At 47.6% G+C, this 139,365-nt stretch overlaps 1 protein-coding gene across 4 annotated transcripts; it reads right to left on the minus strand.

Annotated features, from left to right (window-relative positions):
- Positions 1-20,304: 20,304 nt before the first annotated feature.
- zhx3b (zinc fingers and homeoboxes 3b) lies at positions 20,305-111,190 on the minus strand. Of its 4 annotated transcripts, none has more exons than XM_078236800.1 (3): positions 110,830-111,190; positions 33,706-36,658; positions 20,305-21,211 (listed from the first exon to the last, which is right to left on the minus strand). In XM_078236800.1, exons 2-3 carry the CDS (start codon positions 36,494-36,496, stop codon positions 21,201-21,203), a joined length of 2,802 nt encoding a protein of 933 aa, XP_078092926.1. In that variant the 5' UTR covers positions 36,497-36,658; positions 110,830-111,190; the 3' UTR covers positions 20,305-21,200. The 4 variants fall into 4 exon arrangements, with proteins under 4 accessions (XP_078092926.1, XP_078092927.1, XP_078092928.1 ...); XM_078236801.1 differs by lacking the exon at positions 110,830-111,190 and adding an exon at positions 61,192-61,211; XM_078236802.1 differs by lacking the exon at positions 110,830-111,190 and adding an exon at positions 60,312-60,331.
- Positions 111,191-139,365: the final 28,175 nt, after the last annotated feature.

Genomic DNA, 139,365 nt, shown 5'->3' on the forward strand with positions numbered 1-139,365 from the left:
TGACAGCATCTGTGGAGAGAGAATGGAGCCAACGTTTTGAGTCTAGATGACCCTTCGTCAGAGCCCATTGCTGTGATGCCTCAGTGTGCTTGACTCTCAGAAACGCTGCCCTCTAAAATAGCCGAGCAAGCCACCTAGTTCAAGGGCAACTAGGGCTGGGCATTAAATGCTGGCCAGCCAGCGATGCCCATGTCCCACAAACGAATAAAAAAAAATCCCAAAGGGACAAAAAAACCTATGCAGAGCTCTGTGCTGTAACGGCCTGGTACCTCGGTGACGAACCTAGGACTGGCTTGGACGTGAAGTTCCCCTGATGCAGGAGCATCCAGGCATGCAAACAAGACAGTTCACAGAATCCTACAACACAGAAAGAGACCATCCAGCCCATTCTGCCTGTGGCAGCTCCCTGAAAGAACTATCCAATTTCCCCATATCCCTGCAATAGTTTTTATCCTCAACCACCCATCCGGTGTTCTTTAAGGCAGTGCATCATTCCCCAGGGCAATGCCCTGACCAAATGCGCTGCCCGCTTTCAATTCGAAAAAAGCCCGGCAGTTAACAGTTCCATGTCGTCTTCGCCGTGGCAACACCTTCACCAATCAGGGCCCTATTGCCAACCAATCAGCACTCTCTTCTCGTGCAGCTTAAATTGTTGCTCCCTCTGTTACAGTTTGTAAGTTCCTGCGAGCTATCCTGATAAGTGCAAGGTGAAAAGCTTTGACAGCATGTCTCTTTTTTTCACCAGTATAAAGAATTCTCTTCTCCCCTACCCACTTGGATCGTTTTCCAATTGCCTGAAATCTGTGACCTCTGATTCCTGTGAATTTTGTTTTCTATATGCCACGGGCATGACAAAGCTTGCTTAAGAAATTAACAGAACCACTCTGGTGACAACGCACTGGTACTTTACTCAATCAGAGGGCGATTCCAGAGTTTTACTTCTCTTTTGTTGTTATCTTATTAGGTTCATAAGAAAGGGTAGCATGGTGGCACAGTGGTTAGCGCCACTACCTCACAGCACCAGGGACCCAGGTTCAGCCTACTATGACTGTGTGGAGTTTGCACATCCTTCCCATGTCTGCGTGGGTTTCCTTCGGGTGCTCCGGTTTCCTCCCACAGTCCAAAGATGTGCAGGTTAGGTTGATTGGCCATGATAAGTTGCCCCTTAGTGTCAGGGAGATTATCAGGGTAAATACGTGGGGTTACGGGGATAAGGCCTGGGTGGGATTGTTTTCGGTGCAGGCTTGATGGGCCGAATGGCCTCCTCCTGCACTGTAGGGATTCTATGATCCTATGAAAGCAGCAAATAGTTTGGTAATTTTATTACGTAGGACACATGATTTGCTGTATCTCCGGCCTGGTATTTTCAATGTCTGTAGCTGTTTTTGTGATACAGGGTAGAGATTTGTTCTACGCATAGCAATCACTTTAGAAGGTCACACCACGCCATAGAACCTACTATAGAAACAACATTGGAAACAATCTCCCGACACTCCAGTCTGTACATTGTTGGGTTATCCACATTGCTGAAATCCACCCTTCCAATGGTCATTGATGTGTCCTCACTACATTAGGACTCATAAGAACATAGGGGCAGGAGTAGGCCATTCGGCCCTTCGAGCCTGCTCTGCCATTCAACTAGATCATGGCTGATCTCCATCAACACCATCTTCCCGCACTATCCTCATATCCTAAATGGCCTGCCTCTTGTTCTGAGACTGTGTCACTTGATTCTAGACCCCCCCCTCCCCCAACCAGGGGAAACATACTTGCTGCATCGACACTGTTAAGTCCTGTAAGAATTCTGTACATTTCCATGAATCACCTTTCAGTCTTCCTAGATTTTAGAGAACGCAGCCCCAGTCTTCTCAATCTCTTCTCATAGAGTGATCCCACAATCCCAGGGATTAGTCTGGTGAACGTTCATTGCACTTCCTCCCTTGCTTAGGTAAGGAGACTAAAACTGTACACAGTACCCCTTCTGAAGGGCAACTAGGGATGGGCAATAAATGCTGGCCTAGCCAGCGACACCCACATCCCATAAATGAATTGAAAAAGAGATGTGGTCTGGCCAAGACTCTACAATTGCAATAAGATGTATTTATTCCTGTACTCAAATCATCTTGCAATAAAGGCCTAATTGGTTGTTGCACCTTAGCTTTCAGTGACTCATGGACAAGGACACCCAGGTTCCCCTGGGCATCAACACTTCCCAATCGCTCCCCATTTAAGAAATACTCTACATTTCCATTCTTGCCAAAGTGGATAATATCATGTTTTTCCACATTATATTCCAACTGGTGTGTTCTCGTCTATTCACTTCACCTGTCTAAATCTCCTTGAAGCCTCTTTGCGTCCTTTTCAGAACCAAGTTTTGCTCCACTCCCTGGCATTGTGGCCAATAGTGTTGCAAAGTTGGGTAGAGTAATTGTAGTTTGGGAGGTAGAAAGATAGAATTTGGTGTTTGTTAAATGCAAGTACACAGAGAGCCCAAACGGAAACATTTGTATCGAAAGGCCAAGCAGCGGTTTTTACCAAGCCAACGGGCTTTTGAATTGAGCCAATCAATTTGAATCAGGCACTTAGATACCAAAAACCTATTACATTTAAATCTGGTGGTTTTGACAACCTAGGACCAATCCTATTGTGGGAAAGATTGATATGTCAACACAGGTATAAAAGAAGGGGGTAGTGGGACAAAGAGGGTAGAGCAACTGCCACCTGCCAGAGCTAATAACTCTCAACTCTCTGAGAGAGAGAGAAAGAGAGAGAATTGTTGGCTCTCATAGCTTCATCTATGTCTTAGAGAAAGTACCATCTAGATAGCAAATGTATCAAAGAAGAAAGAAGTTCCAGACAGAAGAATCAACGGAAAAGGCCCAGAATATTCCGGAAGACACAAAACCTGGTTGTAAAACCTGAGTGACTAAATTCTATTTTGTTAATGAGTAGGAATTGTATTTATCTGAACAGCATATGATTAGAATCTTGTTTTATTCAGGAATAGGAAGAGATTTATTTGGTTTGTTAATAGTTTAGTTGATTTGCTCACTGTTAGTTAGATAAATAAATTGTTATGTGTTGATTTTAGACAGAGCGTCAGGGATTTATTTTGTATTTAACCACTAGGGGTTGCTGAAGAGCAGGTCCCACCATTTCACACACACTTTTTATAGATTATAAGGTGAGGTACTCCTCTTTGGGTGTTAGTTCTCTGAGGCGGGGGGGGGGGGGGGGTTCCACCTCCACTTTATAACAATAGCAAAACCACTTTAGAAAATTCTACATTGGATCTTTTAGCTGTTATGCGTTCCGTGAAACGTAGTTGGAATTTTCTCTGCTGATTTGTCTCCATATATCTGGGAGAAAGGGAGGGACAAAAAGAAAAGTCATTGGCTATGTACGGGTCCCAGCTGGAAGGAGGATGCAATGTGTGCTGCCAGTGACTGTTCAGGATTCTGCAAGCACTCACGTTCCAGGCTCCCAGTTGAAGAACAGTCACTTGGGTGAGGTATCAGGGGGCGCTGGTGACTGTGGAGCCCAAGCAAAGGCTGGATGTCTCCAAATAAAGAAGGAGAAAGGAGATGAAAAATTTGATTTGATTTATTATTGTCACACAGAACCATAGAATCCCTACAGTGCAGAAGGAGGCCATTCAGCCCGACGAGCTTGCACTGACAACAATCCCACCCAAGCCCTATCCCCGTAACCCCACATATTTACCCTGCTAATCCCCCTGACACTAAGGATCAATTTAGCACGGCCAATCAACCTATCTCACACATCTTTGGACTGTGAGAGGAAACCGGAGCACCCGGAGGAAACCCACGCAGACACAGGGAGAATGTGCAAACTCCACACAGACAGTGACCCAAGGCCAGAATTGAACCTGGGTTCTTGGCACTGTGAGGCAGCAGTGCTAACCACTGTGCAACCGTGCCGCCCCATGTATTAGTATTGTTTCTTGCATGCTATACAGGCAAAGCATACCGTTCATAGAGAAGGAAAGGAGACGGTGCAGAATGTCGTGTTACAGTCATAGCTAGGATGTAGAGAAAGATCAACTTAATGCAATGTTAAGTCCAATCAAAAGTCTGACAGTAGCAGGGAAGAAGCTGTTCTTGAGTCGGTTGGTACGTGACCTCAGACATTTTGCATCCTCTCTTTTCCCTCTCTATGAATGAGGCTGCAATTTGTTCTGCAAGAAATGAATAAAATGTTGGGAATGTTTAGCAGGTCAGGCAGCGCCTGCAGACAGCAACTGAGGCCAGGATTCACCGTACGTCCCCCTTCCCCTGCGGTAGATTTCCCAGAGACACAGTCGGCAAGCCATTGCCATCAACGGGACTGGAAGATCTTGCCGCTGACCAATGGCAAGCCACCTTTGCCTCTGTTAGTGGGCAGATTTTTCTGTTTTGGAGACTGAGAGGTGGGATTTTCCAGCCCCATCCACCGCTGGGGTGGGCCAGTCCTGTCGCGAGGCGATGGACTTTTGGCTGAGGTGCCTGATCTCCTGCGGTGGGCCCCACCACAAAGGAGCTGGAAAATTCCAGAATTCCACCAGAGAGTCGGGATCGGCTGAAGACGCGAGATCCTGCGCCTCTTTGCTCATTAATCATGCACATTGTATCCAGGGGCGGGCAGGAATTGGTCCATCCCGCCATCACATAGAAACATAGAAGATAGGAGCAGTAGGAGGCCATTCGGCCCTTCAAGCCTGTACCTCCATTCATCACCATCATGGTTGATCATCCAAACTCAATAGCCTGATCCTGCTTTCTCCCCATAACCTTTGATCCCATTCGCCCCAAGTTCTATATCCAGCCGCCTCTTGAATACATTCAATGTTTTGGCATCAACTACTTCCTGTGGTAATGAATTCCACAGGCTCACCACTCTTTGGGTGAAGAAATGTCTCCTCATCTCCGTCCTAAATGGTCTACCCAAATCCTCAGACTGTGACCCCTGGTTCTGGACTCACCTCATGGGCGCCAACCGCCGAGCACCAAGTTTGAATGGCATCCAGAAAGGCGTTCACCCTTCCACTCTGCTCCCTGACACCACCCCGCCCCTTTCAATCCCGGGCTGGCCTCACCCCTCCCCTGTGCCCCGCCTGGGCACGGTGTGTGTGGCAGTCAGCTGGCACTCTCCCAGTGACGATCTGAAAGGAAGATGAAAACAGCAGCTACTGACCTGAAAGCCCAGGAAGAACTCCATCTCACCAATGCCACTTGTGTACAATCGTGAAACAGAACATTCTAGCCTCCCACTGGCAAAGCGCTAAATTTGGAAGGCGAGGGTTTTTTAAATCAGCAGATGCAAACAGAGTCCCTGACATTTAAAGTTTAAAGTTTATTTATTAGTGTCACACCTCTCACCTCTCACCTTTTGAGGCCAAAACACTGTGTGATTTCAAGAAGAAATTAGATATAACTCTTGGGGCTAAAGGGATCAAGGGATATGGGGGGAAGGTGGGATCAGGATATTGAATTCGATGATCAGCATTGATCAAAATGAATGGCGGAGCAGGCTCGAAGGGCCGAATGGCCTCCTCCTGATTCTATTTTCTATGTTTCTAAGTAACACTGCAATTAAGTTACTGTGAAAATCCCCTAGTCGCCACACTCCGTGTGTCTCCTCGTGTCTGCGTGGGTTTTCATTCTCCTCGTGTCTGCGTGGGTTTTCATTCTCCTCGTGTCTGCGTGGGTTTCCTCCGGGTGCTCCGGTTTCCTCCCACAGTCCAAAGATGTGCGGGTTAGGTTGATTGGCCAGGTTAAAAAATTGCCCCTTAGAGTCCTGGGATGTGTAGGTTAGAGGGATTAGCGGGTAAAATATGTGGGGGTAGGGCCTGGGTGGGATTGTGGTCGGTGCAGACTCGATGGGCCGAATGGCCTCCTTCTGCACTGTAGGGTTTCTATGATGATTTCTATGACTCCGGCGCCTGTTCGGGTACAATGAGGGAGAATTTAGCATGGCCAATGCACGTCTTTCAGACTGTGGGAAGAAACCAGAGAACCCAGAGGAAACCCACGCGGACACGGGGAGAAAGTGCAGACTCCACACAGACAGCGACCCAAGCTGGGAATCAAAGCCGGGTCCCTGGCGCTGTGAGGCGGCAGTGCTAACATAGTTCTGTGGGACACTCGACCCACTTTTGACCCACCAGGAGAGTCGGGGGGGAACCAGTTTCCAAATAAATTCCCAACGAGGGGAATCTGATTTTTGGCCTCCCCACCAAATCTTGCTCCCCCCGCAATCCCTTCCCCCCCCCCCCCCCCCCCACAACATGCCATGACTCCCGCTGCGGGCGGGACTGGAAAATCCTGCCCAATGTTTGAGGTCGATGACCTCTCGTCAGAACTGGGTAGAGTTAGAAACGTAACAGGTTTCAAACAAGAGAAAGGAGCCTGGCGACAGGGAAGGTCTGACGTGGGGTGGAAAAGCAGGAGCGAATGAAAAGGTTTGATGATGCAAGGCCAAAAGGGGGTGGCTTAGAGGAAGTGTGAATGGCAGGATGATAAACAGCTGCTGATCATAAATTGTGCTCTGCACGTGTGAGATTCAAATGCTCTTCACTATACAACGGGGCGTAACAGACGTCCCCTTTCCAGCCGCTATGATTGCCCAATGCGTTTCATTTTGAGCTGTGCCTTTCTATTTTGTGATTCGAGTGGAGCTGCACTCGGAATGTGCGGTCTGAGCACAGATTCTGTGGCAATGAGCTGTGATGGAGATGTGGGAGGAAATGTGAGAGGCTGGAATTACAAAGCAAGCAGTGATAGTCCACCACGGAAGCGTTGCCAGATAGCTGTACTCCTCAGCGCAGTCTCTCGCTGTCCTTTCATCCCAGCCATGGCGATGTGTGCTGGCATTCCTTTCCCAGCTTTCCCCCCTCCAGTGTCCTCTCTCATTTTCCATCTAAGTGTTTTCAGATGTTGGCACAGGACTCGCGCATTGTGATAGAAGGCCCCCAGCCAGTCTGTGTTGGACAGAGTTTTGAGAAAGAACTCAGTACAAAATGGGAGATGCTGGGGACTGGGCATTTAAAGTGAAGTTTATTTATTAGTCACACAAGGCTTACATTAACACTGCAATGAAGTTACTGTGAAATTCCTAGTCGCCACATTCCGGCGCCTGTTCGGGTCAATGCACCCTAACCAGCGCGTCTTTCAGACTGTGGGAGGAAACCGGAGCACCCGGAGGAAACCCACGCAGACACGGGGAGAACGTGCAGACTCCGCACAGACAGTGACCCAAGCCAGGAATCGAACCCGGGTCCCTGGCGCTGTGAGGCAGCAGTGCTAACCACTGTGCCACCGTGTCGCCCCATTTGAACATTTTTAGACAGTGGGAGGTGAGGGAGAGGGGGAGCAGGCATTTAGGAAGGAGAGAGTGAGGGGGGAGAAAAAGAACTTGGACCAGACGAATTTCATCATGAACAGGGAGGAAATAACACAACCCCTCAGAGTGCAGCTTCTGGTATTTGTTAATCCAAAGATAGGAGGCTGCCTTCAGCATCCCTGGAAGCCTGCTGGCATGATTCTTAATTCAATGAACTCAAATCAGCCTTGCACGTCACTTTCAGAAGCACTGATGCAGAGTTACTTTTCTATTTTCTGCTTCCTTCAACTTGAAAGAAACTGAAATAAAAATTGGTGTTTCACCCCCATTTGGGGCGGCACGGTGGCACAGTGGTCAGCACTGCTGCCTCACAGTGACAGGGACCCGGGTTCAATTACGGCCTCGGGTCACTGTCTCTGCGGAGTCTGCACGTTCTCCCCGTGTCTGCGTGGGTTTCCCCCCGAGTGCTCCGGTTTCCTCCCACAGTCCAAGGGTCGGGTTGATTGGCCATGCTGAATTGTCCTTTAGTGTCAGGGGGATTAGCAGGGTAAATAGTTGGAGGTTACGGGAATAGGGTCTGGGCGGGATTGTGGTTGGTGCTGACTCAATGGGCTGAATGGCCTCCTTCTGCACTGTCGGGTTTCCATGATCCTATGAAATTGCAGCCGAAATTCAGTAAATACCTAAAAAGAGAAGGATTTGCATTTACATAGCACCCTTAGCCAACTCGGGGCAGTCCAAAGTTGTTTGCAGCCAGTGAAACTTGTTTTAAAGGGTCACTTCTATTGTAATGTAGGAAACACAAATAGCCAATATGCAGACAGCATACTGCCAGAAGCAGCAATGTGATAGTGACTAGATAATCTGTTTATGGTTGAGGAATAAATGTTGACAGGACGCCATGGAGAACACCCCTGCTTTTCTTCCAAATGGTGCCAAGGGGGGTCTTTGATATCCCACACCAGAGGGTTTGAAGGACTCCCTCAGTACTGCACTGGAGCCTAGATTTTATGCTTCAGTCTCTTAAAATATTTAAATCTCCCAACTCTCTTGTCTGTGAGGAAGAAGGAGAAAATCTCTTTTGACTTACCTGACAGACTTGTTATTTGTATAATTAGTCATTTTAGTCATGTATGTTTTCTCCTGTTCTTCATGAGCGTCTTGCAGCATGTTCCGAGTTGCCTTTGACAGCCATCAGCGTGCGTTTGTACACCTCGGTTTGGCACTGTGTCAGGCCGGTGATGCACAGCTTGAAGAAGTCATACGGACTGGGAACATTGGGAGGGATTTTATGGCCTCGCTCATCCCGAAACCGTAAAATCCCGCCCGAGGTCAACAGACCTTCCCAATGTCCGCCCCTCGCCCGCTCCGATTCCCCGAGGAGGGCGGGGCGGTAAAATTCCGGCGATTAACTCTGTTTCTCTCTGCGCAGTTCTGGAAGTTTCACCGAGATCCCTTCCTCATCCGTCTAAACTCCACCGAGTACAGACCCAAAGTCCTAAGATGTTCTTACATACAAGTACCAATGCATTATTGTTAGTGGATGAAAGACGGACACCACAAGAATTTTAGGTGCCTCTACTTTGGGATCTATTTTTGAAGACATTCCTCAAGTGGAAATGCGGGGAAACCATTTCCCTCACGCCGTCAGGTTTCTGTGCAATTTTCAGGATGAGCCTGATCCGTGTAACCTCCTGCAGCCCCCTGAGATTCCTTTGCTCCTCCAGTTGCGTCCTCTTGCACATTCCTGATTTTCATCAGAGTCTGCGGTTTCAGCTGCCGGAAAGTCTGATATTTCCTCCCTCAAACATTCCAACTCCTTTCACACTCCTGCTACCTTCACCAAGCTTGGCGGCACGGTGGCACAGTGGTTAGCACTGCTGCCTCATATCGCCAGGGACCCGGGTTCGATTCCGGCCTCGGGTCACTGTCTGTGTGGAGTCTGCACGTTCTCCCTGTGTCTGCGTGGGTTTCCTCCGGGTGCTCCGGTTTCCTCCCACAGTCCAAAGATGTGCAGGTTAGGTTGATTGGCCGTGCTAAATTGCCCCTTAGTGTCAGGGCGATTAACAGGGCGAATGCGTGGGGTTACGGGGATAGGGCCTGGGCGGGATTGTGGTCAGTGCAGGCTCGATGGGCTGAATGACCTCCTTCTGCACTGTAGGGATTGTATGATTCTTGTCATCTGTCTTAGCAAATCCTTAACTTTTTTTCAATTCTTTCATTGGGTGTGCATGTTGCTGGCAAGGCCAGCATCTGCTGCCCAACCTTGGTTGCCCTTGAACTGAATGTCTTGCTCGACCATTTCAGAGGGCAGTTAAGAGACAACCACATTACCATGGATCTGGAGTCACATGTAGGCCAGACCAGGTAGGGGCCCAAATCTCACCATGGCAGCTGGTGGAATTTAAGTTCAATTCATAAATATGAAATTAAAAGCTAGTGTCGGTAATGGTGACCATGAAACCATTGTCAACTGTCATTAAACCCATCTGGTTCACTAATTTCCTTCAGGGAAGGAAAGGTGAATGCAGCTCCAAAAACACTCAAGAGGCTCAACTCAAATCAGGGCAAAGCAGCTGCTTAATTGGTACCCCATCTGTCACCTTAAACATTGACTCCCTCCACCACCGTGGCTAACAAAATAAGTTAAAGATTGCATTAGATCAAAAAACTGACTCAAAAGGTTGGCAAAAAAACTGGTAAATACAAGGGGGGTGATCTGAGCAAAATATTTCTAAGTCCAGAACGAATGTGAAAATGGGAAAGTTTCAGATTCGTTTTTTTCAGCGAGGCTACCAATCGAACCTTATGCACTCTGTGCAATAAAAAAACCTCAATCTGATTTCCGCTAGTAAGGGGAGTGGGCTAAATCGCTCGAAAGCCGGCTGACAGCAGCATAGGAGGCCATTGCGCATGTGCAAGTTTCTGTGCTCTTGAGAGCAGCAGAGGCCTGTCACTGCCTCTGCTGCTATAACCAGCCTCCGTGGCCCAGCACCCCCATCGCTCCCCCTGCACTACTATGGAGCTCAGTGGCCATTCATGACCGCCCCCCCACCTCCCCTCCCCCCACCCGGAATGATCATGCCGGATATCCAGTGCTGGTAAGATCGCGAGAGACGAGAAACTGGGCACCAACCTGGTTTCTCGGGTCTCCTGCAATTTTACTGGCTCACCCCAGCCTTCAGCCCTTGGGGCACAATGGTAAGATTGCCCCTAAGGGTTGGAATTCCCCCATCTGGGACTAAGTTATCCTTCAAAATTCTATAGATTCTGGAAAGGTTCCTGAAGACAGGAAAGTAGCAAATGTAAGAAGGGAGAGAGAAAATGGAGAACTGCAGATCTTTCAGTTTGACATGAGTAAGAAGAGAAATGTTCGAATCATTACAAAGGGCACTTAGAAAATATTGGTATGATTTGATTGATATGATGTGATGATATATTAAGGATGTGATAACCGGACATTTAAAAAGAATGGTAAAATTGGGTAGAGACCACATGGATTTATGAAAGGAAAATCATGTTTGACAAACCTATTGGAGTTTTTTGAGGATGTTATCTGGAGCATAGATAAAGGAGAATCAGTGGATATAGTGTATTTGGATTTTCAGAATCCTTTGACAAGGTCCTCCACACGAGAGGTTTGTAAACAAAATTAGAACACATGGAATTGGGGCTAAAGGACTAGCATGGATTGAGAATTGGTTAATGGATAGAAACTAGGGCTGGAATTTTCCGACCGTGCACTCCAGTGGGATTTTCCCATCCCGTTACAGTGAATGGAGGCTTATCACCAAAATCTCCGTCTTCGCTGCAGTGGGAGCGTGGCATGAGTGGGCGGAAAGATTGCGTCCTAGGAGTAAACAGGCCATTCTCAGAATGGCAGGCTGTGAGTAGTGGGATACTGCAAGAGTCAGTGCTGGGGTTACAGCTGAGCCCAGTCTACGTAAATAATTTGGATGTGGGGGAACCACATGGATTATTTCCACATTTATTGATGAGGCCAAATTAGGTGGGAATGTGAATTGTGAGGAAGGTGCAAGGAGGCTTCAAAGGGAGTTGGGCGGACAAGGTGAGTGGGCAGGAACACGGTAGATGGAATATAATGTGGAAAAGTGTGAGGGGCGGCACGGTGGCACAGTGGTTAGCACTGCTGCCTCACAGTGCCAGAGACCCGGGTTCGACTCCTGGCTTGGGTCACTGTCTACGCGGAGATTGCACGTTCTCCCCGTGTCTGCATGGGTTTCCTTCAGGTGCTCTGGTCTCCTCCCACAGTCCAGAAGACATGCTGGTTAGGTGCATTGGCCATGCTAAATTCTCCCTCAGTGTACCTGAACAGGCGCCGGAGTGTGGCGACTAGGGGGTTTTCACAGTAACTTCATTGCAGTGTTAATGTAAGCCTACTTGTGACACTGATAAATAAACTTTACAAAAGTAATCCATTTTTGTCATCAAAAGCAGGCATGCAGGTGCAGCAAGCAATTAACAAGGCAAATGGTATGTTGGCCTTCATCACAAAGGGATTTGCATAACAGGAGTAACTATGTCTTGCTCAGCTGTGTAGAACCTTGGTGAGACCACACCTGGTTAGCACTGCTGCCTCACAACACCAGGGACCCGGGTTCGAGTCCGGCTTGGGTCACAGTCTGTGCGGAGTGTGCACGTTCTCCCCGTAATTTCATTGCAGTGCCTGCGTAGGTTTCCTCCGGGTGCTCCGGTTTCCTCCCACAGTCTGAAAGACCTGCTGGTTCGGTGCATTGGCTGTGCTAAATTCTCCCTCGGTGTGCCCAAACAGGCGCCGGAGTGTGGCGACTAGGGGATTTTCACAGTAACTTCATTGCAGCGTTAATGTAAGCCTACTTGTAACACTAATAAATAAACTTAAACTTTACCCTCCATTGCCTTTGACTCCCTTTGTGATCAAAAATCTGTCAACTCAGCTTGAATATATTCAATGACTCAGCCTCCACTGCTCTCTGAGAAAGTGAATTCCGCACAATAACCACCCTTATAGATTTCTCCTCATCTCTATCTTCAATAGGAGACCCTCAAAATTTTAAACTGCACCCCCCCTAGCTCGAGGCTCCCCCACAAGGGGAAACACCCTTTCAGCATTCCAAATGATTAACAAACTTCTACTCAGAGGAGAAACCGTATGTACAAAACGTACACTGGATATCAGTTACTTGTGGCATCTAGCAATGGACCCTTTCCCATGGCGGCACAGTGGTTAGCACTGCTGCCTCACAGCGCCTGGGACCCGGGTTCGATCCCTGGCTTGGGTCACTGTCTGTGTGGAGTTTGCACACTCTCCCCGTGTCTGCGTGGGTTTCCTCCGGGTGCTGCGGTTTCCTTCCACAGTCTGAAAGTCGTGCTGGTTAGGTCATGTTAAATTCTCCCTCAATGTACCCGAACAGACGCCGGAGTGTGGCGACTAGGGGATTTTCACAGTAACTTCATTGCAGTGTCAATGTAAGCCTATTTGTGACACTAATAAATAAACTTTAAACTTTGTGTGTGGCTCAACAATTCATTTGAACGCATTCAGGAAACTACAAAAGCAGATATAGTCATTAAAAAAAAAATACAAAACGCAGTCCAGGTTTATTTGAAAATTTTAATCAAATAATTTAGCATTCTTTTTTTTCAATTTAGTAAATCAAAGTATACTAGTAATATAAAACACACTAACACAGCTGTTGGAGGATGCATTTTGCAATTCAATGTCCATTCGAGGGAAAGTCTCTATTGACTGCACTTGCTGGTTCCTACAGTTACAAGATTTCGGCCTCAGCCCAGCTTCAAGGAGCAGTTCCAAGGCTTTGGCTACGCATTAGCAGCTTCCTGGGGTTGGCAGGGCTGGGGGGGGAGGTGCAAGTGTCAGCTTCATCCCAGGATTATTTCATTCAATAATTTACTCATGAAGAATCCAAGTTGCATCCCCAAAAGGGTTGTTAAGTCTTTTTGTTTTCAAAAGGAAGAGTATGGTATACTCCCAGAAACGTCCGGTGAAGTAACTGCGTGTGAAGGCCTTGAACATTAAGAAGTGCCGCCTTATTTTTTTTTCATAAAAGCAAATCACCGCGGATGCTGGAATCTGAAACAAAAACGGAAAATGCTGGAAAATTCTCGGCAGGTCCGACAGCATCTGTGGAGAGAGAATAGAGTCAACGTTGAGAGTCAGGACGACCCAGGCTCTGATGAAGAGGCATCCAGACTTGAAATGTTGGCTCTTATTTTACCGGCACGCCCACCCCGAAATGGGGGCGGGTGAGAATGGCATTCTCCATTGGCCTTGGGCACGATCTTACGAGCCTCGGGCGACCGTGCCGGTTGAATACTCCTCTTGGCTCTGTTTCCTCTCCACAGATGCTGCCAGACCGGCTGAGGACTTTCCAGCATTTTCCGACCTTTCCTTTCATGTTTGATTGTTCTTCTTTCCCTTTCAATATTCCTGGCATCGTAGGGTTCTTTTGCCTCAGCCTTTGAGAACAAGGAGCTCAACATGTAGACAATTAAAACTCAGCATTTGTGGAAACTAAATCAAACACAGAAAGATCAAAACCCAATTCCAGCTGGGTGTAATGTTTCTACCAAGTGCAAAAGAAAAATACCCAGCGAACTGTGCCTGATGCCATCGTGTAGGATTTGCCCCTCTCTGCCACTTTGCAGGTTGCTCAGTAATACCCGGTGGCTGTCCCCTGTGGCATCACAGTTGGAAGATCACAGTCCATTAGATGGTCATCACACGAAGTAAGCGACAACATTCAAGCTCACGAGCTGAAAGGAAAGGCTGACTGGGGGAAAAGCATCAACGGTTTGCAAAGAAAGTCATGGAAAATGATCAAAGTTAACAGTGAAAGTTTTTATCACTGTACTAAAAGGAGAATGTGGACCCATTAAAGGTGCAGGTAAGACTGGTAGGCTTACGTTAACACTGCAATGAAGTTACTGTGAAAATCCCCTAGTCGCCACACTCCGGCGCCGGTTCGGGTACACTGAGGGAGAATTTAGCACGGCCAATGCACCCTAACCAGCGCGTCTTTCGGACTGTGGGAGGAAACCGAAGCACCCGGAGGAAACCCGGGGAGAATGTGCAGACTCCGCACAGACAGTGACCCCAAAGCCGGAACTGAACCCAGGTCCCTGGAGCTGTGAGGCAGCAATGCTAACCACTGTGCCACCCATTTGCAACAGACACTATCTAGACAGAGTGGACTCACAAGAAGGGAAATACTGCATGTTCCACAGCTCTAACTCCCCAATCCATCTTTCTTCGCCACCCAGTACGGTATACGGGAAACTGACCGCTGCTGGAATAAACTGTGTTGATCTGCAAATGAGTCACGCTTCGGTAAAGCAAAAATGTCCGAAAGAAGCAACCACTTTTCAGTTGTCTAACCCCACATCTTGGGAATTCCCTGAACCTTTAACCTTCACGACCCTCTTTAAAACCTATCTCTCTAACCAAACATTCTGGTCACCTATCCAAACTTTTGGCTTGGTGTCACATTTTGATTGGTTAAGTGCTCAAGGATGTTTTTTTCTAACTTAAAGGCTCTATATAAATGCAAATTGTTGTTGGGACAGAGAATGGGATTTTCCACGCTCGCCCCAAGACTGGAAAATCCCACCCGAGCTCAACGGCACCTTTGCATGGTCCGGTCCCACCTGCTAAGATTCCCGCAGGAAGGGAGAATTCTGCTCCGATTGTTCAACTGTGAATGTTGAATCCAATCCTTGCTTTATTTAACGTCTGTGCATCTGTATGTTTTAGCGTGGATTAACTGGATGGCAATCAGATGGAGGGAATCTGCAATGTCTATTCCCCTACTTCCTCATCCAGGGACTCAAAGGCCCTTTGCAATACCCAAGCACCTCCCTCGCTCAGATTACTTCACATAGTGTTAGATCAAAGACCAAACCTGGGAGTACATTTTAGTACATGTGATTTTGTACAACGCCAGACTGTACTCACTGGGCTACTGGGGAGAAGAGGGGGCAGATTTCTACAGTCTGTTGTTTAGTGCAATGGTTTTAACTTTGTCCTGTGCAGATGCTGTAGGACATAGCAGGAATAGGGAAGTGAAGGAGTGATATTTATACCAGTGCCCACGTTAAAAGAGGGGGGAGGCAGTGGTACTGTCACTGGGCTGGTGAGTCAGGGGAATGGGAACTGGGTTCAAATCCCAAGCCGGCAGATGGTGAAATTTAAATTCAATTAAAAATCTGGAATTAAAAGTCAAATGATGAACATGAAGACATCTGGTTCACTAATGTCCTTTAGGGAAGGAAATCTGCCATCCTTACCTGGTCTGCCCTACATGTGACTCCAGATCCACAGCAGTGTGGTTGACTCTTAGTTGCCCCCAGGTATGAGCAATAAATGCTGACCCAGCTAGTGACGCCCGCACCCCATGAACGAATAAAAAAAAGGTATTTACTCTTGAGAAGTGTAATTCAGCTCCTCATTGTTTGATAACTTTTCTAGCTGGTCAAATGCCTTAAGAGTTTTTAAAAAAAACTTGCATTAGCTTGTTCTCATTTACATTCCATCCGTTCCTCTCAATTCCATAGCAGCAGAGATGAAGCAACAAGCAAGATGACCAGGGGTCAGTGAGTGCGTGGTTTTATGCATCATAGAATCATAGAACCATATAGCGCAGAAGAGGCCCTTCGGCCCATCGAGTCTGCACCGACACACACCTGAACTCCCACCTAATCCCATCTGCCAGGACTTGGCCCATAGCCCTGAATGTTACATTATGCATCATTGTGTACGCTATAGCGTGCATGGAATCTGGTGAAAGCCCATCGCCAATTATTTCCCATTTTAAAGGAAGGTTGACTGCATCATGCCACACAAATATTGTTGTCCCCTTCCTTGCCCTCCAAAACAACTGAGCAAGCCACTCAGTTGTTCTCACCAGCAACTCTTCAAGGGCAATTAGGGATAGGCAATAAATGCTGATCTGGCCCACATCATACAAATGAATAAAGATTTTAAAAAATATGGCGGTAGATTATTGGAAAGCAACATAAATATCTGGGGAAGGGGTGGAAAAAATGAAAATGATTCCTTTCCAGTTATTTTCTCAATCAACAACCAAATGCAATGCTGGCATTTCATCACAGGGTTCAATGGAGGTTAATAACTTTACACAACCCAATCATCTTAATCAGCCTTATAACTCACACCCTAGGTATTGAGTTGCCCTAATGCTACGTCATGCTGCAATGTCTCTGCTGGTTACAATGGTTCCTTTAAGTGTTGGAAGAATGGAGCTGAAAGAATGCTACAATCCTTCAGCAATAACACACCGCAACTGGCCAACTCAATCCCATTTCTCTTGTGAGATGAAAGCAAAGTTCTGTGGATGCTGGAACCTGAAACAAAAACAGAAAATGTTGGAAAATCTCAGTAAGTCTGACTGTCTGTGGAGAGAGAATAGAGCCAACATTTCAAGTCTAGATGACTGTAATAAGTCCTCAGAGGCGGAAGTCCCTTAACCAAAATCCCTTTATTTACAAGTCTGACAGCAGCATACAGAGTGCGTTCAGTCAGCAGCCTACACTCGGAGTGCCAGAGGAACGGACACGCCTGGTTATGTACAAAGCAAGAGGCTCCCTGATTGGCCCATCGGGGAACTGTTTTTCTCCCCCCAACCAAATAAACAAAATCAAATTGATTTCGGGACAACTCAAAAGGGGCACCTCCCTAAAAGGAGGGGAACCGCCCGCAACAAAAGGCAAAGCGGAAAGGAAACTTAAAACATCAAATTAAAATGTGATTAAAGGGGTCAATAATACACCCCAGTCCCTGCGGTGCCCAGTGGGCACGGAAGGCGTCAACGGTGCCCTTGGACACTGCATGCTCCCTTTCCAGGGACACCCAGCCGCGAATATAGCCGCGGTAGAGAGGCAGACAGTCGGGTTGGAGGGCCTTAATCAGGAAGTTCAGATTCTAACAGGCCCACCTCAATTGCCTGATTAAAGTCAGCACTGACGAAGGGTCATCCAGACTCGAAACGTTGGCTCTATTTTCTCCCCACAGATGCTGTCAGACCTGCTGGGATTTTCCAGCATTTTCTCTCTTGGTTTCAGGTTCCAGCACCCGCAGCAATTTGCTTTTATCCACTGAAAGGGGCACTATTGCTTTGTTATTTTCCTGTACAGCCAGTCACTTTGAAGATGGTTATTTCAAAGTGCCTGCCTAAGTCTGAAGCAGTTTGGTCTTTTCCTTCCCAATTTCTTCCCCATTGGAGAGTGATCGACTCTTCATTGTGGAGCGTTTCCACGGTCGACTCATGAACAGTGCCCAGGTGGCCACTTTGCGTTTTTATTCACATGAGGGAAGTGAGTATCGCTGACGTGGTCAGCATTTATTCTCCATCCCTCGATGATCCAAGAGGTAGTGATGGTGTGTTCTGATGTGAAGCAACTTGCAGGTCTCCACCAGGGGGCAGTTAAGAGTCTACCAAACTGGTGTGAGACTTTTTTTCTATTCATTCATGGGACATGGACGTCACTGGCTGGCTAGCATTTTTAGCCCATCACTAGTTGCCCTCAAATTGCTAGGCCATTTCAGAGGGCAGTTGATAGTCAACCACATTGCTGTGGTTCTGGAGTCACATGTAGGGCAGACCGGGTAAGGACGGCAGATTTCCTTCCCTAAGGGACAACAGTGAACCAGATGGGTTTTTCCGACAATCAAGGAACAAAGAAAATTACAGCACAGGAACGGGCCCTTCAAGCCTGCAGCTACCATGCTTATCAACAATGGTTTCATGGTCATCAGTAGATTCTTAATTCCAGATGTTGTTTATTGAATTCAAATTGAACCATCTGCCGTGGCGGGATTTGAACCCGGGTCCCCAGAATATTAGCTGAGTTTCTGGACTAATAGTCTAATGATAATACCACTAGACCATCGCCTCCCCACTTGAGTCACACGTAGGCCAGAATGGGTCAGGATGACAAGTTTTCTTCCCTGAAGGGCATTACTTTACAACACTGTGACAGCTTCATGGTGCTTTTTACTGATATCACTACATCGGCTCACTGATGCTAAACTGTTCAATGGTCCCAGCAGGGGTGTTGGGGACGGGGAGCAAAACAGAAAGCAATATATCAGTTGAAACTCCTCCTCAACTCAAACCTACAGTTACGTGTTTCTGACAGGGGCACTCACTGAGCAGCAATCAGGGGGCAAGACACTGGGGGCGGAATTTTCCCACGCCACCCGCCACGGGAATCGTAGTGGGCGGGACACTGACTATGCAAAGGCCCATTGACCTCGGGCAGGATTTTCCAGTTTTGGGGCGAGCATGGCCGGAAAATCCCGCCCTGGGTGTCTTTCCCCCACTTGAACCTTGGACTTTTAGGGCCTATTATGGTCAGCTACCACAATCCCAGCTCTGATTGGCTGGTGTGAGGGAAACCTAGAGCCTTCTTGACCTGTCCGATTGAGTTACCCCATGGACAATTTCACTGGGCCATCTGTCTTTGAAGGGAAGTTTACCGTGTCAGGTAAAATTAATCCTAAAATCAAAATTGCACAAAATTCAAAATTGGATTTGTTTTTTTTTAATAAAAGGAGCTTAAGTTCCAATAGGCAATGTTGATGACAGAATCTCAAGCACTGTGACTCCAGTAATAATATTGCCATTCTTAATATGGGTTGGGTGAAGTGTTAGTTCACCAATAGGATGACATAAGTATTGATCTACCATTTCCGATGGTAACTGAAACCCAACTGGGGTACACTCTGCCATCAACTAAAGGAAGTGTTAAAATAATGCCTAAATCTTCAAATCAAATATTGTCACTGAATTTCAACCGAGGTAGGAGAGAATTGTCATTATCCAACATGATAGAGACATAGAAACAGACAAAGGCATCGCAGCGGGAAACTCGACCAGCCTTACAATAGAACACTTAAAGAAGGGTGACAGTTCCACGCTTACTAATGCCATCCCACTGCCTAGAAAGAAGAAAGGATCCGAAAGTGTGGAGTTAGAAATTGTTGAAAAGGGTCGAATTAATGTCAGCCAAAAAAACCCAACTGCTGCACCTGCAATCACCGTTTGGAAATCCAGGCTGGAAATGTTCACGGCACAAAGGGGCCGTTTCCCTTCATATACCTGCCCCCTCCCCCACTCCCCCCGCCCCCCTCCCCACTCCCCCGCCTTCTTCCTTCACAGAAACATATTTGTAGTGTTGTATCAAGGTGGGGTTACCCCTCAGTCAAGTGTGCACCCAGGTAAATACATTCAGCAATCAGAAGGAAAGGCTAGCTGGGTGCAACCCGCCTCCACGGACTGGCTAAGAACATTCTAGATGTTAAGCTCCTCAGTGACGACAGCCCTGCAACCAAGCATGACAAAGTTGCAGTTCTACTCGAATACCTGCACATTTTCCCATTCGTATTTCCATAATCCAATCCCTCCTTCACAGATCCTTCCTGGTTTTTTTTTTTCAAGTCTTCCGTTAAGAACCGCCTCAGGCAAAAAAAAATTATACTTTTTTTTGGTTTCTCATAGCGACGCTGACTGTTAATATATGTACACACACGCACTCACTCACACACACGCACACACACACATATATATATATTTAAATTAGTACACTTCTCCCTGCATATCACTTGCTTGATAGTTCCTATTCTGATGAGCACAGATCTAACCCATCATTCATGCCACTCAATTAACTGAACCTACTCCTTGCTGCTTAAATACCAAACCCATAACTGGATCCCAGTTCCCTCAGTAAAAATTACTTTTTAAAAACGTTTTCTGGTAAATGTCATTTTGGTTTAAACTGCCCCACGTAAAAGCGAGTGGGACAAAACTCTTTCAAAAAAAATAGAATCGAATTGTTCACGCTTTTGACTTCAGCCTGATTAGGTTCAAGGGCTCTGCTGGCATCAACAGAAGGCATTCAGATCACAGCGGGATCTCCTGCGCCTTGGCTCCACGCTCTCTGCGCCCGGGAAGACGCTTCTTCACTCTGGGGCGGTAACATTGCTCTCTCGGTGAGCGTTCCGCCTCGCCACACGGCAACGAACCACCATCGCTATCCGTAGATGGGAATGGGTTCAATTGTCCAATTCTCCCCATGTAAACAAAGTGCCACCTGAGGACACAGATACGAAGTTGGGGGTGGGGGGGGGGGGGGGGGGGGTGGTGGTGGGCAGGGAAGGTGGGAGGTGAGGAAGGTTGGGGGGTGGGGAGGAGGGAAGGACAAAAAGAAACCCACTAGGCCAACCTTGAAGAAAGCAAAAGTTAAATAGATCCAGGTTTCGGTCCCAGTGCAAGCAGGGACTTACAAAACTATTTTACTGACACGCTCCTTCTCAGCGAGGAACGGTGGCCCAACAAGAAGGCCTTGGCTCTATTCCAAACATCAAACATCGGCATCACCCTCACCATTCTCGCAACTTGGGATTCACCTGATGAGAGACTTCATCTTACAAACATTTCAAAAACTCACTCTTCTTTCTTCCTGTCCCGTTATTTACAAAGAGAAAAGCTTTCGCCCACAGACATCAATTCCTTGACTGTGGTGACTGCAGGGGCGCTCAGGACGCAGGCTGGCACCTCATCCTTCCTGTGTCAGTTATATCACTGTCTATTTACAGTAATGGTGCCATAACACGCACATACACACGCGCGCACGCACACACACGCACACACACACAAAACACAAGAGAGATTGAACCACAGCTGCAGCCTTCCAATGCAGCATCTGATCAGTCTGAGCAGCAGCTAACGGCAGCATTAGGCCCAGAAGAGTCGAAGACTTTCTTCAGCCCGAAATAAACCACAGCTTCATTCCTTTTCTTCCAAGGTGCTTGTGTCCCGTCACTCTGCCTCTGTAACAGCAAAGGGAAGGGGGGAGGAAAAAAAGACATCGTAAGAGACCTTCCACAAAGCATGTGTGAATGTTAGAATCCTTATAGAGCAGAAGGAGGCCATTCGGCCCATTGAGCCTGCACCAACAACAGTCCCCCAGTGAGGCCCTCTCCCTGTAGCCCCACCTATTTATTCTGCTAGTCCCCCTGACACTAAGGGGCAATTTAGCATGGCCAATTCATCTAACCTGTACATCTTTGGACGCTGACCGCTACCTGATGTTTGACCAAGACCGCAAGGTACAAAAGGTCGTGAATGTAGCCCAATCCATCACGCAAACCAATCTCCCATCCATTGACTCTGTCTACACTTCCCGCTGCCTCGGCAAAGCAGCCAGCATAATTAAGGACCCCACGTACCCCGGACATTCTCTCTTCCACCTTCTTCCGTCGAGAAAAAGATACAAAAGTCTGAGGACATGTACCAACCGACTCAAGAACAGCTTCTTCCCTGCTGCTGTCAGACTTTTGAATGGACCTATCTCGCATTAAGTTGATCTTTCTCTACACCCTAGCTGTGACTGTAACACTACATTCTGCACTCTCTTGTTTCCTTCTCTATGAACGGTACGTTTTGTCTGCATAGCGCACAAGAAACAATACTTTTCACTGTATGTTAATACATGTGACAATAATAAATCAAATCAAATCAACTCAAATCGGTGATAGAAAATGGATTTCTATTAGCAGAATGCTCAATGTCTGCTCTAGATGGTCAAAGTCATAGAATCATAAAAACCCTGCACTGCAGAAGCAGGCCTTCCGGCTCTTCCAGTCTGCACTGACTCTCCAACGGAGCATCCCACCCAGACCCTATTCCTCTAACCCCACATATTAACCCGGCTAATCTCCCTTAACCTGCACATCTTGGAACGCTAAGGGGCAATTTAGCATGGTCAATCCATCTAACCCACACGTCTTTGGACTGTGGGAGGAAACCGGAGAACCCGAGGAAACCCACGCAGTCACGGGGAGAACGTGCAAACTCCGCACAGACAAGGCCGGAATTGAACCCGGGTCCCTGGCGCTGTGAGGCAGCAGTTGTAACCAGTGTGCCACCGTGCTACCCACGTCCAATGGACAGGTAGAAAGAATGCATAATGGGGTATAAAATGGTCAATGAAGGATTGTCAAATTTTCTGGATTTGTCCGGAGTCGCCAGAAATGGAAGATTATTCTCCAGGTCACTGTTAAGAGAAACTCCAGGGAGAAAAGCCTTGGTGAGATTTTTTTAATTGGATTTTTTCATTCTTTTTGAAAATGTATTACTTACGAAAATATTGGGGGGGGTTGGGGTGGAACTGAAAACCTGGTTCGACTGACTGACAAACATTGTCCCATTGGTTAACTGAGACCTTGTTTGCTTTCCAATCAGCATGAGACGGGCAAGGATGGATATGCCGCATGGCCAATGGCAGGTGTGTGGTGGGAGGGTTGGTTGGAGGCAGGAGGTCATGTGGTGAAATCTTCAGGGAGGTGGAGAACCAGGGGTTGGCAACTCAACGCCAATGGCAGGATGGCTTGTTCAACATGTTTTTGCTACATTTCCAAGCACAGGAAGGATAGAACTGAATATTAGCAACAATGGGGAGGTACAGATCCATTCCTCAGGCCCAATGGTCATTCAGTTTCTGCATATAAAAACCACTAAATACCCATTACTTATTTAGCCATGGGTTTTTGCTTGATCTCTGGCATTTAATTGGCAAAGCTAAGCAAAAGTTAAAGTTTATTTATTAGTGTCACAAGTAAGGCTTACATTAACACTGCAATGAAGTTACTGTGAAAATCCCCTAGTCGCCACACTCCAGCGCCTGTTTGGGTACACTGAGGGAGAATTTAGCATGGCCAATGTACCTAACCAGCACGTCTTTCGGACTGTGGGAGGAAACCGGAGCATCCGGAGGAAACCCACGCAGACACGGGGAGAACGTGCAGACTTGCACAGATAGTGACCCAAGCCAGGAATTGAATTCGGGTCCCTAGCGCTGTGAGGCAGCAGTGCTAACCACTGTGCCACCCTCACGTGAAAGCACTGGGATCCACCACTCACAGCTCAAGGAGCAAGTTCTGCTTCTTAATTGCAGCACTAAGGGGAAGGGCGGAGTTAACCCACTTCCCAAGACCATGAACAAGAGAAAGGAGAGCAGTGAAACACGACTCCTTGTAGTTAGCTTTCAATGCTTCTTTAGTAGAGACCGTTGGAGCTGGTCTCTAGTCTGGTTGTGGCCTGCAAAGTTTATTTATTTATTAGTCACAAGTAAGGCTTACATTAACACAGCAATGAAGTCACTGTGAATTTCCCCTGGTCACCACACTCCGGCGCCTGTTCGGGTCAATGCACCCTAACCAGCACGTCTTTCGGAATGTGGGAGGAAACCGGAGCAGCCGGAGGAAACCCACGCAGACACGGGGAGAACGTGCAAACTCCGCACAGTGATCCAAGCCGGGAATCGAACCCGGGTCCCTGGCGCTGCGAGGCACTGTGCCATCATGCGTGCCGCCTGTGTAAGTGGCAGTATTTTGCAAGCTGCATTGGGTGCAACAGTCTTCCAGCACCCCATAGTTCGTGGACGTTCTTCATGTCTAAGCCTTGCATTTCTGGGGCCAATGCATAGACTAACCAAGACACAAACTGAGCTCACACATGTGCCATTCCCAACAGGGGTCACTGGGTGGCAATCAAGAGCATGAACTAGGGATTACTTACCCCCCAAGCACAGTCTACAGATACTGAAGTCAGCTGCAGGCATTTTCCATAATCTCATATGGGACAAGTTAGCTTAGCTGAAATTAGGGACTGAATCTATATGGTTTTGTACTGACATTATCACAGTTCAGTTTGGGGGCGGCACGGTGGCACAGTGGTTAGCACTGCTGCTTCACAGCGCCAGCAACCCGGGTTCGATTCCCAGCTTGGGTCACTGTCTGTGTAGAGTTTGCAGATTCTCCCCGTGTCTGCGTGGGTTTCCTTTGAGTGCTCCAGTTTCCTCCCGCAGTCCAAAGATGGGTGCGTTAGGTGGATTGGCTGTGCTAAATTGCCCTTAGTGTCAGGTGGACTAACAGGGGATAGGGCCTGGGTGGGATTGCTGTCTGTGCAGACCTAATGGGCCAAATGGCCTCCTTCTGCACTGTAGGGATCCTATGATTCAGGGTGTTTTTTTGCTCTTGATACATCAAAGGTTTACAGTGGTGAGTTAAATATTTCTAGCAGTTTTTAAAAACATTTCCATAGACACAGTTAATTCCACAGACAATCTGCCAGGAGATCTCTGCAGTGTCCAGGAATGGAGGGCTGGTTTACACTGAGGGGCCCAGCAGGAATAATCATAGGGACAATTTTTTTTAAAGTTTAAATTTTTGAAACATGTTCATCATTTGTTACAAAAAAATGGAGGAAAGATGCTGTTGGATCGATAGCCAATAATCATCCAATAGGTAATCATAGTGCTCAATAAGCCTACACTAACAACCATCCCACCCAGGCCCTATCTCCATAACCCAACCTATTTACCCTAGCTAATCCCCATGACACTAAGGGATAATTTAGCATGGCCAATCCACCTCACCTGCACATCTTTGGAATGTGGGAGGAAACCGGAGCACCCGGAGGAAACCCACGTAGACACGGGGAGAACGTGCAAACTCCACACAGACAGTGAGTGACCCAAGCCAGGAATCGAACCCGGGTCCCTGGCGCTGTGAGGCAGCTGTGCTAACCACTGTGCTACTGTACCGCCCTAATGGTGTCCACTATTGTAGAAATCATAGAAACCCTACAGTGCAGAAGGAGGCCATTCGGCCCATCGAGTCTGCACCGACCACAATCCCACCCAGGCCCCACCCCCACATATTTACCCGCTAATCCCTCTAACCTACGCATCTCAGGGGCAATTTTAACCTGGCCAATCAACCTAACCCGCACATCTTTGGACTGTGGGAGGAAACCGGAGCACCCGGAGGAAACCCACGCAAACACGAGGAGAATGTGCAAACTCCACACAGACAGTGACCCAAGCCGGGAATCAAACCCGGGACCCTGGAGCTGTGAAGCAGCAGTGCTAACCACTGTGCTACCGTGCCGCTTGGCAACGTGGCTTGGCAACGTTGTGTGATGTGGCAGCTGACCAATGGTAGGAGCACTGGGGGAGGGGGAGAGGTGGTCATGTGATCACGTCCCGAAACTATCCTCCCTTCAAAAATGGCAAACCATGTGGACAATCCTTGTCACGTTCATGCTCAGGACTGCACCTACAGGACAAGTCTTCTTGTAGATGCTGACGGGAACATTACAAAAATATTTAGCGAGGTGCACATCATTTGTTGCAGCTCTGCGCGAAGTGGGCACCGTTCTGAGTAACCACAATGATTCACAACCCGCATTGTGGGTAGAAGCTTTTCATTGTTTTGCTACACAACTGAGTGTGTCCATCCACTTACAGCCTAAATACAAACGAAACGAGACACACAGTCCTTCCTGGAACTAGAAATTATTCTTACATGTACCACTATGTCATACACTAGGGGAGGCAGTGGCATAGTGGCATTGTCACTGGACTAGTATTCCAGAGGTCCAGGGTAACGCTCTGGGGACCCAGTTTCGAATCCCACCATGGCAGATGGCGAAATTTGAATTCAATAAAAAAATCTGGAATTAAAACTCTAATGACGACCATGAAGCAAGGTGGCACGGTGGCACAGTGGTTAGCACAGCTGCCTCACAGCTCCAGGAACCTGGGTTCGATTCCCGGCTTGGATCGCTGTCTGTGTGGAGTCTGCACGTTCTCCCCGTGTCTGCATGGGTTTCCTCTGGGTGCTCCGGTTTCCTCCCACAATCCAAAGATGTGCGGGTTAGGTTGATTGGCCATGCTAAATTGCCCCTTGGTGTCCCAGGATGCGTAGGTTAGGGGGATTAGCGGGGTAAATTAAATGTGTGGGGTACATGAATAGGATGGGAATAGAGGGATATGGTCCCCGGAAGGGTTGGGGGTTTTAGTTAAGTCGGGCAGCATGGTCGGTGCAGGTTTGGAGGGCCAAAGGGTCTGTTCCTGTGCTGTAATTTTCTTTGTTCTTTATCACTGGGTATAGTGGTGTTGTGATCATAGTAGAATGGACCAACGACCCAGGGACTGTGTTCAAATTTCTACCATGGCACGGTGAACTTGATAACCTTTGTGGGACGATAGCAGGAAAAGTGGCATTAAAGTCATAGAATCATAGAAACCCTACAGTGCAGAAGGAGGCCACTTGGCCCATCGAGTCCGCACCGACCACAATCCCACCCAGGCCCCACCCCCACATATTTTACCCGCTAATCCCCCCAACCCACGCATCTCAGGACTCCAAGGGGCAATTTTTTAACCTGGCCAATCAACCTAACCCGCACATCTTTGGACTGTGGGCGGAAACCGGAGGAAACCCACGCAGACACGGGGAGAATGCGCAAACTCCACACAGACAGTGACCCCAGCCGGGAATCAAACCCGGGTCCCTGGCGCTGTGAGGCAGCAGCACTAACCACTGTGCCACCGTGCTGCCCTAGTCATTGTATTGTTGTAAAAACCCATCTGGGTTCACTGATGTTCTTCACGGAGCAGAAGTACGAGGAACTGAAGTAGGCAATTCACCTCCTGAGCCCACTCCACCATTCAATGCGATCATGGCTGATCTTGTCTTGGCCTCAACTCCACTTTCCTGCCCGTTCTCCATCACCCTTCAACCCATTACTGATTAAAAATCTATCTTCTCCTTAAACTTACTCAATGGTCCGACATCCACCGCATTCTGGCGCAGTGAATTCCGCAGATTAAAATTGCCTGGTGGGATTGTTGTCGGTGCAGATGTGATGGGTCGAATGGCCTCCTTCTGCATTGTAGGGATTCTATGATATTAAAGGATTCTATGAAACCATTGTCAATTGTCCTAAAAGCCCACCTGGTTCACTAGTGCCCTTAGGGAAGGAAATCTGTGGCCTTTACTTGGTCTGGCCTACATGTGACTCCAGACCCATAGCGATGTGGTTGACTCTTACAATGTCCCCTCAAGGGAAATTAGGGATGGGCAATAAATGCTGTCCCAGTCAGTGATGCCTCTATCCCATGAAAGAATAAAAAATGAATTATGTAGATTATATTATTTATCAAACATGGTTCATAGAAATCATAGAAACCCTACAGTGCAGAAGGAGGCCATTCGGCCCATCGAGTCTGCACCGACCAGGCCCTACCCCCAAATATTTACCCGCTAATCCCTCTAACCTACGCATCCCAGGACTCGAAGGGGCAATTTTTAACCTGGCCAATCAACCTAACCCGCACATTTTTGGACTGTGGGAGGAAACCGGAGCACCCGGAGGAAACCCACGCAGACACGAGGAGAATGTGCAAACTCCACACAGACAGTGACCCGAGCCGGGAATCGAACCCGGGACCCTGGAGCTGTGAAGCAGCAGTGCTAACCACTGTGCTACCGTGCCGCCCCTTTTTTTTAAAATCAATTTGTAATCATAGAAATCATAGAATCCCTACAGTGCAGAATTCAATTCAAGGGATCGAGGGGATGTATTTTATGTGTAGGGTCGCAATCACCTCTAAGTTTTCTGGTTATTTTTTTGAAGTTTATTTATTCGTGTCACAAGTAGGCTTACATTAAAACTGCAGTGAAGTTACTGTGAAACTCCAGCACCTGTTCGGGTACACTGAGGGAGAATTTAGCACGGCCAATGCACCTAACCAGCACGTCTTTCGGATTGTGGGAGGAAACCGGAGCACCGAGAGGGGACCCATGCAGACATGGGGAGAATGTGCAGACTCCGCACAGACAGTGACCCAAGCCGGGAATCGAACCCAGGTTCCTGGCGCTGTGAGGTAGCAGTGCTAACCACTGTGCCACCGTGCCGTCCATTGGCACTGCTGCTAAAGATGAATTTATTGTCCATCCATTAGCTGATCAGAGAAGATAATGGAATCTTCTTGGACTGAGGTTGTTTTTACAACTGCGTAGTTGGCTATTTCACAATGAATTGCATGGCGGGGACCAATGAGGGCTGACATCACATCTAATTCCTGCATTGCAACAGTGACAACACTTCAAAGGTATCTCATGGAATTTAAAACGTGCTTGAGATGGCTGGTGGCCATAAAAGTCACTATATAAATGTAAATACTTTTTAAAGATTCAATCCCAGGATGTGGCAAGGCTGCCATTCATTGCCCACCATCGGAGTTGCCCTTGAGACAGTGATGGCAAGCCGCCTTCTCGGGTCACTGCAGTTCAGTGTGCCATGTGGTGAGGGCATTCCCACAATGCTGTTAGGCAGGAAATTCCAGAACCTTGACCCAGTGACAATGAAGGAAGGGCGACATGTGTCCAAGTGGTGGTGGTGTGTCACTTGCTGGCAAAATTTGGAGACAACGGTGCTCCCATAGTTGCTACCCATGTCCTTTTAAAAGGACTGAGAGGTGTCAGGATCCCTGCACAGTTCTGGTCCCCTTTCTTGAGGAGGGCTGTAGTTACAGTGGAGGCAGCTCAGAGGAGGTTCACTAGATTGATTCCAAAGATGAGGGGTTTGAGTTACGAAGAGATTGAGGAATTTAGGCCTATATTCTCCAGATATAATTGAGGTACATAACATTTGGTTAGCTCAGTCGGCTGGTCGACTGGTTCATGATGCAGTGTGATGCCAACAGCGAGGGTTCAATTCCTGTGCTTGCTGAGGTTATTCACGAAGACCCTGCCTTCTCAACCTTGTCCCTCGCCTGAGGTGTTGTGGCCCTCAGTTAAACCATCACCAGTCAGCTTTCCCCCTCGAGGGGGGGAGTAGCCTGTGGTCATCCGGAACTATGGCCACTTTACTTTGACTATGAGATGCTAAAGGGGATTGACAGGGTAGACATAGAGAGGGTGTTTCCTCTTGTGGGGTAACCTAGAACAAGAGGTCATAGTTTTAAGATAAGGGCTGGCAGGTTTAAAACAGAGATGAGGAGATAATTATTTCCCTCAAAGGGCGGTGAATCTGTGGAATTCACTACGCCAGAGTGCAGTGGATGTCGGGACATTGAGTAAGTTTAAGGAGAAGATAGATTTTTAATCAGTAATGGGTTGAAGGGTGATGGAGAACCGGCAGGAAAGTGGAGTTGAGGCCAAGACAAGATCGGCCATGATCGCATTGAATGGTGGAGTGGGCTCAGGAGGTGAATTGCCTACTCCAGTTCCTCGTACTTCTGCTCCGTGAAGAACATCAGTGAACCCAGATGGGTTTTTACAACAATACAATGACTTTAATGCCACTTTTCCTGCTATCGTCCCACAAATGGCAAGGTTATCAAGTTCAACGTGCCATGGTAGAAGTTTGAACACAGTCCCTGGGTCGTTGGTCCACTCTACTATGATCACAACACCACTGTACCCAGTGATAAAGAACAAAGAAAATTACAGCACAGGAATAGGCCCTTCGGCCCTCCAAGCCTGCACCGACTATGCTGCCCGACTTAACTAAAACCCTCTTACCCTTCCGGGGACCATATCCCTCTATTCCCATCCTATTCATGTACTTGTCAAGACGCCCTTTAAAAGTCACTACCGTATCCGCTTCCACTACCTCCCCCGGCAACGAGCTCCAGGCACCCACTACACTCTGTGTGCAAAATCTGCCTCGTACATCTCCTTTAAACCTTGCCCCTCGCACCTTAAACCTGTGCCCCCTAGCAATTGACTCTCCCATCCTGGGAAAAAGCTTCTGACTATCCACTCTGTCCATGCCTCTCATAATCATGTAGACTTCTATCAGGTCTCCCCTCAACCTCCGTCGCTCCAGTGAGAACAAACCAAGGTTCTCCAATCTTTCCTCATAGCTAATGCCCTCCATACCAGGCAACATCCTGGTAAATCTTTTCTGTACCCTCTCCAAAGCCTCCACATCCTTCTGGTAGTGTGGCGACCAGAATTGAACACTATATTCCAAGTGCGATCTAACCAAGGTTCTATAAAGCTGCAACATGACTTGTCAATTTTTAAACTCAATGCCCCGGCTGATGAAGGCAAGCATGCCGTATGCCTTCTTGACTACCTTCTCCACCTGCATTGCCACTTTCAGTGACCTGTGTACCTGTACACCCAGATCCCTTTGCCTACCAATACTCTAAAGGGTTCTGCCATTTACTGTACATTTCCTATCTGTATTAGACCTGATGCCTCACTGAATGGTTATTCACAGTCAGAGGAATAAAAGACCTAACATTGGCCTGAGATTCTGAAATACAGAAACACCATGCAAGATGGGGTAGCACAGTGGTTAGCACGGCTGCCTCACGGCGCCAGGGACCCTGGTTCGATTCCCGTCTTGGGTCACTGTCTGCGTGGAGTTTGCATGTTCTCCCCGTGTCTGCGTGGGTTTCCTCCGGGTGCTCCGGTTTCCTCCCACAGTCCAAAGATGTGCGGGTTAGGTGGAATGGCCATGCTAAATCGCCCTAGTGTCAGGGGGACTAGCTAGGGTAAATGCACTGGGTTGCGTGGATAGGGCCTGGATGGAATTGTGGTCGGTGTAGACCCGATGGGCCGAATGGACTCCTTCTACACTGTAGGATTCTATGATTCTATTAGGTCGGGTCTGAATGGGTTGCTTGGTACAAGCCGGGGGTGGAATATTGGACACTGCACTTCGCTATAGGCATGTTTTACAAATGCTTGTGACTATTAGCTTAATAAAAAGATCCCTCAGAATGGGAAAGGAGAATGCCTATGAATATATTGGTGGTCACCTTAGCCCTCTATACTAGTTAATAACTTGGATGGGAAAGTTTGAACAAATTGATGTGGAATGCATTGTCTGAAGAGATGGTGGAAGCAGATTAAATAGTAACTTTTAAAAAGGGTCTTGGAGCACGGCGGCACAGTGGTTAGCGCTGCTGCCTCACAGCACCAGGGTCCCAGGTTCAATTCCAGCCTCGGGTCACTGTCTGTGTGGAGTCTGCACGTTCTGCCCGTGTCTGCGTGGGCTTCCTCCCGGTGCTCCGGTTTCCTCCCAAAGATGCGTGCAGGTTAGGTGGATTGGCCATGCTAAATTGCCCCAAGATGTGTAGGTCAGATGGATTAGCGGGGTTTCGTGTGTGGGGTTACGGGAATAGGGTGGGGAAAAGGGCCTGGGCAAGATACTCTGTCAGAGAGTCGATGTAGACTCAATGGACCGAATGGCCTCCTTCTGCGCTGTAGGGATTCTATGATTATATACTAAATATAAGCCACCATTTGCAGGACTGCAAAGCACTGAGACTAATTGGGGGTAGTTCCCTCAAACAGCCAGCAAAGACACGAGGGCAGAATGGCCTCCAAATACTGTAAGATTCAGTGTGTAGTGTGGGATCGCCCAGCTGAGTTTAAGGGATGGACACTGCACACACAAGATTTTGATGCATTGGACCATTAGCATATTCTGGCTTCACTCTTCTCCCCTGCAGGCATTACACACACAATCCGTGGTAGTTTGAGAATTTGAATCCAGTTCAAAATGTCTGTAAATATCAAGCCTGTAGTGTGACCCTAAAGCTGCCAGGTTGTCAAATAAAACCCCAAGCTGATTCACTGATGTCCTTCAGGGGTGTCCTTACCTGGTGTGGCATACAGACACCAGTCATACCGGGCCGGATTTTACAGCCTTGCTCGGCACGGTGGTACAGTGGGTTAGCACCACTGCCTCAACAGCGCCAGGGACCCGGGTTCGATTCCCGGCTTGGGTCACTGTCTGTGCCAAGTCTGCACATTCTCCCCGTGTCTGCGTGGGTTTCCTTCGGATGCACCGGTTTCCTTCCAAAGATGGGCGGGTTAGGTGGATTGGCCATGCTAAATTGCCCCTTAGTGTCAGGGGGACCAGCTAGGGTAAATGCATAGGGGGTTATGGGTATGGGGACTGGGTAGGACTGTTGTCAGTGCAGACTCAATGGGCCGAATGGTCTCCGTCTGCACTGATTCTATGATTTTAAGTGTTTTTGCTACATGACAACAGTTAAATCCAAAAGCATTTCATTGGCTATAGGGGTTTGGGACGTGAAAGGCACTATATAAATGCCCATTTTTGTTTTCAGTTCCACCCCAACGTGGCTGCCTCCTGCCTGCCTGGCATGACCCTCAGTTGTATTACCATCTTTCAGAGCAACTAGGGAGAACTAATAATCGCCCAGCCTTGCCCACATCCCATGGACTAAAACTATTGATCACTTGCTGGACTGTGCTGTTTTTTTAATTCATTCGTGGGATATGGTCGTCGCTGGCTGGCCAGCGTTTATGGCCCATCCCTTGGAGGGCAGTTGAGAGTCAAACACTTTGCAGTGGCTCTGGAGTCACATGTAGGCCAGATCAGGTAATGACGGCAGATTTCCTTCCCTACCAGGATGCTGCCTGGTCTGGAGGGCATTAGCTATGGGGAGAGTTTGGAGAAACTCGGTTTGTTCTCACTGGAACGGCGGAGGTTGAGAGGCGACCTGATAGAAGTCTACAAGATTATGAGGGGCATGGACAGAGTGAACAGTCAGAAGCTTTTTCCCAAGGTGGAAGAGTCAATTACTAGGAGGCATAGGTTTAATGTGTGAGGGGCAAGGTTGAAAGGAGATGTACGAGGCAAGTGTTTTTACACGGAGGGTGGTGGGTGCTTGGAACTACCTGCTGGGGGAGGTAGTGGAAGCAGATACGATAGTGACTTTTAAGGGGCGTCTGGACAAATACATGAATAGATGGGAATAGAGGGATATGGTCCCCGGAAGGGTAGGGGGTTTTAGTTCAGACGGGCGGCATGGTCGGTGCAGGCTTGGAGGGCCGAAGGGCCTGTTCCTGTGCTGTCATCTTTTTTGTTCTTTGTTCTAAAGGACATTAGTGAACCGGATGGGTTTTTCCGACGACCGACAATTGTTTCATGGTCATCAGTAGATTCTTAATTCCGGATATGGAATGTCCGTTGTGGATATTGTGGGGTGGCACAGCCCACAGCCTCACAGCGCCAGGGACCCAGGTTCGATTCCCGACGTGGGTCACTGTCTGTGTGGGGTTTGCACGTTCTCCCCGTGTCTGCGTGGGTTTCCCCCGGGTGCTCCAGTTTCCTCCCACAGTCCGAAAGACGTGCTGGTTAGGGTGCATTGGCCGTGCTAAATTCTCCCTCAGTGTACCCGAACAAGCGCCGAAGTGTGGCAACCGGGGGATTCACATAGCAGCTTCATTGCAGTGTTAATGTAAGCCTACTTGTGACACTAATAAAATAAACTTTAAACTGAAGGATAATGTGCTAACTAAAGTCTCAAAGGGAACCTGGTGAAGAAAGAAGTGTTAAAATTTGTTTGGTTAGTCTCTCAAAAATACTTCTCCCTTCTTTTAAACCCCACCGTCAACTTTGAGACTGATAGCCAACGGGACCGTATTGTTAAGGCCTCTTCAAATCAGTTTAGCTTTGCTATACTCAGTGCACTCCTCACCAGAGATGTTCTCTGCATCAAACTCATTCAGTTCCACTTGGCCTTCCCGCGAGGGGGTGTCCCAGTTATCACTGTTGTCCGTCACATCAGAGTAGACCTCCTCCGTCGCAAAGCGTTGGCCGCACTTGGCCTTCTCCGCCCGCTCGCTCTCGCCGTTGGTCGACTGCTGGTCCTCGTTGCTGAAGTCCGACATGTACATGGCGTCCTCGGTCTGCTTCTCGGCAAACCAGTCCCTCACCTGTTCGTAGCCCATGCAGGACCTCTCGCAGAGGCGGTCCAGGTCCTCTTCGTGCAGCATGCGGTGCTGGGTGTAGTACTCGAACAGCACCATCTTCCCGCTTTTTTTGGACGGCGCCCGCTTGAGCCGGTAATTCTCCAGCGGCACGTCGGTGATGAGGCTGTTGCTGCCAGAGCGGATGGCGTAGATGCCCTTCTTGTAGTCGTCGTACCATTTGAGCTGCCCGTTCTTCAGGGCGTAGCGGGCGTCGCCGAACCAACGCACCACCTCGGTCCTGGGCAGCCGCGACTTGATGGCCAACTCGTCGTACTCTTCAACTGTCGGCCACTGTGTCCGCATGAACTGCAGCTTCATCAGGTGGAGCTGGTGGACCGTCTTCTTGTTCTGCCCCTTGTATTTGACGGTGGTTGGGGACACGCCCGGGGAGGCTGAGCCTAGGTTCAGCTTGCCGGCCTGCAGGGCCTTGGGCTGGATGCACAGCTTGGAGCCATCCTTCAGGCAGATCTTCAGGGGGCTGACCTTCATCCGCTCCTGGGGGAGCACGAGCCTCCTCATGTCCACCGAGCTGCTGTCGCTGGGCGTCCCCTCGCCGTCCGACTCCTCGCCCTCCCCCTCGTCCTCCTCCTCCTCCCCATCCTCCTCCTCCTCCCCATCCCCGGAGTCGCCCTCCTCCCGGGGCTCCGGCTCCCCCAGCCTGGCCTTCCGCCGCTCGGCGAACCACAGGTCGATCTCCCGCCGGGTCATCTTGGTGTGGACGCGCAGGCGGTCCACCTCCTCCTCGGGGGGGAAGGGGCTGCGGGCGAAGCTGCGCTCCAGCGCCCCCAGCTGCTCGGCTGACTTGCCCCGGAACTTGGGCGGGGTGAAGTCGCAGCTGGTCTGCCACTGGCGGCGGGGCTGGGGCTGGGGGTGGGCGGCGGGCGAGGGCAGCGCTTCCTCCGGGGCCAGCTCGGCGGGGACCGCGGAGGCGGGGGCGCTGCCGCCGTTGTCCGGGGGCTGGTGGCACTTGAGGTTCTTGTAGTTGTAGCGCCGGTCGCTGAACCACTTGCGGATCTCCTTGCCCTGCAGCCCGGTCACCCTGACCAGCCGCTCCACCTCCCCGTGTTCCGGGAACTGAGCCCGCAGGAAGCTTTGCTTCAGCGCTGCCAACTGCTCCTTGCTCTTCTTGTACTTGTAGGTGCCCAGCTCGGATATCAGGGTGGAGGCAGCCGGCTGGCTGGAAGAGCTGACCGCAGGCTGTCCCGCCGAGGGGGCAGCCAGGATCTTGAGGCCGGACACCACCGTCGTTGGCCCCCCCGGCCTCTGCGCCTGGTACTTGGGGGCGTTCTGCTGCCTGGCCACGGTGGCCAAGCTGACCGCCAGTGGGGTCCCCTTCACCACCCCGGCCGGCTGGCTGACCACGATGCTGGCGCCCGTCGTCAAGAGCTGGCAGGGGAAGTTGGCCTGCAGGACGTGCCCGCCTCCGTTGGTGCTGCTGCTGACCGGGCCGGGCAGCACCGCGATGGTGGGCTGCGGCACACTCTGGATGATGGTGTTGAACATGTTCTTGCGGGCGTCCTCGATCTCCTCGGGGGTCCAGCTGATGCCGTGCTTGAGCCGCTGGGCGGTGAACCAGATCTTGAGCTGCTCCTCCGGGTACTTGGTCACCACGGTGAGCCAGCAGAGCTCGGCCTTGCTGGGGTAGGGGAACTTGCTGAAGGAGTTGTTGAGGAAGCTGTTGGAGTCCATGGCGGCGTGGTAGGAGGGGATGCTGCTCAGGGGGATCATGACCTTGGGGAAGAGGCTGGAGCTGTTGCCGGCGGCTGCCCGCTGGATCAGGGGGACGATTTGGGTCACGCCCGCCTGCAGCACTGGCACAGACACCACCGCCTTGCCGTTCACGGTTTGGGAAGGGGTGGTCAACCCATTGGCCGACAGAACCTCGGCGCCCTCCGGTCTTTTCGCCGCCTCGTCTGCTTCGTCGCCGGCTTCCTCCCTCCCGGCGTGAGAGACGGTGATCCTCTTGCCCTCTGGCTTGGCCTTCAGCATCTTCATGATGGGCGTCTTGCTGATGGAGATCTCTGACTGTGTCTCCTCCTCCTCGCCGTTCTCCCTGCTGTCGTTGCCCTTGGCCTCGGAGACGCTCTGCTCCATTACGGTCTGGCTGTTCTTCTTGATGACGCTGACCTTCAGGTTGTTCTCGTTGGGATGGCTCAAGGTGTTGTGCACCGTCAGCGACTCCTGACTCTTGGCGCTAAAGTTGCACTCGACACACACGTACAGTTGGTCCACGCTGGTCTCGGAGTGCTCCGACTCTATGTGTACGGTAAAGGCGTGGAAGTCCTGACTTGCGTAGCTGCAGTACTTGCACTCAAACCCACCGCGCTCTGCGGCATCATTGTTACCGATCACGGTGAACGCCTCCTCGCCAGCTGGCAGGTCCTCAGCGGGAAACGCTTGCCGAGAAGCCTCATCGTCGTCGTGGTACTCTGGGGTAACGTCCCTGTCTGCGTCGTGCATGGCCAGGGTTTTGGCGGGTATCATGCAAGGAGTGGTGGACTTCCTCTTGCTGGCCATGTTGAGTGGCAATGCTTTGTGAAGAGGGAAGTGGGGCACAGGCCCTTCGCCACAAAGCTCAAACCCCACCCCCCCGTTCACAGCCTTCCTCTCGCCATTAAGCTGGTGTCGTCTTGAGTGTCCCAAACGCCAGGTACTTGGAACCGCTCAAGGAGGCCCCACCTGCAAGATATAATCAAGAAAGGAAAGTTAGATGCACAGAAAATTAAACAATTCACCAATTTTAAAATTTACATTTTACCAACGAAATCTTTATATTAAATTATAACTTACATTAAGTTGATCTTTCTCTATACCCTAGCTATGACTGTGACACTATATTCTGCACCCTCTCCTTTCCTTCATCGCATCCCTGCAGTGCAGAAGGAGGCCCATTCGGCCCATCGAGTCTGCCCCGACTGCAATCCCACCCAAGCCCTATCCCCGTAACCCCACATATTTACCCTGCTAATCCCCCTTAGTGTCTGGGATGCATAGGTTAGAGGGATTAGTGGGCTAAATATGTGGGGTTACGGGGATGGGTCCTGGGTGGGATTGTGGTCGGTGTAGACTCGATGGGACGAATGGCCTCCTTCTGCACTGTAGGGATTCTATGATTCATTAGAAGTTCTCCTCATGTCAAGTCTGAGTCTGTTGTAGACTTAGCGATAGATATTACTTGCTATGATTGGTCAACAAATATTGTATCATGCAGCCACCAGGCTGGTAGATGGTAATCGAGGCAACTCACTGTCGTCTTTCGCCAAGTTCCAATACAATTTCAGATGTCCAAAGGGCAATCAGATGCGTTGACTCCCAGCATGTCTGGCATAAAAAGCATGGGCATAAAATTGAGGGGTCAATATAGACACCACATTGCCTGTACACCACCGGTGAGGGCAGTGAAGATCGTCAGGGACTGGAGTTGTCACAGTGCGCCTGAACCTCCTCATACATTCCTCTTTCCCCAGTGCAGAGACGGCACGGTGGCGCAGTGGTTAGCACTGCTGCCTCACAGCGCCAGGGACCCAGGTTCGATTCCCGGCTTGGGTCACTGTCTGTGTGGAGTTTGCACCTTCTCCCCGTGTCTGCGTGGGTTTCCTCCGGGTGCTCCGGTTTCCTCTCACAGTCCAAAGATGTGTGGGTTAGGTGGATTGGCCATGCTAAATTACCCCTTAGTGACGGGGAACCACCAGGGTAAATGCATGGGGTTACGGGGATAGCGCCTGGGTGGGTTTGTGGTCGGTGCAGCCTCGATGGGCTGAATGGCCTCCTTCTACACTGTAGGGATTCTATGATTCAGAGGTGGCTGAGTTAATTGCAGCAGTGACTGAGAACTATAACGGGGAGGCGCTGGCCTAGTGGTATTATCACTAGACTATTAATCCAGAAACTCAACTAATGTTCTGGGGACCTGAGTTCGAATCCCACCACGGCAGATGGTGGAGTTTGAATTCAATAAAAAATGTCTGGAATTAATAACCTACTAACAATCATTGTCGATTGTCGGAAAAAACCATCCTGGTTCACTAATGCCCTTTAGGGGAGGAAATCTGCTGTCTTTACCTGGTATGGTCCACATGTGACTCCAGAGCCACAGCAATGTGGTTGACTCTCAATTGCCCTCTGAACAAGGGCAACTAGGGATGGGCAATAAATGCTGGCCAGCCAGCGACGCCCATGTCCCATAAATGAATAAAAAAACTGTGCACATCTTATAATAGAATTAGAATTCTACAGTGCAGAAGGAGGCCATTCGGCCAAGCGAGTCTGCACCAACCACAATCCCACCAAGGCTCTATCCCCATGCATTTATCCAGCTAGTCCCCCTGACACTAATGGACAATTTAGCATGGCCAATCCACCTAACCCGCACATCTTTGGACTGTGGGAGGAAACCGGAACACCTGGAGGAAACCCACGCAGACACGGGGGGAAATGTGCAAAGTCCACACAGTGACCCAAGTCAGGAATCGAACCCAGGCCCCTGGCGCTGTGAGGCAGCAGTGTTAACAACGGTGCTACACACCCTCACAGGAGTCCAAGAACAGCCTTACAATGCACCCACTGATGTCAGCTACACGTTGCATAGCTCCACTGTCTTATTCATTCTTTAACCGTTGAGGTTATGATTCATAATCTCTTTTGTTAAACTCTCTAACTCCAGGATTGATCTGAAGCAAGTAACTCCTTCATTCACAATGTGGAACGCTGCACACATTTATCATTGTTCTAAATAACCAAAGAGAAAAGGGACTTCCATTCAACCTTTCATTAATGCTCATTATCCAGCCTTTGGCTACATTAAGATTAAGATGCGGACCTTTTCATTGTATTATATAGATGTAAGTCGCTGTTTGCTTTGGAGCGTAACATAAGGCATGGAAAAATACGCTGTCATTTTTACTCCTGGTGTTATATTACTTCCCTCGCCATCTCAGCTTTGCTAAACTGATCAAAGACGGTAATACATCTGAAAATTGGGCTAGGATAAACAAACAAACAACTGGTTCAATAACTGGCTCCTTTTAAAAGAGGAAATTAAGAATTGTCACATTTCAAAATTTATCTATTTGGTCTGAAAGGAACATGTTGCTATGGGGTTGAATTTGGTTCAAAATGGGTTAATTGCCTGAACACCAGATGTTATTTGGGATGTTGCTCAGTATAAATGAGCTGGAACGCCAGTTGTGCCTGAATTATGCTGCTCGCACATCAGATTTGCTTTGAGACGATGGGGAAAATCCAACAACTCAAAGGGTTGGCCACCTGCCATGTTGAATGGACGCACATTCCAAGTTACCAGCAAGTGTTCTCGCTAAGGCACCATCATTCTTTTAATATTCAACCATGGGGCATGGGTGTCACTGGCTGGCCTGCATTTATTGCCCATCTCTAGTTGCCTTTGAAGCGATTGATACAACTCTTGTGGCTCTCATAGAAACATAGAAGATAGGAGCAGGAGGAGACCATTCGGCCCTTCAAGCCTGCTCCACCATTCATCACCATCATGGCTGTTCGTCCAACTCAACAGCCTAATCCTGCTTTCTCCCCATGACCTTTGATCCCATTTGCCCTAAAACTACATCTAGCCATCTCTTGAAAACATTCAATGTTTTGGTATCAACTACTTCCTGTGGTAATGAATTCCACAGGTTCACCACTCTGGGTGAAGAAATGCATCCTCACCTCTGTCCTAAAAGGTCTACCCCGGATCCTCAAACTGTATCCCTGGTTCTGGACACCCCCACCATTGGGAACATGTCTACCATGTCTGGTCCTGTTAGAATTTTATACGTCTCTATGAGATCCCCCCTCATTCGTCTGAAATGAGGGCAGTTGAAAGTCAACCACTTTGCTGTGGCCTTGGAGTCACATGTAGGCCAGACCAGGTACAGGCGGCAGATTTCCTTCCCTAAAGGACATTAGCGAACCAGATGGGTAGTTCTGACAATCAACAATAGTTTCATGATCATCAGCAAATTCTTAATTCCAGATATTTTTAAAAATTGAATTCAAATACCACCATCTGCTGTGGTGGGATTCGAACCCGGGTCCCCAGAACATTAGCTGGATTAATGGCCTAGCAATAATACCATGAGGCCATCGCCTTCCCATTGCCTGGGGTTGTCTCATTCAAGGCGGTTTGACTGACAGCTTGGCAAGCCAATCCTCTGTACACGGAGGGCAAGGTCCTGGCAAGGCTCTCCCCAAATCGTCTTTACCAGGTGAATCAATGGGCAACGTTACGCACCTCGTTACGATAAGATGATGATCTGACTTCATTGAAAACGGTGTGCTAATCATTCATATTCTACAGAAAGAATTTGCTTTCTTTGTGCTGCATGCAAAATGAATCAGTTCATTGCTTCACAATTGGTCTGGTCTCACTAGAGTGCTCATTGGTTCATGTTTTTAATGAAATGAGAAACACACACGGTATTGCATGAGGGATCACAGAAGCCGGTGCACACAATGAGAAGGTTTCTGTTGTTAATGACCCCTGGATCAGGCTGTTTATCTGGATATTGAGCAGTAATGGTATATTCCTGAACCTTGGGCAGCACGGTGGCACAGTGGTTAGCACTGCTGCCTTACAGTGCCAGGGACCCGGGTTCGATTCCCGGCTTGGGTCACTGTCTGTGCGGAGTCTGCACATTCTCCCCGCGTCTGCGTGGGTTTCCTCCAGGTGCTTGGGCTTCCTTCCACAGTCTGAAAGATGTGCTGGTTAGGTGCACTGGCCGTGCTAAATTCTCGCTCAGTGTACCCGAACGGGCGTTGGATGTGGTGACTCGGGGATTTTCACAGTAACTTCATTGAGGTGTTAATACAAACCTACTTGTGACAAATAAATTTTAACTTTTCAGTGACAGGTAAGGTCAGTGGCGCTGAGCTAGGGACCACACAGCAAAGGTCAAAGGTTTGCATAAAACACATGTGGAAAAAGACACTACATGAAAAGAGAGAATAGCAGATACCACGACAAAACAAAAAGTACCCAATTTTTTTTATTCTTTCGCAGGATGTGGGCATTGCTGGCTAGACAAGTATTCATTGCCCATCCCTAATTGCCCCTGAGATAGTGGTGGTGAGCTGCCTTCTTGAACCCCTGCAGCTCATGTGGTGTAGATACACCCACAGTGCTGTTAGGGGAGGGAGTTCCAGCATTTTGACTCAGTGACAGTGAAGGAACGGCGATATATTTCCAAGTCAGGATGGTGAATGGTTTGGAGGGGAACTTGCAGATGGTGGCGTTCCCATCTGTCTGCTGCCCTTATCCTTCTAGGTGATAGGGGTCACGGGTTTGGTTGGTGCTGTCGAAGGAGCATTGGTGCATTGCTGTAGTGCATCTTGTAGATGGTACACACTATTGCCACTGTGTGTCGGTGGTGGATGGGATGCCATTCAAACCTTTGTCCTGGATGGTGTCAGACTTCTTGAGTGTTGTTGGAGCTGCACCCATCCAAGCAAGTTGAGATTATTCCATCACTTTCCTGATTTGTGCCTTGTAGATTGTGGACAGACTTTGGGGAAGTCAGGAGGTGAGTTACTCTCCGCAGAATTCCCAGTCTCTGACCTGCACTTAGGATCATAGAAGAATCATAAAATCACAGAATCCCGACAGTGGAGAGAGAGGTCATTCGGCCCATCAAGTCTGCACCGACATCCCACTAAGGCCCTATACCCGCAACACCCCACATTCACTCTGCTAATCTCCCTGACGTTAAAGAGCATCTTAGCATGGCTAAGCTGCACAGCTTCAGACTGTGGGAGGAAACCAGAGCACCCGGAGGAAACCCACGCAGACACGGGGATAACGTGCAGACTCCACACAGTCACCCAAAGCCGGATTCGAACCCGTGTCCCTGGTGCTGTGAGGCAGCAGTGCTAACCACTGTGCCGCTCATGGCACTTGCAGCCACAGTGTTTATATGGCTGGTCCAGTTCAGTTTCTGGTCAATGATTACCCCGCAGGATGTTGATAGTGGGGGATTCAGCAATGGTAATGCCATTAATCGTCATGGGGAGATGGTTGGATTCTCTTTTGTTGGAGATGGCCATTGCCTGACACTTGACTAATTTCCTATTTAAGGGCAGCACAGTGGCACAGTGGTTAACACTGCTGTCTCACTGCGCCAGAGACCCAGGCCTTGGGTGCTGTCTGTGTGGAGTTTGCACATTCTCCCCGTGTCTGCGTGCATTTCCTCCAGGTGTTCCAATTTCCTCCCACAATCCAAAGATGAACAAGTTAGGTGGATTGGCCATGCTAATTCTCCTTTAGTGTCCTAAGATGTGTAGGTCAGAGGAATTAGCAGGGTAAATATATGGTTTTTAAGTTTATTTATTAGTGTCACAAGTAGGTTTATATTTACACTGCAATGAAGTTACTGTAAAAATCCCCTGGTCGCCACACTCCGGCACCTGTCCGGGTACACTGAGAGAGAATTTAGCACGGCCAACGCAGCTAACCAGCACACCTTTCGGACTGTGGGAGGAAACCAGAGCACCCAGAGGAAACCCACGCATAGACAGTGACCCAAGCCGGGAATCGAACCCAGGTCCCTGTCGCTGTGAGGCAGCAGTGCTAACCACTGTGCCGCCCCAGCATTTTGACTCAGTGACAGTGGGGCTATGGGTTAGGAACTGGCTCTGTTGGAGAGTCAGTGCAGACTTGAGGAGCTGAATGGCCTCCTTCTGCACTGTAGGGAATCTATGATGCCGATTCTAATGTATCTGTTGCCTGACTGTTTTGTGGGAGAATCATGTTTTGGGGCCAAGTGAATAAGAAATTCGTATTGTCACAAATGAATGCATAATGCGGTTCCAGGTGCCAAAGTGCAGGAGTTGAAGGATCCCTCAAAGCCCAATGTGAAGCTATCTACACCATCTCCATTCAAGGCTTTGACTGACAGCAGAAGCTGATGGTGGTCTAAAAGGTCATAATGACCACATAAACTACCCCTATCACCAAATCAAAAAGCACCTCGGGCTGGCTGCCACCTTTCCAATAAGCTATGGTTCTGCGGCCCCAGATATATGGCACCAATCCAGTTCACCATGGCTAGCCAACAATTTTTAATTTATTTGGGCCTTTTCAGATGACTCCAGCCGCAAATCCCTGTCAACTCCCCCTCTTAAAAGAGTTAGCTTCATCATCAGGGCCCATTTTAAAAAAAAAAAATCAAAAACACATGGGATCCGTTGAAAAGAAACATAAGTTTATTTATTAGTGTCACAAGTAAGGCTTATATTAACACTACAATGAAGTTACTGTGAAAATTTCCCAGTCACCACACTCCGGCGCCTGTTCGGGTACACAGAGGGAGAATTTATCATGGCCAATGCACCCGAACCAGCACATCTTTCCGACTGTGGGAGGAAACTGGAGCACCTGGAGGAAACCCACGCAGACACGGGGAGAACGTGCAGACTCCACACAGACAGTGACCCAAGTCGGGGAATCGAACCCGGGTCCCTGGTGCTGTGAGTTAGCAGTGCTAACCGCTGTGCCACCCCTTCAGAGAGACAGCAGGCAGTATAGGTATGTACGATGGGCTGATAGGCCTCCATACGTGCTGTAAGAATTCCACAATCAACACGAGGCCCGCTGATGAGATTTATGGAAATCACTCGGTCCATGGAATTTCCTGGATCGGTCTGGGGTAATATTGTGGCGATCAGAGACGGAATTTTCCTGAGCGTCTATCCCTCAATGACCCTCAGTACTTTTTGTGGCTCTCTACTGCGAGACATGGCTGTGGGAGGGGGGAGGGGTAATTGGGGGGGGGGGGTGCGGGGGCTGCATGGGGCAGGTGAGGGGAAGTGCCCAGTCTCGATGCTCCATCCATCACATGGTGACAGGCAGCTGGAGTTCTGACGAAGGGTCACCCTGACTCGAAACGCTGGCTCTGTTCTCTCTCCACAGCTGCTGTCAGGCCTGCTGAGGTTTTCCAGCATTTTCTGTTTCAGATTCCAGCATCCGCAGCGTTTTGCTTTAGGCGGATGGGCTCATTTGTCCTCCAGTGTCCCCTTCTATGTCCGCAAGGCTGCCGGACTAGTGAGTCCCTTCAGCAGAAATTTAGAGGAAAACATTATGCTGGGGAACACAATCCCATTTTATTTTCCCTTCTCCTTTGTCTGTGCCTTGAGATTTTTTTTGCTCGCTTACTGCTGATGACATCATTAGGTTACTGAACCTGACACACAGAGAGTACAGTGCTCACAACCAGCTCTGTCGCATTCCAGTTAACTCCTTAAGGCCCAAGGCCTCTGATAACAGAATCAGCAGTCCCTGACGAAGGAGCAGTGCTCCGAAAGCTTGTGATTCCAAATAAACCTGTTGGGATTTTAACCAGGTATTGTGAGACTTCTTACTGTGCCCATTTTAAGATGAAACCTTTCGACAAAAACAAAAATCGGTGCTTATTTTGTGCACCTTTGTTTTGGCTAAAAGCTCTCATTCTTAAAAGGTTCCTCAGAATTGCAAAAATGCTCATCTACCACACCCCCCACCCTTGGGCAGCAAGCTGGCACAGTGGTTAGCACCGCTGCCTCACAGCGCCAGGGACCCGGGTTCGATTCCAGGCTCGGGTCACTCTCTGTGTGCAGTCTGCACATCCTCCCCGTGTCTGCGTGGGTTTCCTCCGGGTGCTCCGGTTTCCTCCCACAGTCCGAAAGACTGTGCTGGTTAGGGTGCATTGGCCGTGCTAAATTCTCCCTCGGTGTTACCCGAACAGGCGCTGGAGTGTGGTGACGAGGGGATTTTGTGTGTGTGTGTAACTGTTAATGCAAGCCTACTTGTCACACTACTAAATAAACTAAACTAAACTTTATGAGCTGCTTCTTTTCCAGTCTGTCTCCCCCCAACCATCTCACACCCCAGGGCAGTATCAGCGTCACGGCAGGAGAAGATTGTGCTCCGAGGGAGGATTTCTCCATGGAATCTGCCTGCTTGCTGAATCTTTCGTTGGAACTGTTGGAAGGGGTGGGGGTGTGTGTGTTGGTGTGTGTGTGTGTGTGTGTGTGTTGGTGTTGATGTGTGTGTGTGTGTGTGTGTTGGTGTTGGTGTGTGTGTGTGTTGGTGTTGGTGTTGATGTGTGTGTGTGTTGTGATGAGGGGGGAGGGGGGAAATGAATCAAGTCAAGAGCTGACAATTAGACAGGCAATAATCCATTGCGGCCACACCTCTGGCTCCAGCCAGCGCTGCGTTCGATACACGGCCCCCCCACTGCCCTCTCGCCCCTCAGTCTCTTCACAACCACAGAGCAGCATGACACACACACACAAACCAGATTGGCGAAGGTCGCCAATGCTGCTTGAAAGCATCGCTGGAGGTTTCATCACTGACCTCCCACCTCCAGCCATCCCGACCTGTCAAACAGTGTTTCCTTCACCGTCCCCAGTGAGTGTCTGGAACAAGCTGCCAGAGGCAGTGGTAGAGACGGGTACAATTTTGTCTTTTAAAAAGCGTTTAGACAGTTACATGGGTAAGACTGGTATAGAGGGATATGGGCCAAACGTGGGCAATTGGGACGAGCTTAATGGTAAAAGCTGGGCGGCATGGACAAGTTGGGCCAAAGGGCCTGTTTCCATGCTGTAAACCTCCATGACTCTCTCTCTCTCTCTCTTAATATTTTAAGAACTAAATGCCCTAAAAATGAAGTAAAAAATAATTGGCACACAATTATTTTCTTTATTGGCCCTGACTTGCCTTTCAGAGTTGCTTGTAGTAATGTTTAGGGGATTAATTTTAATTCTAGGAGACTCCAAGGCAATCCTGGAAGGTTGGCAACTCTGCAGTTTTGTTTATTAACTCAAGGGATGTGGGAGTCACTGGTTGGCCAGCATTTGTTGCTCATCCCCAGAACAGAGTAGCTCGCTCGGCCCTTTCAGGGGGCATTTTAAGAATCAACCACATTGCTGTGGGTCTGGTGTCACACGTAGGCCGGACCGGGTAAGGATGGCAGATTTCCTTCCCTGAAGGGAATTAGCGAATCTGATAGGCTTTTACAATGATCAACGGTGGTTTCACGATCGTCGTCAGGTTTTCAATTCCTGATTTTAACGGATTCAAATTTCACCATCTGCCGTGGTGGGATTCGAACCCGGCTTCCCAGAGAATTGCCCAGGGTCTCTGAATTGCCAGCCCAGTGACAATACCACTACACAACCGCCTCCCCGCCTCAGCCCACCTGCAATAATGATGGCCTGTGGCGCCACTCTGTTTTGTGCCAGTTATTTGGGTAGTCAAGCCAGAAAATTTCCAAGTTGGAGTTCCAACGCCCTCCTCGATATTGTGTGGTGTACGTGTGTACGCGTTGTGTGTGTGTGCACGTGCGTGCGCGTGTTGTGTGCGTGCGCGCATGTGTTGTGTGCGTGCGCGCACGTGTTGTGAGCATGCGCGCACGTGTTGTGAGCATGCGCGCACGTGTTGTGAGCATGCGCGCACGTGTTGTGAGCATGCGCGCACGTGTTGTGAGCATGCGCGCATGTGTTGTGTGCGTGTGCGCACGTGTTGCGTGCGTGCGCGTTGTGCACGTGCGCATGCACGTGTGGTGTGTGTGCATGTGTGTGTTGTGTGTGCATGTTACGTGTGCATGTGCGTGTGTGTATCAAAGTTCATTGGATAGTGGGTGGGGAAGGCAGAGATTTACCCAATTCTGCTCGTCCTACTCTTTCCAAACTACCAGCAAGAATTCAGCCTTTCACAATGAAACCATTGCAGGAAATCTAAATATATATATATGTACATTCAGTAAATATGTTCTGCTTACTTGTCGAAGGTGGTCGACATAAAATTGGATGAAAACACAAGTCTCCCTTTGTTACACGTCGGTTCAGCGTGGAACCCTCGGCCAGGATTATTTTGAAGTGAGTATAGTTGTTGGAGCTACCCCGGGGAGATATTGCTTCTATACGTGAAGTCTGCCAAATAAATCACTTAGTTGCTGCGTTTGACACGCTGTCTCCAACAATGAATACAAAAGAGTATTACGTGGATTTAAAAAAAAATGCGGTTACATTTTTGTTTTAAATCTTCCTGCAGACGAGAGAGGGTGTGACAGTCTCAGCTGTGGTCTCCTCAGCGAGGCAAGTTGAGTGAACTTAAGCCACAGACTGCCTTGGGACATCAGATTAAAAAGCCAAATGATGCGCTGTTTGGAGCCGCCAACAACAGACTATTTACTTTCTTCTCCACGCGAGTGAACCGCTGCACTCAATTTCTTTTTTTTAAAAAAAAGGTGGGTGACGGCTGCCCCTGGGAACCGGAGCAATTTTCCGCTTATGGATCCAGTCTGACTGACTCCAGCCAAACACTCGGCAGATCCAAGCGGAACTCTTCATGGACCAAACCCACTCATCAACAACAGCTTGCACTGACTGAGATGTATGCAGGAGAAAGCCCTCCCAATGTGCTTCACAGGAGGGGCTAGCAAACAGAATATGACACCAAGCGAACATAAGGGCCGGTGACCTGAGGTTTGCTCAGCGGTTTTGAGGAGTAGGGGGTTCAGAGAGTGTTCGTGACAAATGAAGCCACGGCTGCAATCCCTTTATTGTTATCTGACAAAACCTTTTATTAATGTTTTGTTTGCACCTCATCCCACGCTCCAGATCTACGAGTACCTGGTACAGGGGGGGGGAGGAGGAGGAGGAAGGAAGCTCCTCGTGAACCTGTTCCTTAACCAGGCCAATACCACCGTAAACGGGTCCAGGCACTGGGTGACCGAGGGGGCCGTCCGACCCAACTGTCCGCCCCTCTCCCGTGGCTACATTCGCGGCCGGGTGTCCCTGGAGAGGGAGCATGCGGCATCCGAGAGTGCCGTTAATGCCTTCTGTGCCCATTGGGCTGGGGTGTACTATTGACCCCTTTAATCAGATTGTGGTTTAATATTTCAATGTTGCCTTTACGCTTTGCCTTTTGTTTCAGTCGGAACCCCCCCCCCCCCCCCGCCCCCACTTCCTTTTAAGGGGCTGCCCCTTTTACTTTGTCCCTGAGATAATTTGATTTAGTTTATTTGATTTGCCAAAAAATATTACCAACTGAAGGAAAGAGCTGGTGGAGTAACAGAAATCATGGATGTATAAAAGTCCAGAATTGGGGAGCGCGCAGAGATCTTGGTGATGGGTCCTTTTTGCTCCCACTGTATTGAGAGTATTAGAATGGCAGGAGCATTTCATCATTGCCTGCATTTCCAATATTTCCCCATGTATACTGCGAGCTCGATATACTGCAACTCCGGTGAGATGACCCTCATGGCCCTCATACCTCATGACCCTCCTGCACTAATTGCTCCGCCTCCAAGCTCTTGGCATTGGTTGCCTAACGCACTAATCTCCACCAATTGGAAAGCACACAGATTTTTCGTGACCCTGATTGGATGACTACGTCTGCCAGTTACACAAGCTCCCTCTTTTCCCTATCTCCAATGTTTTTAGAACTAATAAATTAAAAAACATGTTTTCCCACGACCCTATCGTTCTATTTCCCTCCTGGTTGCTCTCAGCACTATCCTGGAGATTAATCTTTACAGGATTGTTAAAGCACAGGAGGCCATTCAGCCCGTCGTATCTACATTGGCTCTCCAAATAAACAACTCGCTGAGTGCCTTTCTCCTGCTTCTCTCTGTAAGGGCGACACGGTGGCTAGCACTGCTGCCTCACAGCGCCAGGGACCCAGATTCTATTCCGTTCTTGGGTGATTGTCTGTGTGGAGTCTGCACGTTCTCCCCGTGTCTGCGTGGGTTTCCTCCGGGTGCTCCGGTTTCCTCCCACACTCCAAAGATGTGCGGGTTAGGTTGATTTGCCATGCTAAATTGTCCCTTAGTGTCAGGGGGATTAGCAGGGTAAATGCATGGGGTTATGAGGATAGGGCCTGGGTCGTATTGTGGTCGGTGCAGACTCGATGGGCCGAACGACCTCCTTCTGCACTTTAGGGATTCTATGATTCTATGAACTAAATGGCCTGCTAGGCCATTTCAGAGGGCATTTAAGAGTGAATAACGTTGCTGTGAATGTGGGGGTCACATATAGGCCAGACAGGGCAAGGACGGCAGATTTCCTTCCCCAAATTAGTGAACCGGATGGGTTTTTACAACAATTGACATTGGTTTCATGATCATCATTAAGACTTAATTCCAGATTTGTCTTTTATTGAGCTGTCATGGTGGGATTCGATCCCAAGATTCAGTCTGGGACTGAATCCCACTGGATTACTGGTCCAGAGACAATACCCACTAAGCAACCAGGAAGTTTTTTTTATTCATTCATAGGACATGGGCGTCACTGGCTGGACCAGCATTTATTGCCCATCCCTGAGACATTGCTGTGGCTCTGGAGTCACATGTAGGCCAGACCAGGTAAGGACGGCAGATTTCCTTCCCTAAAGGACATTAGTGAACCAGATGGGTTTTTCCAATAATCGACAATGGTTTCATGGTCATCAGTAGATTCTTAATCCCAGATAATTTTTATTGAATTCAAATTCCGCCATCTGCCATGGCAGGATTGGGAGAGTGATCCTGTGTTACAAATGGTGGACAAAATTCTCAATCCAAGTGTGCAACTCTGGAAATCATAGAATCCCTACAGTACAGAAAGAGGCCATTCGGCCCATCGAGTCTGCACCGACCACAATCCCACCCAGCCCTACCCCCATATCCACCCACTAATCCCTCTAACCTATGCATCTCAGGACACTAAGGGCAATTTTAGCATGGCCAATCAACCTAACCCGCACATCTTTGGACTGTGGGAGGAAACCGGAGCACCCGGAGGAAACCCACGCAGACACGAGGAGAATGTGCAAACTCCACACAGACAGTGACCCAAGCCGGGAATCGAACCCAGGTCCCTGGAGCTGTGAAGCAGCAGTGCTAACCACTGGGCTACCGTGCCGCCCTCTGTCCACCATTTTCACTGAACAAATTATTATTGTTCCTGCTGCATGCTGCGTATAGACCAGCATGGACTGATTGGGCCGAACAGCCTTTTCCTTTGCCCTATATCTGAAGCAAACGTTACAACGTGGGAAGGAGTCAAGTCACATTACAATCCTTTCAATCTGGGTTGAATCCACTTTATTCCGATGGGTCCAACAGTCTCTGCAAGCAGCAATAATTCTGCTTGAAGTGACCGAGGGCAGCCTTATTCCAGAATTCCAGTGAGAGTTCATTTGCCTGCCTGGTTGGAAGACTGACGGGAGGATAGGGTGGGGCATGTGTATGAGTTAGGGAGATGTGGGAACGTTCTTTCCCATGGGAACATCAAAGAGTGCTCGTGAGGTTGGTAGGGACAATGTTGGAGCAAGGTAGAGGGAGAGATTTATCCTACATCTGACCTATTCTACACTTGACCGTGGAGTGGCTGATGACAACATTGGGTACAAAAAAAATGTTCTGTTCCAGGCGACCAGCCGCTCTCACCTTGCCAAGTGCAGGTTAAGGTTTAAGAGCCATATTGTCCTTAGCCTGATGTTTATGATGAATAAGTGGACAGGTACATGAGGTACAGAGCGGCACGGTAGCACAGTGGTTGGGCGGCACGGTAGCACAGTGGTTAGCACTGCTGCTTCACAGCTCCAGGGTCCCGGGTTCGATTCCCGGCTCGGGTCACTGTCTGTGTGGAGTTTGCACATTCTCCTCGTGTCTGCGTGGGTTTCCTCCGGGTGCTCCGGTTTCCTCCCACAGTCCAAAGATGTGCGGGTTAGGTTGATTGGCCAGGTTAAAAAAATTGCCCCTTAGAGTCCTGGGATGTGTAGGTTAGTGGGATTAGCGGGTAAAATATGTGGGGGTGGGGCTAGGGCCTGGGTGGGCTTGTGGTCGGTGCAGACCCGATGGGCCGAATGGCCTCCTTCTGCACTGTAGGGTTTCTATGATTCTATGATTCTATGAAACAAAAGGAACAAGAGCAGAGGGAAAGCAGTAATGTGACTCAGTTTTGCTCACGGACAGAAAGGCTTCTCACTTGGTCCTGCCACTGAGCCAAAAGGTTCTGGGTTCATGTCCCACCCATGGCTTGAGCACAAAAACTCCAACCGACACTCCCAGTGCAGCACTGAGGGAATGCTGCACTGTCAGAGATGTCATTTTACAGATGAGATGTTAATTTGAGGCCCCATCTGCCTGCTGGAGTGGACATAAACATTGTACTAACTGCAGGAAGAACAGGAACATATCCCTGGGGTGCCCAATATTTATCCCTCAATGGCGGTGGCCGAGTGGTATTATCGCTAGACTGTCAATCCAGAAACTCAGCTGATGTCCCGGGGACCCAGGTTCGAATCCCGCCACAGCAGATGATGCAATTTGAATTCAATAAAAATATCTGGAATTAAGAATGTACTGATGACCATGAAACCATTGTCGATTGTCCATCTGGTTCACCAATGTCCTTTAGGGAAGGAAATCTGCCGTCCTTACCTGGTCTGGCCTACATGCGATTCCAGAGTCACAACAACATGTGGTTGACTCCCAACTGCCCTCTGAACAAGGGCAACTACGAATGGGCAATAAATGCTGGCCAGCCAGTGACGCCCATGTCCCACGAATGAACATAAGAAAAATAAAATCACAAAAGCAGGTCTTTATCACATTGATGTTTGCTGTGCGCCTACTGGCCGTTATATTTCCTACATTACAACAGGAACTACCCTTAAAAAGCACTTAATTGGCTGTAATGTGCTTTGAGGGGCCTGCACTTAACTCCTGCTGCTGAATGCAGAGTTGTACATGCTCACTTATCCCACACTGCCCCACTGGCCCCACAGTCAATCTTAACATCATCCTGTTTAATTGATACCAGGTTTCAGTTTGCATCTGAAGGTGACTGACTGGCAGTCGTACACAGACTGATTCACTGCGACTGACACCGTATCTGTGCATGTGCGAGAACTGCTCCCCCTAGTGTTGTGGCACAAAGAAAGACAACCTTCTGTTTTTAAAAATAGCCCTCAATTAAAAAATACTTGCAAAGGGCTGTTGAGGTCTTCATAGAATCTCTACAGTGCATAAGGAGGCCATTCAGCCCATCTGGGGGGGGGGGTGCAATGGAACAGTGGTTAGCACTGCTGCCTCACAGCGGCAGGGACCCAGGTTCGATTCCCAGCTTGGGTCACTGTCTGTGTGGAGTTTGCACGTTCTCCTCGTGTCTGCGTGGGTTTCCTCCGGGTGCTCCTCCCACAGTCCAAGGATGTGTGGGTTAGGTTGATTGGTCATGCTAAAAATTGCCCCTTAGTGTCCTGGGATGCGTAAATTAGAGGGATTAGCGGGTAAAATATGTAGGGATATGGGGGTAGGGCCTGGATGGGATTGTGGTCGATGCAGACTCGATGGGCCGAATGGCCTCTTTCTGTACTGCAGGGTTTCTATGATTTCTATGAGTGGTTAGCTGCCTCATAGCGGCAGGGATCCAGGTTCGATTCCTGGCTTGGGTCACCGTCTGTGCGGAACCCGTACATCTTTCCCCGTATCTGCGTGGGTTTCGTCCGGGTGCTCCGGTTACCTCCCATAGTCCAAAAGACGTGCTGGTTAGGGTGCATTGGCCGTGCTAAATTCTCCCCCGGTGTACCTGAACAGACGCCGGAGTGTGGCGGCCAGGGGACTTTCACAGTAACGTCATTGCAGTGTTAATGTAAGCTGACTTGTGACTAATAAATAAACTTTAAAAAACCTTGTTAATGGTTAGTCATGGAAATTGTGCCAGAAATCAGGAATCCATGAAAACTGACCTCCGAACTGCAGGCCCGACCCGAGTTTTGAATCTCACAGCTTTGGATCCAATGGTCATTTTTGGGTCCCTCGCAGTACAGCAGCGGTGTCTGGAGAGTTGGGAGGGGGTGCGGGGGAGTGGGCGGTGGACGTACTGCATAAACTCAAGAGGCATTGCGGGTAAACGACCAGCAGAACAAACAACACCAGAGCCAGGTCCTGCCGCACTAGGCACAGGTCGGACCCGAGGGACATCTCGAGGATGAGGCAGCTCCGACTCAGCAAGGAGCTAATTACTGAGATGTGCCAACAGCCTCACGGCCAAACAATCGACGGAGGCCAGTTCAGCAGCAGATGGTGCCACTCACCTCAACTGCCCCTCCAGCACCTAGGGGACACCTAAGTTAATGGTAGAGCACTGGGGGGAGTTACAGAACAAAGAGATCTAGGGGTACATGTTCATAGCTCCTTGAAAGTGGAGTCACAGGTGGACAGAGTGGTGAAGAAGGCATTCGGCATGCTTGGTTTCATCGGTCAGAACATTGAATACAGGAATTGGGACGTCTTGTTGAAGTTGTACAAGACATTGGCAAGGCCACACTTGGAATACTGTGTACAATTCTGGTCACCCTATTATAGAAAGGATATTATTAAACTAGAAAGAGTGCAGAAAAGATTTATTGGGATGCTACCGGGACTTGATGGATTGAGTTATAAGGAGAGGCTGGATAGACTGGGACTTTTTTCTCTGGAGCGTAGGAGGCTTAGGGGTGATCTTATAGAGGTCTATAAAATAATGAGGGGCACAGAGCAGCTAGATAGTCAATATCTTTTCCCAAAGGTAGGGGAGTCTAAAACTAGAGGGCATAGGTTTAAGGTGAGAGGGGACAGATACAAAAGTGTCCAAAGGGGCAATTTTTTCAGAGGGTGGTGAGTGTCTGGAACAAGCTGCCAGAGGTAATACTAGAGGTGGGTACAATTTTGTCTTTTAAAAAAGCATTTAGATAGTTACATGGGTACGATGGACATAGAGGGATATGGGCCAAATGCGGGCAATTGGGATTAGTTTAGGGGTTTTTAAAAAAAAGGGCAGCATGGACAAGTTGGGCAGAAGGGCCTGTTTCCATGCTGTAAACCTCTATGGCCACAGGAGTCTGTCCCTAGGAACTAGCAGGGTGCCTGGTTTAATAGCCATCAACATACAGTTCAGATCACGAACAACCTGACCTGCTCCCCCCATTATTTATTCGTGTCACAAGTAGGCTTACATTAACACTGCAATGAAATTCCTGTGAAAATCCCCCAGTCGCCACACACCAGCACCTGTTTGGGTACACTGAGGGAGAATTTAGCATGGCCAATTCACCTAACCAGCACGTCTTTCGGACTGTGGGAGGAAACCGCAGCACCCGGAGGAAACCCACAGAGAGAACATGCAAACTCCACACAGACAGTGACCCATGCTGGGAATCGAACCAAGGTCCCTGGCACTTTGAGGCAGCAGTGCTAACTACTGTGCCACCATGCCGCTCCACACCATGCTACAATTAAGAAAGCCCACCAATGCCTCTACTTTCTCAGGAGGCTAAGGAAATTCAGCATGCTCACCATGATTCTCACCAACTTTTACAGATGCACTGTAGAAAGCATCCTTTCCAATTGTATCACAGCTTGGTATGGGCTCCAGCTCTGACCAAGACTGCCAGAAACTAAAAGGGTTGTGAACATAGCCCAGTCCCATCACACAAACCAGCCTCCCATCCATTGACTCCGTCTACACTTCCCGCTGCCTCGGGAAAGCAGCCAGCTTAATCAAGGACCCCTCGCACCCCGGACATTCTCTCTTCCATCTTCTTCCATCAGGAAAACGATACAAAATACTGAGAGCATGCACCAACCAAGTCAAGAGCAGCTTCTTCACTACTGCCATCAGAATTCTGAATGGTCCTGCGACATATTAAGCTGATCTTTCTTTTCACCCTATCTGTTACTGCAACACCACATTCTGCATCCTAATCTTTCTTTCTCACCTCTGTACTCTATGAACGGTACGTTTTGCCTATATATATGACCATAAGACATAGGAGCAGAATTAGGCCACTCGGCCCATCGAGTCTGCTCCACCATTCAATCATGGCTGATATTTTTCTCATCTCCTTTCTCCTGCCTTTTCCCCATAACCCCTGATCCCCTTATTAATCAAGAACCTATCTATCTCTGACTTAAAGACACTCAATGACCCGGCCTCCACAGCCTTCTGCAGCAAAGAGTTCCACAGATTCACCACTCTCTGGCTGAAGAAATTCCTCCTCATCTCTGTCTTAAAGGCTTGTCCCTTCAGCCTGAGGTTGTGCCCTTTGGTTCTAGTTTTTCCTACTCATGGAAACATCCTCTCCATGTCCACTCTATCCAGGCCTCGCAGTATTCTGTAAGTGTCAATAACATTCCCCCCCTCATCCTTCTAAACTCCAATGAGTACAGATCCAGAGTCCTCAACCGTTCCTCATACGACAAGCTCTTCATTCCAGGGATCATTCTTGTGAACCTCCTCTGGACCCTTTCCACGGCCAATATATCCTTCCTTAGATACGGGGCCCAAAACTGCTCACAATACTCCAAATGGGGTCAGACCAAAGCCTTATACAGCCTCAGAAGTACATCCCTGCTCTTGTATTCTAGCCCTCTCGCCCTGAACGCTAACATTGCATTTGCCTTTCTAACTGCCGACTGAACCTGCACGTTAACCTTAAGAGAATCTTGAACAAAGGCTCCCAAGTCCCTTTGTGTTTCTGATTTCCTAAGCATTTCCCCATTTAGAAAATAGTCTATGCCTCCATTCCTCCTTCCAAAGTGCATAGCCTCACACTTTTCCACATTGTATTCCATCTGCCACTTCTTTGCCCACTCTCCTAACCTGCCCAAGTCCTTCTGCAGCCCCCCTGCTTCCTCAATACTACCTGTCCCTCTACATATCTTTGTATCATCTGCAAACTTAGTAACAGTGCCTTCAGTTCCTTCTTCCAAGTCGTTAATGTATATTGTGAAAAGTTGTGGTCCCAGCACTGACCCCTGAGGCACACACACAGGCTGCCATCCTGAAAAAGACCCCTTTATCCCCACTCTCTGCCTTCTGCCAGTCAGCCAATCCTCTATCCATGCCAGGATCTTACCCTTAACACCAAGGGCCCTTAACTTATTTAACAGTCTCCTATGCGGCACCTTGTCAAAGGCTTTTGGAAATCTAAATAAATCACGTCCACTGGTTCTCCTTTATCTAACTTCCTTGTTACCTCCTCAAAGAACTCTAACAGATTTGTCAAGACATGACCTCCCCTTGACGAAACCGTGTTAACTCAGTCCTTTTTTATCACGCACTTCCAAGTACTCCGCGATCTCATCTTTAATAATGGACTCTAAAATCTTGCCAATGACTGAAGTCAGGCTAACCGGCCTATAATTTCCCGTCTGCTGCCTCCCTCCCTTTTTAAACAGCAGTGTTACATTCGCTGCTTTCCAGTCCGCTGGTACCCTCCCTGTCTCCAGTGATTGCTGAAAGATCACCACCAATGCCTCCACAATTTCCTCAGCTATCTCTTTTAGAACCTTGGGGTGTAGTCCATCCGGTCCAGGTGATTTATCCACCTTCAGACCTTTCAGTTTCCCCAGAATCTTCTCCTTAGTGATGGCCACTATAAGCACCTGTGCCCCCTGACTCTCCTGGAGCTCTGGCATCCCACTGGTGTCTTCCACCGTGAAGACTGATGCAAGGTAACTATTCAGTTCCTCTGCCAGTTCTTTGTTTCCTATTATTACTTCTCCAGCCTCATTTTCCAATATCTATTTTTGCCTCTCTCTTACCTTTTATATATTGAAAAAAAACTCTTCCTATCTTCTTTTATATTACTAGCTAGCTTACACTCAAATTTAATCTTCTCCCCCTTATTGCTTTTTTAGTTGTCCTCTGCTAGAGGCTTCCCAATCCTCTAGCTTCCCACTAATCCTCGCCACTTTGTCTGTATAGCGTGCAAGAACCAGTACTTTTCACTGTATCCCAATACATGTGACAAAATAATAAAGCAAATCATTTACCTGCAACTGCAGCAGCCAAGGCAACTACGAGACTTAGTGAGGTTTTGCTGCCACAAGGTACAGGGTCAATCTTGACAGTAACTACCAACAAACCTCCTTAAAGAGGGAGTAATATGATTCCACCAATGTGCAGACTGAGTGCAACCACTGACACAATTTTGCTGAATGCCAATGCAATGGGGACAAAGTAGAAAGGGTCAAGAGCTTCAAGTTTTTAGGTGTCCAGATCACCAACAACCTGTCCTGGTCCCCCCATGCCAACACTATAGTTAAGAAAGCCCCACCAACGCCTCTACTTTTTCAGAAGACTAAGGAAACTTGGCATGTCAACTACGACTCTCACCAACTTTTACAGATGCACCATAGGAAGCATTCTTTCTGGTTGTATCACAGCTTGGTCTGGCTCCTGCTTTGCTCAAGACCGCAAGGAACTACAAAAGGTCGTGAATGTAGCCCAATCCATCACGCATACCAACCTCCCATCCATTGACTCTGTCTACACTTCCCGCTGCCTCGGCAAAGCAGCCAGCATAATTAAGGACCTCACGCATCCCGGACATCCTCTCTTCCACCTTCTTCCGTCGGGAAAAAGATACAAAAGTCTGAGGTCGCGTACCAACCGAAAGAAGAACAGCTTCTTCCCTGCTGCTGTCAGACTTTTGAATGGACCTACCTTGCATTAAGTTGATCTTTCTGTGCACCCTAGCTATGACTGTAACACTGCATTCTGCACTCTCCCATTTCCTTCTCTATGAACTGTATGCTTTGTCTGTCTAGCACGCAATAAACAATACTTTTCACTGTATGTTAACACATGTGACAATAATAAATCAAATCAATCAAAATCATTTGTCTGGTTCAGGTTAGTTACTGTTTCTCCATCCAGAGCAAGTGTTCAGAGTCAGATGTCTTCCCTGGGGTAAAGATTTAGGGTGGCACAGTGTTAAAGTTTATTTATTAGTCACAAGTAAGGCTTACATTAACACTGCAAAGAAGTTACTGTGAAATTCCCCGAGTCGCCACAGTCCGGCACCTGTTCGGATCAATGCACCTAACCAGCACGTCTTTCAGATTGTGGGAGGAAACCGGAGCACCCGGAGGAAACCCACGTAGACACGGGGAGAACGTGCAAACTCCACACAGACAGTGACCCAAGCCAGGATTTGAACCCAGGTCCCTGGCGCTGTGGGGCAGCAGTGCTAACCACTGTGCCACCGTGCTGCCTCTGTGAGGCAGCAGTGGTTAGCACTGCTGCCTCACAGCACCAGGGACCCGGGTTTCCTCCCACAGTCCAAAAGACGTGCTGGTTAGATGCACTGGGCCATGCTAAATTTTCCCTCTGTACACCCGAACAGACGCCAAAGAGTGGTGACTGGGGGGCGGGGGGGGGGGTTTCACAGTAACTTCATCGCAGCGTTAATGTAAGCCTACTTGCGACACTAACAAATAAACTAAAAAAAAAACTGGGAGGCAAGAGCATAATAAACTTGCTGATGACACAGCGTTTCATGTTGAATTAGAAGAGGCTCGATAAAATATCCTAAGTCAAGTAAAATCCAGAAGCTTACCAACACAGATCGAGTGTGACTGTCCAAAAAAAATAAAGATCTGTAGTCAGAAAGATTACATTAGAAGAAACTAGAGTGAAGATTGAAGTGGATGGCGCCACACTGGATGGAGCAAGTGTCTCTTTAGGACAAATGATAACAGAAGATGGTCGATGAAATTAGGAGAAGGATAGAGCTAGCCAGAAGTAATTTCGTGAAGATGAAGGATTTGTCAACGCCAAGAAACCTCAAGCCTGTTATAAGGAGAAATTCATAAAAGATGCCACACACTATCCATATTCCTGTCAGCCTCTGAAACCTGGGCAATAAATGAAGATCTGTCGGGGCTTTTGAAACATGGAAGGCGTACACTTAAAATTCCAGACACTGACCAGAGGTGATTGACATCTCAAGAGCATAAAGAACTCTAGAAAGCGACGCCCAGAAAAACAAAGAGTATTTTGGCCATTTGATCAGAGCTGAAAAGCTCCAGAGATCGTCTTTGGAGGACAAGGTGGAGGGCAGCGGGAAGAGGCGATGACCGAGGCATAGTTAGATGACGGATGTCACAGAGCGGTTGCAGAGGAGCTATAGTGTACGTGTGAAGACAGCGCAAAACAGGCAAGTGTGACGCACGGTGACTGCAGATCTCTTGGTAGGAGTAGTTGCAAGCAGGACAGGACAGGAGGAGGTGCAACCTTAGAGTCCCTACAGTGCAGAAGGAGGCCATTCAGCCCATCGAGTCTGCACCGACCACAATCCCATCCAGGCCCTATTCCCGTAACCCCACATATTTACCCAACTGATACCCCTGACACTAGGGACAATTTAGCATGGCCAATCAACCTACCCCGCACATCTTTGGACTGAGGGGGGAAACTGGAGCACCCGGAGGAAACCCACGCAGACACGGGGAGAAAGTGTAAACTCCATACAGTGACCTGAGGCCGGAATTGAACCCGGGCCCCTGGCGCTGTACGGCAGCAGTACTAACCACTGTGCCTCTGCACAGTCCCTTGTACCTGATCTCTGCTGGTGATAAATCAAAGAACCTTAGAATCCTACAGTGCAGAAAAAGGCCATTCGGCCCATCGAGTCTGCACTGACTCTCCAAAACAGCATCTGACCCAGGCCCATCCCCTGCCCTATTCCCGGAACACTGTGCATTTACCATGGCTAATCCACCTAACCTGCACATCTTTGTGCGCTAAGAGGCAATTTAGCATGGCCAATCCACTTAACCTGCAAATCTTTGGAATGTGAGCGCCCAAAGGAAACTGGTGAACCCGGAGGAAACTCACGCTGACAGGGAGAGAACGTGCAAACTCCACACAGACAGTGACTCGAGGCCAGAATCGAACCCAGGTCTCTGGCGCTGTGAGGCAGCAGTGCTAACCACTGTACCACCGTACTGCCCCAGACCCAGGAAATCAGACCCCATAAGACAATAATGGAGGAGTTGGTAGTTAATGGGAACCTCTGCCCTTCTGCTCATTCTTCAATAGTCGTACGGTGTGTTTTTAAATTATTCATCATCCCCATCATTGTATATTTGTTGATAAATGGCTGTATCTGGGCTGATGCTTATTAATGCAAGATTAAGTCAGTGCATGTAGTGGTGGTTAGTGTTCTTGTCAATAGCTCTTCTGTGCTGAAGGCTACCAAGTTCTCTTCACTCTGTGAAGACAGAAGATAGGATATAGTAAGTACACAGACAACTTGTCTTTAGGAACCGTAGAATTAGACAAATTTAAGTCTGAGTGTACAACCAGCGTGTAAGGACACATTGATGCAGCGAGATACAGATCACAGAATACATTATTTGCATGTCATTTACAAGGTGTTCCTCTAATCTTTTCAGGACTATTATCTTTGAGAGCCTCCCTCCCCATTAGAATCATAAAATGGTTACAGCATAGACAGAGATCATTCAGCCTGTCATATTCTTGCTGGCAACAAAAACTCAAGCTAGTCCCACTCTCCCGCCTTTACCCTGAAAAATTATCTTCAGATAATCAACCAATTCCCTTTCGAAAGCCACGGTTGAATGTGCCTCCACCACACTCTCAAGCAGCGCATTCCAGATCCTATCCGCTTACTGTGTAAAAAAAAGATTTTCCTCATGTCACCTTCAGTTCCTTTGCCATTCACCTTGAGTCAGCATCTTCTGGTTCTCGATTCTTGGGAGGTTTCTCTTTATCTACCCAGTCCATCCCTCTCATGAATTTAAATACCCCTACCAAGTCTCCTCTCAACCCTCTCTTTGCGAAAGATAACAACCCCAACTTTGCATAAAGAACAAAATGAGTTACCGTTTATTCCAATTTCTGCCCTTTGTTCTTGAAATACACCAGCAATCTGGCTTAAGACTGGATTATATTAAAGGCATAATCAACGTCCTTTCGCAGTCGCTGGGTCAAAATCCTGGAACTCCCTCCCTAACGGCATTGTGGGTCAACCCTCAGCAGGTGGGCTGCAGCGATTCAAGAAGGCAGCTCACCACCACCTTCTCAAGGGCAACTAGGGATGGGCAATAAATGCTGGCCTAGCCAGCGACGCCCGTGTCCCACGAGTGAATTAAAAAATAAATCATTCTTGCAATATAATTCTCTGCAGCTATTATGTGTAATGTCATTTGCATTAATCTGCTCTTTAACTTGTCCAATTCCCTTGCAAACACCTCTTGACATTTCTCCGTGCATGCAGTGTTTCTTATATTTATGGCTAACTTTCCTTTTAACTTCCCCACATAGATCATCCATCTTCATCTTTTTCTGCACATACTGCATTTTAAAGATTTTGTTAACGTCGCAAGACTTCATCCCCCGTGTGGACCTTTCATCCACATATCAAGGCAGGGCAATATTCTCACCTTCACGTGATCCATTTCTTTCCAAGTCGTGATGGTTCCTCAAGACTCCTTTCCAGATCCTGAGAGTGATGGGTCATGCTGACCTTGTTAGTGATGTGTTGCTACCTGCCATCTCCACATTTTAAAATCCTACTTCAGTTCATTCCAGACACACTGCAAATGAAAATTTATTTCCTTTGGATAGACGCTCAGAGATCAGGAAAGAGAATTTTCTTTATTTTTTTTTGGTTGCAAAAACAATGAACAAACGAAGGCAGGGTTGCTGCTCACTGCCTCTGTTCCACCCCGAGAACGTGACTCCGTCAAAATGTTGTCCAACAGGCTCTCCGAGATCCACTCGGATGAAACGAGCTTTTCTCATATTTCCTGTGCTGTCCTCACTAGTTTTTCCAAATCAGCCATGGGTCACTGTCTGTATGGAGTCTGCACGTTCTCCTCGTGTCTACGTGGGTTTCCCCCAGGTGCTCCGGTTTCCGCCCACAGTCCAAAGATGTGCAAATTGGGTGGATTGGCCATGCTAAATTGTCCCGAGCTGTGGAGGTTAAGGGGTTTGGCAGAGTAAATGTATGGAGTTACAGAGGTAGGGCCTGATTAAAGGTGCTCTGTCTGAGAATGGGTGCAGACTCGATGGGCCGAATGCCCCCCTTCTGCACTGTAGGGATTCTACGAGCTAGAATCATAAAATCCCTACAGTTCAGAAGGAGGCCATTTTGGCCCACTGAGCCTGCACCGACAACAATCCCACCCAGGCCCCAACCCAATGTATTTACCTTGCAATTAATCCAGAAACTCAGCTAATGTTCCGGGGACCTGGTTTCGAATCCTGCCACAGCAGATGGTGGAATTTGAATTCAATAAAAAAAATCTGGAATTAAGAATCGACTGATGACCATGAAACCATTGCCGATTGTCTGAAAAACCCATCTGGTTCACTAACATTCTTAATGTCCTCACGTATTTACTCTGCCAGTCCCCTTGACACGAAGGGGCAATTTAGCATGGCCAATCAACCTAACCCACACATCTTTGGACCGTGGGAGGAAACCAGAGCACCCGGAGGAAACCCACGCAGACACGGGGAGAACGTGCAAACTCCGCACAGACAGTGACCCAAGCCGGGAATCGAACCCAGGTCCCTGGCGCTTGTGAGGCACGATGTGGAGATGCCGGCGTTGGACTGGGGTAAACACAGTAAGAAGTTTAACAACACCAGGTTAAAGTCCAACAGGTTTATTTGGTAGCAAAAGCCACACAAGCTTTCGGAGCTCCAAGCCCAAGTTCCGCACACACGAGGACGGCCTCAACCGGGATATTGGGTTCATGTCCCACTATTTGTAACCCCCACAGTTGCCTGGACCTGCAGAGTTTCACTGGCTGTCTTGTCTGGAGACAATACACATCTTTTTAGCCTGTCTTAACCATGGTTCTATGGTTCTCTCTCCACTCACGTTGTTTTGTTTCTTAAAGACTTGAGTAGTTGTAAGTATTCGCATTCCAACCATTATTCATGTAAATTGAGTTTGTGTCTTTATATGCCCTGCTTGTGAGGCAGCAGTGCTAACCACTGCGCCACCATTGCCCCACTCATTAGGTATTTGAGCTTTGTAATAATACTTGTGTCATGAGTGGGTCAGGTCCTGTCGTAAATGCACAGCAAGACTATGCTTACTATTTCTTCTTTTTGGGGGCGGGGGGCGGGAGCGGGGAAAGACGCATAAAACTAAGAACAACATTTATTCCTTAATGTGGGGGCGGGGGTAATTTGGGAGGGTAGAGGTTAAGGAATGAAAAAAATGTTTTAATTCATTTGTGGGATATGGGTGTTGCTGGCTAGCCAGCATTTATTGCCCATCCCTAGTTACCCTTGTTCAGAGGGCAGTTGAGAATCAACCACATTACTGCGGCTCTGGAGTCGCATGTGGGCCAGACCAGACAAGGATGGCAGATTTCCTTCCCTAGAAGACATTAGTGAACCAGATGGGTTTTTCCGACAAGCGACAATGGTTCCATGGCCATCCGTAGATTCTTAATTCCAGATTTTTTTAATGGAATTCAAATTCCACCATCTGCCGTGGCGGGATTCGAACCTGGGTCCCCAGAACATCAGCTGAGTATCTGGATTAATAGCCCAGCGATACCACTAGGCTATTGCTTCCCCAGTGAGCACGTTCATCGTAGAAGTTAATCTTAAAATTGGTATAGGCCTCTCTTCCGCCCAAACCTTTATTTGGGCGGCACGGTGGCACAGCGGTTAGCACTGCTGCCTCACAGCGCCAGGCTCCCAGGTTCAATTCCCGGCTTGGGTCACTGTCTGTGTGGAAATTGCACGTTCTCCCCGTGTCTGCGTGGGTTTCCTCCGGGTGCTCCGGTTTCCTCCCACAGTCTGAAAGGCGTGCTGGTCAGGTGCATTGACCCGAACAGGCGCCGGATTGTGGCGACTAGGGGAATTTCACAGTAACTTCATTGCAGTGTTAATGTCAGCCTTACTTGCGACTAATAAATAAACTTTAAACCAAGTCGTGAAGGATGTGAAGGCCAAACCATGGTTTTTAGCAATGGCTCTCAAAGTGCGCTCCCTGAGATTCCCCGTCGTGGTCCACAGACTGGTCCAAATGCAAATCACAGACACGCAATGCCACGACTGGGGCAGTGGAGCATGGGCCGGACCCCTCATCCCCACCACTCACGTGATATTGCACAGGAGCGCCCCCTGCATGTGTGGCACGAGTCGGCATTAGCACAAACTACAACAATGTCATTTTAGCTCAAGATTTATGTTACTATTCATTTTGTTTGACTAACATAGCTGTAATAAATATTAGCTTCTCCGAAGCAGAATACTGCGATGATTTTATAACACTTACATTGAACAGTTGCAATTTCTTATATTATTACTGTTAATAAAATTAAAACATCTACACATTTGCTATGAGTAAGCAAAATACTCAAAATATGAGTATTTTGCTTACTCATAGTTAGCAAAATAATGCACAGAAATTTATTGCATTTAGTAGTGCAAAAAGCAGAAAGATATTTATTGGTTCCACATGTGTTTACACAATAGCCATTCTTCCCATAATTTGAAGGGGATTTTTTTTGCGGGTGGCAAGGGTGGTGTATAACTTGTGGGTGGTCAGCAGATGACATATTTTGAGAACCATTGCTTTACAGCAATTAAAATTCTTTGGATTAAGTACTCCGCTGATTAAGGATCCCTCTGACAGCAGAGCAGCAGGGTGGATGTTGCAATAGGGCCTAAAACCTGGAAATATAGATGGTAGCCATTATGTGGAGATGCCGGCGTTGGACTGGGGTGGGCACAGCAAGAGGTCTCGCAACACCAGGTTAAAGTCCAACAGGTTTATTTGGAATCACGAGCTTTCGGAGCGCTGCCCCTTCATCAGGACTCACCTGATGAAGGAGCAACACTCCAAAAGCTCATGATTCCAAATAAACCTGTTGGGCTTTAACCTGGTGTTGTGAGACTTCTTAATGAAAAATAGAAACAGTAGTAGACCATTCGGCCCTTTAAGCCTGCTCCGTCACTCGTTTTGATCATGGCTGATCATCAAATTCAATATCCTGATCCCCCCCTTCTCCCATATCCCTTTAGCCCCCAAGAGTTGTATCTAATATCTTCACGAAATTGCACAAAGTTTTGACCTCAACTACTTCCTGTGGGAGTGAATTCCACACATTCACCACTCACCATTTGGGCGGCGCAGTGGCACAGTGGTTAGCACTGCTGCTTCACAGTGCCAGGGACCCGGGATCGATTCCCGGCTTGGGTCACTGTCTGTGTGGAGTTTGCACGTTCTCCTCGTGTCTGCGAGGGTTTCCTCCGGGTGCTCCAGTTTCCTCCCACATTCTGAAAGGCATGCTGGTTAGGCCCCGAACAGGCGCCGGATTGTGGCGACTAGGGGAATTTCACAGTAACTTCATTGCAGTGTTAATGTAAGCCTTACTTGTGACAAATAAATAAACTTTAACTCTCTGGATGAAGAAATTTCTCCTCACCTCAGTCCTAAAAGGTTTACCCCCCCCCCCCCCTTATCCTCAAACTATGACCCCTAGTTCTGGACTCCCCCACCATTGGGAACATTCTTTCTGAATCTAGTCCTGCTAGAATTTTATGAGATTTCTATGAGATCCCCTCTCACTCTTCTAAACTCCAGTGAATATAATCCTAACCGACATGGTCTCCCCTCATATGACAGACCTGCCATCCCAGAAGTCAGCCTGGTAAACCTTCGCTGCTCTCCCTCTGCAGCAAGGACATCCTTCCTCAGATAAGGACACCAAAACGGCACACAATACTCCAGGGGTGGCCTCACCAACGCCCTGTACAACTGCAAAGTCCTTGAACCAAGATTATAGCACCACGCGCCCTAACGAGTAGCGCAAAAAAGCAGGCAAGATGTTTTCAAAAAGGCAGAAGAATAATCTAACACAAAAAGCACACATCAGCCAGCTTTCCATATTAACTGGAGCCAGCAGCAACTTACATGACATCACAATATAGTAAAGAAAGGTCAGTAACAATCTCCCGGAGGCTATTCATGGCTGCTTCAGTAGGTTTGAAACTGGTTTTTGGACACTGGAGATGAAGCGATAAGGAAATAAATTATGAGCAAAGAGCTGGAGGAGTGTATTCGTGGATGGTGCCTGGAATTTACCTCGAGTGAGCCAAGAGTGACACACAGTGACCTGGCAACTCCTGCACAATTCATCAGTCAGCCTGTCCCCATGAAATACAATGCGAATGATCTCCCCTGCAAGCACACCTCCGTCCCCCCAGACTGCAGAGAGAGAGAGAGAGAGAAGAGAGAGTGTGTACGTCAGGAGATGGAGAAAGAAATAGTGAGTGAAAGATGTATGTGGACAGAGAGAGACAGAATGTGTGTTTGTGAGAAAGAGTGAGTGCGTATGGGGCGGGGGGGAAAGAAAGAGAGAGAGAGAGTGTGTGTGTGTCGGGAGATGGAGAAAGAAATAGAGTGTGAAAGATGGATGTGGACAGAGAGGGACAGAATGTGTGTTGGCGAGAAAGAGTGAGTGTGGATAGGAGGAGGGAGAGAGAGAGAGAGAGAGAGAGATAGATAGATAGATAGATAGATTGATAGAGAGAGAGAAAGGGTATATGTGGTCAGAGACAGAATGTGTGTTTGTGAGAAAAAGCAAGTATGTATGGAGGTGGGAGGGAGAGAGGGTGTATGTGGATAGAAAGAGAGAGAGAGAGACAGAGGCCGAAACGTTACCGTCCCGCCCACCACGGGAATCAGAGCGGCGGGGGCGGACTATGGAAAGGTCCCTTGTCCTTGGGTGGGATTTTCTGGCTTCAGGACGAGCGAGGCCATAAAATCCCATCCAGAATGTATGTTTGTGAGAAAGAGTGAGTGCATAAGGGGCTGGGGGCGGGGGGGGGGGGGGGGGGGGGGGGGAGAGGAAGAGAAGAGAGAGAGAGAAAGAGTGAGAGAGAGAGAGAGAGGGAGAGAGAGGGTGTATGTGTACAGAGAGAAACAGAGGCCGGAGTTTTACTGGCACACCCGCCCGAGGCTCGTAAGATCGCGCCCGAGGCCAACGCAGAATGCCGTTTTGCAAGCCTCGCCCGCCCCCGATTCCAGGGCGGGGCGTTCCGGTAAAATCAGGGCCAGAATGTATGTTTGTGAGAATGAGTGTGTATGGCATGGGTGGGGAGGGGGAAAAGAGAGGGCAGGGGGCGAGCTGCGGTGGGGGGGGGGGGGGGGGGGGGGGGAAGAAGAGGGGGAGAGAGAGAGAGAGGGAAAGTGTGTCTGCAGATAAGCAAGACAGTGTGTGGAGAGCAAGAGAAAGTGTGTGTATTGTGTGGAAGAGAAAAAGAGTGTGCAGGGAGAGAGCTAGAGGAACAAGAAAAGCAAATGCAAACATGAACAGGTAATGGCACTTGCAGGATTCAGAGCCAGAGAGAGAGAGAGAGAGAAAAGGACAAGAGAGATAAAGCAGGAGAAACAAAATGGAAAGAAAGAGAAGGGAGTGGAAGGGATGATAGGTCAGAGGGAGAGGGATCGAGACAGGACAGGAGCATACTTGTTTTTAAAAGATTGAATTATTCAATGAATGCATTCAACAAAGTAAACAAGGCAGCAAACTCAGTGCTAACAAAACTGAATTTCAGGCCATTTGGGTGAAGAAACTTCCAATTAGGCATAGGCTGCATGTGCAAAAAATCAGGAAAATCTGCAACTCAAAAATCATCTCGAAAGGCCCACCCTGCATCAATCCATCCAACCAATCCTCAACTCGACAGATGAATATTCAACATGCTCAGAGCACTGGCACGTTATAAAAACTGCAACGTGTCTGCAACGCTCAGAGAGTAGCCATCTATAGCTAACACCGCACTGAGCAAATCCCGAACTTTGGTTGGATTTTCAGTGCTGAGTTCCCCCCCCCCCCGCCCCGCCTCCTGCTTACAAGTTCAATGCTAGGATGGCTGGCGTTTTGTCTAAAATTGCAGAGGAAATGTATCCACAATAGGCCAAGATTCAACAACAACGAGAAAAAAAAAATCACAGGATCCCTTTGATACAGAGATGACAGCGAACAGGGAGATGTGTATTAACCAGTGCTCAAGAAATAAAATGAGAAATAAAATAAACCCAAAGTTGTTTCTTGCGCTGTAACTGACTGAGCGGGTGCAATTTTCTGAGCACAGTGTCGTCTTGCAGTTTTGCAACTGGGCAGATGTTTTGCCCATGTTCTGCAGTCATGCAGCTGATTGTGGATTGGTTGAATGCAGTGCATTGCCTATGCAAATCTGCAATGGATTCGGGGTAGGGGGATGGGGTTTCAAAAGGTGCATTTTGAATTATAGATTCCTTTGACATTTGCATGTGCTCAATTCAAAAGTTGCTTAGTTCAAATGGTCCAACTCTGTTGACACGAAATTTGCAATTCTGCGGTCTTATTTACATTGAATTCAAATAATTGGATATTCCAAGCGCAGTAACGAATTGTCAATAATGGGTGGTGTGCACATACACACACACACACACAGATGTGCCTGTTCTTGTCTCTTTCTGTCATGCTTGGCCATCCTCTGTGCCCTTGGTGGATAACCCGGGGTCCAGGCTGCAGCCTATCAACCTCTCGCTCCCTTTTGAACAGAGTGCCTGCCATTCAGAATGCTCGTCGAAGACGCTACATGCCTGAACTCACTCCCTTGAGGCTGACAAGCCATTTTGGCACAGCTCAGTTCACATGAAACTCTCTGCTGAGGCCCCAGAGTTGGAGAGGAAACTTCAGTCACAGAACCACCCCTCCCCCACCTCCCCCCCCCCCCCCCCCCGCCGCCCAGTTCCCCGCATTGGAGACTGAGAAACACCAGCCCCCTACAACTAAATGCAGAGGAACTCCTCCTCCCTCCCCACCGCCGCCCCCCCCCCCCAACCAGACTTCAAGCAACCCCTCCCCCAACACTGAGACACAGTGAACCCACTTCCCCACCGACATTATATAACCCCTCCCTCCCAAACCAGCACCCACTTTCCCCTCTTCAACTCAAATAGGAAAGTAAAAAAAGGTTAAGAAATGCATATAATGCTTTCAAAAAGAGAAATCAAGATGAATAAATGTTTCCTGACATGTTTTAGCAATTCATTATCATCAATATAGCAGTGCAACAAAATGAACTCAATTCTCAAAGTTAATAGTGGTATTTTTTTTTTAAATGCAAAGGCCCCAAGAAGACTTATGGCCTCTCAAAGGCATGTGTGGGGTACACACACCAAGCTGCTGCGGTATTGAGCTATTCAGACATGCTGAGGTGCCCCAAGTCCGATCTCCGATCGTACAGGCCTTTAATTCTGGGAAGCATTGACATTTCCGTGCCTGTTTATTTCAGAAGCAACGACTGAACAAGTTGCTTTAAGTATTATTTTTTAAAATCATTTTTGTCCCTAGTCCGATCGGTGCAGAGTTGGCTGGTCTCAGGCAGGCAGCCTTGACAGATGGGCCTCGCCGTTAGGCCAGTGGGGAATATCTGCTCTCACAGAGTGCTGTACTGATTGTAACTTTAGCCCAAGCACATCATTAAAAAGAAAGAAAGAGAGGGGAGTGCAGGGAGGGAGGGAAAGAGAAAAAAATCATGTGGGAAATAAGAGTGAAGCATCATCGCCTCAGCAAAAAAAAAAGACAGGCCCAGAAACGAAATATAAAAATCAGCCATTTCCAATTGCCATTAGCTAGTAAAGTGCTCTGGGTATTGGGCAGAATAAGGATAGTAATGTTCCCCCCCATCACTAACATACTCCTCCCCCAGCACCACCCCCCCCCAACCCCCCTCTCCCCGCCCCCACAAGACAATTAGTTCGCTGGCACTCTGTGTCTCTAGGCTCCAGTACCATGGCCAATCAGTCGCCATGGAAACGGGGCCCAGCAGGAGAGGCAGCACCTTCAGGAGAGAAGGCGAGATATCTGGAGCACATCGGGGAGGGGATTTTTTTTTTTTAAATTTCAAAAATATACTTTTATTCATAAATACTCTGAAATAAACCAGTGCAAAAACGACATTTCCAATAATTACAAAAACAGTGCAAAAAAAAAACCCCGTCATATTTACAATACTTTACGGTGCTCCATTCCAAGACATTACACTCATTACAGTTCAGTTCTTCAACAAACTATATACATTCGTCACATTTCACTGTGTGCTGTTTTTACAGATTAGCGCACAGTTACGCAGTCCGAGGGGTTTTTTTTAATATACAGTCACTGGCCCCTCGGTCTGCCTTGGTTGAAAGGCTTTAAACGGTGGTGAACACAAAGGAAACTAGAATGCCATCGCAGGGCTCTTCACTTCAAATCAGGACTTTCTGGCCTTTTCTGAGCAGGAAAAGGGAAACTCATTTCCCATGGCAGAAAACCACACATCATTCTTACGGACGTGGATTGTCGGTACTTTAGATTAGCTTCCCAGTTCTAGAATTCCGAATTGGGTCGTTAACCAGAGCTTGTTCGAGGGAATTAAAAAGCAATCTGAAACAGGAACAGCCGACAGCTCAGTTGGCACCAGATGCAGTTGGGAAGAAAAGCATTTAAACCATCACCGGCCAGCACAGTACAGGCCTTTAATTCTGGAGAAGCATTGACATTTCCTTGCCTGTTTATTTCTGAAGCAATGATTGAACAAGTTGCTTGAAGCATTATTTTTAAAATCACTTTTGTCCCTCGTGGTAGTGCACAAAGATAAAGTTAAAGGGGGTTGTGAGACTTTTACTGTGTTTACCCCAGTCCGACGCCAGCATCTCCACATCAAAATTAAAGGGGCCAGCTGTTACTGGAACATGGGAATAGAACAGAAGCAGACAGGTCTGCATTTATGTAGCGCAATTGACAACCACTGGAAGTCACAAAGCAAGAACAGTTTCTTCCCTGCTGCCATCAGACTTTTGAATGGACCTACCATATATTAAGCTGATCTTTCACTGACACCCGAGCTATGACTGGAACACCACATTCTGCACCCTCCCCTTTCCTTCTCCTCTAGCAAAGAGTTAAATGATTCTTTAAATTTGATTATAAACTCATAAGAGGGTAGGTTTCACACATGTGAAAGCAGTAAGATAATTAAACAGGTAACCATGATTTAAAACATACATGTTGATGCTTTAAGTGTATTTTAAGTATCGTATGTGCTCTACAATCGGTATATTTTCAGGGCAGCACGGTGGCACAGTGGGTTAGCACTGCTGCCTCACAGCGCCAGGGACCCAGGTTCGATTCCTGGCTTGGGTCACTGTCTGTGCGGAGTCTGCACGTTCTCCCTGTGTATGCATGGATTTCCTCCGGGTGCTCCGATTTCCTCCCACAGTCCGAAAGATGCACTGGTTAGGTGCATTGGCCGTGCTAAATTCTCCCCGAGTGTAGTGACTAGAGGATTTGCACAGTAACTTCATTGCAGTGTTAATGCAAACCTACTTGTGACTAATAAGTAATTCCTATACTCAACGTCCCAACTGATGAAGGCCAGCATGCTATATGCCTTCTTGACCACCTTGTCCATCTGAGTTGCCACCTTTAGGGAACTGTGGATCTGCACGCCTAGATTCCTCTGTATGCTAATATTTCTAAGGGCTCGACCATTTAATATATACTTTCCTTCTGCAGTAGACCTTCCAAATCGCATCACCTCACATTTGTCCGGGTTAAATTCCATCTGCCATCTTTCGGCCCAGGTTCTCCAGCCGATTTATATCCTGCTGTATCCTCTGACAATCCTCACTATCCGCTACTCCCCCAATTTTTATACCCTCTGAAAATTTACTAATCAGACTACCTACACTTTCCTCCAAATCACTTATAAATATTACAAACAACAGAGGTCCCAGCACTGACCCTTGTGGAACACCGCTTGTCACAGACCTCCGGTTAGAAAAGTGCCCTTCCACTGCTACTCTCTGCTTTCTGTGCTCTTGTTGGAAATTTCTAACCAGTTAATAAGGTTTTTAGACAGTAAACCTTCAGGCACTGACAGAAATACAGCAAAGAGTTAAGTGATTCTTTAAACTCGATTATAAGCGAATAAGAGGATAGGTTTCACACATGTGAAAGCAGCATGAGAATTAAACAGGTAATCATGATTTAAAACAGATATGTTGATGCTTCAAGTGTATTTTAAGTATTGTATGAATCACTGTTTACTTTAACCGAAGGCAAGTTACTGCAAGGTGTGATGGTAAAGGCGAACAGTTCAGAACCAAAACCCTGGGAACCCCATAGTTAGCAAACTTCACATCAGAAAGTTTCTTATGCGGGAACACATATTGCAATATTTATGAATAGAGGCATTCATTGTCTAGACTCAGAATGGAAACGTACCCGGACGCAAGATCACGTGTCTATCCAGTTTGGCAATGATCTGGTGGGAACATTCACTTTGACCCCTATAATGAGCTTCTAGGGTAACCTGGCAAGGGGGAAGTGACTTTAGCCAAGATGGGAGTTAGCATCTGGATTTAGTAGACAAAAGAAATATCATTATGCTGGATGATGAGATGCAATTGGCTGAGGTGCATGACAGGTATTATTATTTGATATGTGTACATTAAAGATGATTGATTTTAAGCTAATGCAAGGCGGGAATGATTGAGAAGAAAACCTATAATTGATCTGCTTAGAATTGTAAAGATCAGATCTGTTCAGCTGCTGCACCTGAGAGCTGACTCGATCCTCTGATGATCTCCCAGCTGGTTAATTAAAGTTACATCTTTGGTTCAGAAACACTGGCTTCGTGAGTCTCATATTGTCTGAGTTTTCCTGACAGGAATGGTCACCTTGGGTACCCCACCAAGTTTTTTTGGCGATGAGCGATGGGATAGAGTCACAAGACTCTGACAGCGGGATGTGCCTCCTGAGGGTGAGTATTTTTACATTACCACCCGAGTTAGTTAGAAGGAGAAAGGTGTCAAGTTGTGGGATCCGAGAGTTGACCTATCCGAATGGGGTCGCGAAGGCAGTGTTGCTGAGTAAAAGAAACCACGCTGAAAGTGGAGGGGGCGATCACGGAATTTCACTACCTGTGAATGCAGCCGAGAGAGAGCGCCGCGCGGTAGGGGGAAGCCGTGAATTGGCGGGACGCGCTTAATCCGAAAGGGCAGGGACGGAATCCCGGTACGGTTTGCCAAGCAGAGCTAAAGACCGCGCATCTAGAACGTAAGGCTAAGACCACTCGGAGGGGTGGGCGATGGTCAGTCGAGGCGGTCAAAATTGCTCAGTGAGGGTGGGAGAGTTAAGGCATTAGAAGTTAAGTTTTGCATTAAAAGAGGAAAACTCAGTGAGAAGTCACCAGCAGAGATGAATGGGGAAAGAGATAGTTGTTATTGTTCTCAGCAGGGGCTGAGGGCTCCGACTTAGAGAAATTCCCAGAAAGAAGTCTGAGGAATCGAAAATAAAAAATTGAATATAATCAGACAGAGAGGCAGCCAAAATTAAGATAGACAATGAAATTGGTATAAAAAGAGAGGGAGAGTGTTTGAACAGTCTACAGCGCACGCAACTGAAACCATACCCCAATGAGCAATCCAGTAATAACCAGAGTGTATAGACGGGTGAATGATCCAGTGGAACAGGGGATCATCATGGCTATTGCAGCCGCATTAATGAGAACAATGCCCAAGCCACTTTTGTATCCATCTTACCAGCTCACCTCGGAGCCCATATGACTTCACCTTCTGTGTCAGCCTGCCAAGAGGAACCTTATCGAAGGCTTTGCTAACGTCCATGTATACAACATCCACTGCCCTGCCCTGGTCAATTTTTCTTGTCACTTCCTCAGAGAACTCAATCAAGTTTGTGAGACACGACCTCTGCTTCACAAAACCATGCCATCACTAATAAGCCTAGGTGCTCCCAGATATGAGTACATCCTGCACCTAAGAATCTTCTCCAATAATTTCTCCACCAGATGCAAGGCTCACAGATCTGTAATTTCCCGGATTCTCTCTTCTGCTCTTCTTAAACAGAAAAATAATGTACGCTACTCTCCAATCCTCTGGTACCTGACTAAAGAGAATACAAAGATTTTGGCCAAGGCCTCAGCAATTTTTTCCCTCGTTTCCCTCAGTATTCTGGGATAGACCCTATCTGGCCCTGGGGACTTGTCCACCATAATGCTTCTCAAAACCTCCAATACCTCCTCCCTTTTTATCTCAACATGTCCTAGAATGTCAACATCCCCCTTTCTACACTCACCATCCACCACATCCTTCTCCTTTGTGAATACTGATGCAAAGTACTCGTTAAAGGACCTCACCCACCTCATCTGGCTCCACACACAAATTCCCTCCACTGTCCCTGAGTGGACCCACCCTTTCCTTAGCTACCCTCTTCGTGGGGCCAAATGGCCAACTTCCTGCTCCTATTTGTTATGTAGAACAGCAACATGCTGGGGTACAACATGGTCAAGTGTCAGCGAGCTGTTTAAATACACAAGATAACCAAGTCTGGTTATATCTGCCCCATCTGTATGTGCACACAGAGGGGGGAGAGAGAGCAGCCAGTCACACCTGCATGCACGCAGACAAGTTATTTTCTAGAAAACCAGTTGGTGAAGGATAATACTCAGTCTTTCATTTATTTACAGAGTGAAACCTTACAAGCGTTGACCTCCAAACCACACCACAGTTTCCAGAAGTGTTGCTTTTTAGGCGCTCAAATGAAACCCCAATTAATGCTTTCCACTTTCAGACACAATTGATATACAATGAACACAGAAAGCACACACACAGAACAGGCAGACAACACCATGCCTGCGTGCATTTACAAATGGACAATTCCACAAAGGATCTCCGGATAATGGTCAGGAGTGAACACATTGGCCAATTGGGCAGCACGGTGGCACAGAGGTTAGCACTGCTGCCTCAAAGCGCCAGGGACCCGGGTTTAATTCCAACTTTGGGTAACTGTCTGTGTGGAGTCTGCACGTTCTCCCCATGTCTGCGTGGGTTTCTTCTGGGTGCTCCGGTTTCCTCCCACGGTCCAAAGATTAGGGTGGCACGGTGGCACAGTGGTTAGCACTGCTGCTTCACAGCACCAGGGACCCGGGTTCAATTCCAGCCTCAGGTCACTGTCTGTGTGGAGTTTGCACGTTCTCCCCGTGTCTGTGTGGGTTTCCTCCGGGTGCTCCGGTTTCCTCCCACACTCCAAAGGTGTACGGGTTAGGTTGATTGGCCATGCTAAATTGCCCTTAATGTCAGGGGATTAGCAAGGTAAATATGTGGGGTTATGGGAATAGGGCTTGACTGGGACTGTGGTCGGTGCAGACTTGATTGGCCGAATGGCCTCCTTCTGCACTGTAGGGATTCAATGATTCTATGTGCAGACTAGGTAGTTTGGCCATGCTAAATTGCCCCTTAGTGTCAGGGGGATTAGCAGGGTAAATACGTGGGGTTACGGGGTTAGGGACTGGATGGGATTGTAGTTGGTGCAGGCTCGATGGGCTGAATGGCCTCCTTCTGCACTGTAGGGATTCTATGATTTTCCTTAGTTCAAGCTCATTGTGATTGATTGATATTACCCTGCTTACTGCCTCTGCTGATCAAATCAAACCTCAAGAGTTCCTGGTCTGTTTAGTATTGATGCATAGACTGGGACCCATCAGTCTGTCATATGAGAGAGTCACTCTCTGCTTTCATACACAAGCGACACGCTGAGAATTTTAAAAAAAAATTCTAACCAAACGTACATTATAGGAATTGTAAAGCAAAGTTAAAAATAAAAAGTAGGACAGCTCCCTTGATAAGGGAGTATATAAGCTCAGTACTGCAGACAGGGTTCAATTCCCTCTCGACGGAGGGAGGTTCATCTCAGTGAGGGTAATGCATTAGGCTTCTGTGCCACAGGCTCAAATGGAAACAAATTTCAACCAGAATTCCCAGCTCCAACCCCCAACTGTGTGCCACCCTCCTCCACTCTCCCCCGCCCCCAACTGCTTAAAATGCACAGAACAGGAGCTAATTCAGCTGGGATGCCTCTCGAGAAAAGGCTTTAACAACACCTGGTTAAAGTCCAACAGGTTTATTTGGGAGCAAATGCCATTAGCTTTCGGAGCGCTGCTCCTTCGAAAGATGGAGTGGAAATCTGCCATTTCCACTCTTTTGCTCCCCCACTTTTGGGTAAGTCCCCTGTCATCGTGCATAACCGCACCCCCCCCCCCCCCCCACCAAACCCCTGCTGCCCACACTATTATCCTGGCTTGCCGTGATGATCGACTGGCACAGCGAGCAACGTACAAAGTAGGTGGCAACATCCACAGTTTCCCTGAATGAGGTCACCAGGGCAGATTTCCACTCCATCTGACGAAAGAGCAGCGCTCCGAAAGCTAATGGCAGTTGCTACCAAATAAACCTGTTGGACTTTAACCTGGTGTTGTTAAAACTCTTACTGTGTTTACCCCAGTCCAACGCCGGCATCTCCACATCATCTCTAGAAAGGGACAGCCAATAGTCACTATTGAGGTTCACAGCTCAAGAATAGAGCAGCTACTGGATGGTGCCCAGCTCTTGGGCAAACAACAGCAACTTGCCCTTAAACGGCATGTTAGCGACATGTCACAAGATGCTGGACAGGAGCATCAGACAGGAATACTGTCGCCAGACCACAAGAGGAGACTCCTCAAAGCCAGAAGCTCGCTTGTGGAGATGGCTCCAGGGTCGAGGGTCGAAACTGTTGAAGCTACAGTCATTGATGGTGGGACGGAAGAAGTTGGGGGTGCACAAAGAGCTAGAGGTGGGGGAACGGCACAGTTTTTGGAGTGTTGCAGAAGTGGAAGCCACCATTCAATACAATGGCGGAGCCCAAGTAGGCTTCAGCACGCTCGGACTCTATTGCGCTGGGCACCCCAATCTCCGACTAAACTGGGAGAGCTCCCACCCCCACCCCACGGACACTGAACCCCCAGCCTCCCCCCCCCCCGCAATTATCAACAGCATTGTCAATGCCCCCCCCCTTCGCCCCCCCCCCCCCCCACCCCCGCACCCCACCCCTACACAGGTTGCCTGCATCAGGGCATCAGAACCCTCCCAATGAGTCCCCTGGCAGTCCCCCAAGGCAACCCACCATGGCACCCCTGCCTTCCATCCCCCAGCACGACCCTCCCCCCTTGCCAAGCTCCCCCACTTTTGCATAAGTCCCCTGTCATTGTGCATAACCACACGGCCACTGCAGCTGAACGCGGTATCATATTGGGCAAAAAGTCTGCACAAGCTTCCGACTACGCCAGACTACGCAGAGCAAATGAGGTTAGAAGAATATAATCCAATATTCGGGCCCAACAGACACACAGTGATCAATAAACAAATATATTGCTTGGAATTATGTAGCCGTTTTGACTGTTTATATTATACATAATATATTCCAAGTGCTGGGAAAAACTCAAGCAGGTCTGGCAGCACCTGTGGAGAGAGAAATGGAGTTAACATTCTGAGTCCAATATGATTCTTCTTCATTATTGAATGTACATCTCCTTTCCTCCAGCAGAGCTGCTGTGGCACTGTCCACTGTGACATCTCTGGCATCTGCCCTTATGTCTCTTTCATACATCCCTCTGACTTGTATTCATTTCTCTCAACCCCTATAATTCCTTTCCGTAACACCTTTCTTGACATGCCCATGCAAGATCTCCAAGCACACTCTCTCAGATCTGTCTTTGCTTAGTCCACTCTCTCTCTTGTCATATCTCAAGACTCTCCCCTCTCGCTGCGATGTCTTCCACCCATCTGCCTCTCACCAACGTCTTATCCAAATCACTCACTGTGTCACCAATCTCAGACTGCACACACTCTGGTCCTTATATTTGCAATATCCTCCGCCTAATATTTTACTCATGTATCTCCCCTCTCTGAGGGACCTGGGCGTGCAGCTACACAGTTCCCTAAAAGTGGCTACACAAGCGGCCAAGGTGATTGAGGAGGTATATAAGCACGCCTGCCTTCATCGGCCAGGGCACTGAGTACAAGAGTTGTGAAATCATGTTGCAGCTATATAAAACCTTGGTTAGGCCGCATTTGGAGTATTGCGTGCAGTTCTGGTCACCACAGTACCAGAAGGACGTGGACGCTTTGGAGAGAGTGCACAGAAGGTTCAGCAAGATGTTGCTGGGTCTCGAGGGCGTTGGCTATGAGGAGAGGTTGAATAAACTAGGATTGTTTTCACTGGAAAGACAGAGGCTGAGGGGAGACCTGATTGAGGTCTACAAAATTATGAGAGGCAGAGACAGGGTGGATAGTCAGAGGCTTTTTCCCAGGGTGGAAGTGTCAATTACAAAGGGGGCACAGGTTCAAGGTGACAGGGGGAAGTTTAAGGGAGGTGCGCGGGGGAGGTTTTTCACGCAGAGTGTGAGGGGTGCCTGGAACGCGCTGCCAGAGGAGGTGGTGGAAGCAGGCACATTAGCAACAGTTAAGAGGCATCTGGATGGGTCCATGAACAGGGAGGGAGTAGAGGGATACGGACTGAGTAAGGGGCAGAAGGTTTTTTTAAAAAAAAGTTTAGTTAGGGCATCATGATCAGCCGAAGGGCCTGTTCCTGTGCTGTACTTTTCTTTGTTCTTTATTTGTCTATTTTCCCCGGCTTTCTCCCCAGTGATGCTATTCCCATTGCAATCTCTTCACAGCAGCTTGTAATTAAATAGCACAAATTAATCTACAAAAAAAACGGCACTCTACAAGAGCTTTATAAAACAAAATTGACACCGAACCACGAGGAGATGCCAGAATAAAAAAGTAAAATACTGCAGATGTTGGAATCTGAAACAAAAAACAGAAAAATCCTGTTTCCTTTACCACCCTAACTCCATTTTCTCTCTCCCCACAGATACTGCCAGACCTGCTGAGCTTTCCCAGCATTTTCTGCTTTTGTTGAGGAGATAAAGTTTTTAAAGCTTATTTATTGGTGTCACAAGTTGGCTTACATTAACACTGCAATGAAGTTACTGTGAAAATCCCGACACTCTGGCGCCTGTTCGGGTACACTGAAGGAGAATTTAGCATGGGTGGCACAATGGTTACCACTGTTGCCTCACCGTGCCAGGGGCCCGGGTTTGATTCCCAGCTTGGGTGACTATCTGTGTGGAGTTTGCACATTCTCCCCATGGGTTTCCTCCGGGTGCTGCGGTTTCCTCCCATAATCCAAAGATGTGCGGGTTGGGTACATTGTCCATGCTAAATTGCCCCTTAGTGTCCAAGAATGTGTAGGTTAGAGGGGTTAATGGGGTAAATATGTGGGGTTACAGGGATGGGGCCTGGGTAGGGTTGTTGTCGGTGCAGACTCGATGGGCTGAATGGTCTCTTTCTGCACTGTAGGGATTCTATGATTCAATCCACTTAACCAGCACGTCTTTCGACTGTGAGGGGAAACTGGAGGACCCAAAGGAAACCCATGCAAATATGGGGAGAATGTGCAGATTCCGCACAGATAGTGACCCAAGCCGGGAATTGAACCGAGGTCTCTGGTGCTGAGAGGCAGCAGTGCTAACCACCGTGTTGCCCCCTAGATAATAGGGCAGCTGGGAAATGCTTGGTCAAAGAGGTATGTTTTAACGAGTGTCTTAAAGGAAGTTAGAGAGGCGCCTACAGAGGGAATGGCACAGGGTCTTGACAGTTGGAGGTGTGGTCACCAATGACGGAGCAAAAAGGCGGGTGCTCAAGAGGCCCGTTAAGAGGAGAATTATGGGGCGGGAAGAGATTAAAGAGTCAGGGAGGGACAGAGAGATGGAGAGGTTTGAAAACCGGGATAAGAACTGTAAAACTGAGGCATTGCTTAACTGCGAAACCATTGCATGTCACAAGCACAGGGGTGATGGGTGAAAACGGTCTAGATATGAATGAAGACATCAGCTTTGGATGACCTCAGGTTTACAGACTGTCGGATGGGAGAGAATCGCCAGAAGCGCACTGGAATGGGTCAAGTCCAGAGATTAACAAAGAATTGGATGAGGGTTTCTGCAGTGGAGGAGCTGAGGCAGGGGATGAGTCAGCTGATGCCACCCCAGAGTAAGGAGCCCTTGTGGCACAGTGGAAGCACCCCTACTGCCGGATCAGAATCTCTGGGTTCGGGTCCAACACCAGGACTTGTTGGCCACGGAGGAAACATTCAATGCAATTCAACTGGCTGGTATTCGGAAATCCTTCCCCCACTATTCCCCAAAGGGTCAAATAAAACAGTATGGGTGTGAAGGTACGCTAACAACAACAACCTCAGTGTATCTCTGTCCTCTTAATCTCCCTCTCTCTGCGGTCCTACCACAGGAAATGGGCAGGGTGAAATGGCCAAGAGTGGTGGAAGAAACCCGATTCAGACAGCCGGTATGACTGAATAAAGAATAAGATGAGAATTAAGGTGGCAGCAGGTGGGGCAGATCCAGGGGCCGTGCCTGTGGTCAGGAATGAGGAGTCCAGCAAATGAGGCAGTTAGAGGGCGCTGATGATGGGAGGTGGAGTCAAGAAGAGTTGAGCAGCAGGGCAGGCACCAGAAGAACAACTAGAGGCAACTGGAGGAAAGGCCGAGAAGCACAGCATCAGAACAGTGCAGGCACAGAGATTGAGCTGGCAGGCAAGCCTTTGGGTTGATAAGAGGCATTGGCCATTGGGGTGCCACCATTGGAAGGTAAGAGAGCCGGATAAGGTTCGAGTCCAGCATGACTGGTTGCTGAACGAAACCTTGGGGAGTCGGCAGGGCCTGAACAAGAAGGCACAAGCAGCCAGGAGAAAGGAAGATGCTAAAGCAAGGTAGGCCAAGGACAGGGTTGGGGTGCAGCCAATATTAGGAGGCCTGGGGAGAAGCGAAATGGACCAGATCACAAGCATAGTGCCACCTGGTGCTTGGAGATCTGCACTGGAATTTGAGTAAGGGTTACAGTGGCCATTACAACACAACTTGTATTTATGTAACGCCTTTAACATAGTAAAAGGTTCCAAGCCTCCCTCCACAGATGAGGCTACCGTAAATCACAAAAGCAAAAAAGGGAAAAAATGGCCTGGTGAAATCGGAAAAGCTGAGAATTTTAATACAGCTAAATCTACAACAACCAACACGTTGCACAGACAAGAGCACTCACTGAATTTCACCAACATGCCCTGTTTGACCACTCGGGATTTCATCAAATTAGGCTGTTTTTAATTAAGAACCAAAATTTTAAAAAGCCTCATCAGTTTGGACAAAGGGATTCATCCAAAACATTTCCCCTTTCACCCACTGGCCACCTCCAGCATTTTCTGGGTTTCCTTCAGATTTCCAGCGTTTGTGAGTTTTGCCTTTACTCTAAACATGCTGCGGTGAAGTTGTTTTTCTGTTCACTCGACTGCCTGCGAATCAGCCAGACAGGATTTAGCCCAAAACCGTTTCTGTTTGAAAATCAATCAGCTTCCTTGCCGGACGATTCCTCTAACCAATCACAGATGGGGTGTGGATTTGTGAGCCCTGCTGCCACTGTCACTAACTGAAGTTAACGTTTGGCAGAGAATGGAGTTAAAGAGCGAGAAGGGTAGAACCCAGTATGACGTGTTCGAGCATTAGAAGCAGGCACATAAATGCAATCGTCCCCCCTCGCCCCCAGTCATCCAACTGTACAACAATGACAGACAGGAAAAGAGCCACACAACTACAATGCTTTCTACAACATTCTCCCCGTGTCTGCGTGGGTTTCCTCCGGGTGCTCCGGTTTCTTCCCACAGTCCAAAGGTGTGCAGGTGAGGTTGATTGGCCATGCTAAATTGCCCCTTAGTATCTGGGGGTTTAGCAAGGTAAATATGTGGGGTTACGGGAATCGGGACTGGGTGGGATGTGGGGGTCGGTGCAGACTTGATGGGGTGAATGGCCTCCTTCTGCACTATTCTGCAAACACAAAACACATGCTCCCTGTCCCATGTAACCTCCTTGGAGAAATAAAAAAAAACATGTATATATTTTGTTTTTAATTCTGGGGTGAGATTGAAGCTTCGTCCCTTTGCCCGGCTAAGTTCTCAATCTTAGCTCTGCTGCTGTGCAAAAGTGTGGTGGACGGTCGTAGGGTCAATGAGCACAGGCCAAGAATCTTCCATTGTTTTCCAAGGAAGATAAGTGAAAAAAAAAGTGGAAGTTTACAGACCCAAACTTCCTTCTTAAATTATCCAGACGCCAGAGAAAAGGTTAACCACGTTGCAGACTATATTGCATTATTCTTTAACATTGTATTGATCGTAGACCAGACAGAGAGAAAATAAGGCTCTACCAATGGCACAGTCCAACTTGGACTTACTAACTTAAAACAGAACACAACCCAGACAGCCTCATACACATGACTCAGTCAACCTCAGCGCAAAATCTCAGCCTGGCTCCAAATTCACCGTGGCTAGTTTTCATTTTCACAGATCAAAACTATTTTAATTGGACATCCTGTGGGTGTGAATTAAGTTTTTAACTTGGATCTGGACAACATATAGAAACATAGAAAACTACAGCACAAACAAGCCCTTCAGCCCACAAGTTGTGCCGAACACATCCCTACCTTCTAGACCTACCTATAACCCTCCATCCTATTACGCTCCATGTACTCATCCAGGAGTCTCTTAAAAGACCCTATTGAGTTTGCCTCCACCACCACTGACGGCAGCCGATTCCACTCGCCCACCACCCTCTGTGTGAAAAACTTACCCCTGTGGTGATCCATTTTGGCAGATCCAATGGGATGAAGCAGCAGTATAATATGAAGGGTACCATTCTTAGCAGTGTAGAGGATCAGAAGGACCTTGGGGTCCGGGTCCATAGGACTCTTAAATCGGCCTCGCAGGTGGAGGATGCGGTCAAGAAGGCGTACGGCGTACTGGCCTTCATTAATCGAGGGATTGAGTTTAGGAGTCGGGAGATAATGCTGCAGCTTTATAGGACCCTGGTTAGACCCCACTTGGAGTACTGCGCGCAGTTCTGGTCACCTCATTACAGGAAAGATGTTGAAGCCATTGAAAGGGTGCAGAGGAGATTTACAAGGATGTTGCCTGGATTGGGGGGCATGCCTTATGAGGATAGGTTGAGGGAGCTTGGTCTCTTCTCCCTGGAGAGACGAAGGATGAGAGGTGACCTGATAGAGGTTTACAAGATGTTGAGAGGTCTGGATAGGGTAGACTCTCAGAGGCTATTTCCAAGGACTGAAATGGTTGCTACGAGAGGACACAGGTTTAAGGTGCTGGGGGATAGGTACAGAGGAGATGTCAGGGGTAAGTTTTTCACTCAGAGGGTGGTGGGTGAGTGGAATCGGCTGACGTCGGTGGTGGTGGAGGCAAACTCGTTGGGGTCTTTTAAGAGACTTCTGGATGAGTACATGGGATTTAATGGGATTGAGGGCTATAGATAGGCCTAGAGGTGGGGATGTGATCGGCGCAACTTGTGGGCCGAAGGGCCTGTTTGTGCTGTGGCTTTCTATGTTCTATGTTCTATGTAACATCTCCCCTGTACCTACCCCCCAGCACCCTAAACCTGTGTCCTCTCATAGCAGACATTTCCACCCTGGGAAAAAGCCTCTGAGAGTCCACCCGATCTATGCCTCTCAACATCTTATACACCTCTATTAGGTCTCCTCTCATCCTTCGTCTCTCCAAGGAGAAAAGACCGAGCTCCCTCAGCCTATCCTCATAAGGCATGCCAGTCAATCCAGGCAACATCCTTGTAAATCTCCTCTGCACCCTTTCAATCTTTTCCACATCCTTCCTATAGTGAGGCGACCAGAACTGAGCACTCCAAGCGGGGTCTGATGAGGGTCTTATATGTAGCCTAGGGAAGGCGATGGCCTTAATCCAGAAACTCAACTAATGTTCTGGGGACCCAGGTTCGAATCCCGCCACGACAGATGGTGGAATTTGAATTCAAAAATAAATATCTGGAATTAAGAATCTACTGATGATCATGAAACCATTGTCGGGAAAACCCATCTGGTTCACTAATGATTTGATTTGATTTATTATTGTCACATGTATTAACATACCGTGAAAAGTACTGTTTCTTGCGGGCTATGCAGACAAAGCATACCGTTCATAGAGAAGGAAATGAGAGAGTGCAGAATGTAGTGTTGCAATCATAGCTAGGGTGTAGAGAAAGATCAACTTAATGCAAGGTAAGTCCATTCAAAAGTCTGACAGCAGCAGGGAAGAAGCTGTTCTTGAGTCGACTGGTACATGATCTCAGACTTTTGTATCTTTTTCCCGGTGGAAGAGAGAATGACCGGGGTGCGTGGGGTCCTTAATTATGCTGGCTGCTTTGCCGAGGCAGCAGGAAGTGTAGACAGAGTCAATGGATGGGAGGCTGGTTTGCGTGATGGATTGGGCTACATTCACTACCTTTTGTAGTTCCTTGCAGTCTTGAGCAGAGCAGGAGCCATACCAAGCTGTGATACAACCAGAAATAATGCTTTCCATGGTGCATTTGTAAAAGTTGGTGAGAGTCGTAGCTGACATGCCAAATTTCCTTAGTCTTCTGAGAAAGTAAGAGGCGTTGGTGGGCTTTCTTAACTGTAGTGTCAGCATGGGGGGGACCAGGACAGGTTGTTGGTGATCTGGACACCTAAAAACCTGAAGCTCGCGACCCTTTCTACTTCATCCCCATTGATGTAGACAGGGGCATGTTCTCCTTTACGCTTCCTGAAGTCGATGACAATCTCCTTTGGAGAATGTCCTTAAGGGAAGGAAATCTGCTGTCCTTACCTGATCTACATGTGACTCCAGAGCCACAGCATTGTGGTTGACTCTCAACTGCCCTCCGAACAAGGGCAACGAGAGAGGGACAATAAATGCTGGCCAGCCAGTGATGCCCATGTCCCACGAATGAATAAAAAGATAAATCAGGCAGTGATCATGTTACACAGATGGGAAAGTGGTTGAATGGGTAACAAACGCATGATTCCAGTGATCACCTAGACTGCGTTTGATTGCCTGACGGGGTCGGGGAAGGATTTTCCAGATGCATTTTGTCCTTTATTGGCCCTGGAATTTTCTTTTTTTCTCTCTCTCACCCAGGGGATGACATGGCTGTGGTGGAGGTGACAATAGGAGCAGCGTCTAGTGCTAATGCTCCTGACATGCTGAACGTGGTGCAGGGTTAACGAACCAGTTAGTCTTTGATCTGCCCATCATTTTCATAGGTTTGCATTTCCCTCCAAGCACATTTACAAGTTGGATATTGTGTCACGGGATGAATGGAGAAGCACATCGCTCCTTGCAAAAAATGCAGCAGTGGTATTTGGAGAGAGTAGCAAAATAGAACGCAGTCCAGAGCTATAGTCACACTGGCGAGGTGAAAAGAATGCCTCATTCTGTCCTTTTTCCCTCCAGCTTGTGCATTATGTGCTCTCCCTCCACAGCATTGGGCCTACTCCTGCTCCTAAGTCCCATGCTCCAAACGACATGGGAGTCAAGGGTTATGGGATGGGATTGGGGTGGGGGTTCAGAGGGCAGCAGACAGGACAGTGGAGTTGAGGCCACAATCTGATCAGCCATTATATTACCAGATGGTGATGCAGGCTCTAAGAGTGCAATGGCCTACGCCTGACCCGAAGTTCCCAATTGCTTGCTCTGCCTGCTCCCATTAGGCTATTGAGTTGGATGATCAGCCATGATTGTGATGAATGGCGGAGCAGGCTCGAATAGCCTCCTCCTATCTTCTATGTTTCTATGATGTAGAAATTCTTAAAATCAGCACGGCTGCCTAGCTGACCAAGGACAACTGCCCCATTTCACCCTGACAATTCTTTAAATCAAAATTTAGGCCTCTGCTTTCCCCCCCCCTCAACCATCCAATAAAATAGTTGGAGTCGACCATTTAGCCAATTCAATGGCTAATCATCTACCTCAATTCCATTTTCCTGCCCTATTCCAGCAACCCCCCCCACCCTCCCCCAGAGTTTCTGAGTGCCCAAAAATCTACTGACCTAAATATACTCATCGACTGAGCATCCACAGCACTCTGGGGTATGGAATTACAAAACAAATTTACAACATGGGCGGCACGGTGGCACAATGGTTAGCACTGCTGCCTCACAGCGCCAGGGACCCGGGTTCGATTCCTGGCTTGGGTCACTGAATGGAATTTGCACATTCTCCCCGTGTCTGCGTGGGTTTCCTCCGGGTGCTCTGGTTTCCTCCCACAGTCCAAAGATGTGCGGGTTAGGTGGATTGGCCATGCTAAACTGTCCCTTAGTGTCAGGGGGACTAGCTAGGGTAAATGCATGGGTTATGGGGATAGGGCCTGGGTGGGATTGTGGTCGGTGCAGACTCGATGGGCCCGGATGGCCTCCTTCTGCACAGTCGGGATTCTATGATTCTAACACAGTGAACAAATTTCTCATCATCCCCATCCCGAAAGATACTGTGATGTCATGTCCTGGACTTTCCAAACCAGGAAAACAGCCTCTCAGCATCTACCCTGTCCATGTTTCAATGAGGCCACCTCTCATTCTTCTGAGCTCCAAAAGAATATAGAAAATATACTCTTCCATCGGCGATTGGGGGGCGGGGGGTGGGGGGAGGTGGGGTGGGATGGGGGGAGAGAGGGGGAGAGGTCAGAATGAGAAACAACTGCTGGAGAAATCAGGAGCATTAGGGGGTTTTCTTTGCCCCGAGACAGTTTCCGCCAATCGCTGAATCAGATTCTGGGGTCAACGTGTGCAGAGCTGTCAAGAAGCCACCATCAAAAATACACGTCGCTTCTCAAGTTAGTTCTGTGGTTCGATCGCCATCTCGGTGGGCTTTCACAGAGACATCCACCTCACAAGACTCTTGTCTTCACGAAGCCACAGCACATCACTTTTCAAGAGAGTTTGACTGGCAACAGGAAATGATGATTCTATTAATAACGGGCTTTGAAAAGCACAGCAAGACATTGTCAGTTCCCCTTTGTGTTTCCTTTGAAGTCCAAGCTTCCCCATTCTGCCCTTTCCTGGTGCACAGAAACACTGTCCAGGGACAACAATCCGCTTGTTCAAAACGTTGCTTCTTATCCCAAGCGGGTGGCTCGAAAGATCCATCAGTTACCAGTTTGGGGTCCATGGGATCAAAGGTTATGGGGAGAAAGGAGGATTAGGCTATTGAGTTGGATGATCAACCATGATCGTCATGAATGGTGAAGCAGGCTCGAAGGGCCAAATGGCCTCCTCTTGCTCCTATCTTCTATGTGGCAATGTGTTTAGGTTAGGATCTTCTCCGCGGCCACATTCTTGTCCGGGTACCCTCAGAAAGGCCACGTGTGATGTCTGCTGGGACGCCTGAGGCCTTCGACATTCAATGGATACTGGAGTGACTGAAGTGCATCACAACAAGGAACAGACTCACTCACCCAGGGAAGGACTCACCGATTGTGATGTGTCCTTTTTTTTTGGTTTCACTATTCATCATCTGTGACCCCCTTTAAAAAGAGGCACCTTTTCAAAATTTGATTTCAACTGATGTAACCTTCGATCTGACTGTTGTGAGGGGGTAACTGAGGGGCACAGCAGCAAATGCAAAAATATTACTCTTTACATAGAAACATAGACGACAGGAGGAGGCCATTTGGCCCTTCGAGCCTGCTCCGCCATTCATCACGATCACGGCTGATTGTCCAACTCAATAGCCTCATCCTGCTTTCTCCCCATAACCTTTGATCCCATTCACCCCAAGTTCTATATCCAGCCGCCTCTTGAATACATTCAATGTTTTGGCATCAACTACTTCCTGTGGTAATGAATTCCACAGGCTCACCACTCTTTGGGTGAAGAAATGTCTCCTCATCTCAGTCCTAAATGGTCTACCCTGAATTCTCAGACTGTGACCCCTGGTTCTGGATTCCCCCACCATTGGGAATATCCTCCCTGCATCTACCCAGTCTAGACCTGTTAGAATTTTGTAAGTGTCGATGAGATTCCCCCCTCATTCGTCTCAACTCCAACGAAAACAATCCAAACCTAGTCAATCTCTCCTCATACATCAGTCCCGCCATCCCCGGAATCAGCCTGGTAAACCTTCACTGCATTCCCTCAATAGCAAGAACATCCTTCCTCAGAAAAAGAGACCAAAACTGCACACAATATTCTAGATGTGGCCTCACTAGGGCCCTTTAAACAATCAAGGAATATCAATGCACTGGAATTTCCTTTCAGAATATTAGTTTAAAAGTTTATTTATTAGTGTCACAAGTAGGCTTACATTAATACTGCAATGAAGTTACTGTGAAAATCCCCGAGTCGCCTGTTTGGTTACACTGAGGGAGAATTTAGCATGGCCAGTGCAACTAACCAGCACGTCTTTTGGACTGCGGAAGGAAAACGGAGTACCCGGAGGAAACCCACGCAGACTCGGGGAGAAAGTGCAGACTCCGCACAGACAGTGACCCAAGCCGGAAATTGAACCCGGGTCCCTGGCGCAGTGAAGCAGCAGTGCTAACCACTGTGCCACCGTCAATATGATAATACAATTCAATTCAACTGAACACAGCTCCCTTCAATAGAACATTGAGTATTTAATGAGCCATGTTGAATCGTTTACTGTGCAATTAGAATTCTGGTTGATTCACATCCCCTTTAACTTAATCTCAACAGAACCACAATAAGGACTTTATGTCAGGCATCAAGCATTGGGTGAAGTTTGATTATTTTGATTTTGAATCTTAACTTTCAATTTTTCTTCTACGTTATTCACTCACAGGATTTGGGCATCGTAGGCAGAGCCATCCTTAACCGCTCAATAAATTGTTGGAGGTTCCCATCCAAAACCACTGTCATTCATCTGGTGTATGTACACTCAGTTAGGAAAGGAATTCCAGGATTTTGATCCAGTGGCTATAAAGGAAGGGTGATATAGTTCCAAGTCAAGATGTTGTGTGATTTGTGGGAGATCTTGCAGGTGGTGCGACCATGCCTCTGCTACCCGTGTCCTTGTAGGTCGCTAAGGTCATGGGATTAGCGAGGTGCTGTCAAATGAGCCTTGGCAAGTTGCGCCAATGCACTTTGTTAGATGGTACACACCGCTGCCACGGTGCGTCAGTGGCAGAGGGAGTGAATGTTTAAGGTGGGGCTTGGGGTGTCAACCAAGAATACTGGATTGTATCTAGCTTCTCTAGTGTTGTTGGAGCTGCGTTCCAGGCAAGATTTTGCATCACACGTCTGACTTAAAATAGTTGGTAGATGGTGGAAAGGCTCTGGGGACTCGAGAGGCAATCCATTTTCTGCAGAATTCCCAGCCTCTGGCCTGCCACAGTATTTATATGGCTGGTCCAGTTCAGTTTCTGGTCAATGATGTTGACAGCGATGGTGATGTTATTGAGTGTCATGGGGAGATGGTTAGATTCTCTCTTGTTGGAGCCGGTCACTGCCTGATACTGGTGCAGTGCAAATGTTACCAGCTCGAGCCTTCATGTTATCCAGATCCTGCTACAAAGCATGATCTGTTTCATTATCTAAGGAATTGCCAATGGAACTGAACATCATCTGCGAACATCCCCAATTACTGAAGGAATGCCGTTCATGTTTGGGCCTAGAACACTGGCCCAAGCAGTTCCTTCAGTAACATCCTGTCTGAGATGACTGGCCTTCAAAAATCACCTTCCTTGTTGCCAGGTATGACTGAGCAGTGGAGATTTTCCCATCTGATCACCAACTAATTTGATTTTAATCAGGTCTCCTTGAAGGCACGCTCAAGTCGAACACTACCTTAATGTCAAGGTCAATCACTCTCACCTCCCCTCTGGAATTCAGCTCCTTTTCCCATGTTTGGACCATGGTTGTAATGGGGTCTGGGGCCTACTAGCCCTGGGAGAACCTAAGCTGAGCACCAGTGAGCAGGTTATTGCTGAGTTTGCTGATGATCAGGAATGGACAGATGGGGCAGTAATTGATGGATTTGCTGCTTTCTTTGCAGTCTGAACACACTTGGGCAATTTTACACCTTGTTGAGTGGATGCCAGTGCTGTAGCTGTAATGGAATGGCTGGAGGCACAGGTTAGTTCTGGGGCAGAAGTCTTCAGTAGCACTGCCAAGATGTGCTTGGGCCTACAGAGTTTATTGCATCAACGTGGTCACGAGAAGTGAATTGAAGACTGGGACCTTTGATGTTGGGGACCTCGGGAGGAAGCCAAGATGGATCAGCAGCTATGATTACAAACACTTCTTCATTGTCTTTTGCACTCGCATCATAATTGAAGATGGGATTATTCAAGGAAACTTCTCTTCCCGTTAGATATTTAATTGTCCGTTATTATTCACAACCGAATATGGTGGGACTGCAGTGTTTTAATCTGATCCATTGATTATGGGATATGGGTGGCACGTTGGCACAGTGGTTAGCACTGTTGCCTCACAGCGCCAGGGACCCGGGTTCGATTCCCGGCTTGGGTCACTGTCTGTGTGGAGTTTGCACATTCTCCCCGTGTCTGCGTGGGTTTCCTCCGGGTGCTCCGGTTTCCACCCACAGTCCAAAGACATGCAGGTTAGGTGCACTGGCCGTACTAAATTCTCCCCCCGGTGTACCCAAACAGGTGCCGGAGCGTGGCGACTAGGGGATTTTCACAGTAACTTCATTGCAGTGTGAACATGAGCCTACTTGTGACTAATAAATAAACTTTACTTCACTTTAGTTTAGCTCCATCTCTAGCACGTTGCATGCACACAGTCTCGTATGGTAACTTCACTAGGTTGGAACCCCATTATCAGGCTCTTCTTTAGTCCTCACTGAGCCAGGTGCTCCCCTGACTGGATGTTGATGGCAGACTGTGGGATTTGCCAGGCCTTGAGGTTAGATTGTGGTAGAAATCGGTTCCACTGCTGGTGGCCCACCAGTGCCTCTTTTGAATTACAGGAGATGATGAAGTCATTTACAGCTTGGACCTACATGAATAACGCAGAGTGTACCATCACTTCCAGCCCACTCATGTCCACGTCAATGCAGTCAGTGTTAGTGAGTGGAGGCCAGGCCTTGGAGGTTTGCTAATCATTGTGAATACAGCCAGAAAATTTAATTTAGTTTTATTTGACAACCAAATATTTCTGTAACCCTAGGCGCCATCATACAGATGAACAATAACTAATATATGTTGACGGGGCAGATAATCTAGTTTGCATCGATGAAAGAACTTGCATTTATGTAGCACCACCTCAGGGCATACCAAAAGGCTTCACAACAATCCGAAGTGTCACTGCTTTTCTGTGAAAATCACACCAGCTGATTGGTGCAAGTTCTCACAATACAGCTACGCAACCAGAAAATCTGCCTCAAAGATGTTGGATGAGGGATAAATATTGCCCCGGGTTGTGGTTGTGGAGGGTCAGTCATCTCAGCTCCAGGACATTTCTGCAGGAGTCCCTCAGGGTAGTGTCTTAGGCCCAACAATCTTCAGCTTCACCAATGACCTTCCCTCCGTCATAAGGTCAGAAGTGGGGATGTTCGCTGATTGCACAATGTTCAGCACCATTCACGACTCCTCAGATACTGAAGCAGTCCATGTTCAAATGTAACAAGATCTGGACAATATCCAGGCTTGGGCTGACAAGTGGCAAGTAACATTCGCGCCACACAAATGCCAGGCAATGACCATCACCAATAAGAGACACTCTAACCACCACCCTTTGACATTCAATGGTGTAACCATCATTGAATCCCCCACTGTTAACATCCTTGGGGTTATCATTGACCAGAAACTCAACTGGACTCACCACATAAACACAGTGGCTATAAGAGCAGGTCAGAAGCTAGGAATACTGCAGCAAGTAACTCACCTCCTGACTCCCCAAAGCCTATCCACCATCTTCAAGGCACAAGTCAGGAGTGTGATGGAATACTCCACACTTGCTTGGATGGGTGCAGCTCCAACAACACTCAAGAAGCTCGACACCATCCAGGACAAAGCAGCCCGCTTGATTGGTACCACATCTACAAACATTCAATCCCTTCATCACCGACGCTCAGTAGCAGCAGTGTGTACTATCTACAAGATGCACTGCAGCAATTCACCAAAGATCCTTATACAGCACCTTCCAAACCCATGACCACTTCCATCTAGAAGGACAAGGGCATCAGGTAAATGGGAACACCACCACCTGCAGGTTCCCCTCCAAGCCACTCACCATCCTGACTTGGAAATATATCGCCGTTCCTTCACAGTCGCCTGGAATTCCCTCCCTAACGGCATTGTGGGTCAACCCATAGAACATGGACTGCAGCGATTCAAGAAGGCAGCTCACCACCACCTTCTCAACTCGGGATGGGCAATAAATTCTGGCCAGCCAGTGACACTCATATCCCACGGATGAATACAAAAAAAAGGGCACTAGGGAGATAGATGTGCCCTGGTTTTCTTTGAAGATGACATGGGGTCTTTAACGTCCAGCTGAGGGGGGGAAGACAGGATCTCTTGTTTAGTGTCTCATCCAAAAGACACCAACCCTGACAGTGCAGCAGTCCCTCAATACTGAATTGAGGCATCAGCTTGAATCCTGTGCTCAAACTCTCAAGTGGAACTTCAGCATGCAACTTTCCGTCAAAGAGGTAAAGGCACGAGCAATAAACCAAGGTCGAAACCTGAGAAAAAAGTGCCTTTTGAACAAAAATTAATTTGAGGAGTGCAGGAGACAAAGCTCTCAGCTTCAAACAAAGGACAGAAGCAATTCCAAACAGAAACGTTCCAGCACTGGCTCACACAAGGGTCACCACATCAGACTAACGTAACACAAGACAGCAAATTGATCTAACCACCATTTTATATTTAACATAAGGAATAATATTCATAGGGTCACATCAGCACGCCGAAAAAAGTTTGCACCCTTAAAGAAAGGTAAAGTTTATTTATTAGTCACTAGTGGGCTTACGTTAACACTGCGATGAAGTTACTGTGAAAAGCACACCAGGCAATTAATTACTTTTTGCAGTGCAGCAATCGCTGTTACGTCAGCAAACTCAGCAGGCATCATGTGCCAGGAATATTCCAGAAACATCAATGCAATTTCACGTTTGATGTTCCGATGAAAGGGTCAGTGACCCGAGTTGCTAACTCTGCTTTCTCTACCCGGGAACGTTGCCTGGCCTGCAGAGTCTTTTCAACCTCCCTCTGCCCTCGAACACAACCTTCCTGATTGCACTATTTGAAAGGAGAATAATGCTGACCAAGGGCTCCATTGCTCATTCTCTGTATCACAACTCACGATTTCTACGTCGCGTCTGTAACGTAATGCAAGTCGTAAAATTCAAAAGGTAAATCGGACGAGAAAAGGACGGAGCTCAAACATTTAGCTGAAAAATAACGGCACTCCCACCGTTACTGCTCTGGTCCACAGGTCTTTATTACAAGAAAAACAAGTTTAAAATTCCAACTGCTCAAGGTTGAAGGTTAGTCATTTGACTTTAGTTGAAGGCGGGGGGTGGGGTTGCCGGGGGGGGGGGGGGGGGGTGCGTAGGGTTGGTTGGGGTGAAACAAGATATAAACAAACAATTAACTGAGAAAGAGAAAGCTACAGATGGAACCTCAGTCTGTCAGGGTACTGGGTTAGAAACTGCTCGACAAAGGGGCAAATTCTAGCTCGAACTACAATCTCTCCTGCATCACCCCAACCCTGCCCTCCCCTCCCAATAAGACAAAAGAGGTTTTTAAAGTTTATTTATTAGTGTCATAAGTAGGCTTACACTAACACTGCAATGAAGTCACTGTGAAATCCCCTAGTCGCCACACTCCGACGCCTGTTTGGAACGTCAGTGCACTGGAATTTCCTTTCAGAATATTAGTTAAAGTTTATTTATTAGTATCACAAGTAAGGCTTACATTAACACTGCAACGAAGTTCTGTGAAAATCCCCGAGTCGCCTGTTCAGGTACACTGAGGGAGAATTTAGCATGGCCAATGCACCTAACCAGCGCGTCTTTTTTTTTGGACTGTGTGGGGAAACCGGAGCACCCGGAGGAAACCCACGCAGCCACAAGGCAAATGTGCAGACTCCACACAGACAGTGACCCAAGCCGGGAATCAAACCCGGGTCCCTGGAGCTGTGAGGCAGCAATGCTAACCACTGTGCCAACCCGCGCCGTCACGGCAATTAAACCCCCTCCTCCCCCCCCCACTACAAGCTGGCTAATGTGGTATAAATAGCAACTCCGAGAGCTTCCAGCAAATAGCCCAGAGCTTGGTCACAGACAGCTCATGTGAAAACAGCAGATGGAATGTGTTTGAGGGGCAGAAGGAGAGTTTTACTTTGGCAGAATCTGTCCCAACAGAATCTAGTCCAGGTGGGGAAAGGAGAGCACAGGGATAGTTTGGGAATTGTAAACAGATCAGCCTTCCAGCCTTTAAATAGAATTGCTAATTCATATTATAAATGAAGAGCGTCATGTTTCAGCGGGAGTTTATATGGAATCCTCTGTTTAAATTTTTTTTTTTAAAGCGACAAAGGCAGAAAGGCCCGGGTAGGTTTAGTTGGGAATAATGTGACGATTCCACGCAAACAAAAGCTAGTGGCTTTCTTCCCAAAGCATAACCTCAAGCTGACGCCCCAGCCAAGTTCCCAAGAGCCAAGGCCGGCCCGCCATCCAGCCAATCGCTCGGCTGTTTTACAGGAAAGACTCCACCCACCTTCACTGTGTGCGTTCCCGGACCTGACCCAACATGACATGGCTCCAACAACCACCCACTTGGGCTTTTAACTGTTTTTTCCCTGCAACCCGCCCCAATACACTCAAAGGAGATACGATAATAGAGAGTTACTGGAAGGATGGTCGGAAAGCTTGCCATAAACTTCACATCGTTCAACATTTTCACTGTCGGCAAGGAGACAGGGGGGGAAATCACAGGCACCAATGGTTAAAAACAAAGCAAAAGCACCATGTACAACCTGTAATGTTCATGTCATTCTCATCAATGAAGCAGCCTGAAAAAGTGGCCAGCATTTAAACAATATGCAATTTGAAAGTGCATGGGCAATGGTCTTTTAATTTCATTCATTGACAAATAAAGGAATGAGTGTGGCCCAGAGATTTTTTTTTTATTATTTATTAGTGTCACAAGTAGGCTTACATTAACACTGCAATGAAGTTACTGTGAAAATCCCCTAGTCGCCACACTCCAACATCTTTTCGGGTACACGGAGGGAGAATTTAGCATGGCCAATGCACCCCAACCAGCACGTCTTTCGGACTATGGGAGGAAACTGGGGTACCTGGAGGAAACCCACGTAGACATGGGGAGAATATACAGACTCCGCACAGACAGTGACCCAAGCCGAGAACAGAACCCAGGTCCCTGTGAGGCAGCAGCGCTAACCCTAATTTAAAAAGATACACAAGTTACAAGGCAACAAACTTTTATTTATTCATGGGATGTGGGCGTCTCTGGCTGGGCCAGCATTTATTGCCCTGCACTCGAGCAGGTTGGTGGGGAGCTGCCTTCTTGAACCACTGCAGTCCATGTGGTGTAGCTACACCTACAGTGCTGTTAGGGAGAGAGTCCCAGGATTTAACCCAGTGACAGCAAAGGAACGACCGATATATTTCCAAGCCAGGATCATGAGTGGCTGCAACAACTTGCATTTATATAGTGCCTTTCACGTAGCTCTAAGGTACGTCGCCAGAGGATTATATAACAATATAGGACATGTGCATAATCGATGAGGAAGAATTTCTTCTGCCAGAGGGTGAATCTGAGGAATTCATTGCCAGAGAAGGCTGTGGAGGCCAGTTCATTGAATGTATTTAAGACAGAGATCGATAGGTTCTTGATTGGTAAGGGGTCAAAGGTTACGGAGAAAAGGCGGGAGAATGGGATTGAGAATCTTATCAGCCATGATCGAATGGTGGAGCAGGCTCGATGGGCCGAACGGCCTTATTCTGTTCCACTATCTTATGGTCTATTAGGTGGCCAAAATGTTTTAAGGAGCATCTTAAAAGGAGGAGAGGTGAGGTAGAGACGTGGAGAGGCTAAGGGAGGGAATTCCAGAGCTTAGGGTCCAGGCAGATGGAGGCATTGGCCACCCAATGGTGGAGCGATTCATCGCAGAGTCACACAAGAGGTCACAATTGGAAGAATGCAGGGATCTTGGGAAGGTTTTAAGAGTGAAGGAGGTTACAGAAATAGGGAGGGGTGAGGCAATGGAGGGAATTGAAAACAAGGTCGAGAACGTTTTTTAAAAAAATCAAGGAGTTGCTGGACTGGAAGTAGGTCAGCGAACACAGTAGAATGGAACTTGGTGCAACTTAAGATGCAGGCAGCGAGACTTTTCGATGAGCTCAAGTTTAAGGGAGCAGGGGACAGCTGGAAGCCAGCCACTAGAGCAAGTACTGATTAATAATATTCCATTCCAAGGATATGCCAAGGACAGTGTGTGGTGTTATACTGAGCCATAGAAATATAGAAGGTTCTCAGATTCAATCCGGCAGTGAGTTAAGCTGCTTCCCTATTCTACCAACCCGGATTCATAGAAGAGTCAGTTTTAGCATACAAGCCTTGGCAAATACAACCACTGCATTTTGGTGGCGCCACTATCGTTTTAAGGCCCAGATGTTGTGAACTGGCAGCTTCAGCTTAGCCGGACTGGAATTGGGGTTTCTACAACGGCCTTCAGGTTTACAGTCTGAACTGGGGGAAGGCCAGGAAGAAAGGGAGTTTAAGTTTATTTATTAGTGTCACAAAGTAGGCTTACATTAACACTGCAATGAAGTTAGTGTGAAAATCCCCTAGTCGCCACAGTCCGGCGCCTGTTCGGGTCAATGCACCTAACCAGCACGGTCTTTCAGACTGTGGGAGGAAACCGGAGCACCCGGAGGAAACCCACACAGACACGGGGAGAATGTGCAGATTCCACACAGACAGTGACCCAAGCCGGGAATCGAACCCGGGTCCCTGGCGCTGTCAGGCAGCAGTGCCAACCACTGTGCCACCATGGAAGGAATAGAACAAAGCTGACTTGTAGAAGTTGAGCAAAGGCAATATCTCTGATACCCACAATCACCCAGCCTGCCAGTCTGCTCCCATATGAATGGGCACATGGTGAGGTGAAGGCCTATAGAATTGGGCCTTAGTGCAAGTGCCTGTTTTCATTAGGACAACGCCTACATTGAATGCAAAGCTAATGTTGGCTGTTAACCTGGTTACCATGGCACCATGTCCTCACTGAGGCCTCAAGCATGTAAAGCACCGAATGCTCTCCAATGACAACCACCAACCTGATAAATATTAACAGTTCCCCGCCCCCCCCCCCCGTGTTCCAACTCCCTCAACAATATCAGGTCAGTACCGAAATCAAACTTATTCACAATGCAAAGTGCCACTGTGGTAACAATATCTGTTCAAGTGACTATAAATATGTCTCAGGGATGATATTGCAGGAAGCTAGTTTCTGGGATCTGCACATTTTTACCTCATTACAAAACATACACGCAGAAACAGAAAAACAACACCATAGTCAATCCAGTTGACATCTGTTTCCGAGTCACTTTGTAAATTAGGGAAAAGGCCATGGGTACTTAACCACGTTAAAATCACAAGGCCCAAGAACTCCAACATGTGTTACAGCAAGCATAACCCCCATGTACCTCTTTACATTTCCCAACCATCCCATTCCAATTAAGAATTTCCATCTGAGGAACATACGGCAGGGCCAGGAAATTCCCCCACATCCCATCCCACCAAAGGAAAGGGTCAGAAAGAGCTAAGCCTGTGGTCTCCGCTCCTCCCACCAACTCTCTATTACATAGAATTTACAGCACAGAAACAGGCCATTCAGCCCAACTGGTCAATGCTGGTGCTAATACTTCCCATGAGCCTCCTCTTCTTGAGCATTAAGGGATATAAAAATGAGTAGGACAGAATCAAACCTCTTTTTATTGAATACTGGAGAAGTTTGGGCGGCCAAATGTTCTACTACTCTCATTTCTTATATCTTGCGCCCAACTTCACCCAACTCTCATAATAATCCCTTCTATTTCTTTTGCCCTCACATGCTTATCTACCTCCCCATTTAATGAATCTATGCTATTCGCCTTAATTGCTCCATTTGGCAGTGAGCTCCACATTCTAACCATTAAGTTAAGAGGTTTGTCCTGAATCCTCTATTGATTTATTACAGCTCGGAACCAGGGCCCATTTGTTTTGATCAGTTCCAGTGTAACAATGCAGGTTGGAGCACTAATCTAGGATGGAGCTAGGTAGAGAGGGGCCCTGGAGGATCTGGTCATCTGTCCGGCCCACTGAGGGTGAATGCAGCAGAAGCCAGAACATCTTGTTCATCTCCAGTTTCGTCCCCAGTTTTTCTTCCCCTTCCCCGCATGCTGATGACTTGCTCAGATAAAATTGCAAAGGCACTCCCTGGTATCTTAGACATTTGGCCATCAATCAAACACAAGCCTCCGCAGTTGTCAGCTGGCTATTCACCCAAAAGATGTCTCACTGCCAAGCCTGTTTCCATATGTCCACACGTCTACAGTTCCAACACAGATCGGAAAAGTTAAAGTTTATTCATTAGTGTCACAAGTAGGCTTACATTAACACTGCAGTGAAGTTACTGTGAAAATCCCCTACCCGAAATATGGTGGCACAATGGTTAGCACTGCTGCCTCACAGCGCCAGGGACCCAGGTCCAATTCCCGGCTTGGGTCACTGTCTGTGCGGAGTCTGCACGTTCTCTCCGTGGGTTTCCTCCGGGTGCTCCGGTTTCCTCCCACAGTCTGAAAGACGTGCTGGTTAGGTGCATTGGCCGTGCTAAATTCTCCCTCAGTGTACCCGAACAGGCGCCGGAGTGTGGCGACTAGAGGATTTTCACAGTAACTTCAGTGTTAACGTAAGCCTACTTGTGACACTAATAAATAAACTTTTTCCGGCGTCTGTTCGGGTACACTGAGGGAGTGTGGCCAAGACATCTAAACCAGCATGTCTTTCGGACTGTGGGATGAAACCGGAGCACCCGGAAGAAACCCACGCAAACATGGGGAGAACATGCAGACTCCGCACAAACAGTGACCCAAGCCAGGAATCGAACCCTGGTCCCTGGCGCTGTGAGTTGCAGGGTGGCAGTTACTGCATTGTGGAACCCTGACCAAATTCTCACCCTCTCCCGCACAGGGCTGCTGGGGTTAAGTATAATGTTCTTACCAGCAGCCCTGCTACGATCAGCTAACTCAGCAAAGAGCAGGATTGATCTGAAACTCTCTTTGCTCGGATGGTCAGTCACCGGATAAGGACTCTGGGTTATCAAGGAAGAACACTTTTTCATTTTTTACCTCCAAAGATCTGTAGATTAGGTTGATTGACCATGCTAAATTGCCCCTTAGTGTCAGGGGGACTAGCAGGGTAAATGCATTGTGTTATGGGGAGGGGGCCGGGGCAGGATTGATGGGCTGAATGGCCTCCTTCTGCAACGTGGCGATTCTATAATCTGTCTATTGATTGAAACCTACAGAGAACTTTCATTTATGTAGCGCCTTTGCATCCCACGTCCATGCTTTACAGCCAGTGAGTTACCTTTCCTATTATATAAACAAATGCAGCAGCCAATCTGCACACAGCTAAGTCCCAAGGAAAGCAGAAGAGACTAAAGAGCAGGTAATCAGTTCGGATAGTGTCTACTGAGGGATAAAAATCAGCTCGAACACCAGGCGAGAGCCACCCGGTTTTCTGTGAAGAGGACAATCGAATATTTCACACCCGCTTTGGCCTCGGTTTTAAGCACCCAGCCAAGATTTGAGAGATGTGAAACAAATTGATCCGTCATAGACCACAACATTTAAAAATAGCTATTGCAACAAGGCCTGAGCGCAGTGAGATCAACAACAACAAGTTACATTCAGATAGCACCTTTCACATAGTCAAACATCGAGTCATAGAGTCGTACATACAGAGCAGAAAAGGCCCTTCGGCCCAACAATAACTACCACTAAAGTCTCAAATCCCATTTTCCTGCACTTGTCCCATATCCCTGAATGTTGTGATATTTCAAGTGCTCATCCAAATTTTTTTTTAAAGGTTGTAAGGTTTCCAGCCTCCACTACCTTCCCAGGCAGCGCATTCCAGATTCCCACCCCCCTTCTATGAATCTCCTGCCCCTTTCCACTAAATCTATGCCCCTTTCTGATTGACCCCTCAATCAAGGGGAGCAGCTGCTCTCTACTCACCCTGTCCATATCTCTCATGATCTTATACACCTCAATCACCTCCCCCGCCAACCTCAGCCTTCTCTGCTCTAAAGAAAACAAGGTAAGAGTTTTAACAACACCAGGTTAAAGTCCAACAGGTTTATTTGGTAGCAAATACCATTAGCTTTCGGAGCGCTGCTCCTTCGTCGGATGGAGTGGCTATCTGGAGTGGGCATCGCACATCTAAAGAAAACAATCCAAGTTTATCCAGTCTCTCCTTATAGCTCAAATGCCCCAATCCAGGCAACATCCCGGTGAACCTCCTCTTGTACCCGCTTTAGTGCTATCGTATGGGGAAATGCCGCAAGGTGTTTCAGCGAAACATGGCTAGAGAAAAACACGCATCCAGCCTTGGCACGGTGGCACAGTGGTTAACACTCCTGCTTCACAGCGCCAGGGACCCGGGTTCGATTCCCGGCTTGGGTCACTGTCTGCGTGGAGTTTGCACGTTCTCCTCGTGTCTGCGTAGGTTTCCTCTGGGTGCTCCAGTTTCCTCCCACATTCTGAAAGATATGCTGGTTGGGTGCATTGACCCAAACAGGCGCCAGACTGTGGCGACTAGGGAAATTTCACAGTAACGTCATTGCAGTGTTAATGTAAGCCTTACTTGTGACTAATAAACAAACTCTTTACTTTTCAAAGGAGATATTCAGACCGGTGACTCAAAGCAAAGCGGTATGTTCTTAAGGAGTGACTGAAAGGGAGGAAGCAGGGAGGGAGGTGGAGAATACCAGAGCTTCGAGCCGTGGCAGTTGAAGTGCCTTCTCAGACATCAACATCACTGCCTTGGGGGAAAAGAGTTCAGGAGCACAGCGGTCACCTGTCTCATCTGTGTCTTGTGGGATCTTGCTGTGTGAAAATTGGCTGTTACGTTTGCCTGTGCAACAGGGGCTGAATTCCAAAAGGTAATTAATGCCTGAAAGCAGTGGGTCAGACTCCCCAAGGACATGGAAGGCACTATTAAGAATAGAATTCCATTTACAAAATCATCCAGGGATAGACGTAATTCCATTCTAAGGCAGCATTCTCCCCCATATTTTCCTATCTGTCCCATTTACCCCGACTGGTATTTGAAAAGTAGCCCGTCTTGTTAGCAAGTGTGTGGCACAGCTGGGCTGCAGCAGGATGTTCTAGAAGATTCTACGCAGCACTATCCCATCTGCCAGCTTCCTGATATGAAAAAAAAATCAGGAGTGAGGTTTCCAGATGCTGACAGATGTAACCCTCAAAGATGAAACAGTGTAGATGGGGTGTGGTACAAACACAGGAATATGCGGCACTTAAGGTGGAAAGCCCGTAGCAACTCGAATCCCTGCACACACAAACCAAACCCTCAGCATGACTCAATCCCTTCACAAATGTCATGGCTCACTGAGGCTTCACGGTGTCTCATGCATAGCCTTGCATTTTTTTTAAATTGCACATAGTTGTATTCTAAAAGTCATGGAATGGATTTCAGTATCTGGATGTTACAGCATTTCAGTCACAAGGCCTTCTGTCTGGAGGTTAAACCTTCTGGGCTAAGCAGCAGACAGTCTCTGCTGGAGCTGCATATCAGTGTGAGATCTCGGACAGCAGCACGGCGGTAATAACGCAAGGTTTCCATGATTCTGGGCTGGGCTGTCGGCTATTTCACACAAAGGAGGTGAGTTTGCAATGATTCACCCTGCACCCACACCACCACCATTTCATCCGCACACACTCCTCACTCCCACCCAACTCCCGCCCTTCACAATCCAACTTGGGTCACTGTCTGCGCGGAGTCTGCACTTTCTCCCCGTGTCTGCGTGGGTTTCCTCCGGGTGCTCCTGTTTCCTCCCACAGTCCGAAAGACGTGTTGGTTAGGAGCATTGGCCGTGCTAAATTCTCCCTCAGTGTACCCGAACAGGGACCGGAATGTGGCGACTGGGGGATTTTCATCGCAAATTTATTGCAGTGTTAATGTCAGCCTACTTGTGACACTAATAAATAAATAAACTTTTTATTATGCTGCAAAGGGGGAGATGGGGGGGGGGGGGGGTTGCCTATGGTGTAGAGGAAGACAATTACATCATCTTCCAGCTCCCATGTAGACTCAGTGGACACATGGACACCGAGATGACGAGGGTACAAAAGGCGTCATGTGTCTGTAGCGCGAGAGTTCTCTCCTGGGCGCGGGCAGACACACCCTCTCGTCACCAATTATTGCAACCCAGTACTTTTGACACCCAGGCCTGGAATTGAGTACAAAGACATGACTGGTAGCCATATCGTATCCAGTAGAGGGGTTCATAATGAGTAACTGGGAAATACGGCCAAGTTGTGCGTGGCCAGTCGTTTATCACATTGAATAAGGAATGGTGATGGCATGACTTGATGGAGGAAGAAACTTGTCCACGTCATACAGATTTTGAGTACTAGTTAACGATAGAATTATAACGTGGCCATGACCGAGATGCCCTGCTTTTTCAAGGATGGCCACAAGATCTATATAAATGGCCCTGCTAGAAAGAGATATTGAGATTTTCCCCATTGTCCTGCATCGCTCCCATGGGTTAATCGCTCCAAGTTTAAACTTAGTTCCAACGCTCCTAAATTTGCATTTTGATCAGTTTGTATCCATTCTCCTTGGATTTACTATGATGATATATCTTAAATAACACCTCAGGCTAACATTTTCCATACATGCTTTCATAGAATACAAAAACACGTCATTCATAGAGTCATAGGAATTAGGAGCAGAAGTCAGCAAATTCAACCCTTCGAGGCTGCTCCACCATTCAGTCAGATCATGGCTGATCTCTCCCTGGTCTCAAATGCACTTCCCCACCTGTTCCCCATATCTCGTTTTTTTATTAGAAATATATCTATCTCTTTCTTGAAACCATTCAATGATTCAGACTCCACCGCGCTATGGGGCAGCGAGTTCCACAAATTCACCATCCTCTGCGGGAAGTAGTTCCTCCTCATCTCAGTTTTAAGTCTATCATCTCTCAATCTATACCTGTGACCTTTTGTTCGAGAATTGCCCCATAAGAGGAAACATTTGGTCTACATTTACTTGATCAATCTCTTTGAAAATTTTATGTACCTCGATCAGATCCCCTCTCATCCTTCTAAACTCCAGTGAGCATAAGCCCAAACTGTTTAGTCTCTCCTCATACGTCAACCAATTCGGCCCAGCTGGTCCATGCCAGTGTTTATGTTCCACATGAGCCTCCTCCCACCCTGCTTGATCTAACCCTAACAGCATACTTCTTTCCCCTCATGCAACTTCCCCTTAAATGCATCTATGCCATTTACCTCAACCGCTCCTTAGAATGTGGTAACAAGTTCAACATTCTAATCAATCTCTGCACAAAGAAGATTCACTCGAATTTTCTTGCTGGATTTATTAGTGACTGGTTTGGAACTCTGCCACAGGTGGAAATATCTTAAAACATAAAAGATAGGAGGAGGCCATTTGGCCCTTCGAGCCTGCTCCGTCATTCATTACGATCATGGCGGATGGTCCAGCTCAATAGCCTAATCCTGCTTTCTCCCCATAACCTTTATATCCAGCCACCTCTTGAATACATTCAATGTTTTGGCATCAACTACTTCCTGTGGTAATTAATTCCACAGACTCACCACTCTTTGGGTGAAGAAATGTCTCCTCATCTCCGTCCTAAATGGTCTACCTGAATCTTCAGACTGTGACCCTCTTGCCATCAATCTGTTTCGGCAGCTATACCTATTGCAGTGACCCTCTCATCTGCTTCTTCTCAAGCCCAAAAAGTCAGGATTTTTCCAGACAGTTACGCAAAACATTTTCAAAATTCACCACGCACATTATTGTTACCACGTGACAAGCAATGAACGCAAAGTAACCCCGTGGTCTGTATGTACAAGGACAATGTGCTTGGACATGGTGGGGGGGGGGGGGGGGGTGCATGAAACAGCAGAAAAATATTAAAATGGGAAGAGGCGCATGAAATGGAACAAATGATTTCACGACTGGCAATTAGCGTGCTTAGATCAGCACACGATTTTAAATGGCTATATGATTTTTAAAGAAAAGATATTTAGCCAATGTACAAGAGTGTGATTTCAATATAGACCATAAGCATGACACATCAAACGCCAAAAGGAAAATCAGAAAACTGACAGCTTTCCCCCCGATCAATGACACGTAAAAATATGACACCCCTTCCCCTCCACAACCCATGCTCAACTTCCCCTTCCCACCCACATCCAATCCCAATGCCAAGTGGCCTCTGCACCACCTACTGCCAGGCCAAGACTGACATACTGTACAATTTAATGAACCAAAATGTGGGGGATGGAAAGGTTAAATATTTTTAACAATTGGTTAACTCATTAGTGATGTAACTGGTTGAAGGCACTTGGCATAATTCCCATCTTCAGGGCACAGTATGGTTGACCCTATGTACCCACTGGATATTTTGTACAAGTGCAATTTATACATGGTTAAAAATTTACAGAAACCTAGCTAGAATTTGCCCTGAACGTAAAGGCCTTTTGACTAAAATGCAGCTGTAAAGGGACATTTCGAATTAATAACAGTGATTAGAGGGGAAATCATTACATTTACTGAACGCAGTTAAAGAAATTTCAGTCCACATTGCAATTAGTACGTGGAGCGTCAGGCACTCAAAACTGAACACCAACATATGCCGGGAATTGACAGAGAGAATCACAAATACGGACGGGTGAGGGGAATTTGAACGAAGGATCATCCCTTTAACCCACTCTATGGAACAAGTGATTTAGTGGATCAACCCATTACGCACTGCCTCCTTGGCTTTTCTTAAAGCACCCTAATGATCTTTAGCCATAGGCGCACAGAAAACAAAGCTTTCCCTAAAAGACGTCAATAGCTTCTCGAATGGGTTGGTGTGTAACTAAACTACATGCTGTGCAGCTGAGCCAGAAAGGTCCTGGGTTCAATCCATGATCTGTGCTGACTGAGCTCGTCACAGCCAGAGGAGCAATGGAGTCAGTGCAAATCAGCCACAGTGTCCCCAGACTGTACTGTGGTGGGGGGAGGGGAGGGAATGGGGGGGGGGGGGGGGGGGGGGGGGGCGGCGCGGATGGCCAGGAAAGAAATGAACCAAGGTTACTAATTATTGTCCAGCCACTTCTGCCGGAGACCAGGCACGCGGACACGATCGAACGGGGGGCAATGAGGTCCACGAGCCTGCGACATTCGCCAGCAAAGCTTGTGAAATGAAGGCTTGCCAGGGCTGAGCTTGTGCAGAGTAAGCAAAGAAGCAGAGCCACAGCTGGGAGTTAGCAAGCACCGAGGGGAGGAGAGAGGAATTTGTTCCCCCACAAAAAAAAAACAGAGGGTTATTTTTTTTTTTAAAAATCTAAATTGTGGTCTTCCTCCTTCAAGGGCTGAAATTTCAACTGGTGAAAAAACAATTTGTTTCTTTTGTCACTTGCTTGGTGATTTAAAATGCTCCCTGCAATACCAAACAGCTGGATGTGTGTTTAATTATGTTGCTGGAATGCATCAACAAAAACTACATAAATTGTAAGAGACAGCCTGGTTTTAAAGCAACTTTCTTTTTCCCTTTTTTTAAAAAATAAAACCCCCCAAGTCAGTTCACAAAAGCAGGCGACGACGGGTCCGAATATGCACGCATTGTGAAAACGATGGCAGCAGAAAAAGTCTCAAAATGACACAGCAGTCAGCTGGAGAGATGGCATGTTTACTGTAGTGTACTGAGCCTAGACCAAAAGAAAGCATCAGTGATTATCAAGCAAGCTCATTAAAACAGAGTGTTTGGTAAACGGGTAGTCAGGGGAAGGGTGTGAGTGTGAGTGAGAGATTTTTGGGGTCGGACAAAGAGAGGACATGTCCCCTTTTCTTCGTGCTCTGCCACTTTTATTTGGGCTCACGTCCAACCCTTGTTGCCCCCTGTGATGCCTTGCCCCTTATCTTGTGGCTTGTCGCCTTCTTGCCTCCTGGGCCTTTTTCTTCTTAAAAATTATTATAATTCAAGTTAGTTTGAGAGCGAGAGCGTGTGTGGGGGGGGGGGGGGGGGGTGGGTGAGGAATAAGAGCGCAGACATTAAAAAGAAAACAGAAAAATGTTGCAGATGCCTCAAGTCATTGAAGCCATCACATCATGCTCAAAGTATGTAGCAATACAGATATTGTAGAATCATAGGTTCCCTACAGTATAGGAGGCCATTACTCCCATCGAGGCTGCACTGACCACAGTCCCACCCAGGCCCTATCCCCACAACCCCATGTATATAGCCTACTGGTCCCCCTGAAACTATTTGACTTTTTTGATTCGATTTATTATTGTCACATGTATTAGCATACAGTGAAACATATTGGTTCTTGCGTGCTATATAGACAAAGCATACCGTTCATAGGGAAGGAAACAAAAGAGTGCAGAATGTCGTGTTACAGTCATAGCTAGGGTGTAGAGCAGCGGTCTCCAAACTCTTCAGTACAAGGGCCACATCGTATATTCTACACATCTTCGCGGGCCAAAGAAGAAAATCAGTTCTATAAATGAATGAATAAAATTTATTGTATCCGGGCCGTATGTGACCCGCCGCGCGCGGGCTGGATGTGGCCCGCGGGCCGTAGTTTGGAGACCCCTGGTGTAGAGAAAGATCAACTTAATGCAAGGTAAGTCCATTCAAAGGTCTGACAGCAGCAGGGAAAAAGCTGTTCTTGAGCCGGTTGGTGCGTGACCTCAGACTTTTGTATTTTTTTCCCCGATGGAAGAAGGTGGAAGAGAGCATGTCCGGGTAGACGTGGGGTCCTTAATTATGCTGGCAAACCAAGGAGCAATTTAGCATGGTCAATCCACCTAAGCTGCACATCTGTGGGAGGAAAGAGGTGCAGCTGGAGGAAACCCATGGGGAGAACATACAAACTCCACACAGACAGTCACCCGAGACCGGAATCGAACCCGGGTCCCTGGCGCTGTGAGGCATCGGGGCTAACCACTGTGCCACGTGCTGCCAGACACACCTGGACACTCCAAACCTTTCCACATGTTTTATGGCTTACAAAGGCACCAACACAAAGGACAGATGTTGCCCACAGCAGAAGTAAATGTGACGTCACAGCCAGGGAGGGGTTGGGTCCACAAAAAGCAGCCAATCCGCAGCTATGCGTTGAACAGCCGCCCGAAGGCACAAAGGGGCAGAAAGAGTCGAAATGGATGGAAATGGTATTGTATTACACACATACAGAAAGTGCAGCTAAATCCCGCCACTGAGTGCAGGATTAACCCCCTCAATTATTTAGGATTCTGCTGCAACTCAGAAGGTGCAATATTCAATGAGCCACCCCACCAATGATGTCCAAGTTTATAACTGAACAACAACAAAAAAAAGAAATCTCAGTTGTGGGTGAATTTGATGTACTTATTTTAATTAAAACCGGTTGCTTCGTGCAGTCGGAATGATTGGTGATCAGGATCTTTGCTTCTTCCAAGGTTACCTCTTATTGCAAGGTCGTTGTGGGAGCTATCTGGATGAATCTAAGATTCACTGAGGCTTCTTTGATCAGTAGTTGTCACCTGTCCTAACATCTCCTTATTCAGCTCAGTATCAAATTTTGTTCGATAACACTTGCGAAGGGTCCTTATGATGTTCACTTAATGGGACGATACAAATTCAAGTTACTGTGATCGTTGGGACATGTTCACTGTGAGGCTCGTGCTTTGCCCGTCCAGAGCTAGTGCCTTCGCACAGAAGGGGGACATAAAATAATTTACTTACATTTGTGCATCACATCAAAATTAAAGGCACTTTTTCCTACACAAAAAAGAAGGTCGAGGGATTCTGGCATTCTCTTGCCCCCAAGAGTCTGTCGAGGCTGGAGAGCAATTGTAAGTGACGATTGGTAAAGATTGTTAGGCAAATGTTATTGAGGGATATGGAACTACGACAAGCAAATTGAGTTAAGATAGAGGTCAGCCATGATCTAATTGACGAGTGGAACAGGCTTCAAGAGCTGAAATGGCCTACTCCTGCTCGAATGTTACTTTGTAAGCACAGTGAAATAAAAAGGAGCTATAATACCTCACTGCTCACTTTTACCTTAAAGACACTTTTACAGTGCATAAAATCGAGTAAACACAGAGAGAGAGAGAGAGAGAACCAGAGTCTCTCGCTCTCCGTTGCAGAGCATGATGTAAACAAGGTCAGTTCCCATATGCCAGCAGCTTCACAGACTCACCACAACGTAGTCTGTGATTTTGCAGTCAGCACAAGGAGGCAAGTTTTAACAATGTAATGAGAATCTGGCACACTACTCCCCTGCGTCCAAACTGCTGAAGCTTCGAGTACAAAAGTGCCACTCGAGGGGCACAGAGATGCTAAGAGAAATCTTAAGGACAAGTCTGTGGTCCTCCTACTTTGGAACTGCGCAAAGGGTCGGACTCAAACGTAAAATCTTAAAGCACGCTGCCCACTCAACAGGCTGACATTTTTTTTTTTTAAAAACACTCCGCATGAGGTGAGAGAGACAAAGAATGGAGGGAGGAAATGGAAAAGTGAAAGGGGGGGGGGGTGGGGGAGAAAGAGAGATGGAGCGCGCGCACGAGCAGGGATTAGTCATTGGCAAGAAACAGCCGGTAGTTGACCAAGGAAAGGTAGGGTGACAAAAGGAGTGACAGAGTGAGACGGAAGGAATGGTGGCGGTTGTGGGTGGAAAGGGACAAGGCAGGACAGAGAGCGTAAGGAGTGGCTGGAAGTAAAAACAAGGAGGACAAACAGAAAGAGAAAACACACACACACACACACAGTGGAAAATAAGACATATACCAGCATGACACAACATTAAAGAGAGTCATTCTCACAGAGAATGGGGTTGGGGCACACAGGAGGAGGAAGTGCAAAGGGCAATACACCAAAGGAGAGAGAGGATGAAGAGACAGATTTACAGAGAGAACAGCAAGGTTGAGAAATTCTCAGAAGCGAAAATGAGAGTCACAGAGACCCACTCAGGCTGGGTCAGTATATTATCCTGGATAAAAACCACCCCTTGATGGTTTTGTAAACGTAGTAGATTCCGAATGATTTCCCTCCATGGTTAATATTACATTACGCACACAGTCCTACCTACAATCAGCTGAATGGGATCCGGGGCAAAACATGACATCAGGTTAAAATTTTCCATGGGAAACAGGCTTGGTTTTGGGATGAGATCACAGTGCTCCACCCTGCCTCCCACATATGGAATGATTTTGTTACTTGCTGCTTAGACCAAGACTGTATCCAGGGGGGTGGGGGGAATTCCTGAAGAGAAGAGAAGAGCTTGCCCAAAACAACCATCTCACAGCCCCATGTCCAACGTTAGGGTGGAGTGGATGAGGCCTGTGGTTCTGCCTGGCTCCTTTACACTCACTCCATTTCTCATGGTGATAGGGAGGAGGGGGGTTAAGGGTACAGTAAGGGGTAGGGGGGTGGGAAGAGGGGGAAAACTTTAAACAAGTTAACCCTGTACGATTCAAAAAAAAATCCAACATATGAAAGAGACCAAACTAATTAACATTTGTGATAATGGAGAGTTCCAAAGATGTTGAGGAGTCCAGAATAAACTCCCGCTGGTTTATTTTGATTTAATGCAAGTATCAATTTGACTCCCTGGGAAGCGGCTGTTTAACAACAAATACGCTTATTTGTAACTATTTTGGTACACTTGCCAGTCTCTGTAAAAGTCAAAGATGTTGCACGTCTTGTAATACTGCACATACGAGAGTTCCAATCTTTTTGCAAACATCCGTTCTCAGACTCATTTCCAAAAGCTTGGCGTCCCGACTCTTACTAAACAGTCCTGTGTGAGTCACTGGCGCTTTAAGACGCATGTGCAGTCAGAAAAGCCGACCCAATCTTGAATTACAGTAGGCCAGAGCAAAAAAAAACTGAAAACAAAGAAGCAGACCCTGTCCCTTTAAAAAAGTAGCAAATCGGATGCTCCCTATTTGCAACGTTACATGAATGGGGTTTTCCTCTCCCCCAAGTCAGTCAGTTACAACAAATAATGTCCATCTTTTTTTAAAAATAAAAAAAATCTTATTTTTCGCGTTTTTAAAAGATTTGAACCGTTTACTTTCTTTTGGACGAATCATTTAGATTTGAACGAAGGATTTTTTTTACACACACTGCCGTCCAAAGATTACAATGTTAAATAGCAACTGTAATATACCATACAATGAAGATTGGTTTTAAAGACAATGTGAGGTACAGCAATAGAAAAGACATGGTGTGTGTGTGTGTGTGTAATGGAACATGCTAGCAAACCAGATTGTTCCCCCTCCCCTCCCCTACACACACACACACACACATAGACATGCTGAATGGACAGTCATCTAGACGCTGCTCAATTTCGCTCTGGTCAATTTCAGCTCGTCAATTTCACCTCTCCCCATTCAAATATCACAGCCTCCAGTTAAAGGAGAAAGGGGAGGGGGGGTTAGAAACTCATGCTAATTTTCACAGCCCTGGGAGGGGAGAGGGAGGATGCATTTTCATACTTTAATCCATTATTTACCCCTACCCCCTTAAAAAAGGGGCAAGTGAAGGAAATATAGAGGTTGGAATAGAAGCCAGCCTTGTGTGTTATGTCTCTCAAGTTGGGAGTGGGGAGGGGGGGGAAGGGAAGGAGAGAACCGTCCCTAAACAGAGCCGTTCCCTACCCCCTCCCCTCTTTGATTTCACCCCCCTCGGATCGTTTTAGACACACAGACACACACACACAGACACTCTGGTTGTGACTGTGCCGCCATTTTATTTGGGTTACTTTTCTCCCTGGGTCTGGTTGCCTCATTTTTTCTGTATTGGGGGGGGAGGGATTGAAGACAGGGGGTGTGGGAGAGAGAGACAGACACACACACACACAAATAGACTGGGGAGCCCAGAGAAGGGGGGGAGAGAGAGAGTGGGTGCAGGGAGAATTGGCAACATTGTAGCGCCTTCTAGAACGTGGCAACAATCGAGTGTATCAATGCAAAAGTAGCAATAATCAGCCCCAGTGCTTCCCAAACACAACTCACCCCCTTCTTCCGCGATCCAGCTGCCTGCCACCTCCTCCTCCTCTTCCTCACGCTCTCTGTTCTATGGAGATGTATGTATATATATTTATATATTAACTGGCTCCTTCCAAACCCGACCGACAGGCAGCCACCCCCCCTACCCCCTCTGCTGTGATCCGATCGCTGCTGAATCTCGCTCCTTGCAGCGTTGTGTCCGATCTCGTCGCGTTTTCAAATGTAATAGGGAAATTCGCCAACACACACTCAGAGCGAAAGGAAAACGATACGATTCAACCCATACAACCCCCAAAAAATCCCCAAATCCAACGCCAGAACGCCGACACACGTGATGGCCAACGTCACCAACCCTTGCGAACGATGCAAAATACTTTGGAAGTTGCTCTCACTTGTGGGGGTTTAGAGGGTGGGGAGTTCGGGGCTTGTCTCTGCTTCCCCCACGGGGATAGTTACTTGTGTTGGGGGAGGGTGCAGGAAAGGATCCTGGAAAAGGAGGATCTACCTGTCTCTCAAACATTTCACAATCCTGAAAACACAAACAGCACTGACATTTCTAATGTCTATCCAGTGGGGTGGCACGGTGGCACAGTGGTTAGCACCGCTGCCACACAGCGCCAGGGATCTGGGTTCGCCTCCCGGCTTGGGTCACTGTCTGTGCAGAGTCTGCACGTTGTTCCCGTGTCTGCGTGGGTTTCCTCCGGGTGCTCCGGTTTCCTCCCACAGTCCGAAAGACGTGCTGGTTAGGGTGCATTGGCCGTGCTAAATTCTCCCTCAGTGTACCCGAACAGGTGCCGGAGTGTGGCGACTAGGGGATTTTCACAGTAACTTCATTGCGGTGTCAATGTGACACTAATAAATAAACTTTAAACAGTAAAATCCACTGTGCAGACCACCCCGACCAATGAATATAAAATACCATATATTAAGTTATGATGTGGAGATGTGGGCGTTGGTCTGGGATAAGCACAGTAAGAAGTCTCACAACACGAAAGTTAAAGTCCAACAGGTTTATTTGCAATCACGAGCTTTCGGAGTGCTGCTCCTTCATGAGATGAGTGGATCTTTCTCTACACCTTAGCTATGACTAGGGGATTTTCACAGTAACTTCACTGCAGTGTTAATGTGAAGCTTACTTGTGACACTAATAAATAAACTTAAACTTAAAAATCGTAACTCTACATTCTGCACCCTCTCCTTTTCTTCTCCCCATGTACTCTGTTTTGTCTGCAAGAAACAATACTTTTCACTGTATCCCAATATATGTGACAATAATAAATGAAATCAAAAATCAAATCAAAATGTCACAACTGCGCCTGCTGTTGTTACATTCCAGTATTTCTCGCTCTCTCTCTTATGCCAGATCAGCAGAAATGTTGTAGAAATATTGCATCTTGGAAAAAAAAAGTGTCAACCTTGGGCACTGCTATTTCTGGGGCCGGTTATGGGTTAAAGCGGTATCCGTGGGTCTACTGTCTGCACGGCCAGACCAGAGGGCGTGTTTTGTGTTTGAAATAAGCGCCTTGTACCTGTTGTTCTTGTTCCTGATGGTTCCTTTCTGCTGAGTGGCTGTGGTCGCTTTCTCTCCAACTGGCTGATGGTCACGTCTCTGTCTTCTTGTTGCTAGGGTACTGGTTTGTTTCAAAGGGATCCCCCCCTCCCCACCGTCCTCTCCTGTCTTTAAAACCTCATAACCTGGGAATTCCCTCTGACACCGAGAGTCTCAGGCATTTACGAATTATTAAAAAAAATCACACGCCGCGAAGCAACGGCAAGCAATATTTCACCCGTTCCTAAGATTCTTCCCCTGGCCGCATCAAACACTGGCTAACCTTGACAATTCTCCCTGTTGGCGGAAATCGTTATCAGGAAAAAGAAAATATTGTTTTAAGCCTGTCGTGTGTCAAAGTAAACACGTTTAGTAAAACACGAGACTATTGTCTGCTGTAAATAAATGCTTGCTGTGGAATTAAAGTTGTGATCTCTTGAGATAAGGCAGTGCAGCGTTCCACTGTACCCACCGGTTAGCTCTTGGGCCAGTTTTTGACACTGAAATTACTGCCATTAAAGAGAAGGATTAGACAGACGCAAGCGGAGAAAACACTGGAAAATCTCAGCAGGTCTGACAGCATCTGTAAGGAGAGAAAAGAGCTGACGTTTCGAGTCCGGATGATCCTTTGTCAAAGCTAAAAGGCACAGAAACATCTGGACTCGAAGGGTCAGCTCTTTTCTCTCCTTACAGATGCTGCCAGACCCGCCGAGATTTTCCAGCGTTTTCCCTTTTGGTTTCAGATTCCAGCATCTGCAGTAATTTGCTTTTATTTAGATGCAAGCGGAATAGTTATTGGCTAATAACAAAAGTTAGTGCAACTGTACAATCAAACAAAACTCCCCTGCGTCCACCAGAAATATAGAGCACAATGAAACCACTTCAATAAAAACCAAAAGAGAAAACGCTGGAAAATCTCGGCAGGTCTGGCAGCGTCTGTAAGGAGAGAAAAGAGCTGACGTTTCGAGTCCAGACGACCCTTTGTCAAAGAATGGAACTATCAAAGTACTCGCTCCAAGACAAAAAAAGACAAGATTCTGGCATTTGGAAATCGGGTGAGAAAAAGGACAATGTCCAAACTTGTAGATGAGACTAAAATAGGAATCTTAGGGGTGATCTGGAGTCGGCTTTGACTAAGGGTCAGCTCTTTTCTCTCCTTACAGATGCTGCCAGACCTGCTGAGATTTTCCAGCATTTTCTCTTTTGGTTTCAGAATTCCAGCATCCGCAGTAATTTGCTTTTATCACCTCAGTAAAATCTTGGTGTGCGTATAGAGCCTCCTCGCATCATACCAAAAACAGAAAGTGCTGGAAAATCTCAGCAGGTCTGACAGCATCTGTGCAGCGAGTCCTGACTGAGATTTTCCAGCATTTTCTGCTTTTGTTTTAGATTCCAGCATCCGCAGTATTTTGCTTTTATCCTATCCTCATAATTCCTTCCACCAAATAGCGCTTATATTGCAACTCAGACACAAAACACTGCGAATGCCAACAATCGGAAACCCACCACAGGAATCGGAGCGGGCGAAGGGCGGGACACGGAAAGGTCCATTGACCTCAGGCGAGATTTTACAGTTTTGGGACAAGTGAGACCGTACAATCCGGCCCAGCAACTGTAATACTCAGCGGGTCAGGCAGCATCTGTGGTGGAACAGAGTTAGTTTATTTATTGGTCACTTACATTAACATTGCAATGAAGTTACTGTGAAAATCCCCTAGTCGCCACACTCCGGCGCCTGTTCGGGTACACTGAGAGAGAATTTAGAATGCACCCTAACCAGCATGCCTTTCGGACTGTGGGAGGAAACTGGAGCACCGGCAGGAAACCCACATAGATATGGGGAGAATGTGCAGACTCCGCACAGACAGTGACCCAAGGCTAGGAATCGAACCCAGGTCCCTGGCGCTGTGAGGCAGCAGTGCGAACCACCTTCTATCAAATAGTGTTTATATTTCAACAGACGCAAAATACTGCAGATGCTGGAAATCTGAAACAACAACAGGACATATTCAACGGGTCAGGCAGCACCTGTGGAGGAACAGAGTTAACGTTACAGCTGAATGACCTTTCACTTATATTTCAGTTTTTTATTCATTGCTATGAGCTCATATTTCCCTTGAGAAACCATCATTTCACGATCCCGCGGGGAAGTTGTATTCGCATATATTGTGTCCACAATTTGTACGCGGCTCCTAGCATCTGGCCTCCAACACGAACCAGGGGGTCAAAGATAAAGGTTTGATGGCATGTTCCTATGAATTTGCATTTCGCTGGAGTTGTTGATTGCTGACCAATCTCTGGAATTCTCTCCTGATTCTCTCCGCCTCTATCCTTTAACTTGCTCCTTGCCAGTTATCCCCATGTCCAAGGTGGCCACTTAGCCGGAATTTGATGATCAGCCATGATCAAAATGAGTGGCGGAGCAGGCTCGAAGGGCCGAATGGCCTCCTCCTGCTTCTAGTTTCTATGTTTCTGTATCACCTCAGGTGGTTTGGTGTTAAATATTAATTGCAACTGCTCTTGTGATGCATCTTAAAGACATTGGGTGGAATTTTCCTATCCCACCCGCCATGGGAATCGTAGCGGGCGGGACACAGGCCATGCAAAGGTCCGTTGACCTTGGGCAGGATTTTCCGGTCTTGGGGCGAGCGCAGCCGGAAAATCCCGCCCCTTACCTTCTGCAGTTCTTGCCTCAAATGCAGATGGGACCAACAACATCATGACCTCCTGGGAATGGGGATTGAACATTGTGCTGTCAGCGCCAATTCAGCCATTGGTTGGCCAGCCATTCAGCCAGCTGGCACCAAACGAGTCTGAGTTGTTAAGGCAGCATGCACTTTTACAGGTGACAGTCTGGAGCTATGAATAGTGATGGTAAGGGGCTCACAGCTATCTTGCCATCATATGACTGGGCCAGGAATCTCTCCAGCTCTTATCACCTGCCATTGGCATTTGTATGGATTTGGAAGGAAGGATTTGCAATTTGAAACTCATAGAATTCCTACCGTGCAGAAAGAGGCCATTCAGCCCATCGAGCCTTTACCGACAACAATCCAACTCAGGCCTTATCCCCGTAGCCCAACATATGTACCCTACTAAACCCCCTGACACTAAGGGGCAATTTTAGCATAGCAAGTCCACCTAACCTGCACATCTTTGAACTGTGGGAGGAAACCGGAGCACCCAGAGGAAACCCACACAGACACGAGGAGAAGATGCAGACTCCGCACAGACAGCCACCCGAGGCCAGAATTGAATCCGGGTCCCTGGCACTGTGAGGCAGAGGTGCTAACCACTGTGCCACCGTGCCACCAACTCAACCTGTGTGGCTGTGTCATGATTACACCTTCCATGGCCACCAAGACTTGAACCCAAAGCTTTTGGCTAAGCGGTAAAATGAAACCAGGTAAGAAAAATGAACGCAAATACTACCCGGACATTCAGAGCTAATTTGCCAAGGCTTGTGGGGGATCTCATAGAAACTTATAAAATTCTAACAGGGTTAGACAGGGTAGATTCAGAAAGAATATTCCCAATGGTGGGAGAGTCCAGAACTAGGGGTCATAGTTTGAGGATAAGGGGTAAACCTTTTAGAACTGAGGTGAGGTGAAATTTCACCCAGAGGGTGGTGAATGTGTGGAATTCAATACCACAGAATGTAGTTGATGCCAAAACGTTGTCTGATTTCAAGAAGAAATTAGACCTAGCTCTTGGGGCTAAAGGGATGATGAAATTCAACGTGGGCAAGTGCGAGGTCGTACACTTTGGAAAAAAGAATAGAGGCATGGACTATTTTCTAAACGGTGACAAAATTCATAATGCTAAAGTGCAAAGGGACTTGGGAGTCCTAGTCCAGGATTCTCTAAAGGTAAACTTGCAGGTTGAGTCCGTAATTAAGAAAGCAAATGTAATGTTGTCATTTATCTCAAGAGGCTTGGAATACAAAAGCAGGGATGTACTTCTGAGGCTTTATAAAGCACTGGTTAGGCCCCATTTGGAGTACTGTGAGCAATTTTGGGCCCCACACCTCAGGAAGGACATACTGGCACTGGAGCGGGTCCAGCGGAGATTCACACGGATGATCCCAGGAATGGTAGGCCTGACATACGATGAACGTCTGAGGATCGTGGGATTATATTCATTGGAGTTTAGGAGGTTGAGGGGAGATCTGATAGAAACTTACAAGATAATGAACGGCTTAGATAGGATGGACGTAGGGAAGTTGTTTCCATTAACAGGGGAGACTAGGACGCGGGGGCACAGCCTTAGAATAAAAGGGAGTCACTTTAGAACAGAGATGAGGAGAAATTTCTTCAGCCAGAGAGTGGTGGGTCTGTGGAATTCATTGCCACAGAGGGCTGTGGAGGCCGAGACGTTGAGCGTCTTCAAGACAGAAATTGATAAATTCTTGATTTCTCGAGGAATTAAGGGCTATGGGGAGAGAGCGGGTAAATGGAGTTGAAATCAACCATGATTGAATGGTGGAGTGGACTCGATGGGCCGAATGGCCTTACTTCCGCTCCTATGTCTTATGGTCTTATGGTCTTATGGATCAAGGGGTATGGGAGGAAGGGGGGATCAGGATATGGAATTTTATGATCAGCCATGATCAAATTGAATGGCAGAGCAGGCTCAAAGGGCTGAATGGCCTCCTCCTGCTTCTAGTTTTCATGCAGGCTGGGGTTTGAAACCTGGAAAGTCCAATACAGGTGAAGAATGGCACAAGAGGGAAAGAGGGACAGTATCCCGTAGTTACCACTGCACTAATAATAGATTATAATGGTGCAAGAACATCAAACTGAGTAAGATGCTGGAGTTATCCTGCACAGTACTTTCGAAAATTCTCCCATCCGCTTCTAAAAACATTGATGGAATATCCAGGCCGGAAAACCGTAGTGCAGCCGAGGGAAGTGATTTTCTGTGCCCCGTTATGAAAGGCGGAGAAGGGGCTGCTGCTCCTGCAGTCTAGGGTCACCTGGTATGTAAGATGCAAACAAGTTAGCTGACTTCCTCAACATAAACAGAAAATGCTGGAAAATCACAGCAGGTCTGCAACTATACACGGCATTGGTGAGGCCGCACCTGGAGTATTGGGGACAGTTTTGGTCCCCGTATTTGAGGAAAGATGTAGTGGCATTGGAGGCAGTTCAGAGGAGGTTCACTAGATTGATTCCAGAGATGAGGGGTTTGTCGTATGAAGAGAGATTGAACAGTTCAAGCCTTTACTCTTTGGAATTTAGGAGAATGAGGGGAGATCAAATTGAGGTATACAAGATGATAAAAGGCTATGGGTAAAGTAGATGTGGAGCGGATGCTTCCTCTTGTGGGGCATCCTAGGAATAGAGGTCTTAGGATAAGGGGTAGCAAATTTAAAACAGAATTGAGGAGAAACTACTTCTCCCAAAGGGTTGTGAATCTGTGGAATTCGCTGTCCCAAAGTGTGGAGGATGCTGGGACAGTGAGTAAATTTAAGGAGGAGTTAGACAGATTTTTAATTGGTAATGGGTTGAAGGGTTATGGGGAGAAGGCAGGAAAATGGGGATGAGGAGCATATCAGCCATGATCGAATGGCGGAGCGGACTCGATGGACCGAATGGCCTAATTCTGCTCCTATATCTTATGAACTTATGAAGGTCTGACAGCATCTGTGGAGAGAGAATAAAGCCAACGTGTCAAGTCTGGATGACCTTTCATCAGAGCCTTTCCAAATAAGGCAACAAGTTCTGACGAAGGGTCATCCAGACTCGAGACGTTGGCTCTATTCTCTCTCCGCAGATGCTGTCACCCCTGCTGAGATTTTCCAGCATTTTCTGTTTTTGTTTCAGATTCCAGCAGCCGCAGTTTTTCGTTTTTTTTATCTTGGATGACTTCCTGTTGCTTCTGCGACAAGACCCGACCACAAGCTATTTTTCATAGGTCCAGGATGCAGAAGCTCTGCAAGGAAGGTCACTTCGACTGTTTCCCTGCCGTTTGTGGCCTTTGTGCGTGTACAGATAGTCCTGCAGAGGGATCACATAGTGTCACATCGATGCGATGCTATCTGAGATCAGTGGGTTAACTGTTACATCAGTGAGACAAACAGATTAGGATTTTTTTTCATTTGCATTCCACGTTATCAGTCAGAGTGGACTATTTGTGCAGCAGGGATGACTTATGAGGGCACTTGCAGCAATGCTTTCTTTCCAGCTCACACTGCTAGCACAATGTCACTTTATTTGATTGGATTTGATTTATTATTGTCACATGTATCAGTATACAGTGAAAAGTATTGTTTCTTGCACGCTATACAAAGCATACCGTACATAGAGTACATGGGTGGCACGGTGGCACAGTGGTCAGCACAGCTGCCTCACAGCGCCAGGGACCCGGGTTCGATTCCCGGCTCGGGTCACTGTCTGTGTGGAGTCTGCACGTTCTCCCCGTGTCTCCGTGTGTTTCCTCCGGGTGCTCCGGTTTCATCCCACAGTCTGAAAGATGTGCTGGTTAGGGTGCGTTGACCCAAACAGGCGCCGAAGTGTGGCGACGAGGGGAATTTCACAGTAAGTTCATTGCAGTGTTAATGTAAGACTTACTTGTGACTAATAAATAAACTTTTACTTTAACTTTACACAGGGGAGAAGGGAAGGAGACGGTACAGAATGTGGTGTTACAGTCGTAGCTAGGGTGCAGAGAAAGATCAACTCAATACAAGGTAGGTCCATTCAAAAGTCTGATGGCAGCAGGGAAGAAGCTGTTCTTGAGTCGGTTGGTATGTGACCTCAGACTTTTGTATCTTTTTTCTGACGGATGAAGGTGGAAGAGAGCATGAGCCGGGTGAGTGGGGTCCTTGATTATGCTGGCTACTGATCCACTCCAGAATAGGTATCTGCTGGGACGCAGTTCCATGGATGTGCTGGGCAGTGTCGGGAGTCAATTTAGGAGCAGAGGAACAGCAATAAGACATTCAGCCTCTTGGCCCTCCTCTGTTGCTCAATTATCTCATTGCTGATTTGCACCTCAACTCCACTGACACAACTTAGCTCCATATCTCTTGATACCCACCAGCTCACAAAATTCTATCCCATTATCTTCACATTCATGGACCTTTTTTTTGGGTGGGGGGGAGATCATAGAAATCATAGAAACCCTACAGTGCAGAAGGAGGCCATTCGGCCCATCGAGTCTGCACCGACCACAATCCCACCCCGGCTCTACCCCCACATATTTACCCGCTAATCCCTCTAACCTACGCATCCCAGGACTCTAAGGGGCAATTTTTAACCTGGCCAATCAACCTAACCCGCACATCTTTGGACTGTGGGAGGAAACCGGAGCACCCGGAGGAAACCCACGCAGACACGAGGAGAATGTGCAAACTCTACACAGACAGTGACCCGAGCCGGGAATCGAACCCGGGACCCTGGAGCTGTGAAGCAGCAGTGCTAACCACTGTGCTACCGTGCCGCCCAGGGAAAGAGTGAGTTCCCAATTTTTGCACTTGGCCTTAGGGCAGCGTAGTGGCACAGTGGTTAGCACTGCTGTCTCACAGCGCCAGGGACCCGGGTTCAATTCCCTGTTTGAGTTGCTGTCTGTGCGGAATCTGCACATTCTCCCCATGTCTGTGTGGGTTTCCTCCGGGTGCTCTGGTTTCCTCCCACAGTCTGAAAGACGTGCTGGTTAGGTGCATTGGCCATGCTAAATTCTCCCTCAGTGTGCCCGAACAGGCGCCGGAATGTGACGACTAGGGGATTTTCACACTAACTTCGTTGCAGTGTTAAGAAAATACTTCCTGATTTCACTCTATTGTCAGTGAAGAACATCACTGGATGAACTCAATGTTTCCTCTCACCAGATGCCCACTTTCCAACACACACCACAGGATAGCAATCAGGAAACCCTGCTTTGATTATGACAGCTGATAGCACTCTGAGTCAGGAAGTTCCAAGTTCAAATCTCACTTCAGGACTTGGGCACAAAAACCAAGACGGGAAACTATGGTGCTGTGCTGTCAGAGACACTGTCTGCACTGATAGAGACACTGTCTGCACTGATAGAGACACTGCCTGCACTGATAGAGACACTGCCTGCACTGATAGAGACACTGTCTGCGCTGTCAGAGACACTGTCTGCACTGATAGAGACACTGTCTGCACTGTCAGAGACACTGTCTGCACTGACAGAGACACTGTCTGCACTGATAGAGACACTGTCTGCACTGATAGAGACACTGTCTGCACTGTCAGAGACACTGTCTGCACTGTCAGAGACACTGTCTGCACTGATAGAGACACTGTCTGCGCTGTCAGAGACACTGTCTGCACTGATAGAGACACTGTCTGCACTGATAGAGACACTGTCTGCACTGTCAGAGACACTGTCTGCACTGTCAGAGCCACTGTCTGCACTGTCAGAGACACTGTCTGCACTGATAGAGACACTGTCTGCACTGACAGAGACACTGTCTGCACTGATAGAGACACTGTCTGCGCTGTCAGAGACACTGTCTGCACTGATAGAGACACTGTCTGCACTGATAGAGACACTGTCTGCACTGACAGAGACACTGTCTGCACTGACAGAGACACTGTCTGCACTGATAGAGACACTGTCTGCACTGATAGAGACACTGTCTGCACTGATAGAGACACTGTCTGCGCTGATAGAGACACTGTCTGCACTGATAGAGACACTGTCTGCACTGATAGAGACACTGTCTGCACTGATAGAGACACTGTCTGCACTGATAGAGACACTGTCTGCACTGATAGAGACACTGTCTGCACTGATAGAGACACTGTCTGCGCTGTCAGAGACACTGTCTGCACTGATAGAGACACTGTCTGCACTGATAGAGACACTGTCTGCACTGATAGAGACACTGTCTGCACTGATAGAGACACTGTCTGCACTGATAGAGACACTGTCTGCACTGATAGAGACACTGTCTGCACTGATAGAGACACTGTCTGCACTGATAGAGACACTGTCTGCACTGATAGAGACACTGTCTGCACTGATAGAGACACTGTCTGCACTGACAGAGACACTGTCTGCACTGTCAGAGACACTGTCTGCACTGATAGAGACACTGTCTGCACTGACAGAGACACTGTCTGCACTGACAGAGACACTGTCTGCACTGATAGAGACACTGTCTGCACTGATAGAGACACTGTCTGCACTGACAGAGACACTGTCTGCACTGACAGAGACACTGCCTGCACTGACAGAGACACTGTCTGCACTGATAGAGACACTGTCTGCACTGACAGATACGCTGTCTGCACTGACAGAGACGCTGTCTGCACTGACAGAGACACTGTCTGCACTGACAGAGACACTGTCTGCACTGACAGAGACACTGTCTGCACTGACAGAGACACTGTCTGCACTGACAGAGACACTGTCTGCACTGATAGAGACACTGTCTGCACTGATAGAGACACTGTCTGCACTGACAGAGACACTGTCTGCACTGACAGAGACACTGTCTGCACTGACAGAGACACTGTCTGCATTGACAGAGACACTGCACTGACAGAGACACTGTCTGCACTGTCAGAGACACTGTCTGCACTGTCAGAGACACTGTCTGCACTGACAGAGACACTGTCTGCACTGACAGAGACACTGTCTGCACTGACAGAGACACTGTCTGCACTGACAGAGACACTGTCTGCACTGACAGAGACACTGTCTGCACTGACAGAGACACTGTCTGCACTGACAGAGACACTGTCTGCACTGACAGAGACACTGCCTGCACTGACAGAGGCACTGTCTGCACTGACAGAGACACTGTCTGCACTGTCAGAGACACTGTCTGCACTGACAGAGACGCTGTCTGCACTGACAGAGACGCTGTCTGCACTGACAGAGACGCTGTCTGCACTGATAGAGACGCTGTCTGCACTGTCAGAGACACTGTCTGCACTGACAGAGACACTGTCTGCACTGACAGAGACGCTGTCTGCACTGACAGAGACGCTGTCTGCACTGACAGAGACGCTGTCTGCACTGACAGAGACACTGTCTGCACTGACAGAGACACTGTCTGCACTGTCAGAGACACTGTCTGCACTGACAGAGACACTGTCTGCACTGACAGAGACACTGTCTGCACTGATAGAGACACTGTCTGCACTGACAGAGACACTGTCTGCACTGACAGAGACACTGTCTGCACTGACAGAGACACTGCCTGCACTGACAGAGACACTGTCTGCACTGACAGAGACACTGTCTGCACTGTCAGAGACACTGTCTGCACTGTCAGTGACACTGTCTGCTACTCTGGTACTCTGTTGAAGAAGAGCTTAGGGAGATATCTTCAGTGTTCTCAGAGAACTGCTTGCACTGTTAGAAACCCTGTCTGCACTGTCACAGACCGTGTCTACACTGTCAGAGACACTGTCTGCACTGTCACAGACCGTGTCTACACTGTCAGAGACACTGTCTGCACTGTCACAGACACTGCCTGCACTGTCAGAGACACTGTCTGCACTGTCACAGACACTGCCTGCACTGTCAGAGACACTGTCTGCACTGTCACAGACACTGCCTGCACTGTCAGAGACACTGTCTGCTACTCTGGTACTCTGTTGAAGAAGAGCTAGGGAGATATCTTCAGTGTTCTGGCCGATATCCAACCCTCAGATAACTACTAAAACACATTATCTGATTGTCATCACACTGCTGCCAGTGGGACTTTCATAGAATCTCTACAGAACAGGAGAAGGCCCTTCAGCCCATCGAGTCTGCATCGACACTCCAACAGAGCCTCTTTCCCAGGCACAGGTTTACCCCACTAATCTATACATCTTTGAACACTAAGGGGCAATTTAACATGGCTAATCGACCTATCCCGCACACCTTTGGACTGTGGGAGGAAACCGGAGCACCCGGAGGAAACCCACGCAGACACAGGGAGAATGTGCAAACACCACACAGACAGTGACCCGAGGCTGGAATTGAACCCGGATCCCTGGCGCTGTGAGGCAGCAGTGCTAACCGCTGGGCCACCGTGCCGCTTCTTGTCGTGAGGAAATTGGCTCTTGCACCGCAGCAGTGACTACACCTCAAAAAAAAAGAGCTTTATTGGTTGTAAAGTTCTTTGAGACACCTGGTGGTTGTGAAAGGTGCTATATAAATGCAAAAAAGAGAAAATGCTGGAAAATCTCAGCAGGTCTGGCAGCATCTGTAAGGAGAGAAAAGAGCTGACGTTTCGAGTCCAGGTGACCCTTTGTCAAAGCTAAAAGGCGCAGAAAGTGGGAGATATTTATACTGCAGGGTGAGGGAATGGAAGATGAATAAATTGAAGCCTTTTTTTGATTTTCAGGGAACTTTTTTTTTGACCCTCACTTAACCCAGGGAAACTGAAGCAAATTGTAACAACAAGCCTTGTCTGGGGTCAGCATGTTAAAACAGTAATGACCAGTTTATGAATATCAAAACCTCTGTCCACACCCAATGTTGTCTACATTCTCAGATGTTAGGAACTGGACTCAGCGGGGCAATATGGACTGATCTCAGGTGAAAGGTTTGCTCTCCTTAGAGAAGAGAAGGTTAAGAGGAAACCTAATAGAAGCATTCAAGATTATAAACAATATTTATTAGGCTTACATTAATACAGCAATGAAGTTACTATGAAAATCCCCCAGTCGCCACACTCCGGCGCCTGTTCGGGTACACTGAGGGAGAATTTAGCATGGTCAATGCACCTAACCAGCACATCTTCCGGACTGCGGGAGGAAACCGGAGCACCCGAAGGAAACCCCCGCAGACACGGGGAGAACGTGCAGACTCCGCACAGACAGTGACCCAACCAGGAATCGAACCCAGGTCCCTGACGCTGTGAGGCAGCAGTGCTAACCACTATGCCACCCTTGAGGAGAAGGTTAATTCAGGAAAGCTCTGAAGCCATCGAGAGACTTTGTCAGGAACATGCAGTGAAGTAGAGGCATCATGGGAGCTCATGCACAATCCTCCAAACAACTCGCCTACACAACCTTCCAAGCACCACCTGTCCTACATAAGGGACCCGGGTCCAATTCCAGCCTCGGGTCACTGTCTGTGTGGAGTCTGCGTGTTCTTTCCATGTCTGCAAATCATGCATTGGTCTTATCAACCATCTCAGAACCCACCAAACCAAAGTGGAAGCACATCACCCTTGGTCCCAAGTGGCTGCCAAAGAAGAAGATTATTCAAAATGATGAGCGATTTTGATGGGACAAAATTGTTAGCAGGGAGATAGGGAGAAACTGTATTCCTTGATAGGGGCAGCACAGTGGCACAGTGGTTGGCACTGCTGCCTCACAGCTCTAGAGGCCCGGGTTCGATTCCCAGCTTGGGTGACTGTGGAGTTTACACGTTCTCCTCGTGTCTGCATGGCTTTCCTCCTACAGTACAAAGATGTGCAGGTTAGGTGCATTGGCCATGCTAAATTGCCCCTTATTGTCCTGGGATGCATGGTTTAGCGGGGTAAATATGTGGGACTGCGGGGATAGGGTGGGATTGGTGTCGGTGCAGATTCGATGGGCCAAATGGCCTCCTTCTGCACTGTCGGGATTCTATGACAAGTGGGTCAGGAGTCAAGGACATAGATTTAAAATAATTGGCAAAGAAACTGGAGGGGAATTGACAATTTCTTTCACACAGAGGGTTGTTGAGCTCTGAAACACATTACCTAATGGAATGGTGGGCGCAGATTCTATAGAGCCTTTCAAAAGGCAATTGGACATGTATTTGAAGAGGACCAAAGTGGAAGGTTATGAGGGAAAAGCTGGACTGTGGGGCTAAATAAGCATGATGGGCCAAATAAATGGTCTCCTCGTATGGTGGCAGATTAAATGGTTCCCCCTCTGATGTAGAAAGACCACTTATTGTGCCCCTTCTATTGGCCCAGGTGATCAGACTGAACGTTAAAATTGGGAACATTTTTGACCCGTGTGGTTCAGTTCCACGTCTAATTGAGTCACGGAGAGAGGTTTAAATATGGAAATTTTTATAAAATGTCCATCTGTAGCACGGATCATACGTTGTGTATCTTTGTAGTGATCATTTCAGTTTCATAGCTGTTAAAAACAGCTTTAACTTCCAATCCATACTTAAAAAAATAATTATGAATCATTTCAAGTCACAGGTTTCCAGGAATTGGGAGCAATAATACTTCAACACAGATTTATTTCACCCCCACAATCCTGCTTCCCTTACAGTGTGGCGCCTTCACTATTAAAGCACAGCTTCACGCCTCAGCGGGAATAGTTACATGATGTAATTGTGAATAGGCTACTTTTGCATCATCGGATGTGCCAGTCTTTTGAATGTGAATGAAGTTGTGTAATGGCACAGGATAAGTTTATTTGCTGAAGTACATCAATAAATAATCTATTTAATAACATGCTCATTTGTTTAAAATGCCCATTATTTCCATTGATGGAATGGATCGACAAATATTGTTCCTGGCAGACGTTCGAAGGCTGGTCTTCTGGTGTTGGGAAAGTGGGAAATTGTAAGATTTGACAACACATTTCTTCCCAGCGCACAAACTAAATATAGTCAGATATCAGCAAATTCAAACCCATCAGCAAAAACACTGCTGTGTCCTATTGCAGCGAGCTGCAAGGCTGTCCTGCACTCTATGAAGTGCCCATTCTTATCAACTCACTATTTGGCCACATGTAGGAAGGTTACAGACCCAACCGCAAACCTATCATCACCTGCCATCCAGATGTCCAGATTGGACGTTAAAACTGCTTTCCAGAAGGACGGGAGAGACCGCTGGATAATAATCCAGAGAAGTGTTTCTCTCATTGTTATCATTCATTTACAGGCGGTCCTCTAACATGCTGTATAAGGTGCTAGTGAGGCCACACCTGGAGTACTGTGTACAGTTTTGGTCTCCTTACTTGAGAAAGGATATACTGGCACTGGAGGGGGTGCAGAGGAGATTCACTAGGTTGATTCCGGAGTTGAGAGAGTTGGCTTATGAGGAGAGACTGAGTAGACTGGGACTATGTTCATTGGAATTCAGAAGAATGAGGGGAGATCTTATAGAAACATATAAGATTATGAAGGGAATAGATAAAATAGAAACAGAGAGGTTGTTTCCACTGGCAGGTGAAACTAGAATTAGGGGGCATGGCCTCAAAATAAGGGGAAGCAGATTTAGGACTGAGCTAAGGAGGAACTTCTTCACCCAAAGGGTTGTGAATCTGTGGAATTCCCTGCCCAGTGAAGCAGTTGAGGCTACCTCATTGAATGCTTTTAAGGCAAGGATAGATAGATTTTTGAACAGCAAAGGAACCAAGGGTTATGGTGAGTGGGCAGGTAAGTGGAGCTGAGTCCATGAAAAAAATCAGCCATGATCTTATTGAATGGCGGGGCAGGCTCGAGGGGCCAGATGGCCTGCTCCTAGTTCTTATGTTCTTATGTTCCTGAAACCCATGTCGTACTTCGAAACATTGTAAGTCAGAATCAATGTTCCCGTAGGAACAATGGTGTAAATGGGGGATTGGTTCCTGATCCAAAGCCGGAAATCACTCATGGTACATTGATGATTGTATCAGTGAATGTTATTGTTCTCACCTGAAATTTAATCAACATTGCTCCCAATTTTCAACCTTCCCTCATCTTCACATGATCCATCTTTGACTCTTCCCTTTCCATCTCTATTTCCATTTCAGGGGATAAGCTGTTGACCAATATCTACTCCAAGCCTATTGACTCCCACAATTACCTTGACCATACTTTCTCCTGCTTTACATTCTGTAAGGACTTTATTCTATTTGTTTATTTTCTCTGCTCTGCCATGTACGTTCTGGCAATACCACCTTCCATAGCAGCACGTCAGATATGTTTTCCTTTCTCCTCAATCAAGGATCCTCTCCACTATGGTTGGCAAGACCTTAGACCATTTCCCACATTTCCGCTCCCATCCCTTCCACAATAGGGTTTCCCTTGTCCTTAACAACCATCCCACTCGCCTTTGTATTAAAATGGATTATACCTGCACTATTTTGTCACCCGCCAACTTGATGCCACCACTAAATACTTCTTCCCTTCCCTGCCTCTTTCTGTTATGACACCCTGATTCACTCTTCAAACACTCACATCACTTCCCACAGCACCTCCCCATGCAAGCGTAGACGTGCAACATCCTTCCCACCATTTCCAGGTGAACAGTGACTTATTTATACTTGGGTGATAGCTTTGCTGAACACTTCCACTCCGTCCCTGTACATGGTGGCACAGTGGTTAGCACTGCTGCCTCACAGCGCCAGGGACCTGTGTTCGATTCCCGGCTTGGGTCACTGTCTGTGCGGAGTTTGCACATTCTTTCCGTGCCTGCATGGGTTTCCTCCTTTGATTGGGTGGAACTCTTCCCCACAGGGAATGGTGGAAGCAAATAGTATACTTGGATATAAGGAAATCCAGAGTATTTGAGGGAGAAAGGGATGGATGATTCTAATGATAGATTTAGGTAAGAAAAATAGAGGATAAATGAGAGCCAGGACTGGCTGGGCTGAATAGCCTGTTTCTGTGCCATATATTCTAGTAAGAGGTTTAACAACACCAGGTTAAAGTCCAACAGGTTTATTTGGTAGCAAATGCCATTAGCTTTCGGAGCGCTGCTCCTTTGTCAGATGGAGTGGATATCTGCTCTCAAACAGGTTGGTAAGGATTCTGTTATTGCTATAGGCACCTCCATTTTTTGTTTCATTCCTTGATCCATGATCATCGACTTTGTCTTTCATCACTATCCCTGTTGTCGTTTAATCTTTCCAACCTCTCATGGACCTCCTGTTTTGTTCCTTTCCTCCCTCACCCCTTCTCTTCCTCTACAATTGCTTAACACCAATTACATTCATAACTTTTTCCCGTTCCAATTTGAAGTCATTGACCTGAAATGCTAAGTTGGTTTCTCCCTCCACAGATGCTGACAAACCGGCTGTGTATTTGAGGTATTTTTCACCTCTAACCAATTAAGATTACAATCACAAAACACACATGACTGCTTCTGAACTGAACTTCCCACCAAAACAGGAAGTCCTTTATCCTTTTCTACACAAAAAAGAAATACATCGGGGTCTCTACCTCCAGCACACCCTACTGGCAGGTTTTTATACAGCACTTCTTTTTAACTAAAATAGCCTTTTACAAAAGCATAAACTTTAGACACAAACATCATAGTATTTCCAGCATTTTCAGATTCCTAGAATGCAGTGTCTTCCATTTGTATCAATAAGCCTGACCTTATTGAATCATAGAATCTCTACAGGAGGCCATTCGACCCATCAAGTTTGCACTGGCACTCTGACTGACTATCTTACCCAGATCCTCTCCTCCACCCTATCCCCGTAACCCTACACATGTACCATGGCTAACCCATTTGGCCTACACATCTTGGGACACTAAGGGGCAATTTAACATGACCAATCCGCCTAACCTGCACATCTTTGGATCTTGTCCACCCTAAACATCCACTCATGCATTTTCCACTGGGGATCACTGAAGAGCAATCATAGAATCCCTACAGTGCAGAAGGAGGCCATTCTGCCCAACGAGTCTGTACTGACCTCAATCCTACCCAGGCCCAATGGTGAGCAGCAACCTTGGCTAACATTTTCCCTCCAGAGACAGTGAAGTATGTTGTCCTCCGCTCAACTGACACCTCGACTGGGAATTTTTAAAAATTCATTTGTGGGAATGGGCGTCGCTGGCTGGGCCAGCATTTGTTGCCCATCCCTAGTTGCCCTTGGAGGGCAGTTGAGAATCAACCACATTGCTGTGGCTCTGGAGTCACCTGTAGGCCAGACCAGGTAAGGACGGCAGATTTCCTTCCCTAAAGGACATTAGTGAACCAGATGGGTTTTTCCGACAATCGACAAAGATTCCACGGTCATTGGTAGATTCTTAATTCCAGGTTTTTTAAATTGAATTCAAATTCCACATTCGGCCTTGGTGGGATTAAAATTGGGAATTCCGGTCTGTCTGGAGTTGATTATTATTTTAAATCCTACCCCTGCTCTGTCTTTCCCATATGTCTATCACTTCCGTATGCTTATCTCAGTTTCTAAGAGCCTTTGTAGCACAGTGGTTAGCACTGCTGCCTCACAGCACCAGGGACCCGGGTTCAATTCCCGGCTTGGGTCACTGTCTGTGTGGGTTTACTCCGGGTGCTCCGGTTTCCTCCCACAGTCCGAAAGGTGTGCTGGTTAGGTGCATTGGCCATGCTAAATTCTCCCTCTGTGTAACCGAACAGGCGACTAGGGGATTTTCACAGTAACTTCATTACAGTGTTGATGTAAGCCTACTTGTGTCACTAATAAATAAACTTTTTTAAAAATCCTCTCCATATGAAGTCTATAAAATAATGAGGGGCACAGATCAGCTGGATAGTCAATATCTTTTCCCAAAGGTAGGGGAGTCTAAAACTAGAGGGCAGAGGTTTAAGGTGAGAGGGGAGAAATACAAAAGTGTCCAGAGGGGCAATTGTTTCGCACAGAGGGTGGTGAGTGTCTGGAACAAGCTGCCAGAGGCAGTAGTGGAGGCGGTTACAATTTTGTCTTTTAAAAAACGTTAGTTACATGGGTAAGATGGGTATAGAGGAATATGGGCCAAATGCGGGCAATTGGGACTAGCTTCGGGGTTTACAAAAAAAGGGCGGCATGGACATGTTGGGCCGAAGGGCCTGTTTCCATGCTGTAAACCTCTATGATTCTCTGACTCAATATCCACACAGCTGTAATTTTGTGTCCTTGTTGCAGTTTGCTTAATGACCAAAGGTGTCAGTACAGAGCAGCATTTACAAACAATGCAGAGTGTTGAACACATTCTCCAGTGATCCGAGTCAGAACATTAACTTGGATTCCAATTCTATGACAGCACTCACTCTTTCTCAATTGTTATATGAAAACTTTGTAATTTCCATTACTCGCTCGCTGAATGGACCTTTGTGGCCGGACAAGCTACTGCCTGCACATCACTATATACACAAAGGATGCTGGCAAGAACTCCAATTTACAATTTCTCCATTCCAGAGTTTCTCAACTCATTATTGAGTCAGTGGGGTTGCCAAGATGCTGTAAATTATAGACTGAATTAGAAAACCAATTTCTTCAAGTTGTTTTATTTAAAGCTAGTGGAATAACAGCAGCACAGTGGTTAGCACTGCTGCTTCACAGCTCCAGGGACCCGGGTTCGATTCCCAACTTGGGTCACTGTCTGTGTGGAGTTTGCACATTCTCCCCGTGTCTGCGTGGGTTTCCTCCGGGTGCTCCGGTTTCCTCCCACGGTCCAAAGATGTGCGGGTTAGGTTGATTGGCCATGCTAAAAATTGCCCTTAGTGACCTGAGATGCGTAGGTTAGAGGGATTAGTGGGTAAATATGTAGGGATATGGGGGTAGGGCCTGGGTGGGATTGTGGTCGATGCAGACTCGATGGGCCGAATGGCCTCTTTCTGTACTGTAGGGTTTCTATGATTTCTATGATTGTACTTCATTAGAAAATGCTGTATAAATTTACAACGGTAAATTAAACTTAGAGACTTTACATGAAAATATGGGTGGGATTTTCCAGCCGCACTTAACCCTAGACTGGAAAATCCCTCCTGAGGTCAACGGACCTTTGCATGGTCTGACCCCCCCACCCTCCCCGCCCACTACAATTCCCATGGTGGGTGGGACTGGAAAATTCCCCTCTTCTGTGTTTTGTCAAATGCATTCAGTAATCCTGCAAACCAAATTTTGCTTTATAACATTGGGTTAAATTGAACTAATGCAAGACTAGTAATACTTAAAATCAAATTTATTGCTGCACTTATGTTAACTGACATCAAGCCTTTTTAAAATTATAGTACCAAAACTGAACTTTCTGCTGGTACTAAACATCTCTAAACATCTCTAAACAAACTAAACATAGGGCGGCACGGGAGCACAGTGGTTAGCACTGCTGCTTCACAGCGCCAGGGACCTGGGTTCGATTCCCGGCTCGGGTCACTGTCTGTGCGAAGTTTGCACGTTCTCCCCGTGTCTGCGTGGGTTTCCTCCGGGTGCTCCGGTTTCCAAAGTCCAAAGATGTGCGGGTTAGGTTGATTGGCCATGCTAAATTGCCCCTTAGTGTCCTGGGGTGCGTAGATTAGAGGGATTAGCGGGTAAATATGAGGGTTAGAGGGATTAGTGGGTAAATATGTATTGATATGGGGATAGGGCCTGGGTGGGATTGTTGTCGGTGCAGACTCGATGGGCCAAATGGCCTCTTTCTGCACTGTAGGGGTTCTATGGTTCTATAGGTTGCAGATATAGTTAAGTGAAGTTGCAGTTAATAGGACACCAATTGTCATGTCAAGTGTGCTGAAAGTTAATGGCAAATCTTTGCATTTTGCCCATGCTGCTATAATAAAAGCAAAATACTGCGGGTGCTGGAATCTGAAACAGAAACAGAAAATGCTGGAAAACCTCAGCAGGTCTGACAGCATCTGTGGAGAAAGAATAGAGCTAACGTTTCGAATCTGGCTGACCCTTCATCAGAGCCCTGACCAAGGGTCATCTAGACTTGAAACATTGGCTCTATTCTCACCCCACAGATGCCGTCAGACCTGCTGAGATTTTCCAGCATTTTTTGTTTTTGTTAACAAGCTGCTATTTTAAGTCCCTTTAAGTGTGTTGGTTAGTCTAGAATAACACCAGAACCAAATGGAATCACATATAAAACCCTTGGCTGTAAAAAGATAAATCTGAACCCAGTTCTTTTTATATTATCATGGGGGCGGAGACCTATGGGGACCAAAAAAAAACAGCATGCCATTTGCCCTCCCAATTGCTCGCTGAAGCTACATGCTAACTTTCCAAATTCCTTGTATGAATTCACCCAAATCTCTCTGAAAACCAACATTTAAAAGTTTCACAAAAAATATTCTGCATTACCAAAGTCAATAATCTCACCCTTCCCCACATTATACTACGTTCAGTAGATTGATTCCAGAGATGAGGGGTTTGTTGTATGAACAGAGATTGAACAGTTCAGGCCTATGCTCTCTGGAATTTAGAAGAATGAGGGGAGATCAAATTGAGGTATTTCAGATGATAAAAGGTATGGATAAAGTAGACGTGGAGCGGATGCTTCCGCTGGTGGGGCATCCTTGGACGAGAGGTCATGGTCTTAGGATAAAGGGTCGCAGATTTAAAACAGAGTTGAGGAGAAACTACTTCTCCCAAAGAGTTGTGAATCTGTGGAATTCGCTGTCCCATACTGCGGTGGATGCTGGGACAGTGAGTAAGTTTAAGGAGGAGTTGGACAGATTTTTAATTGATAATGGGTTGAAGGGTTATGGGGAGAAAGCAGGAAAATGGGGACGAGGAGCATATCAGCCATGATCGGACGGCGGAGCTGACTCGATGGTCCAAATGGCCTAATTCTGCTCCTATATCTTATACTCCATCAGCCAGCCAGTTGCTCACTCACTTAACTGTCTCTGTCTCTTTACAACTTACTTTCCACCTAACTTTGTAATATCAGAAAACTAGAATATGTTACTATCGCCCTCTTTGTCTAATTGATTTATATCTTTTTAAAAATTCATTCACGGGATGTGGGCATCGCTGGCTAGGCCAACATTTCTTGCCCATCCCTAATTGCCCTTGAGAAGGTGGTGGTGAGATGCCTTCTTGAACTGCTGCAGTCTATGGGGTGTAGGTACACTCACAGTGCTGTCAGGGAGGAAGTTCCAGATATTTTGACCCAGTGACAGTGAAGGAACAGCAATATATTTCGAAGTCAGGGTGGCAGTGGTTTGGAGGGAAACTTCTAGGCGGGGACGTTCCCGTGTGTCTGCCGCCCTTGTCCTTCTAGGTGGTCGCGGTCATGGGGTTTTTGCCTAAGGAGACTTGGTGAGTTCCTGCAGTGCCACTGTTCACCGGTGGTGGAAGGAGTGAATATTTGTAGATGTGGTGCCAATCAAGTAGGCTGCTCTGGCCTTGATGGTGTCAAGCTTCTTGAGTGTTGTTGGAGTTGCACCCATCCAGGCAAGTGGGGAGTATTCTATCACACTCCTGACTTGTGCCTTGTAGATGGTGGACACGGTTTGTTTGGGGAGTCAGAGGTGAGTTACTCTCTGCAAGGCGAAAGCAAGGTTTTCAGGTGGTTTGGGGTTGTTAAAGGAATGGGTGTTTTGCATTTGAAAGGATTTGTATCCTTTTGCGAATGTTCCAAATTTTCAATTCACCTGATTTAGTAAGTGTGCTGCAAGATTTGGTGAGAGCTTGAAGTTATTTGGAAATATAGTAAGTAGTCTCACACCAGGTTAAAGTCCAACAGGTTTATTTGAGAGCAAAAATTTAAAAAAAGATGGCTACAAAATAAACCTGTTGGACTTTAATCTGGTGTTGTGAGACTACTTACTGTGCCCACCCCAGTCCAACGCCGGCATCGCCACATCATTTGGAAGTATAATAGAGTTTGGTGTAAAGCTACAAGGCAGTGAATATTGCTTTGAGTTTAGAAAACATTTGATGAATTCTGTCAGTTAGATCGTGGTTTAACTCCATCTAGGTTCCGTGACCCTTAATATCCAAAATCTATCAATCTCAGTTCTGAAAGTTTCAATTGACATCCAGCCGTAACAATGTTTTGGGGGTGAATGTTCCAGATTTTCACTACCCTTTGTGCGAAGAAGTGTCTTCTGACACTACCTCTGAACTGTCAAGCTCTTAATTTAACATTACCCCCTCTCTCCACCCCTCACCCCCTTGTTTTAGGTTTCCCCTCCAGAGGAAATAGTTTTCCTATCTATCCTATCAACTCCTTTAATCATCTCATAGGTGACACAGTGGTTAGCATTGCTGCCTAACAGCGCCAGGGACCCAGGTTCAATTCCGACCTCGGGTTACTGTCTGTGTAGAGTCTGCATGTTCTCTGAGTGGGTTTCTTCCAGGTGCTTCGGTTTCTTCCCACAGCCCAAAGATATGTGGGTGAGGTTGATTGGCCACGCTAAATTGCCCCTTAGTGTCAGGGTAAATATGTGGAGTTACGGGACTAGGACCTTGGTGGGATTGTTGGTGCAGGCTCGATGGGCCGAATGGCCTCCTTCTGCACTGTCGGGATTCCATGATCTCAAGCAACTCATTCAGATCCCTCCTTAGTCTTCCATAATGAAGGAGATACAAGCCTAGTCTATGCAATTGGTCCTCATAATATAATCTTTTTAGCCCTGGTATCATTGTGATGAATCTGTGCTGCAGGCGATATACTAAGGTAACCTCAAGCTGAACATAACTTAAGGAATAGCTTTTTCACATATGCAACAGCTAATAGATACAGAACAATCCAGCAGTGAATGTAAACTTGAATGAAACATTCGGAAAATAAATGAGTAGATCCTAGATTCAACTGATAGTCTTCTGCCAAGAGCCAGATAAATATAACCTAAAGTGATCTTCCACATAGATCTTCCACAGGGTGAGCAGAATGGGCTCAACACCTCATTCCAGTTACCTGCCTTTTTCTGAATAACGTCTTGCGTTAATGATGCAGACGCTGCGACAATCGTGTTCATTTTTATTCGTGGGACATGGGCGTCACTGGCTGGGCCAGCGTTTATTGCCCATCCCTGGTTGCCCTTGGAGAGCAGTTGAGAGTCAGCCACATTGCTGTGGCTCTGGAGTCACATGTAGGCCAGACCAGGTAAGGACGGCAGATTTCCTTCCCTAAAGGGACACTAGTGAACCAGATGGGTTTTTCCGACAATCGACAATGGTTTCATGGTCGTCAGTAGATTCTTAATTCCAGATTTTTTTTAATCGAATTCAAATTCCACCATCTGCTGCGGTGGGATTCGAACCCAGGTCCTCAGAACATTAGCTGAGTTTCTGGATTAATAGTCCAGCAAGAATACCACTAGGCCATCGCCTTCTCTTTGCTCCAGCTTTGATTAAGAGCAACTGGTACCAACTGCGGAAAGGTTAGGGGAAGAATATATAAGAACCAGCTTCCATCTGTGCGGGGGCGGCAGGGTTGGGGGGGGGGGGGGGGGGGAGGCTGTGTCAAAGGGAACAGTTGTCCGCAGTTATGTTATACGAGGTTTTGTGAATAAACCTATGTTGAAGATTGCCCAGCTCCAGCTTTTTCCTTCGCCAGATGTTCGAACAAATTAACATCTTGTTCCTCTTTTCATGTGAAAATGTTTCAATTTAACAAATTCTAGTCCAAATAAACAATTTTGTACTTACTGTTGCGATCAATACAACAGCATTTATCTCTACTTGACTAGGTTAGGATTATTTTTGCTGGAGTTCAGACAAATGAGGGGGGATCTCATAGAGACTTATAAAATTCTAACAGGACGAGACAGGGTAGATGCGGGGAGGATGTTCCCGATGGTGGGGGAGTCCAGAACCAGGGCTCACAGTCTGAGGATTCAGGGTAGTCCATTTAGGACGGGGGTGAGGAGACATTTCTTCACCCAAAGAGTGGTGAGCCTGTGGAATTCATTACCACAGGAAGTAGTTGATGCCAAAAAAATTGAATGTATTCAAGAGGCGGCTGGATATAGCACTTGGGGTGAATGGGATCAAAGGTTATGGGGAGAAAGCGGGATTAGGCTATCGAGTTGGATGATCAGCCATGATCGTAATGAATGGCAGAGCAGGCTCGAAGGGCCAAATGGCCTCCTCCTGCTCCTATCTTCTATGTTTCAGAGGCTGACAGAGCTCACCACTGCTCTCGTATATCTGGATGTTTCCAGCATTAATTGTTTCTTTCTGGAATCCTGTTGGTTTACTTCAGTGGTACTCCCAGAGCGGCACCCCACCTCCACACGCCCCAGAAAGCTGAGAAGGAACACGCCAACTGGCTACCACTGCAGGTGGACACATGATACCTGGCAGAGTGCAAACCATCTGCGCCCAACTCTTGATTCTAAGGGCAGCACGGTGGCACAGCGGTCAGCACTGCCAGGGACCCGGGTTCGATTCCCGGCTTGGGTCACTGTTGGTTAGGTGCATTGGCCATGCTAAATTCTCCCTCAGTGTACCCGAACAGGCGCCGGAATGTGGCGACGAAGGGATTTTCACAGTAACTTCATTGCAGTGTTAATGTCAGACTTACTTGTGACAGTAGTGGTTAGCACAGTTGCCTCACAGCGTCAGGGACCTGGGTTCGATTCCTAGCTTGGGCCACTGTCTTTGTGAAGTCTACGTTCTACTCATGTCTGCGTGGGTTTCCTCCTGGTGCTCCGGTTTCCTCCCACAGTCTGAAAGACGTGTTGGTTAGGAGCATTGGCTATGCTGAATTCTCCCTCAGTGTACCCGAACAGGCACTGGAGTATGGCGACTAAGGGATTTTGACAGTAACTTAATTGCAGTGTTAATGTAAGCTTACTTGTGACAGTAGTGGTTAGCACTGCTGCCTCACAGCACCAGGGACCCTGATTCGATTCCCAGCTTGGGTCACTTTCTGCATGGAGTCTGCACGTTCTCCCCATGTCTACATAGGTTTCCTCCGGGTGCTCCAGTTTCCTCCCATCGTCCGAAAGACGTGCTGGTTAGGTGCATTGGCCGTGCTAAATTCTCCCTCAGTGTACCCAAACAGGTGCCGGAGTGTGGCGACTAAAGGATTTTCACAGTAACTTAATTGCGGTGTTAATGTAAGCCTACTTGTGACACTAATAAATAAACTTTAATCATTCTAAAATTCCGTTTTATACTGAATTAACCATCTCTAACAGTGGTACTTTTTTTTTTAGATACCAGATGGATGACAAAAATTACTGGTGCCAGGAGAAACCATTCATGAGATCAGGCCTGTTAAATTAAAAAGGGCCTGAACAGGAAAGAGCTGGAGAATGTGCGCTGGGCTGTTCAAGGGGAAATCCTGGACCCTTCTGTGGTCAGAAAACTATGCTCCAATAAACCTCAATTCAAGCGATGGTGAATTAAGCTTGTGTTTAAAACCCTGCAAGAAAAGGAAGTAAGGTAATAACATTGTTGGGAGAGTGTTGCCAGCAGAAATTCTCCTGTTTGAGATGTGCTGGGTGGAAGAACAGGGCGTTCCTTTACAACTAGCCAAAGACTCGATCACTCAGCGTCAGACAGGCTCCACAGAACTCGGGTATGATGGACAGAGCAGTAAATAGGCCCAAGTTGGCTGAAAACTCTCACTTTCCCCAAAAGCTTTCCCAGTGATCAGCTGGCAGAGCCTGAGTCTGTGATGGAAAACCTGGCAAGCTGGAAAGCCCTTGAACTCGTGCTACATTCCCGGGCAAAGGGGCAGGCAAACAACCGAGATCCCCCTCAATTCATTTGGTTTGATTTATTATTGTCACATGTATTAGCATACAGTGAAAAGTATTGTTTCTTGCGCGCTATACAAAGCATACCGTTCATAAAGAAGGAAACGAGAGAGTGCAGAATGTAGTGTTCTAGTCATAGCTCGGGTGTAGAGAAAGATCAACTTAATGCGAGGTAGGGAAGAAGCTGCTCTTGAGTCGGTCGGTACGTGACTTCAGACTTTTGCTCTTTTTCCCGACGGAAGAAGGCAGAAGAGAGAATGTCCGCGGTGCGTGGGGTCCTTAATTATGCCGGCTGCTTTGCCGAGGCAGCCGGGGCGGGGGGGAGGGGGTGTAGACAGACTCAATGGATGGGAGGCTGGTTAGTGTGTTGGATTGGGTTACATTCACGACCTTTTGTAGTTTCTTGCGGCCTTGGGCAGAGCAGGAGACATGAGCAGAGCAGAAGACATGAGTAATATCCCAACAATTCAGGAAAGTCAGGGGGCAGAGTTGAATATGGTTGCCATCACAAAGGAGAAAGTGCTAGAGAAACTAAAAGGTCTGAAAATTGATAAATCTCCGGGCCCAGATGGGCTACATCCTAGAGTTCTAAAGGAGATAGCTGAAGAAATAGTGGAGGCGTTAGTTATGATCTTTCAAAAGTCACTGGAGTCAGGGAAAGTCCCAGAGGATTGGAAAATCGCTGTTGTAACCCCACTGTTCAAGAAGGGAACAAGAAAAAAGATGGAAAATTATAGGCCAATTAGCCTAACCTCAGTTGTTGGCAAAATTCTAGAATCCATCGTTAAGGATGAGATTTCTAAATTCTTGGAAGTGCAGGGTCGGATTAAGACAAGTCAGCATGGATTTAGTAAGGGGAGGTCGTGCCTGACAAACCTGTTAGAGTTCTTTGAAGAGATAACAAATAGGTTAGACCAAGGAGAGCCAATGGATGTTATCTATCTTGACTTCCAAAAGGCCTTTGACAAGGTGCCTCACGGGAGACTGCTGAGTAAAATAAGGGCCCATGGTATTCGAGGCAAGGTACTAACATGGATTGACGATTGGCTGTCAGACAGAAGGCAGAGAGTTGGGATAAAAGGTTCTTTCTCAGAATGGCAACCGGTGACAAGTGGTGTCCCGCAGGGTTCAGTGTTGGGGCCACAGCTGTTCTCTTTATATATTAACGATCTAGATGACGGGACTGGGAGCATTCTGGCCAAGTTTGCCGATGATACAAAGATAGGTGGAGGGGCAGGTAGTATTGAGGAGGTGGGGAGGCTGCAGAAAGATTTAGACAGTTTAGGAGAGTGGTCCAAGAAGTGGCTGATGAAATTCAACGTGGGCAAGTGCGAGGTCGTACACTTTGGAAAAAAGAATAGAGGCATGGACTATTTTCTAAACGGTGACAAAATTCATAATGCTAAAGTGCAAAGGGACTTGGGAGTCCTAGTCCAGGATTCTCTAAAGGTAAACTTGCAGGTTGAGTCCGTAATTAAGAAAGCAAATGTAATGTTGTCATTTATCTCAAGAGGCTTGGAATACAAAAGCAGGGATGTACTTCTGAGGCTTTATAAAGCACTGGTTAGGCCCCATTTGGAGTACTGTGAGCAATTTTGGGCCCCACACCTCAGGAAGGACATACTGGCACTGGAGCGGGTCCAGCGGAGATTCACACGGATGATCCCAGGAATGGTAGGCCTGACATACGATGAACGTCTGAAGATCGTGGGATTATATTCATTGGAGT

The sequence above is a fragment of the Mustelus asterias genome, chromosome 20, assembly GCF_964213995.1.
Source record: "Mustelus asterias chromosome 20, sMusAst1.hap1.1, whole genome shotgun sequence".
Classification (NCBI taxonomy): Eukaryota; Metazoa; Chordata; class Chondrichthyes; order Carcharhiniformes; family Triakidae; genus Mustelus; species Mustelus asterias.

Coding starts and splice junctions, on each gene's coding strand:
- zhx3b (XM_078236800.1), bottom strand. CDS start 36,496: ATGGCCAGCAAGAGGAAGTCCACCACTCCTTGCATGATACCCGCCAAA.